We start from the raw sequence: 137,233 nt of genomic DNA, 5'->3' as shown, positions 1-137,233 counted from the left end.
GGCTACGCAGGGCAGTAATTGCCTGTTGACCAAAAAGTAGTTGGACCTAGTGTACACCTTATGGGCAGCAGAAAAAGGTGAAATCACGCTCAGTGGGGTGTTGGATCCGCCAGGCTTCATACAGATCATGTGATTGTGTAAGTTTAGCCATTGCCGATGGTTCCCTAGCTCCAGTTGAGGAGGTAGAGTCCATAGAAGGCCACATCACCATATTAAAGTCGCCCCAACACAATGAGACGTCCCTTCTGAATTTTGGACACTTTTCGCAGAAGAGAGGTACAAAAGGCAGAAGGGCGTTGATTAGGTGCATATAAGGAAACAATTGTATATTGAACATTGTTAATAAGGCCTATCACAATGACAAATCTCCCACTTTTATCCGCCTCAACCTTTTCTACTTGAAGTGCAATCGAATCTTTGAACGCAATGGATACCCCCCTTTTTTTCCTCCCAACTGCTGGTGCTGAGAATATATGGGGAAAATTTTTGTGCCTTAATCTAGGAACATCAACAGGTAATAAGTGTGTTTCCTGTACACAGAGTATGTCAGCTTGAAGGTGCTTAGTTTCTTTCCATAGTAAAGACCGTTTGAAGGGAGAGTTTAACCCTTTAGCATTAAGTGAGACAATCTTAAATACCATGGTGAGAAACTGTCGAGGATGTGTTTAGCCGTAGTATCTTATGCGAGAAAATCCCATATCGTATATGCACAAGAGTCATGATAGGAGAGGCGGAGTATACCTGAGAAGATTGAAATGTGGCGCTATAAACAGATAAATAAGATAAAACAATAACATAACTAAGAGAGTATACGGCGGTGGTGACCGCTCGGATACAAAGAAATAGGTATAATATACCAAATTTTTGTAAGAAGGGTATTTGCAACATAGGGGCAGTATACAAGAATACTGGTCATATTCACGAGCTAGGATCGGCCTTAGTCAACCGAAGTGGCACCCTGCAAGTGCAACACGCCAGTGAGGTCACGGTTATGGGCAATCGAGGGTTACTCACTGTATTGGAGAACCCTGGGCAGGAGTGTGGCAGTGAAGGAGAGGTAGACACGGTTCCTCTGGGGCACACTCTGTATGTAGGGACCAGGCCTGATGGTGGATGAGGTGCCCTGGATGTTACGGGTATTTTGAGTGCCTGGGGCAAGGTCCCTGTTGTATTCGTGACGCCAGTGCCTTTGGACGGTGGCACGCCAGTTGGTAGTTGAATGATGTAGGTACACAGGTAAAATGGTGAACCAAACGTTACTTTTACTGAACAGTTCAACTTTGTACAGCAGGTGGTCACACAGTCTTTCAATCACAGTTTCACAAGTAGGCTTATTCACAAAATGGCAGGCAATATTTATGCAAGATACGCAGAGGGTAAATTCGCAAGCACTCAGCAGCAGGTTGTACCTTTCCTCAGAATCAATGTACACTGTCCTTTCAAGAACTCCTGCTCTGGCTTTATCTCCCAAGGCCCGGATGCCTAAAGGGTGGCTTAAATCCTTGGTTACTATCTTCCTCAGGTATTAGATTCTTGCTTTCCTTTCTATTTGCATCTGCCCATCAGGGTTACTTAGCTTACTCTGGAGTTTCCTCACTTGGCTGTTGATTGACTGTGGGTTTCTCCCAGGAGGTTGGGTCCTGCAACTGGGGTGTCTTCAGAGCTAACTAAGGCTCTCTTGTTCTCAGGCAGGCTGGATCTTCTCACTAGCCTCCTGGACATCACTAGCAGCCAGGGCTATCAAGCTGCATGTCAGGAGCAGGCTTTCTAACCTCTGCCTTTTCAGACTCCTGACTCTGCACCAACTAACTCTCCCTGTCTAGGCCTGGACATTTATACTAGGGGCTCCCTATCTCCCTCTAGTGTCTGGGATGTCTAACTACACCCAACTAGGCCTGTTATTGCATCATACAGGGGTACACTGCATGGAAAAAACCTTAGAACATACATTAAATGCAGAATTAAATATGACATTTCTGTTCCTTGTGAGTAGGAGTAACGCGCACACCAATTGACCCTTGTGTAGTGCCCACCCCTACCTAGTGGGACACTGCACAAGGAAAATTAGCGGGAGGTAAAGGGAGGGGAAAACAGGCACAAAGTGAATGATAGATAAGGTTGAGGTTTCTCACCCAACCAATATTCACACAGTTTTTCACTTGCGGCGTTCCATGGTAATCCATTCTTCCTCGACGCGTGAGTTCGGCGAATGTGGATGACGGTCGCCATGGGATTCAGGGTCGGATAAGCCCCATTCTTGAAACAGAGTCAGTGCAGACGCAGGAGTGGACGCCACTTGCATTGAGACGCTGTAGGTAATAAGCAGCTTAACGGGGAACCCCCATCTGTAAGGGATTCCATGCTTTCGCAGTAAAGCAGTGCTGGAGGCAAATTCTCGGCGCCTCGCCAAGGTGGCCGCTGATAAATCGGCGAAAATAGAGATGTCCCGAAATTTCTCCGGTAGAACAGGGGAGATTCTTGCTGCTCTCAGGATCTGTTCTTTAGCATGGAAGAAGTGAATGCGCGCAATAGTGTCGCGCGGTGCAGAGGAAGGTAAGGATTTAGGCTTAGGTAGCCTGTGTGCTCTATCTATGAGCAAATCTGCGATTGGAGCCTGAGGTAACAGGCATATGAAGAAGTCTTTCAAGAAAGCTGCAAGATCATCGCCTTTCACAGTCTCCGGAACTCCGCGGAAACGTAGATTGTTCCTGTGAGAGCGGTCCTCCATGTCTGCGATTTTAAGTTTCAACGCTGCTATTTCTTCTTCGTGCGAATTAGTAGTGTCCACAATCTCATTGTGCGCAGAGGTCAATTCCGTCATTTTAGATTCCACATGTGCGGTTCTAGCCCCCAAAGCTGAAATATCATGCTGAATTTGGGTAATAGCGTCCCTGAGGTCCTGTTTCAAGGACTTTTGTAAATCAGCCATGAGCACTTTCATCCCCTTTAACACTGCCTTAGTGATTGGAGCAGGATCTGTTTCTCCTCTTGCAATTTCAAGCACAGCAGCAGAGGTGAGCTGTCTAGCTGTTTTATGTGAGGCACTGTGTGCCTGATGTGCTGGAGGGTCCTGCTGCACAGAGAGGTCATGCTGGGGAGAGTATGTGACCTGGGCAGGGGATATTGAGGCAGAGGAGGAGGACGGAGATCTCCCTGAGGTCTGAGGAGACACAGGCTACGCTGAGGAGGAGGAAGGTGCCGATCTAACTGCAGCTGCTGAAGCACGAGAATCGCCATCTTGGAGTGCATTCACAGCAGGGAAGAAGCTGGTGAGTTTTGCCGGACTGTGGCGTCTCTTACCCCTCGGCATGGCTGAAACTTCCACCACTCATTGCAGGGTGCTTGGGCAATCCTCCGGTGAACACAGCAGGCAGATGTATAAACTTGCAGGGCTGTTTTATGCTGGATTTCAGGAGCTCAGGACTTAGCCGTCCGTCTCCATGCGCCGCTAGCCACGCCCCCGTATATTTCCTTTTAATACGCCATGTAAATGGCTGTAGTACAATGTAAGTTTACTGCAGAACGACAATTAAAGCAATTAAGAAATATAACAATCACAATTCACAGCATCTACTAGGACGGAGGTATATTTCCTATTAATACGCCCCATAAATAACTGCAGCACAATGTAACTTCACAGCAGAACGGCAATTAAGATGTATTATTTTTACTATTAATACAGTAAACCCCCCCAAAAAAGTATAACAATCAAAACTCACAGCAGAACGGCTAATAGTACACACCAAATAATAAATATAGGCATTCATGTGTATATAAAGAAAAGGAGATAATTGTCTCAAGTATACCCCACCAAAAAGTGTAATTAAATCTCCAACTGTTATAGAAAAATTGTACTTTATTAAATATAATGCACATAGACATAAAAACACATATATAAAAAAGCAGCAGGTGCAGACCTCAAGGGAGAAGAAGGAGGGGGTGGCAGAGTCTATCAGCCACAGGGTATAGTCAGAAAAATCAATCACTGTTATACTGTGCCCAGTCAATATAAACAATGATGCTCCAGACACTAAGGCTACAACCGGAGCATATCAGTTATACAATATAGCATACAAGAGCACATAGGAAAAGAGTTATTATGTGTCAATACCGTCCGTGGGACGTGGACTCTGCAGCCGCCTCCACTCAATGCCGTTTTACAACTAAGGCCTCTTTCACACAGGCGAGATTTCCGCGCGGGTGCAATGCGTGAGGTGAACGCATTGCACCCGCACTGAATCCGGACCCATTCATTTCTATGGGGCTGTGCACATGAGCGGTGATTTTCACGTATCACTTGTGCGTTGTGTGAAAATCGCAGCATGCTCTATTTTGTGCGTTTTTCACGCAACGCAGACCCCATAGAAGTTAATGGGGCTGCGTGAAAATCGCAAGCATCCGCAAGCAAATGCAGATGCGGTACAATTTTCACGCATGGTTGCTAGGAGATGATCTGATCAGGATGGAGACCCGATCATTATCTTATTTTCCCTTATAACATGGTTATAAAGGAAAATAATAGCATTCTTAATACAGAATGCTTAGCAAAATAGGGCTGGAGGGGTTAAAAAAAATATATAATAATTTAACTCACCTTAATCCACTTGTTCGCGCAGCCCGGCTTCTCGTCTTTCTTCTTCTTTGCTGGAGGAAAAGGACCTGTGGTGACGTCACTGAGCTCATCACATGGTCCGTCACATGATCATCACCATGGTGATGGATCATGTGATGGACCATGAGATGAGCGCAGAGACATCACCACAGGTCCTTTGCCCAGGTCCTGAAGAAAGAAGAGAAGCCGGGCTGCGCGAACAAGTGTAAGTATTCTGTATTGAAATACATGTAGTATGGCTGTAGTATAATGTAACTTTACCGCTAAACTGCAATTATGACATATATTTTTTCCTTTTTTTCCCCCTGTTAATACACCCCCTAAAAACAATGTAAAATCAACGCAGAACGGCTAATAGGACGTACGTATGTTTCCTAATAATACACCCCGTAATAAACTTATACCCCAATAACAAGCAAGGTTTGCTGGAATTACTGATGTATCATATAGGGCAAACAACCTAAAAGCAGCAGTATAAGTGTAAAGGCCGATTCATTGGCCTGTATTTGTGGGAGGGGCTTGGCCACCTACTTCAACGGCCGGCGCCCTCCCACAAGCGTACGTAGTGCAGAATCCTTAGGAAGCATGCGCTCGTACCTGGCAGTCCCTTCGGCGGATTGGGTAAGTGCACAGGCGTGCGTGCGGTGGTCGGCCCTTTGGTGAGTAGGGGCCGCCATACGCTGGGTCTGCTTCACCAGCCGACAGCAGGGGACGGGGCTCCACAGCACGGGGACCCCTCCTGCCCATTCAACAGCGGCACCTCGTCAGCCACAGGGGGGGGGGTGGAGCCACGGATACGGCACTCCCCTCCTCCGCCGCCCAGGCTCGTGCTCGGCACCGCTCTCCGGCGGGGGGCGGGGCCAGTGGTCACGTGAGGACCCAACCCCCCGCCCGCCTCCCCGCCCGCTTCCGCCCCCTTCTTTTTCGGCCGATACACAGCCTGCACTGCCTCGCTCCCTCGCCTGGTGGGCAGCGCAGCCAGCTGTGGGTCAGCGACACAATCTTCCCCAAATTGCCAGGGGGCACATTTTCTCCCCACGCGGTGGAGATGCCCAGCCGGCGGTGGGGCGGCCCCTCGTGGAGTAGGGGGGCACCCCCGCACTGGGCACCCCATCAGGGAGTGGTGGGCCCCCCACGTGGCACGTCCCACACAAGAAGGGGGGAGGCATGTCTGATTAGGCCTCCCCCTATGCCAGGGGGCAGCGCAGTTTCCCCACGTGGTGGAGATGCCCAGCCGGCGGTGGGGCGGCCCCTCGTGGAGTAGGGGGGCACCCCCGCACTGAGCACTCCATCAGGGACCGGTGAGGCCCCCCACGCGGCATTTTTTAGTCTCGGCAAGATAGGGCCCTCGTCGCCGGGGGCCCCCCTGTGTCGACCTCATGCCAGAGGGCTGCGCTGCTCCCCACGCGGCAGAAGTGCTCAGCCGGCGGACGGCGCCACCCTGGGACAGAGAGGGCCCCGCACTGAGCACCCTGTCAGGCACACGCGTTAGCTCTCCACGTGGCACCCGTTTCATGTTTGCGAGGAGTGTCAGCCGTTGCCTAAAATCCATCCCCACTTGGTTCATGATGCCAGGGAACTCCGCGTTCCCCACGCGGTTACCGTGGAGCACGGCGGGGCACACAACGGCTCGCTCCTCGCCCACATTAAAGTCTGGCACGGGCCGCCGTGCCGCCTAGATAGGTAGGGGTTTCATCATCAACGTCAGGCACTGGTCAACGTCAGAAAAAAAAAAAAAAAAAAAACACCCACTCCCACCAGTCACCATACCTCCCCTCACGAACACGTCCTGGTAATTGAGCCTCACGCATTGACTGGTTCTTTTGTGTTGTTCCGTTGTTGTTTTCCAGGTTCTAACAGTGGTTAGTCAGAGAAAAGTTGGTGGGATCTCAATTGATTTTCCTTGTCTACCAAGGTAGTGGGGTACACGTCGGGGGACGGGAAGTGGCTGCCTTCAGGCTTGTGTCTCATGTTTTTTTTTTACGTACAGGTTGTTTCATTTTCATTATATACTTCCGTGGAAGTCAGTGCATAGGGATTCTCAGTTGCCGCAATGTCACGTGCATCAGACATTGTCGACGCGTCGGTGGACGAGGTCGTAGCACAGACATCCGAGAGGGGCAGTACACCGTCCCTACGTGCTTGGACAATTCCTAGGCTTATGGCGGAGTTGACAAAGCGGGACGTTCCTTTCCCAGCAACCGCCAGAAAAGCAGAGCTATATCGGCTGTGGAGAGACTCCCTGGTACCCAGTGCCAATGATCCCCCTGCAACTACGATGCAAACATCGCTGACTCAGATACACGTCATGCTAAACAGTCTGACGTCGGCCGTCACATCCATGCAGGCGAGATTGGAGTCTATCGAGGCTCGCAGCACAGTCGCACCAGTTTCCTCCCTCGAGGTTCCGGTCGCCTCCACCTCTGCCATAGCAGACATTCGTTCTGTCCAGTCCGTCCCCAACGTGACTCCCTCCCACTATGTCCCGCTCAACATCAGGAAAGACATCCTAGAGGGTAGGGATGTCAATCTTGCGTCTCTACTCATAGCCTCCAGGGACCTTTCTGACAACAAGGTCATAGCTTGTGGGGAAGTCTCAGTGGTACTAAGGAGCCGCGACCACCGGCTCAACCGCAAATTGTCCATCCCAGAATTCGTCATGGCGTTTAGTCTTTTTAGGGATGTCATTTGCACTGCCAGGCCGGACAGGAGGGAGGAACTAGACCTTTATCTCTTCAGGGTCACAGAGTTGGGTCATAGGTATGGAGGAACCGCGTTCTACGACTACCACTGTTCGTTTGCAGCTAAGGCGGCAGCGGCTCTCTCCCAGTTCCAACACGTTACTGACTGGTCCAACCTGGACACTGAGCTTTTCTGCAGACACTTTGCAGGTCTGAAGGCTCCCTCCTGTTCCGCCTGTCAGTCTATCTTCCACTCTGTCGAGTGGTGCGATAAGTCCGCCGTCAGCACGGCGTCCTACTCCTCCAGCTCTGCAGCTGGTCCTCTTGAGGTCTTCAGGCCCCCCAACTCAGTAGACAAGCTGGGCCGACCCATCATTCAGCTAGGGAGGGCACAGATATGCAACAACTTTAATTACGCCTCTTGTAATTTTGGGCAGTGCCGGTTGTTGCATATCTGTACCAATTGTTTTAGGGCCCACCCCCGAGTAGCATGCTCATTAAAATCGGTAAAAAATTACATGAGTGTGGTCAATATCAGCCGTCTACAAGAATACTTGCAAGGTCACCACAACCCTGGGTTTGTACAGTTCCTGGTGTCAGGATTTCACGAGGGCTTCCACACGGGACTGATCACGACTCCAGAGTCCACACATGAGTGCAAAAACCTTCAGTCAGCCGAAAGAAATCCCGCCTCGGTAGACGCACTAATAGAAGCCGAGTTAAGCAAGGGGTTCCTAATCGGTCCCTTTGGTGTGCCCCTTTTTCAACGCTGGAGAGTCAGTCCCGTGGGGGTAGTCACAGGCAAGTTCAGCGGAAAGGAGAGACTCATTATCGACTTGTCGGCCCCACACGGCTCCCAGGTCCCCAGCCTCAACTCCCTTATTCCTTCGGAGGAAGTGGGCATGAGATATGCTTCGATCGACCAGGCTATCGCTATCATCAGGAAAACGGGCCCAGGGTCCTGGTTGTCCAAAGCCGACATATCGGATGCCTTCAAGTTGCTTCCCATCATGCCAGCCCTCTGGCAGTGGCACGGCATCAAGTGGAAAGGCCTGTACTATTTCTCCACTAAGCTCACCTTCGGTTCCAAGAGTAGCCCCTGGCTCTTCGATCAGTTGGCTCAGGCACTCCACTGGATCTTGGCACATAAAGTCCTCTGTGAGTTTGTCATCCACTACTTGGATGACTTCCTGCTGATTGAGAGGCCAGGGGCACTCCCCCTAGGGCTGGGCAAGTTACTAAGGTGCTTTTCCCAGTTAGGTGTCCCGGTGTCCCCCAAGAAAGTAGAAGGCCCGGCCACAGTCATCACGTTTCTGGGCATCGAGTTAGACTCCCAGCATATGCTAGCTAGATTGCCGGCGGACAAGTTAACAAGGATCAGAGGAGTCATTCACAGGTTCACAGTCACGACCGTGGTCACTAAGGCTGACCTTCAGTCTCTACTGGGCATGTTGAACTTCGCCATGCGCATCATCCCGCAGGGCAGAGCGTTCATATCCCGCCTACTGGCGCTCTTAAGTTCCACCCCAGAACAGGACAGCCCAGTGTGCTTGGACAGTCAAGCCCTAGGGAACCTCCACATGTGGGACCATTTCCTGAGCCAGTGGAACGGGGTCTCCTTATTTGTACCCGAGCTGTCGTGTCAGTCGCCTACAGTCTTTTCAGATGCAGCTGCGGGCTCGGGGTTTGCCGCCATTTTCGGCACCCACTGGGAGGCAGACGCATGGCCTGCCGAGGTGGGACAAATCCCGGGGTTCCTCCAGACCTCGGCGCTGTTCGAGCTGTACCCCATCGTGGTGGCCGCCCACATCTGGGGCAATCTTTGGGCGCGTCAGTCTGTTCTGTTCTTAACTGACAACACAGCCGTAGTAGACATTCTCAACAGTGGGCTGTCAAAATCTAGCCCAGTCATGTGTTTCCTCAGACGGTTAGTGCAGCTCTCCCTACAACACCACTTTCATGTTTTTAGTGCGCATGTGCCAGGTGCGCAAAACGGGGCTGCTGACGCCTTGTCGAGGGCTAACTTCTCCCGTTTTTTTTCAGATTATGCCAGAGGCAGATGCGACAGGCGCCACCATCCCTCCTCTCGAGTCCTTAAGGCTAGTGTAACCGACCACCTTGAGACGGCCCACGCTCTAATACGCCATTCCCTCTCGCCTAACACGACCAGGGCGTACAACACCGGGTGGAAGACGTTCTGCAGGTTTCGAGGGGAATGTCCTCAGGAGGACTCCAGTTTTCCAGAGTACATCCTGGCGTTCATTGGTTACTGCCACTCAGTGCGCAAGCTCTCCCACGCTACAGTGAGGTCGTACCTGGCGGGAGTGCAACACTTCCTCTCTGTTAGCCATCCCGAACTAGCATCAGTGTTCACCATGCATGCTGTCAAAGCCGCCCTCAAAGGGTTTGAGCAAGTGCGGGCCTCAAAGCCAAGTACGCAGGCAACCGGTCACCGGCCCTCTTTTCCGCAAACTGTCCGACGCCTTGGACAGTAATCCTTTCGGGGTTTTGGCCAGCTTGGTACTTAAATCCGCCATCTATTTAGCCTTCTACGGCTTCCTGAGACCTGGGGAGTTTACCTGTTCGCCAGGCAGCAGCGGGTTCCTCACGGTCAGCCAACTGGTCCAGAACTCCGACGGGTTTATATTACTGCTCAAGACGTCTAAGACCTCCCAGTTGGGACCCCCTGTCCAGGTATCCTTCTTTCCCACAGCACATCAATGGTGTCCCGTCACGGTGCTTCGTCGGTTACGGTCTGCCTTGTCCGGGGCCGGACCGAACAGTCCATTGTTACCCTTCGGGGTGGTTCCGCTCACCACCCACCAGTTCATATCCCATGTAAGGTCACTAGTGGCCAGCGCGGGCGGTGACCCTGCCACCATTTCGGGTCATTCGTTCCGCATAGGTGCGGCATCCGCGGCCTCCAAGAACCGAGTGCCGGCGCATGTCATTCAGAAACTGGGGCGTTGGCACTCGTCTTGTTTCAACCGTTACATACCACACCCCGAAACCGAAATGTCGGCAGCCTTTCAAACTTTAGCTTTGTAACGACTTTGCAATAAATTACTTCTGCCTACCAGTATGTCTTTTGCCCTCTTTCAGGCGTCCCTCCACGACACGGTCACGGCACAACTCTGACCGCTTAGGGGTAGGGTAACCCAGGTAGGACAGACACATACTTGGTTGCCACGACCACAAGTGTAAAGGCCGATTCATTGGCCTGTATTTGTGGGAGGGGCTTGGCCACCTACTTCAACGGCCGGCGCCCTCCCACAAGCGTACGTAGTGCAGAGTCCTCCCTCCCACCCACCCTTTTCTCCTGTTACTCTCAAAGGGGATGCCCTCTTTCAGGCGTCCCTCCACGACACGGTCACGGCACAACTCTGACCGCTTAGGGGTAGGGTAGCCCAGGTAGGACAGACACGTACTTGGTTGCCACGACCACAACTGCAATTTGGATCCTCAATTAGTGCAGCAAGGTGTAATAGAATCGATCCTATTACCCAGGCAGGAAGGTGTCAACTCCCTGTTCCACCATTGTCATGGTCTTACCTTCTTGCTGTTCTCCTTCGTTTGACATGTGCTGGCGGCCATCTTGGTTTCTGGGTTTCTTGTAGCCTCCCACCCTGCGGCTTCTCCTTCCCACTGGGAGGAGCTGGATGCCTAGCTCATATATATAGGAGGTCTGTGGCTTCAGTTCCTTGCTTGGTCCTCCTGTGTTCACATGCTTCTAAGACTGCTGCTGCTTCTGGTTCCTGATCCTGGCTTCGTCTGACTACCCTGCTGGTTCCTGATCCAGGCTTCGTCTGACTACCCTGCTGGTTCCTGATCCAGGCTTCGTCTGACTACCCTTCTGGTTCCTGACCTCTGGCTTCGCAAGACCCTGCTTCGGTTTAGCCATCCGTTTGGACTTTGCCTTACAGCTTTATTTTCAATAAAGCCTTCTTATTTCCACTTATCTCTTGTTGTACGTCTGGTTCATGGTTCCATGACATTAGGACCAAGCCATGAATTCTGACGGTACAGGGCCATCCTCGCTACCTACGCTGGTTGCCAGACTTGATCAGCAGGATCACCTGTTGGGTCGGTTCGCTGTGGCGTTGCAAACCCTGCTTGAACGCACGGCTCATTTAGCTTCCGTTGCCGATGGATCGGTTGTCACTCCTGGGCCCGCTCCTACTGCCGCTCCGGTTGTTGCGCCAGAGTCTACCCCGACACCTGTTGCTGCGCCTGCGGTGTTTCGGGGTATGACCGGTTCTGCCCCCCTTCCACAGCGCTTTGGGGGAGAGCCAACTCAGTGCCGAGGTTTCCTTAACCAGGTGGGCATTTATTTCGAGTTGCTGCCACATGCCTTTCCTACTGAGAGATCAAAGGTGGGCTTCTTGATCTCGCTGCTCTCGGACAAGGCCTTGGCCTGGGCCAGCCCTTTATGGGAGAACAACAATCCGGTGGTTGCCGAGTTTTCCGGTTTTGTTGCTTCTCTTCGGAAGGTATTCGATGTGCCTGCTCGTGCTGCCTCTGCTGCAAAGCTCCTTATGTCCATCAGACAGGGTTCACGATCCGTAGCTGAATATGCCATTGAGTTTCGTACCCTGGCAGCAGAGGTGGGCTGGAATAATGAGGCTCTGGTCGCTGCTTTCTCTCATGGTCTCTCGGATGCCTTGAAGGATGAGGTTGCAGCTAAGGACCTACCAGTGGAGCTCGAGTCTCTTATTTCTTTCCTGATTTTGATTGACACCAGACTCAGGGAGAGACCTTCCTTTAAGGAGAGCCTGCGGAGGTCTTCTAACAGATTGGCGCCTACGTTTGCTGTCCCACCCGTGCCTCCCTCTCCTCCCACGCCTCCTGGGGATGACTTGTCTGGGGGTGAACCCATGCAGCTGGGGTTTGCTCGCCTGTCCGAGGGGGAGAGGGTACTCCGGAGACGCGAGGGCCGATGCATGTACTGTGGTCTCGGTGGGCATTTTCGGTTGGCATGCCCGAACCGTCCGGGAAACGCTCGCACCTGAGATCCTGTCGGGGGCAGATCTTGGGTGGAGTCTCCTCGTCCCCGGTTTCCCGTGTTGACAAACCACTGATTACTGTTGTCCTCTCCTGGGTCGGGGGCTCGGTGACGACCCAGGCGTTGGTGGACTCTGGTGCTGGTGGTTTGTTCATTGATAGTGTGTTCGCTGCCGCCAATTCCATTTCTCTGCAGCCTCGAGGTTCCCCACTGGCTCTTGAGGCGATAGACGGCAGACCCCTTCTGCCGCCACACGTGACTCAGGAGACCCTTCCAGTGGGGATGGCCATTGGTGCCGTTCACAGAGAGTCGGTCTGTCTCCAGGTTATTTTGTCTCCACACTACTCGGTGGTCTTGGGGTACCCCTGGCTCCAGAAGCATAATCCGACTTTCGATTGGAGATCGGCCGAGATCCTCTCGTGGTCACTGCAGTGTGGGGCTAGTTGCATCCATGGGCCTGTCAAGTTGCTGTGTACTTCCTCGGACTCTCTGTTGCCTCCTGAATACGAGGAGTACCGGGATGTATTCGATAAGGTGCGTGCGGTTTCCCTACCTCCGCACCGCCCATACGATTGTGCCATAGAGTTACAATCTGGTGCCGTTCCTCCTCGTGGCAAAGTCTATCCACTGTCGGTAGCGGAGAATAAGGCCATGGAGGAGTACGTGAGGGAGGCGCTTTCACGCGGACACATTCGCAAATCCTCGTCCCCGGCAGGGGCTGGATTTTTCTTTGTGAAAAAGAAGGGCGGTGAGTTGAGGCCTTGCATCGATTACAGGGGTCTCAATCGCATCACGATCAAGAACGCTTACCCGATACCCTTGATTTCCGTGCTGTTCGATCGCCTCAAAGGGGCCACGGTCTTTACCAAACTCGACCTGAGGGCGGCATATAACCTGGTAAGGATCAAGGCGGGCGATGAGTGGAAGACCGCGTTTAACACCAGGACCGGTCATTATGAATCCTTGGTTATGCCCTTTGGGTTGTGCAATGCGCCCGCAGTCTTCCAGGAATTCATCAACGATGTTTTCCGTGACCTGTTGCAGCAGTGTGTGGTGGTCTATTTGGATGACATCTTGGTATATTCTGAATCCATGGAGGCCCACATTCTGGATGTCAGACGAGTGTTGCAACGGTTACGAGAGAACAAGCTGTTCGGTAAGCTTGAGAAATGCGAATTTCACCGATCCCAGGTAACCTTCTTAGGTTACATCATTTCCGCTGAGGGGTTCTCCATGGATCCTGAGAAGGTTTCGGCTGTCTTACAGTGGCCCCAGCCCAGTGGTCTTCGTGCCCTGCAGCGCTTTTTGGGCTTCGCCAATTATTATCGGAAGTTCATCAGGGACTTTTCCATGCTAGCCAAGCCTCTCACGGATCTGACCAGGAAGGGCAGTAATCCCCAGGTCTGGCCGCTCGAGGCCATCCGAGCTTTTGAGGCTCTAAAGTCCGCCTTTGTGTCGGCTCCGATTCTGTCGCATCCCAACCCTGGGTTGTCTTTTGTCCTCGAGGTGGACGCGTCTGAGACGGGAGTAGGCGCCCTTCTGTCTCAGCGTAGAACACCAGAGGGTCCTCTGCTTCCTTGTGGGTTTTACTCCCGGAAACTGTCTTCCACGGAGTGCAACTATCAGATTGGTGACAGGGAGCTATTGGCCATCGTGCAGGCCCTTAAAGAATGGAGGCACTTGCTCGAGGGCTCGGTGGTTCCGGTTCTCATCCTGACGGACCACAAGAATCTGACCTACCTCTCTGAGGCCAAGAGATTGACACCACGTCAGGCCAGATGGGCTCTGTTCTTGTCACGTTTTAATTACGTGGTATCCTACCTACCCGGTTCCAAGAACATCAGAGCGGATGCCTTATCACGGCAGTACTCCGAGCTGTCCGGGGAGGAGTCGATTCCGACTACGGTCATACCCCCGAATCAGATCCTGGCCGCTATTCGCACCAGCCTGACCTCTCCTCTGGGTGAGCAGATTTTGGCGGCTCAATCTGGTGCTCCCTCTGGGAGACCCAACGGCAGATGTTTTGTGCCTGAGGAGTTGCGCACTCGGTTGTTGCGAACCTACCATAACTCCAAGGCCGCGGGGCACCCTGGAAAGAATCAGCTGTCCTGGGCGGTTTCACGTCTGTTCTGGTGGCCTTCTCTACGTTCCGACATCGCCGCATATGTAGCGGCATGCTCCGTTTGTGCCCAGAGTAAGTCCCCTCGGCACCTTCCCTTGGGCCTTTTGCAACCCATAGCCACCGGGGAGCGTCCATGGTCACACCTGGGGATGGATTTCATTGTGGACCTCCCTGCATCCCGAGGCCATACGGTCATTCTCATGATTGTGGATCGGTTTTCCAAAATGTGCCACTGTGTTCCTCTCAAGAAGTTACCCTCTGCACAAGAGTTGGCCTCGATTTTTGCCAGGGAGGTCTTCCGGTTGCACGGTTTGCCTAAGGAGATTGTGTCGGATCGGGGGAGTCAGTTTGTGTCCAGGTTCTGGCGCGCCTTTTGCTCCCAGTTGGGGATTCATCTCTCTTTCTCCTCGGCCTACCACCCTCAGTCCAATGGGGCCGCAGAACGATCCAATCAGGCCTTGGAGCAATTCCTTCGTTGCTATGTCTCCGATCACCAAGACAATTGGGTTGACCTCCTGCCTTGGGCTGAGTTTGCCAGGAACACGGCGGTGAACTATTCCTCTGGGACGTCTCCCTTCATGGCCAATTATGGGTTCCAACCTGCCGTGTTACCGGAGGTATTCTCTCCCCAGGATACTCCGGCTGTGGAGGATCACCTTTCCGTCCTACGTACTTCTTGGGTACAGATCCAGAGGTCCCTTGAGGTCTCTGCGCAATGCCAGAGACTCCAGGCTAATCGCAGACGAGCGCCCGCTCCTTCCTACCAGGTCGGAGACCGTGTATGGTTGTCCACCCGCAACCTCAACCTTCGAGTGCCCACTCCCAAGCTGGCGCCTCGCTTTGTTGGTCCCTTCCGAGTGCTTCACAGGGTAAACCCGGTAGCCTATGCCCTTGCGCTTCCTCCTGGCATGCGGATCTCCAACGTGTTTCATGTCTCCCTGTTGAAGCCACTGGTGTGTAATCGTTTCACTTCCTCGGTTCCTCGGCCTCGTCCGGTCCAAGTGGGCAATCGTGAGGAGTATGAGGTGAGCAATATCCTGGACTCACGCCTGGTCCGCGGTCGGGTGCAGTTTTTGGTCCATTGGCGTGGTTATGGTCCAGAGGAGCGTTCCTGGGTTCCCTCCGCAGATGTCCATGCTCCTGCCTTGCTCCGAGCCTTCCACGCATGCTTCCCTTAGAAACCGTTCTTTACTCCGCGGAGGAGGGGCCCTTATGGGGAGGTACTGTCATGGTCTTACCTTCTTGCTGTTCTCCTTCGTTTGACATGTGCTGGCGGCCATCTTGGTTTCTGGGTTTCTTGTAGCCTCCCACCCTGCGGCTTCTCCTTCCCACTGGGAGGAGCTGGATGCCTAGCTCATATATATAGGAGGTCTGTGGCTTCAGTTCCTTGCTTGGTCCTCCTGTGTTCACATGCTTCTAAGACTGCTGCTGCTTCTGGTTCCTGATCCTGGCTTCGTCTGACTACCCTGCTGGTTCCTGATCCAGGCTTCGTCTGACTACCCTGCTGGTTCCTGATCCAGGCTTCGTCTGACTACCCTTCTGGTTCCTGACCTCTGGCTTCGCAAGACCCTGCTTCGGTTTAGCCATCCGTTTGGACTTTGCCTTACAGCTTTATTTTCAATAAAGCCTTCTTATTTCCACTTATCTCTTGTTGTACGTCTGGTTCATGGTTCCATGACAACCATTCACCCTGCCTAGCTGCCTGACAGACCGGATCACTGAGAGATCTGCTTTGTTTGTTGTGGGAATATGGGCTAGGTAAGTTTTCATTTTGGAGACACTAAAGGGGCACCAAACTGTGTTAATAGCATATAAGGGGGTAACACAGTGTCGGACTGGAATACCTGGGCCCACCAGTAAAATGTATTTTGGGGGCCCACTGTACAGATACATTCAAATATAATAAATAATCTAACAAGTTTTTTATATGAACATAGGCTGGCTGAGGTGCTGTATATTAAATATATGTATGTAGTGCAGTAAATCTACAGTGTTATGTGCCACTTGTGCAGGGGAGGGGGGACTAGGGGCCCACCTTACTCTGGGGCCTACCGGGCGATTCCCCTGTACCCCTGTGGGCCAGTCCGAGCCTGGCGTAACATATTGTGCTAGTGGCACATAAGGGGGCATCGTATTGTGCTGGGAGCATATAAGGGGGGACCATATTGTGTTGGGTGCACATAAGAGGCCACCCTTTTGATTTAGTAGCACATATAGTGTTGGGGACACATAAGGGCATACCAAACTGTTTTTCGTGCATAAGAGTGTGGCATTCTGTTTTGAGGGCACATAAGGGAACAATATATTGTGTTGGAGGCACAAATGAAGAGGAAGAGGAAAAGAAAAAAGAAATGTCTACAACAATGGTCACACATGATCATAAAACTATTACCCATATTTGCCTATGCAACATTCTTCCTAGATGAGCACTCACAGTACAAGGCTTTTACAGTAAGGTCATTGAGTCATGCCAACTAAACAAATACATCATTCGTTGTTAGTTCATACATGACATCTCAGGTTTTTCTAAATCTTATTTCCTGGTTAACCATATAATTAAATGAAAATAATAATATCACAGCATTTAAACTTGTGAAGACAGTGATTTCATTAGTCCTTTTGGCCTACACCATTTTTCATCCATGAAGCCCATTATGTTTTTTCTTAACTGTTTTCTTAACTTAGATATATTTTATGTCATATTAAAAGATGAATGCCTATGGAATAGGAATGAGTGAATCGACTGCAAAGGAAAAGTGGCTTAGTTACCCATAGCAACTAGATACCACCTTTCATTTTTGAGAACTCCTATGGATAATGATAGGATCAATCTGATTGGTTGCTATGGACAACTCAGCCAGTTTTCCTTTGCACCATATGTCTTCAGCAACTCAATATTGGGAATATTTTTCTTATATAGAAGGGATGAGCGAAAAGATTCTGACTAGGGACGAGGGGACTGGTGGAGGTCCAGGTCCAAGGGGTTCAGACGAACGTTGTTTCAAAATTCAGGTTCAACTTTATGCTGAACAACAAACCCTATTGAAGTCAATGGGGACCTTAACTTTGGGGCACTAAAATGGCTGTAAAAAAGTCATAGAATGGGCTAGAGGGCTGCAAAAGGCTCCAAAGTGGGCATAAGAGCAGTATAATTGCCCTGACAACAAATGTGGACAGGGAAATGACTTAAAATTACATAAAATACATAAAAATAAAAATAAATCAATCTTGAACCAAGTGGAGTAGGAGGTTGAGATGGCTGTGGACATGGCGGTGTAGATGGAAGAGACGAAGGAGGTGGCGGAAGAAGCAAACACTCTTTCTGTTTTTTTTTGTTATTTTTAAATGCGTCTGTCAATTTTGTGTGTGACCTTTAGCAATTTTTGGGGGTTTGGCCTGTATATTTCTCTATTCTGCCAATCTAACACATAATAATCTTGAGCCAGGAGGTAGAGGTCCGAGTGGAGGAGGAGGCGGACATGAAAGTGTAGGTGGAAGAGGCAGCGAAGGGCGGGGGAGGAAGCCAACACTGTTTCTTTTTGTTATTTTTCCATGTGTCTGTCAATTCTGTGTCAGGTTGCTAAGGGCCACGGTGTGACAGTTTGGTGCTTGTATGTCCTGGGTTAAAACTGGGTAAAAAAATGTATCTCAGTTTAAGATCTCATACGATCCCTATCTGGGGAATATATATTAAAAGAATTTTGTCAATTTTGTGTTTGTCAACTGTCTACCACCAAACATTGAGAGATGGCAAAGAGAACGCATAAAGTGCGCTGCAGTATAACAATGGCTGAATGTGGCCAGTATACTTCTCTACTCTGCCAATATAGATATAATAATCTTGAGCCTAGAGACGGAGGTCCCAGTGGAGGAGGAGGCGGATGTGGTGGTGCAGGCGGATTAGATCACCACCTTTTTTTTTTTTCATTTTTTTTTTTTTGGAGGCCCCCCAAAAAAAGAGAATGCACAACAATGGAGTACTGGAGTACAACAATGGCTGGGTGCACCCAGTATACTTTTCTACTCTGCCAATATAAGACATAATAATTATAAAAAAAATTCAAGAGCTGTTTTGGTTATTCCACGTAATCTTTATATTGTTTGGTGCGCTGAATACGAAAATTACCTCCATTTTGCCATAGGACATCACGTTTCCTGACAATTTAGGTAACTATGTTAAATAAGGCAATACCTCAAAATAAATGGAAATAGACTTATAAAATGAAAGTTTTATTGCAATTTATTAATGAAAATCCTTTTTTGAACTGAAATGAGCTCACCTACACACACTAAACTCGATTCTTCTTACCTGTGAGCCTCCTCTTGGTGCATTTGCGCTTGTTAGTAGCATCTGAAATGTCTCTCTGAAGCATCCAACAGTAGTCTGCCATCATTGTAATGCTCCATTTTCCCTGGTATCTCCTTTCCATCTCTCGAGAACTTGCCCTGTAATGAACAGGGACTAATGATAAACAATGATAAACAATGATAGTGACGACCTGCCTGCCAGTGGGTAGGGGCTGCATGACTTAGCGCCTAAGTCATGCAGCCCCTACCCACTGGCAGACAGGTCGTCACTATCATTGTTTATCATTTAGTCCCTGTTCATTACAGGTAAACTTCTTTGGGGGTCTTGTTGCGTCCTTTGTGATTCCACTGAATCATGAGATGAGTCTAGTATAATTACCCCCTTAGTCCTGTTTTTTTATTTCTTTGTTTTCCCTACTTTTGGGCCCCCTTGTTTATGTTTGATGTACTCAGTATAACCTATGTACTCAGAAGATTTTTGTACTCAGCAGTATTTTGTACTCAGTATCTTGTTGTACCCAGTAATTTTGCCTACCCAACGTTCTTTTTCGTGTATTTAGCTTACCATATACTCAGCATACCCTTATATTGCCTGTTTTCCCTGATGAGTTATTCCAACAAAACGTGGCACGTCGGGAATTTCTTTCTAGGGTACATTAGGGATTCTGCCTGGGTCTAGGGACAGGGATCTGGACGGGGTCGCCCCTTTCGGGGCAGGTGCTCTGTATAGATAGGTAGGGCATTTCTAACCCCCTCCCCATCTCTACAGGGTAATATAGGGCCAGTTGTTCCTGCTACCGCTTTGTTGCAAGTCACCAGGAATCACCCGTCCATCTACCTGTGTTACAATGAAGAACCTCTAATTCGCCCAGGTGTATACAGATTACGTATCCAAGAAAGCACACCGGGGTACCAGATTCAGTTTGGGGTCAGTGAACGATCCACATCCTTCCAACTATCCATCACGTCTGGATTGTGAGATTGTTCCTTTTCTTTTTTCCCCTTACATTGTTTTCTTTGGCCCTATTCACTTTGGGTAGTGTGCTACACGTTGTCTCAGCCAGGCGTACATTGAATTATTTGTGTATTGTATGTCTTTTTGGTGTGCAGATAGTTTTATGCGATTAATACTAAAAGTTAAGTTTTAATTCCCTATACCCCATTCCTGGGGTCTCTTTAGTTTTGGATATACTTGGGAATACGTAGGGGAGATATCAATAATCTCTCCTCACTTTTCGTTGTTTTGTGCCGTGTTATGAACCCCCAAAAATGGCTATAGGTCACCCACAGAATTAACAGCCAGAATAAAGGGCTTCTGCACTTTCATTTAACTGATGATCTATCCTCTGGATAGATCATCAGCTTCTGATCGGCGGGGGTCCGACACCCGGGACCCCCGCCGATCAGCTGTTTGAGAAAGCAGCGGCGCTCCAGCAGTGCCGCGGCTTTCTCACTGTTTACCGCCGGCCCAGTGATGTCACAACTAGTATCAACTAGAGTGGGCGGGGCTAAGCTCTGTTCACGTGAATGGAGCTTAGCCCCGCCCACGCTAGTTGATACTAGTCGTGACGTCAGTGGGCCGGCGGTAAACAGTGAGAAGGCCGCGGCACTGCTGGAGCGCCGCTGCCTTCTCAAACAGCTGATCGGCGGGGGTCCCGGGTGTCGGACCCCCGCCGATCAGAAGCTGATGATCTATCCAGAGGATAGATCATCAGTTAAATGAATGTGCAGAACCCCTTTAAGTATTGTATTTATGTGTCACTGGTGCAAAGGAGGTATATTGCACCAATAAATAATGCCTATTGGTCCTCCACAGACTGAACATCCACATTAAAAACCTAACGCTGTCCCTCACTGCAGCAGCGTCCTGTCCGTGCACTAGTTAGAGCAGAATGGCGGTGCAACATGTGATCCGGCATTTATGTATGCAGGGTCACGTGTTGCGCCGGCCAATCACATCCATGCCAATACTAGGGTATGGTCCCTATTTTCCACTCGCTACCCAAAATTCATAAACCTGCGTTCCCCCCCCCTGATGCGACCAATTGTTGCAGGTATCGGATCTTTCTCCGAAAGATTGTCAGCATGGATGGATAGTATTCTGCAGCCATTGGTCCAGACAATCCCTGGTTTCCTGTTAGACACTACAACTGTTTTACAATCATTTCACAATTTTGTCTGGGAGCCACATTTTGTCTGGATCACTGCAGATGTCATCTCACTTTATACAATAATTCCACGTGAACTGGCCATTGATGCTTTGAAGTGGTTTCTTAATGTGTATTCAGACTATGGTCCTGCATTTCAGAATTTCATCTGTGATGTGGTTCATTTTCTTTTACTCCATAATGTGTTTATGTTCAATAACCGCTTCTACTTACAACGGTCGGGTGTTTCCTAGGGGGCAAAATTTTCGCCCTCATTAGCAAACATATACTGTATATGGCATGGTGAGAACATACATACCTGTTTTCAGCGAATAACCAATGGGCTACTTCTATACAGTGGTACGGACGTTTCATTGATGACCTGCTGCTGGTGTGGTCAGGCGACCATGACACCGTACCACTGTTTGGACAATTTCTAAGTGAGTATCCCCTTAAACTCAAATTTACCATCCATTTTGATAGGGCTTCCACCTCTATTTTGGATTTAAAGTTAGTTGGGGACAATCTTGCCCATAAGGTTATTACTCACAGTTTCCGTAAAGACACTGCGGGAAATACAACCTTGCTAGCCTCCTCCTGTCATTTAGGTCACGTTACAAGAAATATTCCTAGGGGCGAGTTCACACGTCTCAGGCGAAACTGCTCCAAGGATGAGGCGTTTTCCAGGGAGTTGGATTCAGCCTCTGATCGCCTCAGGGCACGTGGATATTCTCATGATTCTTTAGAGGTTGCTAGGTCTTACATTTTGTCCAAAAAACACACAGATTTGGTCTTCCTGGATAATAGAGGCAGAATATCTAAAGGTAAACATACATATCGCAAGGATCCTATTTTTGCCACTACCTACAGTTTGGAATATTCCAAAATCTGCCTTACCATCCGAAAACAGCTTTCTACCTTACGTCATGATCTGCAATGGTCAGATATAGTGCGCCCAGGTACCACCTTCATTGCCCGCACCTACCATAGCACAAAAAATGAGTCCTAGTCTTTTCTTGGGCTCTGTTCACAGTGCTGGCTGCAGTTTAAGGGCACTTTCAAATCTGGTCACTGCATTTGTATGTGTTGTGACTTTATATAACCAGGCCCAACCATTCAGTCTACAGCTAACAATAAAATACACACTTTAAAACTGTATGTTAAGTGCAATACCACATTTGTGGTTTATTACATTACTTGCACATTATGTCAACTACAATATATTGGCTGTACTACTAACAACCTCAAGGTGAGGCAGTGGCGGATCCAGAGCCTGGTCTCGGGAGGGGCACTTTCAGATTATTTTCTGTCCGCCGCCACAAAACAATGGTGCTTATAGAACAGACTACACAGTGTAGGCTATATGTGTATAACAAACATATTCCACATGAACACTTACAGTCACTTGGCCCTTGGGGGTCTCGGACGCCACTTCCACACTTTGGCCGGGGGCTCGGCGGAGCTGATGTGTTTTATCCTAATGAGAAAGATTTCATAATAAGTATTTGGAGAAGGGGCAGAGGGAGAGCAGAGCAGGGAGAGGCTGGTGCTGCTACTAGGGGGTCATACCTTGGGGGAGTAATAAAGCCCACCATAATGCCCCCCCCCCCCAGTAGTAATAATTCTCCTTATAATGTGACAGTGCAAAAAATACCCCCTTGTAATGCCCCCAGTTGAGCTAATGTCCCCATAGTGCCCCCATAATGTGTCAGTATAAAATACCCCTATATAGTGCCCCTAGTAAATGACCCCATAGTGCTCCACACCCTCCTTCCTCCTAGTGCCCCCCATAATGTACCAGTATAAAATGCCCCAGTAGATGCCCTCAGTGTCCCCCATAATTTGCAACTATAAAATACCCCTTCTTAGTGCCCCCCATAGATGACCCCATAGTACTCCTCTCCCCCTTCCCCATAGTACCCACCATAATGTGTCCCAGTATAAAATTGTACTGTACAGAGAGCCCATATAAAATACCCCTTCTTTGTGGCCTCAGTAGATGCCCCTATAGTGCCCCCAATCATGTGCCAGTAATAATAGCCCCCCTGTGCCAGTAATAGCAGCCCCCCCTGTGCCAGTAATAGCAGCCCCCCCTGTGCCAGTAATAATAGCCCCCCTGTGCCAGTAATAGCAGCCCCCCTGTGCCAGTAATAGCAGCCCCCAGTAATAACAGCCCCCCCTGTGCCAGTAATAACAGCCCCCCCGTGCCAGTAATAACAGCCCCCAGTAATAACAGCCCCTCTGTGCCAGTAATAACAGCCCCTCTGAGCCAGTAATAAGAGCCTCCAGTAATAACAGCCCCCAGTAATAAGAGCCCCCCTTTGCCAGTAATAACAGCCCCCCTTTGCCAGTAATAACAGCCCCCCCCTTTGCCAGTAATAAGAGACCCCCCTTTGCCAGAAATAAGAGCCCCCCCTTTGCCAATAATAAGAGCCCCCCTTTGCCAATAATAAGAGCCCCCCTTTGCCAGTAATAGCCCCCCTTTGCCAGTAATAGCCCCCCCTTGCCAGTAATAGACCCCCCTTGCCAGTAATAGACCCCCCTTGCCAGTAATAGCCCCCCTTTGCCAGTAATAGCCCCCCCTTGCCAGTAATAGCCCCCCCTTGCCAGTAATAGCCCCCCTTTGCCAGTAATAGCCCCCCTTTGCCAGTAATAGCCCCCCTTTGCCAGTAATAGCCCCCCCTTTGCCAGTAATAGCCTCCCTTTAGCCGTAATAACCGCCCCCAGGTGCCAGTAAAAGTATTGTATATAATGAAAAAAAAAAAACACACATACTTACCTCCATGTCAGCGATGCGATGCGATGCAGGCCTCTTCTGGCCTGTGTCCCACGCTGTATGGCTCAGGCAGCGCGATGACGTAATCGCGCCGCCTGCGCCGGCCTCTGATAGGCTGCAGGCACTAGGCCGGCAGCCTATCAGAGGAAGGGAAAGGGACACGCCTCTCCCTTCCCTGCCGCAGCACAGGCAGGCATCTGTATCGCTGTCCTGAGGACGGCGATACAGATGCCTGGAGATGAGCGCTTCCACAATGGAAGCGCTCATCTCCCTGTGCCCAGCCGCCGCCGCCCGCCGCCAGCTCGGGGGGGGCAATTGCCCCGTTGCCCCCCCCCCCCCCCCGGATCCGCCACTGAGGTGAGGATACGCAGACACATCTCTGATATACCCTTTGTATTATCTAGAAATGTGTCTGCGGTCAGTGCACACTACGTGGCATGTCCTGCGGGTGATGTTACTGGTTTAAAAGTACAAGCAGTGGAGAGAGTTAACTGTCCCAAGTGAGGCTGCGACCACAGGCGTGCCCTCCTAAATAGAGAATCCTATTGGATTTTCTTTATGGATACATGCATACCAAAGGCAGGCTCGGACTGGCCCACAGGGGTACAGGGGAATCCCCCGGTGGGCCTCTGAGCAAGGTCGGCCCCTAGTCTCCCACCCCCTGCACAAGTGGCCCATAACACATTAGATTTACTGCACTAAATACATATATTAAATGTATAGCGCCTCAAACAGCTTCTGTTTATATAAAAAAACTTGTTAGATTATTTATTATATTTGAATGTATACGTACGGTGGGCCCCCAAAATAAATTTTACTGGTGGGCCCTAGGTACCCCAGTCTGACACTGACCAAAGTGACTCAATCGCAGGCTATTCTGCACCCATGAAATAAAGAATATCATGTTTATTACTGCCATCTTGGAAGCTGGGTCACTTTCTTCTGTTAATTTCCATTTTTGGGTTCGGGTGACCGGACACAGTAATGTTTGGTACAAACCCAAACATTCCAGTTCAGGTTCGCTCATCTCTACCTGTTACACCTCTTATACCTGATTATCAACAACTGTCAAGTTCTGTACCTGATAAAAGTGGAGAGAACCATAACCGTAAGTCCTGTAAACGCTCGATTTAAAAAAAAAGCAGAATTTTTGCTAAACAGGATGTTACAGAAAAGCGATATCACAATGTGGAATGATAAAAGCGAGTTTATTTACAAGGGTAGCTTAATTTCTGGATCTAAAATGTTGGACTTGATACGAAACACAACACAAAGTCACAGTTCTATCAAAAGGAGTATGCTGACTGGCTGGGACACATTTTTGCATGCAATGGCCGAATTAAATATGCCCTCAACCGTTGTTGGAAATTCAACAAACAGAGAAATTCTGGACGATTTAAAAATAAATTAGAATTTTACTTCTGTTAATATCTCCCCACAACGCAGAATTCAGACTTTTACTTCAACACCCACAAGTCTGACATAAGCGAGCTTACTGCTCTTACAGACACCTGTGTCTTTTGAGGGCGCATGATTTATAATGAGCGTCTTGTCTGGGAATGTCTATAGCTTGATACATCAAGTGTGAGTAGCAGACACTTTATCCTTGGGGCGGGGGGGGGGGGTTGGGATTTTGCTGCAATCATGTCAAGGGATCTGGGATATTGATGCAATCATGACGATCCAAGTCAAAAGCAAATCCTGAAGGGGTTATCCGAGAATAACAAATGCTCCCCCATATGCTGGGCCCCTCACACTGAATTTACTTATCTGGCTCCCTGCACTGTCGTCGCTGCTGCTGCTTCCCCCTGTGCGCAGATCAAAATATCCGATGTTGGGAAGGGGGGTGGAGTATCCAATGGCAGGCGGTGATTGGGACGCTAGGGAGGCTAGTCCCTGTCGCTGCCTTCCATTGGCTGCTCACCCCCGACACCGGTGATTGGGACCCAGGTAGTTAGATTCAGTGTGAGGGGCCCGGCGTATGGAGAAGCATTTGTTAGCTTTGGATAACCTCTTTAACATAGCGGGCAAGTTACGACTTGTTTCAATCGATAAATTTACACATTATTGACACATTATGTCTGAGAACTCCACCTTGCGGCAGTATGCCTAACCCCATTGCTATGCAGATTCAGCTCATCCACTGTTTTGCTACTGACCTAAAAGCAGCTCTCTACATACAGTAACAGCTCTAGGCTTAAACATTGTTGAAATGCATTTCTAAAATAGAATATATATGTTATACAGTATAATCTTGTAGCTAGGCATGAGCGAATCGACTTCGGATGAAACTTCTAAAGTCAATTTGCATAAAACTTCGGTCCAATACTGTACGGAGCGAGCACTCCATACAGTATTAGAATGTATTGGCTCAGATGAGCCGAAGTTATTACTTTGCGAAGTCTCGTGTGACTTTACGTAATAACGTCATAGATTAATTTTTACTGTAAAAAAAGATTTCCCGAACTCGGGTTTGGTTCCAAGGTACCACTTAATTTATAAAGTTATTATGCAAAGTCACATGAGACTTCGCGAAGTAATAACTTCGGCTCATCTGAGCCAATACATTCTAATAGAGCACTCTGTACATTATTAAACCGAAGTTTTATGCGAATCATCTTCGGATGTTTCATCCGAAGTCGATTCGCTTATCCCTAATTGTAGCATTCATGAAACGGCTGTCATGTTAAGGCTTGTTTTTTTTTTATTGATAAAGGCTGTGTAGCAGACATACTAACCCTAGGTGGAAGGGGGGGGGGGTTTATTGCTGCAATAATGGTCTGAGGAGGAGGGGGCATGGTACCTGTCAAACTGTCAGTCACTTTGATATGGGTTAATAACTGTCACAGCTGTGTCATGGTCTGGTGTCTGTGGACTGTGACACTTTTGCCACGCATGCTTGTTGCTGGTGGCAACATGTGGTTTGTTATGCATGCACGTGCACTGCCCCTTTAAGGCTGTCTCCCTTCCCTTTCTGGTAAGCACAGGTTAAGAGGTTAGTAAGGTGGAGCTGGGTGTGGCCTCATGGATCTTATTGTTCTGGAGTTGTGAGCCTGGGTTCAGATTGTCTTCAGTGTCTTGGGGAGCTGGTGCTTTTCCATCTGCCCAGTCTTTGGGGGCCACCTTATGGGACATCGATGTCACCCCTTTGTGTCTGTTTCGGTTACCCTACCTCACTTGTTGTATGTTTGGTGTGGGTTTATGTTTGGGGTTATGTCAGGTAGGTGTCCAAGTTTGTCCTGTTGGCAGTGGTGTTTTCTGCCTCTGGAGACTTACCTGTCGTGTCGTCCACTGCTGGCTGCTTTCATCCCCTTTGTTGTTAGGCCTGTTGGAGACTCTGGTTCCTCAGTGTCTTGGAGAAATCGGTTGTCTCCAACTTCTGATGCCAAATTGCAGGGACCATTAGGGTCAGTAGGGCACAGGTTCAAGAGTATGAGACCCCCTACCATCGAGGGCGGCCCATACAGTCAGGATGGCAGGGATAGGATTTAGGGATGCTTAGTTGTTTACCAGCTCTCTTTTCCCTGTATCCAGGCCTAGTGGCATATCCCACTATTCCTAATTGTACGGTAGGGGGGTTTCCCCCACTACCCACCATGACAATAACACATTACTACTACTGGGAGATTTATCAAAACTGGTGTGACGGGAAAGTGGCTTTGTTGACACCATAGCGATTTCAGCCAATTCATGAATTCCCACTTTGCACAAGCGACAGTGAGTCATTTTTTTTTTAAAATGGTCTCCCTGACTGGGCAGTGTAGGCTCTCATCTTGCTTGTAGGATCAGCGGTCCCATTACTGATCATTATGTTATGCATTTGGTTGGCTTTAGTATAAGGGCTCATGTGCACAAACGCATTTTTTTTCTGTCTGTTCCGTTTTTTTGCTGGAGTGGAACCATCCATTTCAATGGGGCTGCAAAAAAACGGACATGACTCTATGTGCATTTCAAGTCTGTATGTCCGCATGCCCATCCCGCAAAAACCTAGAAAATTTCCTATTATTGTCCATATTTCGGACAAGGGTAGGACTGTTCTATTGGGGGCCGGCCATTCTGTTCTGCAAAATGCACAATGCATGTCGTCGGTATCCGTGTTTTTCAGATCTGCAATTTGCGGACCGCAAAATTTCAACAGTCGTGTGCATGAGCCCTAACACTGGTGGCATTTATCAAAAGGTGTAACAAGCTTTGTGTTTTAATAAGTAAGTATACCAGCCCTGATGGACATTTAATCTTAAATTTCAAGTGTAGAAATGTAAAAATCAAAGTGAAATGTTGTAGAAGGGACATCATTACAGCTGCAGAATCAACAACAGTAAAATAATCTATATTTGTACAGAAGATCAGCGCAGGAGTTCAAGGGACTTCATTTTTGCATCTTGAAGGTTTCCATGGGATTATTGTATCTGTAATGAAGACAAATACAGATAAATATAAAATACAGTTATAGAAACTGATTGTGATTAAAGATGAGTAAATCAATTCTATAGAATCAATCCAAATTTTTTAGAAGCTTAGGCGACTGGATTTGGGAGCATTTTTTGAGAGAGACGGAGAAAAACATTACAACTGAAGCACTTTTATTCTGGTCTCACTGACCGTGATGGCCAGTTTGCCGTGTTCACCGTGCGTTCTGATGTTCAGTTTTCTCCACGTGAGTGCAATGTGTTTTGCACGCGCATGAGAAAAAACTGAATGTGGTGCCCAGACCCGAACCCGGACTTCTTCACTGAAGTTCGGGTTTGGGTTAGGTGTTCTATTCATTTTATTGTTTTCCCTGCTGTCTAGTACAAACAGTTTTTTTTGTTTTTTTTGTATATAAGTACATCCATTCCTCCTTGATTTGGGGTGTATTTAGTTGATATGTTGTTCTTCACTACTATGCAGGCTCTCAGCAGCCAGAAAATAGCTGTTTTTTTTAACATGATTCATCACAAATAAATTTGAAGCGAATAAAATCTTTTTGGGAAATTCAGCGAACCGTCCGAATAGATTTTTTTTAAAATTTGCTCATCTCTATCCATAACATTATATCATTCTTAACATGTACTTTGTACTATTCTGACATGATTTGGACCCGCACCTATTGAATCAGCACAGTGTCTGTATCTATAATCTATACGTTGGATCATTAATAGAATCAATTAAGAGTCATCCTAAATAAATGGCCGTCTCCTGCTCATATAATTTATTTTATTATTATTTTTTTAGTTTTATTGTTGTATTAGCGTGTACTTACCATCAGTGATCTAAGCTTCCCAAGGACTCAGGTCTATTGCTGAGAATTTGGAACAGTCAATGAAATCTGCTGGGAACTCATTGGCCAAAAATACATTTTGAGGAACTTGTTTAATATAGGTATTAGCACATATGATATGTGCCAGTGTCACTTCTTCTATTGATTGTATTTGTTTTAGGCTGAATACCGAAGGATTTTCATAAAAAAACCTAGAAAGGTATAGAGAGATTCAGTGGCAGAGATATTTGACCAAGAGCTAAAGTCTCCATTATTGTTTGCATGGCTTAGTTTACAGGCACACAGGTAATACAGTCATTCATGTCAATGGGATGAAGTTGCAATACCCTTTACCGTGCTGAGTGGCAGACCCATGTAAACAATTAACCTCTTGTGGCCCAATCACTGCAGCCCCTTTATACAGCTGACCAGTGGGGGTGCAGAGAGTCAGAGAAATCACTGAATAGTAAAGTAATGTATCTAAAATATTATCAAACTTCACTGCCTGTATAGATACTAAAAATGAAAATAATAAATCTTTATTCTAAATCACTGATTAAAATCTTTAAAAGGGCAGCTGCCCTTGTATCACAGACTCTAACCTCAGCCTATAAAGTCCCTCGGTGTTTATAAAGGGGGCTGTAAGCTAGTACAGAAAACAATGTTTCTGCGTTTGTTGTAAATGTGGAGGTATAGAAAGAAAAGTGACCAGGGCTGAGTATAACTTCTGATGTAATAAGCTGTGTATGCACCAGAATGCATGGGATGATCAGTCCCTATTGATTGAAACCTATGCCCCCGGATCCATATGACCAGGCTCCGTATATAGATGTGTTCTATATATGTGTGATAACTGCCTGAGAGAACCCATGCTACCACAGTGTCAATCTGATGCAATTATTTATTTGGATGCATCACCTAAAGCGGTATGTATCGTGAAGGTCGCTTAAATATTAATATCTAACGCGCGTTTCAAGGTCTGATCCCTGTTTCAATGCAGTACAATATATCTGTATTGTACTGCATTGACTATCAGTGTATTACACAGTGTAATACAATGATAGCTTGCCTATGAGACCCAGCCTGGGGGCTGGGCCTCATAGGCCTCTGTAGCTGCCGGGCCCCAAGGCCTTTGAAAAGCTGGAGGCTGCCATGGCAACCATCAGGTCCCTGTCACCACAGCACGGGGACCTGATGGATCAGGAGCGCCATCCTCCCATATTCCACGGTCAGCACTGACCGAGGCATATTAGGGGTTAATCTACTGGCATTGGTGTTATCACTAGTGATGGCCAGTTCGCCTTGTTCGCCTGCGAACACATTCGGGCTGCCATCTTAAATCACAAGTCCGGCAATGCACAGGTAAGTCTTTACCTTTGCCTGCGCCGCGAGCCGGTCTGAAACAAATGCGGTCACCGGGAGCAGGCAGTTCCGAGAACAGCCCAATGAAAGCCCCCGGCGGCTGTTCCTGGAACTGCCTGCTCCCGGTGACCGCATTTGTTTCAGACTGACTCGTGGCGCAGCCACAGATAATGACTTACCTGTGCATCGCTGGACTTGTGATTTAAGATGGCAGCCCGCATGTGTTCGCAGGCAAACACGGCGAACTGGCCATCACTGGTTATCACCAATGCTGGTAGACGCAGCCTGGGTCCGGCAGTCAGTAACAGCTGGGCCCCTGTCGCTGATCACGGGGAAGGACCACAGGACAAGAATGCTCATCCTGGGGCACAAAGTACCAGCAATTTAGGACAAGCATTCTCATCCTGGGTCCTTAAGGTGTTAAAAGCTATCCAAACAACAGAAACGTATAACATATATTTTCACGTTGTATTTATAATTGGCACATACCTATCTCCATTTCTAGCCCTACGAAACTGGTTTCCAATCAAACAAGATAGCAACGGCCCAGTTCCTCCATTGGGAACTAATGGCTCAGAGACTCCACCAACCCAGATGTCAATATTGTCCGGAGTTCCATACAAATCAATGAGCTTTTTGGCAACTTCCCGATTATTTAGCACAGCAGCTAATTCATCGACATCACGTGGTGCAGAAAGATTACAGAACTTTCTCCAAGCATTGTATCCTAGGAGGTAAAGAATTGTGTAGAATTACTTCACTATCATCAGAGAAATATTATGGGATTGTGTGTCCAGTTTATTTACTGACTGATTTTAAAAAGTAATTGAAAAAGATCAATTTAATCAAAAAGACTGCATTTTTTCTCTAAGTGTGGACATATAGGGTGAGGGGATATCATGCTGTAAGTTGTATTTAAGCTGTTTGATATATATGGGGGGAAAAAGAAGAGAAAAAAAAAAACTATGGGGGTCACTTACTAATCTGAAATACACCTAAATTAGGCATATTTCCAGTGCAGATGGCAGCGCAACGGTTAGTTGCACCGCTATCTGCAATTTTTCCCCACTCATGCTAGGTCTAAAAGTGGCCTGGGCAGGGAAGGGGCGTGTTTTAGGCGTGGAAAATTGTCTAAATGTAAGACAGCTCGGAAGGTCGCTGCCTCTTTATAACTTTGGCCGATGCACCGGCAGCAATGGGCCCTTATTAAGACTGGCGTCTAAAGTGCCGGTCTTAATAAATGTGCCCTATATGCTTTTCATATTTTTTACTGCTTTGATACAAATTGTACATATTCAGCCTGTAAATATCATCGGTTGTTTGCCATAATCGCATTTGGATTCTGGTACTGGTTTTATATGCTTCCTGATTTGGGCTGGTTATCTCTCTGCTCATTCAACCGGCAGTTATCATTCCCGATCCTCTCATACACATGCATGGTAAGCTCAACCGAGCCACTCGCTAAAATTCCCTCACCGTGGCCCCTAAACTAAACCCTCCTCCACTTCTTCTATGGTCATCGAATCATCCCATGCATGTTCTGTGACCCACCAGAGAGAGCCAGGCATGAATGCATGGTGCACTGACTGCCCTCTTCCCCTCCCTCACACTCTGCCACTGTAAGGAACACGGTTTATATTAAACTATGTGCTGCTTTCTATACCACTATCATTTTCTGCATAGCTTAATGATCATATACATTAAAATAAAAAATTATTTAAAACATCCATTTATTACCAATATTGCAAATGTGTTCCCACCTACCTGGTAAGCCATGGTCTCTACCCCGTTGTATGTTAATAGACGCTAGATCACGGCCAATGCTATTAACCACTGGAAAAAGACGTTCCCTCAATTCATCAACCATTATCTGATCCTGGCGGTTCAGTTTCACTTTATTGACCATCGCACCCCTGAGTAAAGGATCAACTCCACCTGCGGGCGTAATATAGGGTTGTCAGAAAAGAAGAGTAAGGCCTCCTGCACACGGCCGTTTTTCCCCCCGTTTACTGCCCGTTTTTTGCGTTCCGTATACGGTCCATATACGGAAGCATTCATTTCAATGGTTCCTCAAAAAAAAAACGGAATGTCCTCTGTATGCATTCAGTTTCCGTATTTCCGTTCCGTTGAAAGATAGAACATGTCCTATTATTGCCCGCAAATCACGTTCCGTGGCTCCATTCAAGTCAATGGGTCCGCAAAAAAACGGAACACATACGGAAATGCATCTGTATGTCTGCCGTTTCCATTCCGTTTTATGCGGAACCATCTATTGAAAATGTTATGCCCAGCCCAATTTTATCTATGTAATTACTGTATACTGTATATGCCATACGGAAAAACGGAACAGAAATGGAAACACAACGGAAACAAAAAAAGGAACAACGGATCCGTGAAAAACGGACCGCAAAACACTGAAAAAGCCATACAGTCGTGTGCAGGAGGCCTAAGGCACACAAACGTTTGTTTTTTTCCATTTACGTTCCGTTTTTTGTGTTCCATATACGGACCATATACAGAACCATTCATTTCAATGGTTCCGCAAAAAAAAAACAGAAGGTACTCCGTGTGCATTCCGCTTCCGCATGTCCGTTTGTTCGTTCTGCAAAAAAAAAAATAGAACATTTTCTATTATTGTCCGCATTACGGATAAGGATAGTACTGTTCTATCAGGGGGCATCTGTTCCGTTCCGCAAAATACGGAATGCACACAGACATAATCCGTATTTTTTGCACACCGCAAAATATATACTGTCGTGTGCATGAGCCCTGAATGGAAAAGAAAAACGGAAATACGGAAATGGAAGGCATACGGAGTACCTTCTGTATTTTTTACGGATCCATTGAAATGAATGGTTCTGTATACGGAACGGAAACGGAAAAAAAAATGTTTGTGTGCAAGAGGCCTAAAAGGATTAGGCCTCATGCACACAAACAAATTTTCATTCAGTGTCCGTTCTGTTTTTTTTGCGCTGTATACGGAACTATACATTTCAATGGGTCCGCAAATAAAACGGGAGGTACTCCGTGTGCAATCTGTTTCCTTATTTCCGTTCCTATAATTATCCGCATTACGGACAAGGATAGGACTGTTCTGTTAGGGGCCAGCTGTTCCTTTCCACAAAATACAGAATGGACACGGATGTCATCCGTATTTTTTGCGGATCCGTTTTTTGCGTACCGCAAAATACATACGGTCGTGTGCACGAGGCCTTACTAAAAAGATCTATTGAACTATGCTGCACTATACTAATGCTATAAATTCTACACTACATAGTATGCAAAATGACAGAAATAGGTTATGATAGAAAAATAATTAATAGAGAAGTAGAAGTTACCTTGTCCCACTATTCTCCACGAAGCGAAAAATATTTCATGAAGTGGGACAACTGGCTCGGGGCTGTATGGAGAGAAATCATTTGCCAATCTGTAAATGAATGGCTGTACCATTGTGTAACCCATTCTGAAGGCAATAGTGAAGACATTTGATACTGTTGGGTCCTCATCTTCGTCATAGGATGTATAAGGAGGTAGAGCCTTCGACATCTCATTGCCCAATAGTAGAGGCAGCCAGTCTTTGTATGTTATTTTCTTTTGACAAAAAAAAACAAACATGCTTTAGTAAAAGCAAAATTCTCTGGCAATGTACTATTATGGTATAATACTCAAAAATGATACTGCACCTGCAGCATTGCAACTATTATCTTGCGGGTTTCTTGGTATAGCGTCTCTCCTGACCACTGTGGGTTTAACTTACTCAACTGTGTAGCAATGCGGTTGTGCTCTCTCAAGAAAAGTGTATGGAATATCGTCAGCATGGGTTGCTCGTTAGAACGGCTATCCCCTGAAAATAATAATCGAAACCATCGCAAAGATGAAGAATTTACACCAGATATATGGGGAGGACATTGATGACCTGTTCTCAGGATACTGGGAGTCGGACTCTTAGGACTATTGCTTCAGACACAGTGGAACATCTGTACATATGGTGTGGCTGTGGTACTGCAGCTTATCCTGAGCTCATCTCTATTCACTTTAATGTTCAGGGGCAAAGCCTGGCACAGTCACTAGTTCTAGAACTGCAGCGATGGGACCACAATGTTCCAACAGAGGCAAACCCTCTAGACAACAACCTAACACCTATAAATAGAAAATTAACAGAATAAAATGGAGACAGGGCGGAATGAAGAGGAGAATTGTGCTGCAGCATCTCTCTCTTTGTGGTGTGAGACTGCATAGCATGAAAGGAGAGGGGGCACTGAAGTGAGCGACATCTTACTGACTCAGACTTTGCATATTTACAAGTATCTCACAAAAGTGATTACACCCCGCCCATTTTTGTAAGTATTTTATTCTATCTTTTCATGGGACAACAGTGACAAAAAGGTCTAAACCGCTGGCAACAAAAGGGAGTATAACCCTAAGTGAAAACTGTCATATTGTACCCAAAGTGTCAATATTTTGTGTGGCCACAATTATTTTCCAGCACTGCCTTAACCCTTTTGGGCATGGAGTTCACCAGAGATTCGCAGGTTTCCATTGGAATCCTCTTCTACTCCTCCATGATGACATCATGGAGCTGGTGGATGTTGGAGACCTTGCGTTCCTCCACCTTCCATTTGAGGACAGATGCTCAATAGGGTTTAAGTCTGGAAACATGCTTGGCCAGTTCAGCACCTTAACCGTCAGTTTCTTTAGCAAGGCAGTGGTAGTCTTGGGGGGGTGTTTGGGGTCTTTATCATGTTGGAATACTGCCCTGCGGCCCAGTTTCTAAAAGGAGGGGATCATGCTCTGCTTCAGTATGTCACAGTACATGTTGGAATTCATGGTTCCCTCAATGAACTTGTCACGGATCAGCGGATATGAACCCACTGTGCTACTGACTGGCTGTACCCTGGAGGGGCGTGTCTAAGCAACTCCTTGGTCTTTGCTAGTGCCTCTGATGGTTAGGATAGGCTTGGGCCATTAGGGTAGTTGCCATGTACCACTCCAGGGCAGTCCCAGAGTCAGTAGCAACTGGTCCAGGCAGACCAGGAGGTATCTGCTAAGGTACCGACAGTACAGGCGTAGTTAGACAGGCCGGGTAGTTACCAGGAGCAACAAGACAGGAACCAGAGGATGAGGCAGAGCCGTAGTCAGTACGAGCAAAGGGTCAAGGCAGGCGGCACAGGAACAAGATCAGACAATCCGGATCGGCAACAGGAGAGGCGATGCAGCAGGCTGGGATTAGACGATAAACGAAGTCCAGGAACGAAGCACGAAGTCAGAAACACGAGTGGTAAGCAAGCTCTTTAGCACAAGACTAGGACCCTGACTCTGAGGCGTCTGGGTAGAGTCCTGAGCTACTTAATCTCTTACGGACACAGGGCGTACAGGTATGCCCTGATGTCAGAGTCCTTAAGGATATGTACGCCATGTGTATTTCCGATCACCGCTGCACGGCGGGCGGTGATCGGAACAGAGTGCCTGCTGAAATTATTTAGCAGGCACTCTGTGACAATGCCGAGGGGGTCCTGACCCCCCCACCCCGCCCGTATTGGCGATCGCACCAAACCGCAGGTCAATTCAGACCTGTGGTTTGCTGCGTTTCTGGGTAATTCGGGTCTCCGGTGACCTGATGACCCGGAATAGGATGCTGATCGGTGGTGTGATAATACAGGCTAGCATCCTATTGGCTGGATGGGTGGGCAGGGGTTAATTAACCCAGCTTTTCTCTTTTCCTCCACACTGCTTCCGCGGAGCCAGGAGAGAGAAGCCCGTCCATCCACCTCTGAGCACAGCACCCCCACATGAGCCATCATAGTGCCATCTGGTACTCAAAAGTTATTAGGGACAGGTTTAGGTTTAGGATTAAGCAGGGAGACTGAGGGATAGTTTATGGAAAAAAAGTAGCGCATCTTCAGGAATAGTGTCTGGTACTGCACAATTGGGTTTGGAGGACTCAGTCTGTAAAGGCAGCGTAGGGGTCAGCCACTACTCTACGTCTCTTGGATTCCCAGGCTTTGATTTTGTATTCTGAGCATCTCCAGAATTATCTGTCGTGGGGCGACTCTCTGAGAGCCAAGGTCTGAGCATGTTACGGTGTAATCTTCGGGTTGTCCTATCAGAGTTTTCCCTTTGGACATTGTAGACTGGGCCTTCCGGAAAGACCTGCAGTTCACAATATATGGCTGCGATCATCCATTTTATCTGCGGGCCGTTTAGCACGCACCAACACTCTGTCACCCGGCAACAAGGGTGTAACCTGCATCGGTTGGTGATCCCGAGGGATTTGCTGTTGCAACTTCTCATTGACCAGCCGATGAACAGTCCTCAGTTTGTCTTGGTGCTCCTGCACCCATGAGTCAACTGTCCTAGGGAACTCTTCTTAAAGAGGTCCAAGGTTCATTTCGGCAACTTCTTGCCCTGGACGACCAAACAGCAGTGTGTTTTGAGTATAGCCGGTAGTGTTATGAACACTATTATTATATGCCCAGAGTAGTTCAGGCAAATACTCGGGCAAGCACAGCTTACGTTCTTTCTCCAGAGTATGGAGCATCTGTAAAAGCATCCTGTTGAATCTTTCACAGGCCCCATTGCCCTGTGGGTGGTACGATGTTGTCCTTGACTTCTCAATCCCATACAATGGACACAGCTCTCCCATCAACTTTCCTTGGAAGCAAGTTCCTTGATTGGAATGAATCCGCTGGGCATCCTTACATCTGGATGAAGTGTTGGCACACTGCACAGGCAGCTGACTCCGCCATCTGGCCACGGGTAGGTACTGCCACAGAGAACTTTGTAAAGTGATCAGTCATCACAAGGCAATATTGGTGGCCACTCACTGACTGGCCGATCAAGATGTAATCCATCATTAGGATTTCCAGTGGGGCAGACATTTTAATCACTTGAATTGGAGCTCTCTGTTCAGGAGGCTTCGCCAGCTCACATGCTCGACACTTCTGGCACACTTCATGGACAATTTGCTCAAACTGCGGACAGTATACAAATCTCTCCATCCACTTGTATGTCTTCTCCTCTCCAAAGTGGGCACCCTTTTCATGTCCCTCGAGGGCCACTCTAATGGCCAGGCTACTAGGTATCACTATTTGCCACCTTTCTTCAAGATCAGTAGGTAGAAACACCCTCCATTGCATAATTATATTTCGTCCACCTCACCTGCTCGGACTTCCCAGGTGACTCTGTACAGTGCATCTGCATTTGCATTGTCCTTACCGGCACGGTATTTGATGGTATAATCAAACTTCACCAGCCTTGCCATCCATCTGTTTCAAGGTGCCCAGCTTTGCATTCTGCAAGTGAGCCAATGGGTTATTGTCTGTCCTTACTAGGACCTATGCACTGGTGAGATACCCTGAGAACTTTTCAGTCATTGCCCAGACCAACGGCAACAACTCGAGTTTGAAGGAGCTATAATTTTCTGGATTGCGCTGAGTCCCGTAGGGATCGACTAGCATACGCAATGACTCGTTCCTGCCTGTCTTGTTCTTGGGCTATCACTGCTCCAAATCCATGCAGACTTCCATTTGCGTAGAGTGTGAATGGTCTGTCATACTGAGCATATGCCAGGATGGGGGCACTAATCAGGGCTTTCTTCAACTCTTCAAACGCTTGCTGCTGAAGCAGTCCCCATGATATGGGTCGTATCTTTGGACCCTGTGCAGTCCCTCTCAAGAGTTCGTGCAGTGGTCCAGCGATCTTCGCAAAGCCTTTTATAAATCTTCGATAATACCCAGCCAATCCTAGGAATGCTTTCACTTCTCGAAGCGTCTTAGGTTGCGGCCACTTACTCACTGCCTCTATCTTACTCTCCGCAGGACGAACTCCCCCAGCTGACACGACGTGTCCCAGATGCTCTGGGCTTGTTTGAAAGAGATGACACTTCCTCGGTTTGATCTTAAGATCATGAGCACTTAACACTTGCCGTAATTTTCTCAAATGTTATTCAAACGTAGGGGCATGGACTATTATGTGATCCAGGTAGATCAGAATCGACTCAAAGTTCAGTTCACCCAGGCAGTGTTCCATTAGGCATTGGAATGTACCCGGAGCATTCGTCAACCCGAAGGGCATTCTGTTGAACTCGTACAGCCCCATGAGTAGGATAAAAGCCGTCTTCTATCTATCTTACTCTGCCACAGGTACTTGCCAGTAACCGCTCGCCAAGTCCAGAGTGGAGAAGTACTTGGCCCGCTGTAATGTCGTCAATGACTCTTCAATCCTGGGCAGGAGGAAAGTGTCCTTTACTGTGGCAGCGTTTAACTTCCGATAATCCACACAGAATCTCAAGGACCCATCCTTTGTCCGCACCACTGGGGTGGCCCACGGGCTTTGGCTTTCTTTTACTACTCCACTGTCTAACATCTGTGACAGCATCATTTTCACTTCTTGGTAGAGAGTAGGCGGAATCTGCCGGTACCTTTCTCGAATTGGGGGAGTATCCCCAGTCAGCATTTCATGTTCTATAGCAGTTGTGCACCCGAAGTACTCTTCACACCGGGAAAAGGTAGATTGTATCTCCCATAGTACTGCTTCAATCTTCTCCATCTGATCAGCGGTGAATTGGTTTGCATCAATCTCCATTTGTTCCAAGATCCGCTGGACATTCCTCCACCGTGTTCTGGACCACTGCCAAGGTTCAGGCGGCATTTTCAACAGCCCATAGGGCGAATTGGGTACCAGCGAGTGGTTCTCCTTGCAGCACATGCACCACTTTCTCCCCAGCATAGAAGGTAACTTCATGGTCGTGTATGTTGACACACCGGACTAACACATGGCCGTCCATTACTGTCACAATGGTCGGGGGCGACCACTGGGCTCCGTCCGGCTTCCAACATGCCTAGAGGCTCTATCAGCACCCCTATCCCATTCAGTTTCCACCAGCTTCCGACAGACATCTGTATCATCTTCTCCTGTCGCGGAGGTACAGTACAGGCTCATCCATATGGGGCACACACTGCTTTCACCGGCTTATCTTCAGGGGTGCTTTTGCAGATACTGCACGTCTGGATCAACCTCTGGAATGCCTTCTGCGTAGGCTTGTGAGCAGTCATTTTCTTTCAATAGCTTGGGCCCTCCTTTGTAAACATGAGCTGGTCCAGTTCACGCAGGACGCTCATCCCCAATACAACAGGAGCTCCACACAGAGACTGTTTCTCTACAAGCACTAAGGATTGACCGATATTGATTTTTTTAGAGCCGATACCAATAACCTGTGAACTTTCAGGCCGATAGCCGATAACTTATACTGATATTCTGTGCATTTTCATTTTTGAAAAACAAAACCTTTTTCTGTTACAGCGTTCACCACCATATAAGATATTTTTTTCTTATATTTTAATAGTTTGGACTTTTCGGACGTGGCAATATGTGATATAGTTATTTATTTATTGTTTATATTTTATATGTAAAATTGGGAAAGGGGGTGATTTATACTTAATATTTTGGTGTTTTTTTTTTTTACTTTTTTTATTTATTTTTTATTTGATAGCCATAATCCCTTGTCCTATTCACCCAAATAGAGATCTATTAGGGTGAATAGGATGTCACACTCTCCCTGCTGCCCTGTGCATAGTACACATAGCAGCAGGGAGCTGACCATGGCAGCCAGGGCTTCAGTAGCGTCCTGGCTGCCATGGTAACCAACCGGAGCCCCAGGATTACACTGCTGGGACTCCGATCAGAAGCTGCCACTGCCATCAATGAAGAGAAGGGGAGGTGGGATTGGGGGGGCGCACTATGCCACCAATGATTTTAATACTGGGGGGGAGGGTGCACTGCGCCACCAATTAGTTAAATAATGGGGGGGGGAGTGAGGGTGCACTTTGCCACCAATGTTTTTAATACTGGGGAGCGTGCACTGCGCCACCAATAATAATTAATGTTTAATACAAGAGGCGGGTGTGTCGGCGGCAGAATCACACAGCCGGCACCCTGCCTCTGACAGGAAGTCACGATCAGCGGCAACGTGTGGCACCTGAGAAGTTAACTGGCGCTGATCGCAGCTTCCTTTCATAGAGGCTGGGCTACAGCTATGTGATTCTGCACCCAGCCTCCTGTATTTGTATTAAACGTTAAAGCGGACCTTCATGGGTCCAAACATAATAAACTAAGTAGCAGAACATGTAGGGGTTAATGCAGGGATGTCCCTGCACTTACTATTATTTCTGTCCGGTGGCCGAAGTGTCTCTCAAAGAACTCCACTGGCATCGTGGTTACTTCTGACCCTGTGTCTATATGACATCCCACCATCTGTTCTTCAATCTGCACTTTTAGGTAAGAGCTTTCGGTCACCAGGTCCCGGGGGTCATTAGGGGTACCCTGGCGACTGGCCTTCCCCACGGTGTGCCCCACTACCGTGAGGGGTTCCTGTTTAACGGCGGCTGTTATGGATGCAGGACCCTTTGTGGGCATGGACGGGAGATATGTCCTCTTTCTCAGCAAATCCAACACTGCGGCCCCCTCGTTTTCCAGTCCTTTGGAGGGCCACACAACTGTGTCTCTGTGGGTGGTGCCAGGCCAGCCCAGTGCCTGGTAGAGTCTCTCACTCCAGCCCCTTGAGTTGATCGATATAGAGGGGGACCCATGGGGGCTGCACCGCTTTGCCAGTAATCAGGCTGAACTGGGGTAATTGATGGAGCCTGTAACTGTGCCAACTGTCTCTGAATTTCTCCCAGGGATGCACTAAGTGCCTTCACTGTCTCTCGCAGATCCCCCCCCCCCCCCCATCAGTCTGCATCCCCATGGTGCAAGCTCCATATGCCTCTTCTTTGTCTCGGGTCACAGCCTCAGCTTGTATCTTGGAAACTGCAACATAGCATCCACCAGGATACGTTCCCTAAAAGCCTGGCGAAGAGGAGGGCTGTGCAATCCAAGGACGAACTGATTTGATCTTCATTTCCAAGCACGTTAGCACCACTGACCTCTCTCTTCTGTATATGGGCCCAGATCTCTTGGAGGGCGTTAGCAAACTGGGGAATAGTCTCAACTTCACGCTGGAAGCGAGTGAAGAAGCGGGACCTCAGGGTGCCAGTACCGGCCGTTTCTCCGTAAATAGACTCGAGTATCGAGAATATAGCATCCAGTGTCTTCCTTTCGTCCTCCGGATGTTGTATTACAGTGCGTCTAGCATTCCCTTCCAGGGTGTTCAGTGCCACTTCCGATTGTAGATCCGCAGTCAAATTGTACAACCTGAGGGCGCTTTTAAGATGTGCAGCCCAGTCTTCCAACAACATATTTTGGCCGTCAAACTGCACTAGCTGGTTTAATATTGCTCCTGTGGGCAAACACATGGTCGGAGCTACTCCCACGACAGGAGGGGTGATGGGGGCCACAGCCGGAGCTGCCTCAGAACCAGTTGCGTTTTGCATGGCAATCAATGTACCCTGCTTGCAGCGCCAAATGAAAGAGGACTGAGGGCTGAGCCCACAGATTCAGAGGGTACACGATGCCACACAGACACAAACAGTGGTTCTTTTACAACACTTGCGTTCACTGAACAGTTATAGTGAAAAAGCAGCTGAGCATACATAAACAGATTGGTAACAGAGCATAAACACACAGTAAGGATAATGCTGCCTAACACTAACCCAGTACTTGTGTAATTTTCTCCAATGTCCATAAAGCAGCCTGGATGCTCCTGAATGTTCCTGAGCAAGCTTTAACGTTGGGATGCACCCTAAGTATTGCACAATACTATTTGTAATCCAAAGAAGGTGAAGTCTGTATCCTGCAGCTTTCATATATGTCCAAAAGTTTTACTGGAACAGTGCACTGTGATGTGACGCGGCAAAGCCGCACTTATAGTTCTTTGGATACTTAGGCGGACTCTAGGTGTTCTCTCCCTGATCCATTGGTCCACTCCCGAACTGGACCGTACAGTCACGTGATTCTCAGAGGCGTCGCTGCGAATATTCCTTAGGTGCTGTTGCCAGACTCTACTGTGGGCCGTAAATCCTCTTCCAGGCTCCACAAAAGTTCTCTCCTGATGTCCTCAGCATTCACCAGGCAGCCTCCGTCTGGTCACTTCCTGCTCTGCCAGGAAACTCCTCCCCTTCCCAGGGAGACAGCCTCAAACCTGCAATTACAGTTCACTATCACCCTGCTGATGGTCCTACTAAGCCACTAAATTAGCATTATTTGAATTTTGAAAGGTAAAACATATATAAACTTTTCTATACTGAACAACTACATTGTAACTTTATATGTACTTTGTCGCATCTAATGGCAGAAGAGAGACATTGCAGTCATAATACACTTTACATTCAATAGCATTGGTGAATCATGATTACACCCTTACACACGCTTGACACAAAATTAAATGAATACGTTTATCTTGGTCTCATCAGACCAGAGGACTTGGTTCCAGTAATCCATGAATTTAGTCTGCTTGTCTTCAGCAAACTGTTTATAGGCTTTTTTGTGCATCATCTTTAGAAGAGACTTCCTTCTGGGACAACAGCCAGGCAGATCAATTTGATTCAGTGTACGTCTGAGAACTGACAGGCTGACCCCCCCACCCATTTAACCTCTGCAGCAACCTCTGAATATGACGCTGAGCACATGCACTGAACTTCTTTGGTCGACCATGGCGAGGCCTGTTCTGAGTGGAACCTGTCTTGTTAAACCGCTGTATGGCCACCGTGCTGTAGCTCCGTTTCAGGGTGCTGGCAATCTTTTTATAGCCTAGGCCATCTTTATGTAGAGCAACAATTCTTTTTTTCAGATCCTCAGAGAGTTCTGTGCCATGAGGTGCCATGTTCAACTTCCAGTGACCAGCATGAGAGAGTGTGAGAGCGATAACAGGAAATTTAACACACCTGCCCCCAATTCACACCTGAGACCTTGTAACAATAACAAGTCACATGACACTGGGAAGGGGAAATGGCTCCTTGGGCATAATTGGGCCATTTTCACTTAGGGATGTACTCACTTTTGTTGCCAGAGGTTTAAACATTAATGGCTGTATGTTGAGTTATTTTGAGGGCACACCATATTCACACTGTACAAGCTGTACACTGACCACTTTATATTGTATCAAAGTGTCAAATCTTCAGTGTTGTCCCATGAAAACATATAATAAAATATTTACAAAAATGTGGGGGGTGTGCTCAGTTTTTGAGATACTGTAAAAGGCATAAAGGGTAGTTTTACACAACCCCAAACCTCTGGTTAGACACATTACAGTTCTGGATGCACTACATAGAATATACATCTACACCTGCCTAAGCAACAACTGCCATCTATTATGTAGGTACACTTAAAAATTCCACAAGCACCACAAAAAAACTTTTATAAACTCACCTGCTTGGAAACACGGTACTCCCAATGTTGGGTTGGTCCTAGAACATTGGTCAGGTCCATTCCCACTAAAAGGCAGGTAGGAAAATCCATTGTCAGTGGCGTTCTGATTAACAGCCAAAAGACCCAGTTGGTTTGTGTTATTTCGAAGCAAGGTGGCGAGATTCTGGTCACTTCCATACACCTGGCTTCCATCAATGAATGAAGTCAAGCCATTAATCTGCTCACGCACAGGACTTGTCAGACTGCACACTGATGCAGTACGAATCATAGATATACATTCACTGCCATTGACATATCGAGGGTCAGTTGGTGGAATCTGGAAATATAAGAAGTCAATGTAGAAATACTTTTATAACAAATTGATGGACATTTTTGAATATTGATTTTATTATATTGACTAGAAGAAGGAACCGGATTTACACGGGTATATATAATCTATTTCAGTTAGTGTTTGTGCGTGTTGTTAAAAGATATCGACAGTATCCCCCATAACAGTAACCTCTACAGTACTCTGCATCCTTAACAGTGAACTCCACAGCCACTCAACCCTTAACAGTGACCCCCCACAGTGCCCTGCCTCCTTAAAATGGGACATCCACAGCAGCCCATACCCTTAACTTTGACCTTCACAGCAGTTTGCCCCTTTAACAGTAAGTTTCACAGCACACCACTCCCTTGACATTGACCTCATCAGGGGCCCGCCCCCTTAACAGTGCCCTATACAGAGACTCGCCCCTTAACACTGATCTCCATAGGGGACGTCCCCTTATCTGTGACCTTCACTGTTTCCTGCCCACTTAACAGAGACCTCCACAGCACCCATGCCTTTAACAGTGACCTCCACAGTACCGCACTCCCTTAACAGTGACCTCACAGTACCCTGCTGACTTGACAGTGACCGCCACTTTAACAGTGAGCTGAGATCCACAGCATCCCCCCCTTTAACAATCACCTCCACAGTGCCCACCCCTTTAACAGTAACATCCACAGTAAACGCCCCTTTAACAGTGACCTCCACAGTAAACGCCCCTTTAACAGTGACCTCCACAGTGCCCACCCCTTTAACAGTGACCTCCACAGTGCCCGCCCCTTTAACAGTAACATCCACAGTAAACGCCCCTTTAACAGTGACCTCCACAGTGCCTGCCCCTTTAACAGTGACCTCCACAGTGCTCGCCCCTTTAACAGTGACCTCCACAGTGCTCGCCCCTTTAACAGTGACCTCCACAGTGCTCGCCCCTTTAACAGTGACCTCCACAGTGCCTGCCCCTTTAACAGTGACCTCCACAGTGCTCGCCCCTTTAACAGTGACCTCCACAGTGCACACCCCTTTAACAGTGAACTTCACAGCACCCTCCCCTTTAACAGTGACCTCCACAGCACCCGCCCCTTTAACAGTGAGCTCCACAATGCCTGTCCCTTTAACAGTGACATCCACAGCAGCTGCCTGTTTAATAGTGGACCCTGCCTTTTTAACGGTGACCTCCACAGCAGCTGCCCCTTTAATAGTGGCCCCTGCCCCCATATCAATTACCTTCATAGCTCCCTGTCCCTTTAAGGCTAGGTCTACACGACGACATGTGTCGCCCGACATTTTGTCGTACCAATGTCGCACAACAATTTTTATAATGATAGGCTATGACATGCTGCGAATGCGATACAACAGTTGCTAAAAATCCATCCAAGATGGATGCATTGAGCAGTGTAGTTGTGCCCTATGTGTTGTGCAACTTATTGTTGTCGTGTAGCCCTAGTTTAAAGCTGACTTACAGCAGTGAAGAAAAATGGCTGGGTTGTTATGGAAACCTGGAGTAAAACTGTGTATGTGGAGACTAAGAGCCTGCGAGCTTCTATTGGCTGATAAGGAACATGTGACCGTGTATGTGGCAGTTGGGATATGAAGAGAACGACCTGCAGGCTTGTATTGGCTAATGCAGGTCATTTTTTGGGAATATCTCAGGAACGGTACGTCCTAGAGAGCTGTGACCCCCACAAGATTTCTTTCCAGGTAGCAAGGGATGTGTATACAAAGTTTCGTTGAAATCGATGGTTGCGCTTTTGAGTGATCGCGGAACGTACACACATACATATATATGTCCTTCTTTATATATATATTGATTAAACATGCTGACAAATTACATCTTAGAAGCTAAGGCTTCATGCATAGGATTCCAATTCAAACTGCATGTGGCCTTTACTGTACCCGCAGAAACGTATGGAGGCAAACAGAGGATTCATTCTGTCAGATTCCATACAAATCTGATGACACATTATGGAGCTATTACCTGTAGATGCATTGCTGTCTATATGGCAGTACACAGACTCCATGTGGCTCAGTACTAGGAGCAGTATGGCTCCGTGCACATGGGATGATGAGAGTGTATGGGGTCCGTGTCAAACATGAAAAACTTGTCACTTTATGAAAACTGTCCAGCACAAAAAGAGATACATGTCAAATTCTGAAATATGATTATATTATAATCTTACGATTTCCTCAGTAAAATAACCAGAGCATTTATATGTGAATACGTCAATGAAAAAAGTCTTACCATTAAAGGGAAACAAGGGTATGTGTTGACGCAGGTGTTAGCACAATCCTCATTCTGAGAAAACGATGAGGTGAATAGTGTATCAACAGTGAGGCCAATGTCATGATCCAAAAACTGACCAAATTGCACGACCATACGAGATAGAGGGCCATCCAGATTCAGTGTAACCATTTCATTTGATACTTCACGTGCCTGTTGCAAAAAAAGTCATTATGTTATAAGCATGCCAAATAGTGATGAGCGAATCGAAGTATCCGAAGTGGGCTTCGATCCGAATTTCAGGGAACACGGTAACAATTAACTTTTCCCTGTAATGGTGGTTAAAAAAAAAAAAAAAACATACTCACTTCATCCATTTGAGCGCAAAGATCCCGTCTAAAATCTTGTGTGCAATGATGTAGATGTCACCCTGACGGCCAGCGTGATAAGGTCAGCGCACAGGATCTTCAATCAAGATGGCTGTGGCTGCCTTTTCACGCTCAAATGGATGAGGTGAGTATGATTTTTTCCCCCCCCTATTTTAACACTGAAAGCCCTAATTATTTATCTAAGAAATTAGCTTCATGACCAGTAATTAGTCATGAACCGAATATATTTGTGAAATTTGGCGACGCAGCTGAATCCAAGTTTTCTAAACTTCGCTCATCTCGTATGTTATGGAAAAATTCTTACCTCAATAACATCAACCCATATGTTGCCCAGTGTCATCAGGGTAGACCATCATTATCAGATATGTGGGGGACCTAACAGCTGTTCAGGAGTAGCTCTGTCACTGGACATTGGCATGGGAACTGCACAGCTCCATCCATTGTATAGTGTATGGAGCTGGTTACTGCCATTGAAGTGACTTGGAGCAGCGCTGCAGTAACCAGCAATATCTACTAGTTCCAGCGCCGGAGCCACTACAGAACAGCTGATATCTCAGGGATAGGCCATGAATGTAAAATGCTAGACAGCCCCTTTATTAGACAAATCTGATGTTTCTGCAAATCATGGGCTGCAGCTGGCGAGCGCGGGGGGGGGGCACAGCACGTCCTCCTACATAATGCCATTACATTCACTTCACTGTGACAAATCGGCTGTTTCCAGCAAACTACATAAGCTTTAAAGGCATATTATGGGTTCAAATAGAAATGATGGGCCTCTCAAACTGTGTATATAATGGCTAGCCAGAAATAATGTAGTTGTAGAAGTAGTAACCCCCAAATTACTATGCAAGTTACTGAAAACACCCCAAGCCCTAATTACATTCTTTCACCCCTGCATGGAAGATTGTTAGATAAGAACGGATTCATAAGGGATTGGATCTGTCAAGGTAATCTTATCTCCATGAGGAGGTACGTTCTGGACTGTACCAGGGTAATGCTGTGGAAGGATGGTACATAAAATAAGAATGCTGGGACTAGGTGAGACTATGTGTACATGGGTTAACTACTGTCTCAGAGGGTGGCTATTAATGGTCCATCTTCAGACTGGGTCACAGTCACCAGTGGGGTGCCACAGGGGTCAATATTGAACCCTGTTCTTCTTTATATGTTTATTAATGGCCTTGCTGGGGGGTTTTGCAGTAGAATTCCAGTATTTGCAGATAATACTATGTTAATGCAAAGTGATCCACAAAGAGGATGATAATATAGTATTGCTGAATATTTTGGGGAAGCTGGAGGCTTGGGAAGAGGGATGGCAATTTAAGTTCAATATGGTCATACATTTGGGCAGAGAAACAGAAAGTACATTTATGTTACAAATAGTAGAGCGCTGGCTAAAACTGCCACTGAGACAGACTTAGGCCCCTTTCACACGAGCGAGTTTTCCGCGCGGGTGCAGTGCGTGACGTGAACGCATAGCACCCGCACTGAATCCTGACCCATTCATTTCAATGGGTCTATGTACATGAGCGTTGTTTTTCACGCATCAGTTCTGCGTTGCGTGAAAATCGCAGCATGTTCTATATTCTGCGTTTTTCACGCAGCCCTGGCCCCATAGAAGTGAATGGGGCTGCGTGAAAAATGCATTGCATCCGCAAGCAAGTGCGGGTGCAATGCGTTTTTCACTGATGGTTGCTAAGAGATGTTATTTGTAAACCTTCAGTTTTTTATCACGCGCGTGAAAAACGCATCAAAACGCATTGCACCCGCGCGGAAAAAACTGAACAACTGAATGCAATCGCAGACAAAACTGACTGAACTTGCTTGCAAAATAGTGTGAGTTTCATTGAACGCACTCTGAACGCATCCGGCTCCAATCCGCAACGCCCGTGTGAAACCAGCCTTATTCTGATTGCTATATTTGGAGTCAGGAATGAGATGTTCCTCCAATACTGAGCTACTGGAAACCATCTCATAGGTGTTTTGCCTTTCACTGGATCAACACAGTAGGATTATAGGTTGCTCCAGATGGATGTTTGTTTTCAACCTTATGAACTATGCAACTACAGTGTCTAAGATATTCTTACCAATGGTAGAGTAAACCCATTGATGGGACGGCTTTGAGTCGAGCCTCGTGGCAGTGATATACCATCCTCGTATTCTTGCTCGAGAAGGCGTTTGTATGCAGTGTTGGATGCACCGAGAATTGCTGTCTTTCTGTAAAAACAAAACAAATATATGTATATATTTCTATGTATTAGTGAACAGTAAAGAATACATTCTTAAAGAGGTTGTTCACAATTAAAACTTTTTTTTTTATAGAAACAGCTTTTCATAGACTGTATCTGGGATTGCAGCATAGGTACAATATATTGAGGTCAAGAGGGCTATACAGTGCAATACACTAACTGTGGATAGGCTCTGTTTTTGCTGAAAAGCAGTTGATTTTTTTCTAATTCTGGGCAGCTCATTTAAAGTCTATGTACAACTTAGGGTCATTTGTCTTTATTATTGCATTGTACTCATTTTTTCAATTGGTCTTTATTAAAAATATAGAGCCCTTTTGTCTGTACAGAGTTGACATGCTCTAGAAGCAGCCTGTAGATTTTCTGTCTTTTCCATCAGACTAGGAGCAGATGAACTCATTATCTCTGCTCTCTGACTTTATAAACACTCATTATAGCTCAGTTCTTATCTTACTGATAATAATGCGGCTTAAATAAGTGTTTATGGCCTCTTAGGCTACTTTCACATTAGCGCAAGCCTTCTCCGGCAAGCTATTCCGGTGGGTGAACAGCCTGCTGTTTTTATTTTATTTTTTATAGTAATTACCATATTTTTCGCCCTATAGGACGCATCAGCCCAAAAGACGCATCTAGGTTTTAGAGGAGGACAATAAGAAAAAAATATTTTGAACCAACAGGTGTGCTTTTGGTGGGTTTTGAACTAATTGTGGTCTATGGACTGACACTATTATGGAGGATGTGTGGATGACACCGTTATGGGGGGGATCTGTGGATGACACCGGTTATCGGGGGGATCTGTGGATGACACCGTTATCGGGGGGGGGGTTCTGTGGATGACACCGTTATCGGGGGGGGGGGGGGAATCTGTGGATGACACCGTTATGGGGGGAATCTGTGGATGACACCGTTATGGGGGGAATCTGTGGATGACACATATATAGCATCTTATGCTATATATGTGTCATCCACAGATTCCCCCCCAAAACAGTGTCATCCACAGATCCCCCCCCATAACAGTGTCCCTGTGTAAAATATTGAATGACCCCCAATGCAGGGGATGGGGGCCGGCATCTGGTGTTGTAATGGCAGTGGGGCCCGATGCAGTCACTGTATTCTATTACACCGGGCCCCGCTCACTGTAGTATTAATAGGTAACGTGTAGGCATGGGAGCTGTTTTAAATTATAGTAACCCTTTACAGCAGCGTAACGTCATTCACTACGTCACATGCCTGTTCCTCCCACTTTATGAATGAAGCAGGTGGAGCAGGCGCGTGATGTAGTGAATGACGTTACGCTGCCGCCGCCCAGCCTGCCTACAGGAGTTTCAAGTGAGTACCGTACTACATGGATTTATTTATGCTGCAGAGAATTACTATAGTTTAAAACACGTTACCTATTAATACTACAGTGAGTGGGGCCCGATGTAATATAATACAGTGACTGCATAGGGCTGTACATACTGCTACGGCTGGCACTGACTGGTGGTGCTGAGACTGCTGGCACTGTGACTGGTGGCTGTGGCTGGTGGCACTGACTGATGGTGAGGAGGATGCTGGCAGTGACTGGTAGGTGAGACTGCTGGCCGGGGCTGCTCTCTGTGGCTGATAGTGCTGGGACTGTGCAGCTCTGTGATGCATGGACAGTAATGGCGGCGCTCCGACGTGGAGCACACCATAAACTGCGAGCGGCGGCGGTGATTGGCTGGTGCGCAGGTGTGGGCGGCAGTAGCGAGCCTAGGGTGTTTGGCACCCGGGGAGGGTCCTTTCTCTGGCACCTCTCCCCCCAATACTTTTAGAAAATTGTACCCCCTCACAGTTGTGTTGTACAGATGTGTGCCCCCTCACAGTAGTTATACCCACATTGTGCCCTCTCACAGTAGTTATGCCCTCTATGTGAACCTTTCACAGTTGCAATGCCCTCTTTGTGCCCCCTTTAGAATAATAATCCCCATTGTGCCCCCTTAATAGTAGTAATGCCCACTGTGCTAGTAATGCCCTCTGTGCCCCCTCTATAGTAGAAATCATCATTGTGCCCCGTTCACAGTAATAATACCCACTGTGCCTCCTTCACAGTAATAATGCCCACTGTGCCCCCTCAATGGATTAATGCCCTCTGGCTCTGTGCCTTCTCCATAGTAGAAATGCCCATTGTGCCCCCTTGACATTAGTAATGTCCTCTGTGACCCCTCCATAGTGATAAAGTCCTCTGTCCCCCCTCCATAGTGATAAAGTCCTCTCTGCCCCTTCCATAGTGATAAAGTCCTCTCTGCCCCCTTCATAGTGATAAAGTCCTCTCTGCCCCTTCTGCATAAAAAAACTAACAAAAAAAACTACACACACTAACTACTCACCTTCTCCCGTTCCTGAAGCTCACAGTCCTCTCTCCCCTGCAGGCACAGATCGCTCTGCAGCACTGTGTGGGCAGAGCTGATGCAGATTTCTGGTCTGGAGGCTCTGCCCACACAGGCTGGCAGCGTGATCTGTGTCTGCAGGCTAAATGGTGGAGCAGAAAGAAGTCTCCCTGCTTCACCATTCAGAGCACCACCGGCCTGAAGGAGGGGAAGAGCGCGGGAAGCTGAGCGGTGAGTGACAGGACCCAGCTCCCAGCAATGAGCGCTTCCATCTGTATTGATGGAAGCAGTCATTGCTTCTGGCCTCTGGCAGCCCCTGAGAGCCAGCACCCGAGGCGGACCACCCCCCACGCCCCCCCCCCTCTTAGTACGCCACTGGTGGGCAGTGCAGGCAGCCTGTGGAGCGCCGTGTCGCTGCTCATACCAAGTGTAAAAATCGGCACACACACACGGACACAGCGCACGCACACAGGGCTTTTATTATGTAGAATGTATATCAGAGATCAGCAAAGTGATCTTTGCTGATCTCTGATATATATTGAACTTTGCCGAAGTTAGCCAAGAAATTTAATTCACTACAAATTATTTTGTCAAGTATTGCTGTAAATCAGGTATACCCAGGCCACTCTGCCCTAGGGCACCCCCACACGGAAAAGCCATGCTGCTGGTGAGTTGCACCAATGCTGCGGTGAAGACCTGCGCGGCCAATAAGCCCACAGCTGCGTTTCATTCAATAATGAAGACCGCACTGTATAGTCCTTTTTCATTGTTAAGCTCATCAAGAGAATGCCAAGAGTGTGCAAAGCAGTAATCAAAGCAAAAGGTGGCTACTTTGAAGAACCTAGAATATGACATATTTTCAGTTGTTTCACACTTTTTTGTTATGTATATAATTCCACATGTGTTAATTCATAGTTTTGATGCCTTCAGTGTGAATCTACAATTTTCATAGTCATGAAAATGAAGAAAACTCTTTGAATGAGAAGGTGTGTCCAAACTTTTGGTCTGTACTGTATATTTTTATCTTTGTAACGTACCATTTTCACTTCCAACCTCTTTATACCAAAAATGTATCAAACATTTCTACATGTTCACATTCTGTATGTATTTCCTAACTTTTACACTGCATTGTTTGCTATCCTTCATCCATCTAGCATTTGCATTTGGAATGTTCAATACATTGGGCCAGATTTATCATTAGCTCAGGTCAGAATAATGGAGTGAAAAAGTCCCCAAAAAAGTCTCAAACGCTAAAACTGCGCACAAATTTGCAACTTTTTTCTGCTCTGCACTATGCTCGCCAGTTTTCTGAAAGTGGGCGTGTTTTCTTATGTAAATGAATCTCTAGACAGATTTACTATTGGGACTATTTAAAAAGTCGCAAAAAAGTCACAAAAAAGTCGCAATTTCACCCCAGTGAGGACCATGCTTATCTTATGAGACTTTTTAATAGAACATGCAACTTTTTCATAAAAACGTGCGACTTTTTCGCAAAGATGTGCGACTTTTGTAAAGCTGCTTACTGACGGATAAACTGCTACCGTCAAACCACATTTATTACAGTCTTAAAGGGCCAATCATAAATCTGACTTGGCTAAAACTGACTTTAGCCATATGTTAAAGTGGAGTGAGCTGTCAGAGTCATGATAAATCTGGCCCACTGAGTTTATATCCCCACTCAAAGATTGCTTCATTTTTTTGTATACATGTATTTTGATTCGCCTAAAAAAATATACTCACCTGTTATCCATTGATATGGTAATCATTACAGCCACCTTTTGGTATCATTTTGGCTACAGATGAGCAGATCAATTCTATATGAAATTTGTTATGAATTTCCCCAAAAATTCCAATCCCAAACTTTTGCAATTAGTTTAGAATTACTCAAAATCACCACCCAAAAGGGAACATTTTTGGATTGTTTTTCTTTAAAAAAAAAAGTGCAAAAGTCCTTTTTTTACATTTAAATTAAGTCCTCTTAGGGGACTTGAAGATGCGATCATTAGATTGCTTGTCCCATTGATTGCTGTTAATTACCTTTGCAGCCTATGCCTGTGGCTTCTTGGATCCTTCGGAGAGATTAGGGCTACCAGAGAGAATGAATGGCTTCCCAAATCTGCACGGAAGCCATTCGGGCATCAGTAGTGCCGCACTCCCAGGGAATGCCCTTTCAGACACAGTGGTCACAACTGACACAGTATCTGATAGATGTGACCACCTCTGTATTGGCAAGTTGCTGGTCTGGAGCATTCAGGCATGTGTTAATTTGGCGTGAAAATAAAGAAAACTCTTTGAATGGGAAGGTGTGTCCAAACTTTTGGTCTGTACTGTAGTTATAAAAGTAGTAGTTATGAAATATATATACAGTACAGACCAAAGGTTTGGACACACCTTCTCATTCAAAGAGTTTTCTTTATTTTCATGACTATGAAAATTGTAGATTCACACTGAAGGCATCAAAACTATGAATTAACACATGTGGAATTATATACATAACAAACAAGTGTGAAACAACTGAAAATATGTCATATTCTAGGTTCTTCAAAGTAGCCACCTTTTGCTTTGATTACTGCTTTGCACACTCTTGGCATTCTCTTGATGAGCTTCAAGAGGTAGTCACCTGAAATGGTTTTCACTTCACAGGTGTGCCCTGTCAGGTTTAATAAGTGGGATTTATTGCCTTATAAATGGGGTTGGGACCATCAGTTGCGTTGTGGAGAAGTCAGGTGGATACCCAGCTGATAGTCCTACTGAATAGACTGTTAGAATTTGCATTATGGCAAGAAAAAAGCAGCTAAGTAAAGAAAAACGAGTGGCCATCATTACTTTAAGAAATGAAGGTCAGTCAGTCCGAAAAATTGGGAAAACTTTGAAAGTGTCCCCAAGTGCAGTCACAAAAACCATCAAGCGCTACAAAGAAACTGTCTCACATGCGGACCGCCCCAGGAAAGGAAGACCAAGAGTCACCTCTGCTGCGGAGGATAAATTCATCCGAGTCACCAGCCTCAGAAATCGCAGGTTAACAGCAGCTCAGATTAGAGACCAGGTCAGTGCCACACAGAGTTCTAGCAGCAGACACATCTCTAGAACAACTGTTAAGAGGAGACTGTGTGAATCAGGCCTTCATGGTAGAATATCTGCTAGGAAACCACTGCTAAGGACAGGCAACAAGCAGAAGAGACTTGTTTAGGCTAAAGAACACAAGGAATGGACATTAGACCAATGGAAATCTGTGCTTTGGTCTGATGAGTCCAAATTTGAAATCTTTGGTTCCAACCACCGTGTATTTGTGCGACACATAAAAGGTGAACAGATGGACTCTACATACCTGGTTCCCACCGTGAAGCATGGAGGAGGAGGTGTGATGGTGTGGGGGTGCTTTGCTGGTGACACTGTTGGGGATTTATTCAAAATTGAAGGCATACTGAACCAGCATGGCTACCACAGCATCTTGCAGCGGCATGCTATTCCATCCGGTTTGCGTTTAGTTGGACCATCATTTATTTTTCAACAGGACAATGACCCCAAACACACCTCCAGGCTGTGTAAGGGCTATTTGACCATGAAGGAGAGTGATGGGGTGCTGCGCCAGATGACCTTGCCTCCACAGTCCCCGGACCTGAACCCAATCGAGATGGTTTGGGGTGAGCTGGACCGCAGAGTGAAGGCAAACGGGCCAACAAGTGCTAAGCATCTCTGGGAGCTCCTTCAAGACTGTTGGAAGACCATTTCAGGTGACTACCTCTAGAAGCTCAACAAGAGAATGCCAAGAGAGTGTGCAAAGCAGTAATCAAAGCAAAAGGTGGCTACTTTGAAGAACCTAGAATATGACATATTTTCAGTTGTTTCACGCTTTTTTGTTATGTATATAATTCCACATGTGTTAATTCATAGTTTTGATGCCTTCAGTGTGAATCTACAATTTTCATAGTCATGAAAATAAAGAAAACTCTTTGAATGAGAAGGTGTGTCCAAACTTTTGGTCTGTACTGTATATAGATATATATATACACACACACAGTACATACAGTATATTCTTAGATTATTTAATACTATGACTGATGTTTTCAGCTTGTTCATATAAGGCAGGTCATTACTCCTCTGCTGAGATTTTCCTTACCTATTATTACACTCTCCAGTGATGCTGCGGTACGGTGAAGGGTCACACACTTTTGGTAGGAACTGATTGGCGCATCCAGTTAGCTGAGAAATCATTTCATTTTGTTCCTCTGTTAAAACATCTACCATGAAACGTGCACATTAATAACAGCATGATATTGTATTGTATTACTAGCATCCAAATGTACATTGCAGGAACATAGTATTTTCTGTGCTTTCCAGTAAGGGTCACCTATACAGAGGAGGTGAATGAAGAATGCTGCACACTAGGGATAAGCAAACCCAGACCGTACCGCACATTGCGGTGTCCGGGTGCCCGAACACGGACATTGGCGTGGAAGTCCATTCTCTTGTTCGGTGTTCAGATTTTAAATAAAGCCTGTTGAAAGGCTGCAGAGCAGCCAATAAACAAGCTTTTAAGTTGTGAGCACTTCGAAGCCATCACAGTCATGCCTAGTATTGGCATGGCTGTGATTGGACGGCGCAGCACGTGACCCTACATGCATAATCCCAGATCACGTGTTGCGTTGCCATTCTGCTCTAACTAGTGTAGGGACAGGACGCTGCTGCAGTGAGGGACAGTGTTAGGCTGTCTGTTAAGTCTGTGGGTGACCTGTAGGCATTTTTGATCGGTGCAATACACCTCCTTTGCGCCAGTGAAAAATAAATACAATACTTACTCGGGCTGTTAATTCTGTGTGTGACCTATAGCCGTTTTTGGGGGTTCAAAACACCGGCTTTGCATATATCTTACTGTAATAGAATAGTTAATCAGTCTGTTAATTGTGTAAGTAACATAAAACAATTTTTGGGTTCCAAACACAGCCTTTGCGTCCGTCTTACTGTATTAGGAGAGTTAATCAGTCTGTTTATTGTGTCGGTCACATAAAGCCATTTTTGGGGGTTCCAAACTTAATAAATTTAATTTGCGTCTGTGACATAAAACCACTTTTTGGGGTTCAAAACACCACCTTTGCATACGCCTTACTGTAATAGGAGAGTTAATCATTCTGTTAATTGTGTCAGTGACATAAAGCGATAATATTACTATTTTGTGGTTGACTGAAAAAAAAATTGGTGGTGGTGGAGCTCCTGATGCAGGGAGAGGACGTTGTTGTTTTGTGCCAGCTATGCGCCCAAATGAAACACCTTCCTCTGGTGCATGCAGACGACAGGACGTTCTGCGTCATCTTGTAGCCTCGAATACCGCTCTACTAATGGTGAGGTCAGAACTCTTAGCAGAACATCTTAGCAGGAGGCAACATTTCCGCAACATGGTAGAAGAGTACTGTGCACACATCTGCACGTACGGACTGATGGGTCTGTCCCATTTAAAGGGGTATTCCGGTTACCATAAATATAACATGTTTTAGACTAATTAATCATCAATAATTACCTAATATAATGTAAATTTCACATATTTACCATTTAGTAGTCATAAAAGTAGTTTTCTTCCTCTGCTACCCACTGTGTTTCCTCATAAATTACCATGGCATCGACCTGTAGTTCTGAGCCTTTGTTAGGTCGAGCATGCTCAGTGTGTTGCTATTAGTTCTCTAGCTAAATGTCTTGTAAAACAAAGGGAGTGTTAGTGTGCTGGTGATTACTGAGTAGAGGGGGCATGACCGGACTGTATCAGGCAGCCAATAAATATACATCTACACTCACAGCAAGAAAGCTAGGGATTGTAGTTTTGTGAGGGAAGATCAGGCGCCATGATACTCTCAGTAAGTTGCAGGCTCACACAGGAGCTAGACAAATGGATTGCATCAGGTGAACGCTGTAAACAAAAACAGTGCCATTTTTTGGTCATCTTCCCTCACAAAAAGTGTAATATCAAGTGATCAAAAAGTTGTATGTACTGTACCCCAAAATGCTACCAATCAAATCGTCATCTCATTCCACAAAAAAAAGAGACTCTACCTGAGTCAATTGCTCAAAAAATTGAAAAAAATATTGCCCTCAGAAAAAGTATCTGATTGAGACTATTGGTGAAAACAGTCCCACTGATATTTCAAGATTACCAAAGCTCAAAGTGGCCCACAAGTGAGAAATGTGGGGAAATATCCTTATTTAAAAATTAACTTTTATACGATATACATTAAAATATACACCTAGGATGTATCACAAAAACAAAACATGTAGTAAAGGGGTACTGTGGTGTCAACCCCACTGCTGGCAGGAAGGGAAAAGATACTTCTTGACACTAAAGCGCCTGTATATGCGCTCAAAATGTAACCAACCAACATACACACAACATATATTGGGGTTCATCAATGAATAACCCACTTCTGGTGGAGCAAGGAAAAGATGTCACTGCCGCGCCTGTGTGGACGCAGGCAGTCTTACCTTACCGACCAGGTGACTGGGATCAGCACGGCAGGGGACCAGGCCTGATGAAAAGGAGTATAGACAGGAGTTGTAGTCATGAAAATAGCGGTACTGTGCCCTATATCGCCCTATATTCTTGATAGGAATGGGGCCTATTTTCATGCTACCTGTCTATACAGAGCACTCGCCCTAGAAAGGGCGACCCCGTCCGGATGCCTATCCCTAGTTAGGACCTGAACCCTAAGATAAAAAAGAACAAAAATAATAATTGCTGTAGTGACTACAAGCCTCCCGACGTGGCACGTTTCTGTCGTGTCGACTCCTCAGGGGGATTTAAAACTAGTAGAGACCAAAAAAGGGGCAGAAAACCGCTCTATAACCGCAGGTAGCAGTCTGGTATACACTGTGGTTAAGCGGCATCTTAGAACACTAGACTCAAACAATAATAAAGTTCAGAATCTAGGGGCAGGCATCCGTGGTGCTGGATCGCCATGCTGCAGAGGAATAAATGCTTCTCCGCTTTTCAGTGTGGGAGGATAAGATGGTCCTCAGTCTGGTGGTGTCCCTATCATTCAGGGGGTTCTTCAACCTATGCCAGCCACCCTGACACATACCTTGGTGAAGTTTAAATACATTCCCAGCGCGCCTCTTGTTGGGAGACCGCCCTGTCAGCACCTGCGCCGGCGTGTGACGTCACGCGCGTGCGCCTCGACGCGCAACACGTCGCCGCATGTACCACATGATTACGGCGGCCAATCAGGTCCGGAGGCGGAGGGGAATAGCGGTTACCCTGGAGACTGTCAACAGGAAGTAACCTCACAGTACATCTCTAGATAGAGGCGTCCGTGGCAACGCTGTGATAAGAAGTCACAGCAACATAGGGCCGATATTTCTTGCAAGATACCAGCAACATGATAATAATACAGGAAACTGGACATATTACCAGGTGTTTAACAAATGTTTGGGATAGATAGATATCGCATACATATACATATTGGCATGAGGAAGGGGATGCCTACATAATCAGGGGTATGGACTCCAATACCGGAAATGTGAATTATCATTGCCAGTGTAGGCATCATCACCACTATTGGAGATACTACCCCATTTTATATGAAGCACCCGAAATCCAGCCTTTCATTTAGGCCTAGGGGTGCAGATGTTTTAAGTTGAAAGATCCAGCGAGATTCCTGTTGCAGCAGGCACCTGTCCCAATTACCTCCTCTCACAGGTGGCTTGACCAAATCAAAACCCAGGAATTTCAGGGAAGGTTTTCCATTATGTACAGTGTGTACATGTTTCGAGATAGGGGTATCTCGTTTGTGAGAGATATCCCCTAGGTGCTCACCTATCCGCCTCCTGAATTCACGTATCGTTTTGCCCACATACTCAATCCCACATTCACACTGGATCCGATAGATGACCCCTCTGGATTTACAGTTAATGAAATGTGGGATTGAATATGTTTTCTGGGTGACATTGCTTACAAACGACTTGGTGACGTCTATGCGTTTGCATGCTATACAGTTCCCACATCTATAGCATCCCACACTCCTAGGTCGCAACCAGGTGGTTTTGGTGCGATCAGGTGCATAATGACTGTGCACGAGCTTGTCGCGTATGTTCGGTCCTCTGCGATAGGTAATTTGGGGTTGATCACCCAGGACATCTTTCAAGTCGGGATCCATTTTGAGAATCTGCCAGTGGCGTCCCAAAATCTGCCTCACTTGTTTGGACCCCCTATCAAAATTGGCGATCATTCTCGTGACCCTAGTTGGCGGGAGAGATGGTTGATTAGATGTGAGCAATGGTCCTCTTGGTCTAGTCAGGGCTGTCTGGTACGCCGATCTCAAAACATAGTCCGGGTATCCCCTGGACAAGAATCTACTCCTCATATCCGCTGCTTGATTGATAAAATCACGTTTATCAGAGCAATTACGTCTCAAACGTAAATATTGCCCCCTAGGAATTCCTGTCCTGAGTGGGAGAGGGTGATTGCTCTCCCACCTCAGGAGGGAATTCGTAGAGGTGGCCTTCCTATAAATCGATGTATCCAGCTCCCCCCTCCCATTCTTGGAGATTTTTATATCGAGAAAGGGCAAGGTGGTGGGATGGGACTCGCTAGTGAAGCGCATACCGATCTTGTTGTGATTCAGATACTGGACAAAGGCTTCAAAAGTCCCAAGGTCACCATTCCAGAGAATAAAAATGTCGTCGATGTATCGCGCCCACAGACCAATCTCATACGTCTCCAGGGCTTCATCCTCCTTAAATACGATGGTCTCCTCCCACCAGCCCAGGAACAGATTGGCATACGATGGGGCACAGGGGCTCCCCATCGCCGTACCCCTGAGCTGGTGGTAGGTCCTCCCATCAAAGGTGAAAAAGTTACGTGTAAGCGTAAACTCAAGCAGACGTAGGACAAATTGGCTGTGGGCGCGATACTGACAACCCCGGGATCGGAGAAAGTGTTCTACCGCGTTGAGACCCAGATTGTGTGGTATAGATGAATACAGAGCCTCAACGTCAATACTGGAAAGGAGACATGTATCTTCCAGTGTCAACCCCTCAAGACGCTTCAGGAGGTCTGTGGTGTCTCTAACATGGGAGGGGAGAGCCGTGACAAACGGTGCCAGTACCCGGTCGATATAAATACCCAAGTTCTGGTTAAGGTTGTCCACCCCCGATACAATAGGTCTCCCCTTTAGGGGGGTGACCCCCTTATGCACCTTGGGGAGGCTATAGAAGGTAGATTTCCGAGGGTACGGAGGGAACAGAAAGGCAAATTCGTCAGCGGAGATGATGTTCTTAGCTTTGGCTTCTTCCAAAATATTTTTAAGTTCACGCCTGTAGCCCTCAGTGGGGTCACTATGTAGTACTTCATACGTCCCTGAATCAGACAGTATATTCCTACACATATTCACATATTGCGCCGAGTCCATGACCACGACATTCCCCCCCTTGTCAGCGGGTTTAATAACGATTTGGTGGTCGTCAGCTAGTGATGAAATAGCGGTGGTCACAGACTCGGCGCAGTTGGAATAGTGTGTGGACACCTTGAGATCCTCAAGGTCTTTGGTAACCATGTTAAGGAATACATCTATACACGAAAGTTCATTCGCAGTTGGTGGCATCTTTGTACTCTTTACTTTTAAGTTGGTAAAAGGACCGTTGCCCAGAGGGTTATCCTCGTTGGAGTCTAGGGACTGCAGGACTTTTACATCCTTCAGTAGTCCCATAGGGATCCCTAACTCAAGGCATTGACGGCGGTCCATAAGTTTGAAATGTTTGTGCCACCTTAATTTGCGAATGAATAGATTAACGTCTTTCACAGATGAAAATCTATCAAATTTTGGGGTGGGCACAAAGCTAAGACCTAGTTCGAGAGCCTTAATTTCCTCAGTGTTTAACACACGTGAGGAAAGATTAAGGACTTGTGGTCCCAAGACTAGTTCGGAGGTTTCTGTATGCGGTTGCGTAGCGGGTATTCTATGTTCTGGTTGAACTGGCCTAAAAAACGATTGTCCTGGCCTCTGTATGGGCCTCGACCTCTACCTCTCCTATACCTACCCCTATTAGGGTGTTGACTCACTTTAGGGGCAGTTTCTCTCTCAGAGTCGGATAGGTCAGTTTCAGTAGAAGATCTTTCAGAATTACTTGGTACCGTGTCTCTTCTTGTATTATTAAGAGAAGAATATATACGGTTTTCTTTAAAATCTGAAAGATCTCTAATAAACTGTCGATGTTTCCTTTCTTTAAGATGGTATTGGTATTTTTCTAGGGTAAGTTGGAGCTGCTTTTCTTTATTCTGGAATTCCGCCTCTTGCGAAAAAGTCTGTACTACCTCTGTATATTCTGTCAGTTTCTGACTAAGGGTGGCTAGGTTGGCTCTCTCCTCCTCCAGCAGAAGCCTCATCAGCCTGAGGGAACTACTAGTAGCTTCCTGCTCCCACTTGGTCAGGAAGCCAGGATGTTGTCGTAGGCGAACCGCTGGGAGGAGAGAGATACGTAGCCCCCTAGGAACAATGTTATTTTTAATATAGTTATCTAAACTTTGCACCTCCCACCAGGACGTAATCTGTTCTTTATAGACCTGAGTAAGGTCTGAAAATGCGGTTTGAAAGGATGGTAGATACTTTTTTTGGGTGAACTGTTTGTCCGAAAATATATCCTTGGCCTCATGTAACCAGTTCTCTGCATCAAAACCTGTTGCCAGGAATCCTGCCATATCAGTAGGAAATGATAATATCTGATTGAGACTATTGGTGAAAACAGTCCCACTGATATTTCAAGATTACCAAAGCTCAAAGTGGCCCACAAGTGAGAAATGTGGGGAAATATCCTTATTTAAAAATTAACTTTTATACGATATACATTAAAATATACACCTAGGATGTATCACAAAAACAAAACATGTAGTAAAGGGGTACTGTGGTGTCAACCCCACTGCTGGCAGGAAGGGAAAAGATACTTCTTGACACTAAAGCGCCTGTATATGCGCTCAAAATGTAACCAACCAACATACACACAACATATATTGGGGTTCATCAATGAATAACCCACTTCTGGTGGAGCAAGGAAAAGATGTCACTGCCGCGCCTGTGTGGACGCAGGCAGTCTTACCTTACCGACCAGGTGACTGGGATCAGCACGGCAGGGGACCAGGCCTGATGAAAAGGAGTATAGACAGGAGTTGTAGTCATGAAAATAGCGGTACTGTGCCCTATATCGCCCTATATTCTTGATAGGAATGGGGCCTATTTTCATGCTACCTGTCTATACAGAGCACTCGCCCTAGAAAGGGCGACCCCGTCCGGATGCCTATCCCTAGTTAGGACCTGAACCCTAAGATAAAAAAGAACAAAAATAATAATTGCTGTAGTGACTACAAGCCTCCCGACGTGGCACGTTTCTGTCGTGTCGACTCCTCAGGGGGATTTAAAACTAGTAGAGACCAAAAAAGGGGCAGAAAACCGCTCTATAACCGCAGGTAGCAGTCTGGTATACACTGTGGTTAAGCGGCATCTTAGAACACTAGACTCAAACAATAATAAAGTTCAGAATCTAGGGGCAGGCATCCGTGGTGCTGGATCGCCATGCTGCAGAGGAATAAATGCTTCTCCGCTTTTCAGTGTGGGAGGATAAGATGGTCCTCAGTCTGGTGGTGTCCCTATCATTCAGGGGGTTCTTCAACCTATGCCAGCCACCCTGACACATACCTTGGTGAAGTTTAAATACATTCCCAGCGCGCCTCTTGTTGGGAGACCGCCCTGTCAGCACCTGCGCCGGCGTGTGACGTCACGCGCGTGCGCCTCGACGCGCAACACGTCGCCGCATGTACCACATGATTACGGCGGCCAATCAGGTCCGGAGGCGGAGGGGAATAGCGGTTACCCTGGAGACTGTCAACAGGAAGTAACCTCACAGTACATCTCTAGATAGAGGCGTCCGTGGCAACGCTGTGATAAGAAGTCACAGCAACATAGGGCCGATATTTCTTGCAAGATACCAGCAACATGATAATAATACAGGAAACTGGACATATTACCAGGTGTTTAACAAATGTTTGGGATAGATAGATATCGCATACATATACATATTGGCATGAGGAAGGGGATGCCTACATAATCAGGGGTATGGACTCCAATACCGGAAATGTGAATTATCATTGCCAGTGTAGGCATCATCACCACTATTGGAGATACTACCCCATTTTATATGAAGCACCCGAAATCCAGCCTTTCATTTAGGCCTAGGGGTGCAGATGTTTTAAGTTGAAAGATCCAGCGAGATTCCTGTTGCAGCAGGCACCTGTCCCAATTACCTCCTCTCACAGGTGGCTTGACCAAATCAAAACCCAGGAATTTCAGGGAAGGTTTTCCATTATGTACAGTGTGTACATGTTTCGAGATAGGGGTATCTCGTTTGTGAGAGATATCCCCTAGGTGCTCACCTATCCGCCTCCTGAATTCACGTATCGTTTTGCCCACATACTCAATCCCACATTCACACTGGATCCGATAGATGACCCCTCTGGATTTACAGTTAATGAAATGTGGGATTGAATATGTTTTCTGGGTGACATTGCTTACAAACGACTTGGTGACGTCTATGCGTTTGCATGCTATACAGTTCCCACATCTATAGCATCCCACACTCCTAGGTCGCAACCAGGTGGTTTTGGTGCGATCAGGTGCATAATGACTGTGCACGAGCTTGTCGCGTATGTTCGGTCCTCTGCGATAGGTAATTTGGGGTTGATCACCCAGGACATCTTTCAAGTCGGGATCCATTTTGAGAATCTGCCAGTGGCGTCCCAAAATCTGCCTCACTTGTTTGGACCCCCTATCAAAATTGGCGATCATTCTCGTGACCCTAGTTGGCGGGAGAGATGGTTGATTAGATGTGAGCAATGGTCCTCTTGGTCTAGACAGGGCTGTCTGGTACGCCGATCTCAAAACATAGTCCGGGTATCCCCTGGACAAGAATCTACTCCTCATATCCGCTGCTTGATTGATAAAATCACGTTTATCAGAGCAATTACGTCTCAAACGTAAATATTGCCCCCTAGGAATTCCTGTCCTGAGTGGGAGAGGGTGATTGCTCTCCCACCTCAGGAGGGAATTCGTAGAGGTGGCCTTCCTATAAATCGATGTATCCAGCTCCCCCCTCCCATTCTTGGAGATTTTTATATCGAGAAAGGGCAAGGTGGTGGGATGGGACTCGCTAGTGAAGCGCATACCGATCTTGTTGTGATTCAGATACTGGACAAAGGCTTCAAAAGTCCCAAGGTCACCATTCCAGAGAATAAAAATGTCGTCGATGTATCGCGCCCACAGACCAATCTCATACGTCTCCAGGGCTTCATCCTCCTTAAATACGATGGTCTCCTCCCACCAGCCCAGGAACAGATTGGCATACGATGGGGCACAGGGGCTCCCCATCGCCGTACCCCTGAGCTGGTGGTAGGTCCTCCCATCAAAGGTGAAAAAGTTACGTGTAAGCGTAAACTCAAGCAGACGTAGGACAAATTGGCTGTGGGCGCGATACTGACAACCCCGGGATCGGAGAAAGTGTTCTACCGCGTTGAGACCCAGATTGTGTGGTATAGATGAATACAGAGCCTCAACTTGTGGGCCACTTTGAGCTTTGGTAATCTTGAAATATCAGTGGGACTGTTTTCACCAATAGTCTCAATCAGATATTATCATTTCCTACTGATATGGCAGGATTCCTGGCAACAGGTTTTGATGCAGAGAACTGGTTACATGAGGCCAAGGATATATTTTCGGACAAACAGTTCACCCAAAAAAAGTATCTACCATCCTTTCAAACCGCATTTTCAGACCTTACTCAGGTCTATAAAGAACAGATTACGTCCTGGTGGGAGGTGCAAAGTTTAGATAACTATATTAAAAATAACATTGTTCCTAGGGGGCTACGTATCTCTCTCCTCCCAGCGGTTCGCCTACGACAACATCCTGGCTTCCTGACCAAGTGGGAGCAGGAAGCTACTAGTAGTTCCCTCAGGCTGATGAGGCTTCTGCTGGAGGAGGAGAGAGCCAACCTAGCCACCCTTAGTCAGAAACTGACAGAATATACAGAGGTAGTACAGACTTTTTCGCAAGAGGCGGAATTCCAGAATAAAGAAAAGCAGCTCCAACTTACCCTAGAAAAATACCAATACCATCTTAAAGAAAGGAAACATCGACAGTTTATTAGAGATCTTTCAGATTTTAAAGAAAACCGTATATATTCTTCTCTTAATAATACAAGAAGAGACACGGTACCAAGTAATTCTGAAAGATCTTCTACTGAAACTGACCTATCCGACTCTGAGAGAGAAACTGCCCCTAAAGTGAGTCAACACCCTAATAGGGGTAGGTATAGGAGAGGTAGAGGTCGAGGCCCATACAGAGGCCAGGACAATCGTTTTTTAGGCCAGTTCAACCAGAACATAGAATACCCGCTACGCAACCGCATACAGAAACCTCCGAACTAGTCTTGGGACCACAAGTCCTTAATCTTTCCTCACGTGTGTTAAACACTGAGGAAATTAAGGCTCTCGAACTAGGTCTTAGCTTTGTGCCCACCCCAAAATTTGATAGATTTTCATCTGTGAAAGACGTTAATCTATTCATTCGCAAATTAAGGTGGCACAAACATTTCAAACTTATGGACCGCCGTCAATGCCTTGAGTTAGGGATCCCTATGGGACTACTGAAGGATGTAAAAGTCCTGCAGTCCCTAGACTCCAACGAGGATAACCCTCTGGGCAACGGTCCTTTTACCAACTTAAAAGTAAAGAGTACAAAGATGCCACCAACGGCGAATGAACTTTCGTGTATAGATGTATTCCTTAACATGGTTACCAAAGACCTTGAGGATCTCAAGGTGTCCACACACTATTCCAACTGCGCCGAGTCTGTGACCACCGCTATTTCATCACTAGCTGACGACCACCAAATCGTTATTAAACCCGCTGACAAGGGGGGGAATGTCGTGGTCATGGACTCGGCGCAATATGTGAATATGTGTAGGAATATACTGTCTGATTCAGGGACGTATGAAGTACTACATAGTGACCCCACTGAGGGCTACAGGCGTGAACTTAAAAATATTTTGGAAGAAGCCAAAGCTAAGAACATCATCTCCGCTGACGAATTTGCCTTTCTGTTCCCTCCGTACCCTCGGAAATCTACCTTCTATAGCCTCCCCAAGGTGCATAAGGGGGTCACCCCCCTAAAGGGGAGACCTATTGTATCGGGGGTGGACAACCTTAACCAGAACTTGGGTATTTATATCGACCGGGTACTGGCACCGTTTGTCACGGCTCTCCCCTCCCATGTTAGAGACACCACAGACCTCCTGAAGCGTCTTGAGGGGTTGACACTGGAAGATACATGTCTCCTTTCCAGTATTGACGTTGAGGCTCTGTATTCATCTATACCACACAATCTGGGTCTCAACGCGGTAGAACACTTTCTCCGATCCCGGGGTTGTCAGTATCGCGCCCACAGCCAATTTGTCCTACGTCTGCTTGAGTTTACGCTTACACGTAACTTTTTCACCTTTGATGGGAGGACCTACCACCAGCTCAGGGGTACGGCGATGGGGAGCCCCTGTGCCCCATCGTATGCCAATCTGTTCCTGGGCTGGTGGGAGGAGACCATCGTATTTAAGGAGGATGAAGCCCTGGAGACGTATGAGATTGGTCTGTGGGCGCGATACATCGACGACATTTTTATTCTCTGGAATGGTGACCTTGGGACTTTTGAAGCCTTTGTCCAGTATCTGAATCACAACAAGATCGGTATGCGCTTCACTAGCGAGTCCCATCCCACCACCTTGCCCTTTCTCGATATAAAAATCTCCAAGAATGGGAGGGGGGAGCTGGATACATCGATTTATAGGAAGGCCACCTCTACGAATTCCCTCCTGAGGTGGGAGAGCAATCACCCTCTCCCACTCAGGACAGGAATTCCTAGGGGGCAATATTTACGTTTGAGACGTAATTGCTCTGATAAACGTGATTTTATCAATCAAGCAGCGGATATGAGGAGTAGATTCTTGTCCAGGGGATACCCGGACTATGTTTTGAGATCGGCGTACCAGACAGCCCTGACTAGACCAAGAGGACCATTGCTCACATCTAATCAACCATCTCTCCCGCCAACTAGGGTCACGAGAATGATCGCCAATTTTGATAGGGGGTCCAAACAAGTGAGGCAGATTTTGGGACGCCACTGGCAGATTCTCAAAATGGATCCCGACTTGAAAGATGTCCTGGGTGATCAACCCCAAATTACCTATCGCAGAGGACCGAACATACGCGACAAGCTCGTGCACAGTCATTATGCACCTGATCGCACCAAAACCACCTGGTTGCGACCTAGGAGTGTGGGATGCTATAGATGTGGGAACTGTATAGCATGCAAACGCATAGACGTCACCAAGTCGTTTGTAAGCAATGTCACCCAGAAAACATATTCAATCCCACATTTCATTAACTGTAAATCCAGAGGGGTCATCTATCGGATCCAGTGTGAATGTGGGATTGAGTATGTGGGCAAAACGATACGTGAATTCAGGAGGCGGATAGGTGAGCACCTAGGGGATATCTCTCACAAACGAGATACCCCTATCTCGAAACATGTACACACTGTACATAATGGAAAACCTTCCCTGAAATTCCTGGGTTTTGATTTGGTCAAGCCACCTGTGAGAGGAGGTAATTGGGACAGGTGCCTGCTGCAACAGGAATCTCGCTGGATCTTTCAACTTAAAACATCTGCACCCCTAGGCCTAAATGAAAGGCTGGATTTCGGGTGCTTCATATAAAATGGGGTAGTATCTCCAATAGTGGTGATGATGCCTACACTGGCAATGATAATTCACATTTCCGGTATTGGAGTCCATACCCCTGATTATGTAGGCATCCCCTTCCTCATGCCAATATGTATATGTATGCGATATCTATCTATCCCAAACATTTGTTAAACACCTGGTAATATGTCCAGTTTCCTGTATTATTATCATGTTGCTGGTATCTTGCAAGAAATATCGGCCCTATGTTGCTGTGACTTCTTATCACAGCGTTGCCACGGACGCCTCTATCTAGAGATGTACTGTGAGGTTACTTCCTGTTGACAGTCTCCAGGGTAACCGCTATTCCCCTCCGCCTCCGGACCTGATTGGCCGCCGTAATCATGTGGTACATGCGGCGACGTGTTGCGCGTCGAGGCGCACGCGCGTGACGTCACACGCCGGCGCAGGTGCTGACAGGGCGGTCTCCCAACAAGAGGCGCGCTGGGAATGTATTTAAACTTCACCAAGGTATGTGTCAGGGTGGCTGGCATAGGTTGAAGAACCCCCTGAATGATAGGGACACCACCAGACTGAGGACCATCTTATCCTCCCACACTGAAAAGCGGAGAAGCATTTATTCCTCTGCAGCATGGCGATCCAGCACCACGGATGCCTGCCCCTAGATTCTGAACTTTATTATTGTTTGAGTCTAGTGTTCTAAGATGCCGCTTAACCACAGTGTATACCAGACTGCTACCTGCGGTTATAGAGCGGTTTTCTGCCCCTTTTTTGGTCTCTACTAGTTTTAAATCCCCCTGAGGAGTCGACACGACAGAAACGTGCCACGTCGGGAGGCTTGTAGTCACTACAGCAATTATTATTTTTGTTCTTTTTTATCTTAGGGTTCAGGTCCTAACTAGGGATAGGCATCCGGACGGGGTCGCCCTTTCTAGGGCGAGTGCTCTGTATAGACAGGTAGCATGAAAATAGGCCCCATTCCTATCAAGAATATAGGGCGATATAGGGCACAGTACCGCTATTTTCATGACTACAACTCCTGTCTATACTCCTTTTCATCAGGCCTGGTCCCCTGCCGTGCTGATCCCAGTCACCTGGTCGGTAAGGTAAGACTGCCTGCGTCCACACAGGCGCGGCAGTGACATCTTTTCCTTGCTCCACCAGAAGTGGGTTATTCATTGATGAACCCCAATATATGTTGTGTGTATGTTGGTTGGTTACATTTTGAGCGCATATACAGGCGCTTTAGTGTCAAGAAGTATCTTTTCCCTTCCTGCCAGCAGTGGGGTTGACACCACAGTACCCCTTTACTACATGTTTTGTTTTTGTGATACATCCTAGGTGTATATTTTAATGTATATCGTATAAAAGTTAATTTTTAAATAAGGATATTTCCCCACATTTCTCACTTGTGGGCCACTTTGAACCCTCAGAAAAAGGCAACACAAAAACAAGATTTTATTCTTTTCAAAAATGCTTTTGCCATGTAAAACTTAACACAAAAAAAATAAAAAAATAGACAGATTAGGTATTGCTGCGTCCATAACAACTTGCTCTTTAAAAGTATCACATGATATGACCGTTCAGGTAAGTGCTGTTAAAAAATAAAAATAAAAACTGTGCCAAAACAGACTCTACCTAAGACAATCGCTCTAAAAATAAAATAAATCTGTCTCAGAAAATGGCAACACAAAAACAAGATATTTTTCTTGTCAAAAATGCCTTTACTGTGTAAAACTTAACGAAAATAAAAATAATAGGCATATTAGATATCGCTGAGTCCGTATGATTCACGTGTGAATGCTGTGAAAATAAAGAAATAAAAACTGTGCCAGTTTTTATCACTTCACCTTACAAAATGCGTAATATTGAGTGATTTAAAAAGTCATATGTAACCCAAAATGGTACCAATGAGATAACATCCTGCAAAAAATGAACCCCCACATGACAATCGCTCAAAAAATAAACCAATGGCGACCATAAACCAATCTATCAAAATCTACACTGCAAAAGCCAAATGTCTCTCCTTCCATTCTGAGTCCTGCCATGTGCCCCTACAGCAGTTTGCCACCACATATGGAGTGTTGCCATATTCAGGAGAAAATGGGTAACAAATTATAGGATGCTTTTTCTCCTGTTACCCCTTGTGAAAATGAAACATTTGGGGCTAATGCAACATTTTGTTGGAAGAAATTAAACTGTTCATTTTCACAACCAAGTGTTTCTAAATTTCGCAAAACACTTTTGAGGTCAAAGTGCTCAGTGCACCCCTTAATATATTCTTTGAGTGGTGTAGTTTACAAAATTGGGTCACTTTTTGAAGGTTTCCACTGTAGGGTCTCTTCAAATACAAAATGTTGCCAGAAAACCATTCAAGCAAAATCTGCCTCCAAAAACCACATGGCGCTCCTTCCCTTCTGACCACTGCCATGTGCCCCTACAGCAGTTCACCACCACATATGGGGTATTTCTGTAACCTGCAGAAGCAGAGTAATGCATATTGAGGTTTATTTTGCTGTTAACCCTTGCTGTGTGGCAAGAAAAAAATTTATCAACATGAAGAATCAGCAAAAAAAAAAAAAAAATGAAATTTGAAATTTCACTTCCATTCTCCTTTAGTTCTTGTGGAACACCTAAAGGGTTAACACAGTTTGTAACAACAGTTTTGAATAATTTGAGGGTTGTATTTTCTAAAATGACGTTATTTATGGGTGAGTTCCATTACGTAAGCGCTTCAAAATCTTTATAACTGAATTGGTGCTTAAAAAAAATGGTTTGGGAAATCTTCTTGAAAGTCTAAAAAATTTTTTTTCATAAATAAAGGTGAAATATATATTGACTCAAATCTACCACTGTCATGAAATATAATGTGTCACGAGAAAAAAATCTGTTTTGGATAAGTAAAAGCGTTCCAAAGTTATTACCACATAAAGTGACATGTGAGATTTGTAAAAAAAAATAGCCTGGGCAGGAAGGTGAAAACTGGCCTGGGGTAGAAGGGGTTAACAGACAAATAAAAATAAATAAATAAATAAATATCATAAAAACAGTGTTGGCTTCCTCTTCCGCCTTCTCTGCCTCTTCACACTACACCGCCATGTCCACCGCCTCTTTAACTTCCTACTCCTGGTTCAAGATTATAATTGTTTATTTTTATGTATTCTATGTTGTATATTCTATGTATCGCTGTATGTAATAGCAGTGGTGTCCTCTTCCAATTATCTACCCATTGCAAGGAGGGAGCGCTTCCCTTCCAGACAATCGCTAGTAGCATCTGGCATGGGCACATACGCAGGTTTCCTGGTGCAGCTGTGGAAACCAAAATCAGGAGTTGATCATAAAAGTAGAGAAAGTATAAAGGACAGACAAAACCTTTCTTTTTTAATTCACTCCTGATTTTAGCTTCCAAAACTGCATCAGCAAGCCTGAGTTTGTGGTCGCACTAAGCCTCACACATTCATACAGATTCTATGAGAAGAAAAAAAATTCATAGCGTGTTCCATCACTTTGCTGTATTACAAACATTTTCACCCCTACAAATCAATATGTAGATATAGGTTTGTAGTGCTGTCAAAGACATTGTGGACATAAGGCTTAGTAAAACACATATACCAAGCCCATCAATTATGATAGTATAAAAGTTAAAAGACAGCGCTATCGGAAGATGTAAGAATGTGGTGTTAAAATATTTATAGCAAAGCTGAAAATCCATGAGTCTGATAAGGGGAGAAAGAGGCATTTTTACTGCAATAAGAAATATTGCAACTAGGGATGAGCGAATTGACTTCAGATGAAACATCCGAAGTCGATTTGCATAAAATTTCGGTCCAACTGTACGGAGCGAGCGCTCCGTACAGTATTAGAATGTATTGACCTAAAAGTGGTACCTTGGAACCGAACCAGAGTTTGGGAAATGTTTTTTTTACAGTAAAAACAAATCTAAGAAGTTATTACGCGATCGGAAGACGTAAGAATGTGGTGTTAAAATATTTTAAGCGAAGCTGAAAATCCATCTCCTCTCATGAGAGTAACTGATCAGTGCAGGGGGAGGGAAGGCATCTGATAAGGGGAGAAAGAGGCTTTTTTTCTGCAATAAGAAATATTGCAACTAGGGATGAGCGAATCGACTTCAGATAAAACATCCAAAGTCGATTAACATAAAACTTCGGTCCAATACTGTACAGTATTAGAATGTATTGGCTCAGAAGTGGTACCTTGGAACCAAACCCGAGTTCGGGAAATGTTTTTTTTACAGTAAAAATAAATCTATAAAGTTATTACACAAAGTCACGCGAGACTTCGCGAAGTAATAACTTCGGCTCATCTGAGCCAATACCTTCTAATACTGTATGGAGCGCTCACTCGGTACAGTATTGGACCGAAGTTTTATGCGTTGTTTATAACTAGAGATACACTTTAATGTGATATTGGTTTCAGTAAATACATAGTATTCTTCCTGTGATTAGGTTTTGCAGTTTTCCAATATCCTATCCGTATCAAGATCCATGTTTGCAGTCGTTTAAAGGCAGGCTTCATTGACCACTTCCAGTGTATAAGCAGGTCCTTGTCATGTGATGGTCACACAGGTGCTTGGCCTTTTTGCAAGATGCAGATCTGATCATTGATGAGTACTATGTGTATCCATTGTGCACCAACCAGAGTTCCTACGGCATGTCAGCAAACAGAGATCTTTTAATCATTCCATGTTGGCTATAAAATGTGCAGCTTTACTTATAAAAGGTTATCCTACTGCTACTTACTAATTATTAAAAATGACTAATTGCTGCTTCCTTTAATGGCTTTAAATATTGTAATTAGAGATGAACGAATCGAAGCTGACGAAGTGGAATTCAATCCGAATTTCAGGAAAAATTTGATTTGCAATGAGTGCGAATTTCCTCACGATTCGTGGTAATGAATCGCAATTTTTCCTAAAATGGCGGCTACAAGTGTGAGGACATGGGGCAAGGAAATCTGGGAAGGCGGGATGACCCATATTGCCATGCATGCAGCAGCCACCCAGCCCTGTGATGTCACAGCCCTAAAAATACCCACAGCCATCTTGGATTCTGAAATTTTCCACCGTTATGAGTGCAGGGACAGACGTGTGCATGCACTCGGGAGAGTGATAGGAAAGACCTCATTGTTAAAAAAAAAGCGATTTACAAGTGCAGGGAAACATTATTGAAATTACAGGGAAAGGATAGGGAGGAATAATTTCACAGCATCATTTGCTTGTGTAGTGACGGCAGAATTGTCACCATTTGGCAGCAGGATGACTTCAGGCTCTCCACCTTGTTGGACCCTCGCTACCGGTCCAAAATGGGGGCCTTTTTTACACCCACTGAGAGGGAGGACAAACTTAATTACTACAGAGACATCCTACAGTCATGTGAAAAAATTAGGACACCCTTTGAAAGCATGTGGTTTTTTGTAACATTTTTAATAAAAGGTTATTTCATCTCTGTTTCAACAATACAGAGAGATTAAAGTAATCCGACTAAACAAAGAAAACTGAAGAAAAGTCTTTTCAAGATCTTCTGTAAATGTCATTCTACAAAAATGCCTATTCTAACTGAGGAAAAAGATAGGACACCCTTGCCCCTAATAGCGAGTGTTACCTCCTTTGGCTGAAATAACTGCAGTGAGACGGTTCTTGTAGCCATCTACCAGTCTTCGACATCGGTCTGAGGAAATTTTACCCCACTCCTCAATGCAGAACTTTTTCAGCTGTGAGATGTTTGAGGGGTTTCTTGCACGTACAGCCCTTTTCAAGTCACCCCACAGCATCTCAATGGGATTCAAATCTGGACTTTGACTTGGCCATTCCAGGACTCTCCATTTCTTCTTTTTCAGCCAATCTTTGGTTGATTTACTAGTATGTTTTGGGTCATTGTCATGTTGCATGGTCCAGTTCCGCTTCAGCTTTAATTTTCTAACTGATGGTCTCACATGTTCTTCAAGCACCTTCTGATACACAGTAGAATTCATCGTGGATTCTATGATGGTGAGCTGACCAGGTCCTGCTGCAGCAAAGCAGCCCCAAACCATGACACTTCCACCTCCATGCTTCACAGTTGGTATGAGGTTCTTTTCTTGGAATGCTGTGTTTGGTTTACGCCAAACATGTCCTCTGCTGTTGTGTCCAAATAATTCAATTTTGGACTCATCTGTCCAAAGAACATTATTCCAGAAGTCCTGGTCTTTGTCAACTTTATCTCTGGCAAATGTCAGTCTGGCCTCGATGTTTCTCTTGGAAAGCAAAGGTTTCCTCCTTGCACACCTCCCATGCAAGTTAAACTTGTACAGTCTCTTTCTGATTGTAGAGGCATGTACTTCTACATCAACAGTAGCCAGAGCCTGCTGTAGTTCTCGAGATGACACTTTAGGGTTTTTGGAGACCTCTTTTAGCATCTTGCGGTCTGCTCTTGGGGTGAACTTGCTGGGGCGACCAGTCCTGGGCATGTTGGCAGTTGTTTTGAAAGCCCTCCACTTGTAGACTATCTTCCGGACAGTGGAATGGCTGATTTCAAAATCTTTTGAGATCTTTTTACATCCCTTCCCAGACTCATAGGCTGCTACAATCTTTTTTCTGAAGTCCTCTGACAGCTCTTTTGCTCTCACCATGGTGCTCACTCTCACTTCAACAGTCAGGAGCACACCAAACTAAATGTCTGAGGTTTAAATAGGGCAAGCCTCATTCAACATGCAGAGTAACGATCTACTAATTATGTGCACCTGGTGTGATATACCTGTGTGAGATCTGAGCCAATTTAAGAGGGAATACATGTGAGGGTGTCCTATCTTTTTCCTCAGTTAGAATAGGCATTTTTGTAGAATGACATTTACAGAAGATCTTGAAAAGACTTTTCTTCAGTTTTCTTTGTTTAGTTGGATTACTTTAATCTCTCTGTATTGTTGAAACGGAGATGAAATAACCTTTTATTAAAAATGTTACAAAAAACCACATGCTTTCAAAGGGTGTCCTAATTTTTTCACATGACTGTATGTAGTCAGTTGGCCACTGCCTATCTGCGCCATCGTCTATCCTCTCGCAGGTCTGACCGGGAGGGCCCTCTGCGCTCACGTTCCACTGCCATGGCTGCTGGGGAGGGGTGGGGTTGCAAAAGCAGTACCACTTTCATCAGCAGCAGCAGCCTGAGTCTACAGTCACTGATGAGCAGCTTTCTTCACCCGCATAGTGAAGAGATTACTCACCAGCAGCAGCAGGTAGACCTGGAGCAGGACCTGAACCAGCAGGTGGTGGCATACTTGGACAGCATCCTGTCAGCCATCATTGAAGATCCGCTGGACTACTGGGCAGCCAAACTGGATTTGTGGCTGCAACTGGCAGAGTTTGCCCTGGAAAAGCTGTCCTGCCCGTCCAGTAATGTGGCATCAGAGCAGGTGTTTAGTGCGGCGGGGCCATACAGGTAGTTACCCCAAGAAGAACTCGCCTGTCCATGTAGAGAGACTGACCCTTGTCAAGATGAATCATGGATCAGCCACCAATGCCTGATGCATCTGATTAGATGATCCATGCCGCCTCACCCAAACCTTGACAAAAGAGACCGGTTTCTTCTGGCTACCTGCCTTAGCTACTACTCTGATGCTGCCACCTGCCTGATGCCACACATCTGATGCCAAGTGCTCCTTCTTTCAACCACCTTCGTCAGCGCGTACTGGTATTGCAACCCACCGCCCACTCAATCACCAGGTCAATTTGTCGTATCCTGATGATGCTGCTGCCATCTCCACAATATCTCACCTTGCCACTCTATGCTCCTGATGCCGCTGCTGCCATCTGCACACTATGTCACCTTGCCACTCTGTGGTATCCTCCTGATGCTCTGGACTCTGTCATTGTACCACTCTGTATCCTCTTAATGCTGTTGCCCCCTTTAGACTCTGTCATTGTGCCAATTGGTGGCCTCCTCATACTGCTGCCACCTCCAGAATCTGTCATTGTGCCACTCGGTGGCCTCTTCATACAGCTGCCACCTCCAGACTCTGTCATTGTGCTACTCTGTAACCTCCTGATGCTGTCGCCAACTCCAGACTGTCATTGTGCCACTCTGTGGCTTCCTCATGCTGCTGCCACCTCCACACTCGGTCATTGTGCCACTCTGTGGCTTCCTCATGCTGCTGCCACCTTTACACTTGGTTATTGTGCCACTCTGTGGCTTCCTCATGCTGCTGCCACCTTCACACTTGGTCATTGTGCCACTCGATGGCCTCCTCATACTGCTGCCACCTTCAGACTCTGTCATTGTGCTACTCTGTAGCCTCCTGATAGTGTTGCGAACTCCAGACTCTGTCGTTGTGCCACTCTGTGGGTTCCTCATGCTGCTGCCACATCCAGACTCGGCCATTGTGCCACTCTGTTGCCTACTCATGCTGCTGACAACTCCACACTGTCATTGTGCCACTCTGTGGCCTCCTCCTGATGCCACCTCCAGACTCTGTCATTAGGCCACTCTGTGGTCTCCTCATGCTGTTCCCTCCCTCCCGACGTTATGACTGGGCCACAATTTTGCCTTTTTGGCCTGGATGACATCACAATTTATTTGACCTTCCTTCTGATCTGTCAGAAGGAAGGGAAAATGAGACGCATCACAGATCCTGTCTGTGTAGCAGTAGTACGGCCTGTATGGAGTGGGTACAAAACACAGAAGACATGCATATATTCCATTCACGTGTCATCTCTGTTTTAGATCCACTCCTTTTTTTTGGCATTAGCAATACTGATGGATTATTGAGCAAATGCTGATCGAGTAAAGGTGTATGCTTTACAGACAGGATCCGTTTACTGTGGGTTATTGTTCTGACGGATCAGAGAAAGGTCAGAATAATCAGTCACATCAACACAAACTTACTGCTGACACCCTCTCCACCCTGTCGGGGGGCTCTACTTGTATATGCATTTAATAGAACAGGTTCTGTAGACATCTATGTGGAATCAGCTGGCAAGGTTGTTCTTGAGGCTAACATGGACCTGTAAGGCTGAGTTCCTACTTGAGTTATTTGGTCAGTTTTGGCCCCGTGACTGCCCAAATAAGTGAAGTGTGCAGTGATTCTAAGAGTGACGCCTGTCATCTGCATGTCATATGGACTCACAGTATTATTTCACTACCACAGCAGACTCCCTATGCGTGTTACTGCAAGGCACAGTGTTGGCACAGTGTTCTACACCACTATCAAGGCTCTAAGCAGCCCGTAAATAGCCATTTTTTTTATGCGATGCAAATACATTCGGATCAAACCAAATCTTTTAAAAAAACTTGGCGAACCGGTCGAATTTTAAAAAATTCGCTCATCTCGAATTGTAATGAAAAATGACTATGCCGTTTCATGAATAATATCAGCCAGTCGAATTCCAGCTGTCATGTTTTCTTTGCAGCTCAATTTAGCAATCAGACTGATCTGAATGGTTACTAAGACAACACCACTTTTTTGGTAGTATTTTCAAAAAATAGCCCTTTATTGCCTTCTCAACAGCATTTACAGTCACTAAACTCAAACACAGCAATACAGCCAAAGATATTCTAATGCATATAAGAGCTCTGTTCATTTTAATACCTGAAACACTTAAGGAGTTGGGGTAGATGATTTTCAGCTTTTCATTTATGACCTGATGAGTGATTTCTAAGTAATCTGCTGATCTGATGATATTTCTAGTTGCTCCTTCTGCTTGTCTGAAGAATGCCATAATATCTGAAAGTTTTGCATCTTCCCTTTCAGATCGTTCCTTTAAACTGAAAACATATCGAAATCAAAACAATATTAAACAAAAATAATCTAATTATCTAAGGCAATTTTGAAAAAAGGTATGAAAGGACAAATTAATATTCCTGGACCTTTACATGGGGGCATCACAAATACTTGCCAACACTCTGGACTGAATAAACCTGTCCAGGATGATCTACTGATCAACATTGTGATCTCTGTGGGGATATGACATTAGTGATTCGTGAGTCCAGAAGTTCAGGGAAAATGGATAGATGGATGGATGGATCGGGCTGTAATGTTTTAGGCCCACTGGAGAAATGTAATTGTGAACTCGCCACCACCCTCAACCTTAGGCTAAATGCACACTACAGTGCCCTGTTTTGCTGTCCACAAATTGCGAATCCGCAAAACACTGATGCTGCACGTGTGCGTTCCACAATTTGCAGAACAGAATGGGCTGCCCATTATAGAAATGCCTATTCTTGCCCACGATGGAAAGGAGCAATGGATGCGGACAACATATGGAGTGCTGTCTGCATCTTTTGCGGCCCCATTGAAGTGAATGGGTCGCATCTGAACCGCAAATAATACGGCCCGGATGTAGACCCAAACAATGTGCATGAGGCCTTATTATGATGTTTTCATTATTTCACATAATGTCCATGCCATCAATAGGATTATTAATGTGAAATAACCCAAAAATGTGAAAATCCATCAGAAAGTGATTCACTTCACTGTTTGCCCTATATTGAACCTCCTGGGATCTAATACTTTTTACAATCTCAGGTCATCTGGTGGGCCAATTCAAACCTGACAAGGTTGTATGAAAAAAAAACAAGGCAATATCTTCTCCAATGCACTTATGATGGCATACTACCATCATGAGTGGAACAACTACCAGCATCCAGCATACAAGGTCTTGACTCTGGCCATTGTCGTTGGATGACCTGTGCAGTGACACCTGAAAGTAAGGAATCCCTGAGTGTTTCAGTGTGGTATAAGGGACCAAATTAAATTTATGGATGTGGTCATGGGTTTGATTAATTTAAGGAATATTAAAGCATCACTACCTTTACAAAAAAAAAAAAAAAAAAAAATTCTAAAAAATACATAGAAAATCAGAAATATCAAAAGTTTTGATCAGTGGAGGTTTGAGTGCTTAGACCCTCACCAATCTCTAGAATGAAGGGAGAGAAGTGAGCACATATTGTAATTAATTAATTTTCGGCTCTGGTTTCCCATTAACAAATAATTAATTGGGAAGAAAATAGTTCAACAAAGTTTGTGAAATGTTACCAAGACAACATCTTTATCTGATTGCAAAAGGCCTTTTACTAAAACTAGTTTAGTATACTTGCTACATAAGAACCTGTATATCTTGGCCTAGATTACATTACACTAGGGGAATAACATAGTACCACATAGGGGTGCTCTTTAAGCGCTCATATACCAATAGTTGTCTTGTGGTACATTTTTCCATCCAGTCTGCAGTAATCTTACTTTTTCCTAGTCTGGGCATATGCCGAATCCACCCACTTCTTTGCTTCTTCAACAGATTCCAGAATAACACTGTCTTCAAGTTGGATTTTTTCCCCATCTTAAAATAAGATACATTTATTAATATTATACACAATGACAAAACCATATCCTTATGCCTTCTAATACTTGGAAATGCATTAATATAAATTTGAACAAATAAGTACAATGTACACGATGTACATATCCAACTATTACTTTTGTCTGGCATGACAAGTCCTTGGCAATATACAGCATATTGCTATTGGCACGTGCAATGACTGATCAGCTATTGGAAAGCTATTAAGCATTCATCTGCAATAACATAGTGACATAGTAGATAAGGCCGAAAAAAGACATCTGTCCATCCAGTTCGGCCTGTCATCCTGCAAGTTGATCCAGAGGAAGGCAAAAAAAAAACAGTGAGGTAGAAGCTAATTTTGCCCACCTTAGTGGAATAAAAAATTCCTTCCCGACTCCAATCAGGCAATCAGAATAACTCCCTGGATCAACAAAACATCTCTAGTAGCTATAGCCTGTAATATTATTACACTCCAGAAATACATCCAGGCCCCTCCTGAATTCCTTTATTGTACTCGCCATCACCACCTCCGCAGGCAGAGAGTTCCATTGTCTCACTGCTCTTACCGTAAAGAATCCTTTTCTATGTTTGTGTACAAACCTTCTTTCCTCCAGACGCAGAGGATGTCCCCCCGTCACAGTCACAGTCCTGGGGATAAATAGATGATGGGATAGATCCCTGTACTGACCCCTGATATAATTATACATATTAATTAGATCTCCCCTCAGTCGTCTTTTTTCTAAAGTGAATAACCCTAATTTTGATAATCTTTCAGGGTACTGTAGTTGCCCCATTCCAGTTATTACTTTAGTTGCCCTCCTCTGGACCCTCTCCAGCTCTGCTATGTCTGCCTTGTTTACAGGAGCCCAGAACTGTACACAGTACTCCATGTGTGGTCTGACTAGCGATTTGTAAAGTGGTAGGACTATGTTCTCATCACGGGCATCTATGCCCCTTTTGATGCAACCCATTATCTTATTGGCCTTGGCAGCAGCTGCCTGACACTGGTTTTTGCAGCTTAGTTTGCTGTTTATTAAAATTCCTAAATCCTTTTCCATGTCAGTGTTACCCAGTGTTTTACCATTTAGTATGTACGGGTGATTTGCATTATTCCTTCCCATGTGCATAACTTTACATTTGTCAGTGTTAAACCTCATCTGCCACTTATCTGCCCAAGCATCCAATCTATCCAGATCCCTCTGTAGTAGTATATTGTCCTCATCAGTGTAAATTACTTTACACAGTTTAGTGTCATCTGCAAAAATTTATACTTTACTATGCAAGCCTTCTACAAGATCATTAATAAATATATTGAGGAGAATAGGGCCCAATACTGACCCCTGAGGTACTCCACTAGTGACAGTGACCCAATCTTAGTGTGTACCATTAATAACCACCCTCTGTTTTCTATCATTGAACCAGTTACTTACCCACATACAGACGTTTTCTCCCAGTCCGAGCATTCTAATTTTATATACTATCCTTTTATGTGGTACAGTGTCAAATGCTTTGGAGAAGTCCAGATTTACGACATCCATTGATTCGCCGCTGTCAAGTCTAGAACTTACCTCCTCATAGAAACTGATGAAATTAGTTTGGCATGACAGATCCCTCACGAAGCCATGCTGATATAGCGTTATTTGCTTATTTCCGTTAGATGCTCTAGCATAGCATCTCTCAGAAAACCTTCAATACAGTTTGCCCACAACAGATGTTAAACTTACCGGCCTATAGTTTCCAGGACCCTTTTTGAATATTGGCACCACATTTGCCATGCGCAAATCCTGTGGGACATTCCCTCTCTGGGAAATAAGGGTCTGGCTATGACATTACTTAATTCCCTTAGGATACGGGGGTGTATGCCATCCGGTCCTGGCGATTTGTCTATTTTAATCTTTTTAAGTCGCTGATGTACTTCTACATGGGTCAGACAGGACACTTTTAATGGGGAATTTATTTTTACATTCTGCATGTCATCTGACAGTTTATTTTCCTCAGTGAATACATTGGAGAAAAAAAATATTTAACAGCTTTGCTCTCTGCGACTCCCCCCTCATTACTCTTTAAAGGGCCGACACCTTCAGATTTATACTTTTTAACATTTATATAATTGAAGAAAATTTTAGGGTTAGTTTTACTCTCTTTGGTAATTAATCTCTCGGTCTCTAGTTTGGCCGCTTTTATTAGTTTTTTACATGTTCTATTTTTTTCCTTATAGTTTTTCAGTGTTTCCATGCCACCCTCCTGTTTTAGTGATTTATATGCTTTTTTTTGTCATTTATTGCTTTCTTTACAGTTCTATTTATCAACATTGGTTTCTTTTTGTTCCTTAACCTTTTATTCCCATACGGTATGTACCTCTCACAATGGGATTTTAGGATGCTTTTAAAGATATCCCATTTTGTGTCAGTATATTTATTTTTGAGGACTTTTTCCCAGTTAGTTAGGCCTATGGCCTCTCTTAGTTGGCTAAATTGAGCTTTTTTGAAGTTTGGTATTTTTGTTCCTCCCTGTAGAAACGCTCTTTTGAATGATAATTGGAAGGTTATTACTTTATGGTCACTATTTCCCAGGTGTCCCCCAATCTGCACGTCTGTTGTTCTGTCAGGCCTATTGGTTAATACTAATTCCAGTATGGCCGTCCCTCTAGTCGGGTCCTGAACCAGTTGGGAAAGGTATTTGTCTTTGGTTTTATGCCAAGAACCTTATGAGATATACAAGTTTCAGTGTCCCAGTCTATATCTGGGTAGTTGAAGTCCCCCATAATAACCCCCTCATTATGATTTGCCGCTTCGTCTATCTCGTTTAGTAGTAGAATAAGAATAGATAAAGAAAGGATTTTTTTTACAGTGCTGTAAAATGCGCAGTGACTCAGTGGTTCATGGCTAAAATGTCCAAAACTACTGAGATTACTTATGTATGCTAACTATGCACTTTCAATAGTAGACACTGTTTTAGTAGCCTATTATGTACTTACATATTGAAACTCTACCCATGGGAAGGGAATAGTTAAATGACAGGCATTAGAGACCGTTTCCAGGTGGTGGGCTGGCCACAACTGTCTGGTTAGTGAGTTGTTGCCAAGAAGGCCAGAGAGAAGATGTGTATGGTTGTTGTTTTAGGCCCACATCCTGGGTATGTGTAACTTTAAAGGGAACCTGTCACCTCCAAAAACCATCCCAAGCCGACAGCAGCGTGTTTGTAACGATAATTTTCTTCCTGAAGGCAGATGAAGCAAAAGCTCTAAAAAGGTTATTTTATCCCCTGCCCGCATGATTTTCTAGTCATGCTTGAAGTCACGGAGGCAGCGGCCTCCTTGCTTCAAGTCAAGGTAACCGCGCCCTCTTCCCTGCCCCTTCGCTGTGACTGACAGCTGGCTGTTCGGCAAAGGCAGCCGAACTCTCGTGCATAAGCGCTGTCAGTCACGACGAAGGGGCAGGGAAGAGGGCGTGGTTACCGTGACTCGAAGCAAGGAGGCCGCTGCCTCCGTGACTTCAAGCATGACTAGAAAATCACGCGGGCAGAGCTTTTGCTTCATCTGCCTTCAGGAAGAAAATGATTGTCGGAAACATGCTGCTGGCTACTGTCAGGTACTGCTGGAGGCTTCAGATGGTTTTTGCAAGTGACTGGTTCCCTTTTAATAGAAGTCAAGGAGATTCCATATCTGCCCTTGTTCTCCTGCCTTTCACCCTGCTGCTTATCTAAGGGTGGGTTCACATCACCATTATGGATTCCGTTTTTGTTTTGCATTATAACATGGTTATAATAGAAAATAATGGAATCCATAAGACGGAAGTCAAAACGGAAGCCTTTGAGAGGCATTCTGTTTTCATCATTCATAATACAAGTCTTTGGGCTGCTTAACGGATCCATCCTGGTTTCCATTATGCAGGAGTCCAGTGCTGCATAACGGAAACCAGGACGGATCCGTTATGCTGCCCATAGGCTTGTATTATGACGGAATGCAAAAGGGAGGCCTTTAAAAGGCATTCCGTTTTGCTTTTTGTCATAATAGAAGTTTATGGGAATCATAATGGATCCGTCTGGTTCCCGTTATGCAGAATGGAAAAAAAAAGTCCCGTCGACAGGACTTTGTTTTCCGTCTTGCATAACAGGAACCAGACGGATCCATTATGATTTCCATAGACTTCTATTATGAAGGATCAAAACGGAATGCCCCTTAAAGGTTTCCGTTTTGACTACCATCTTATGGATTCCGTTATTTACCGTTATAACTGAAAACAAAAACGGAATCCATAAGGTTGATTTGAACCCATCCTAACACAAAGGTAATCCCAGCCACCAGACAGGAGCTCCCAAATCCAGGATGTGCCTTGAAGGGAAGATAGTGTGTGCCCCTTTAAACACTTAATTCTCAGCCTGGGGAATTGCTAAAGCAGGTTGTCGCGGACGTTCCCGCGACAGGTGGGGAGGAGATTAGTGAGACTGGCAACACATGGTTTGATCTGACAGGTTTTGACCTTGTGGATCAATTGGCCTCTGTGTTGTTTCTGGTAATAGTCACACTCCTTGCCTCAGGTGTTTTCAATGAGGTCATTTAACCTTCCTTATTTATTATTATTATTATTATTTATTATTTAAGCGCCATTCATTCCATAGCGCTGTACATATGATAAGGGGTGCACATACATAATACAGACAATTGCACTAATCATAAACAAAATGAGTTACAAACTGGTACAGAAGGAGAGAGGGCCCTGCCCGTGAGGGCTTACAATCTACATGGTATGGGAGAAGGACACAGTAGGTGCGGGTGAAGCAGGTCGTGGCGGTATAGAGGCAGCAGGGTCACTGGTTGTAGGCTTGTCTGAAGAGGTGGGTTTTCAGGTTTCTTTTGAAGGATTCCACTGTAGGTGAGAGTCTGATATGTTGGGGTAGCGAGTTCCAGAGTATGGGGGATGCACGGGAGAAATCCTGGAGTCGATTGTGGGAAGAGGCAATAAGAGGAGAGGAGAGAAGGAGGTCTTGTGAGGATCGGAGAGTGCGTGTGGGGGTGTATCGGGAAATTAGCTCAGAGATGTAGGGAGGGGACAGGTTATGGACGGCCTTGTATGTATTTGTAAGTACTTTGAAGTGAATTCGTTGGGCAATGGGGAGCCAGTGAAGGGATTGGCAAAGGGGAGAGGCAGAGGAATAATAGGGTGAGTGGTGGATTAGTCGGGCAGCAGAGTTGAGGATAGATTGGAGGGGTGCGAGAGTGCTAGATGGAAGGCCACCGAGGAGAATGTTGCAGTAGTCTAGGCGGGAGATAATGAGGGCATGTACAAGTATTTTCGCAGATTCAAAGTTAAGGAAAGCGCGGATGCGGGAGATGTTTTTGAGTTGGAGACGGCAGGTGGTGGAAAGGGCTTGGATGTGCGGTCGGAAGGAAAGGGCAGAATCCAAGATCACTCCAAGGCAGCGGGCTTTGTTGACTGGGGATAGTGTGCAGCCATTGATCGTGATAGATAGGTCTGTAGGGGGGGTTGAACAAGATGGGGGAAAGATTATGAATTCTGTCTTATCCATGTTAAGTTTAAGAAAGCGAGAGGCGAAGAAGGATGATATAGAAGATAGACATTGTGGGATTCTAGATAGTAAGGTGGTGATGTCTGGACCAGAGAGGTAGATTTGTGTGTCATCAGCGTAGGAGTGATACTGAAAGCCATAGGACTCTATGAGCTGTCCCAGGCCAAAAGTGTAGATAGAGAAGAGCAGGGGTCCTAGGACAGAGCCTTGCGGGACACCAACAGAGAGGGAATGAGACGAGGAGGTGGTGCGGGAGTGGGAGACGCTGAATGTCCGGTCTGTGAGGTATGATGTGATCCAGGAGAGGGCCAGGTCAGTGATGCCAAGAGATGAGAGCGTTTGCAACAGAAGGGAGTGGTCAACAGTGTCGAAGGCAGAGGACAGGTCAAGGAGAAGGAGGACAGAGTATTGTTTCTTGGTTTTGGCTGTGAGTAGGTCATTGGTGACTTTGGTAAGAGCAGTCTCGGTCGAGTGGTGGAGTCGGAAGCCAGATTGTAGGCGGTCAAAGAGGGAGCAGGAGGAGAGGTGGGAGGACAGTTCTGAATGGACATGTTGTTCAAGTAGCTTTGAGGCATACGGAAGAAGTGATATGGGGCGATAACTGGACAAGGAAGATGGGTCAAGTGAAGGTTTTTTGAGGATGGGTGTAATGGTAGCATGTTTAAAAGCAGAGGGGAAGACACCAGAGTTTAGTGATAGGTTGAAGAGATGAGTTAGGGCTGGGATAAACACTGCAGTGAGGTTAGGGATGAGGTGGGATGGGATTGGGTCAAGTGCACAGGTCGTCAGATGAGATTTGGAGAGTAGAGTGGAGAGTTTACCTTCTGTAATGGTAGAGAAGTGGGTTTTGGGAGAAGAGGACCGAGCAGTTGTGTAGAGGGTCTGTGGGGACTGTGTAGTAAAGCTTTCTCTGATGTGGACTATCTTTTGTTTGAAATATTTGGCAAAGTCCTCAGCTGAGAAGAGAGGAGAGGGTGGGGGCGCTGGGGGACGGAGAAGGGAATTAAAAGTGCTAAAAAGTTGTTTAGGGCTGTGGGACAGGGAAGATATGAGAGATGAGAAGTAAGCCTGTTTTGCATCAGCGAGTGAGTATTTGAATATGAGGAGGGATTGCTTGTATGCGGTGAAATGATCTTTAGAATGGGATTTCTTCCATTGCCGCTCAGCAGCCCTGGAAGCTTGTCTGAGTTTTTTGGTCAGGTTGGTGTGCCAGGGTTGTCTGTTGATTTTCCGGATTTTGTTGTGTGTGAGGGGGGCAACAGTGTCCAGAGCTGTACTTAATGTGGTGTTATATAGGGTGGTAGCAGCTTCTGGGTCTTGGAGGCAACAGATGGTAGAGAGTGGGAGAAGAGAGTCAGAAAGCAAGCAAAAGTCAAGCTGTTTGAGGTTCCTGCGGGGGTGTGCTAGTGTGTGGACTGGGGGAGCTGCAGAAGAGACCAATGAAGAGAAGGTGAGTAGATTGTGGTCGGATAGGGGGAGAGGCAGATTAGAAAGGTTAGATAGGGAGCAGAGGCGGGAAAAGATCAGATCCAGAGTGTGACCATCTCTGTGGGTGGGAGCTGAAGACCACTGTGATAAGCCGAAGGAGGAAGAGAGCGACAGGAGTTTAGAGGCGGCCGAGTGGCAGGTGTCAATAGGGATGTTGAAGTCACCCATGATGATAGTGGGGATGTCGGCAGAAAGAAAGTGTAGTAGCCAGGTGTTAAAGTGGTCAAGAAATATGGTGGCTGGGCCTGGGGGGCGGTAAATGACTGCTACTTGAAGGTTGGAGGGAGAGTAGATGCGAACAGAGTGTACTTCAAATGAGGTGAGCGTAATGGAGGGTGGCAGTGGAGTTGGGCTGTAGGAGCAGGTGTCTGATAGGAGAAGACCAACTCCTCCACCATGTTTGCAGCCAGGGCGGGGGGTGTGAGTGAATTGAAATCCACTATAAGAGAGTGCAGCAGGGGAGGTGGTGTCTGAGGGTGTCAGCCATGTCTCTGTGAGACCCAGAAAGGAAAGGTTTTGAGAGATGAACAGTTCATGGATGTATGACAGTTTGTTACAGACGGAGCGCGCGTTCCATAATGCTCCTGCAAGAGGAACTAAAGGCACAGGGGTCAGAGGAATGGTTATTAGGTTTAAGGGGTTGTAGAAATTTGTAGACAGAGATTTGTAGTGGGACATGGAGGTGATAATGGAGATTTGCTGAGGGGGTCCTGGATTTGGAGAGATATCACCAGCAGTAAGGAGAAGCATTTATAGTTGCTTCTCCCACAATGCTGTGCGGTTTATAGCTTCTGGGCTGAGTTATAGGCTGAGTTCCTGGTGCTTCCATAGCCCCTTTGAAGTTAAGTCTTTCTTTTACCTTTTGTATTTTGTTTGAGTTCTGTGTGTTGCGTTTCCCTATTGTGTGTATTAGGCCTGAGACAGACTCCTGTTCATCCTTCCTTTTAGAGGAACAGGTAGTCTCATCCCTGCTATTTGTACCAGGGTCCTATAGAGCTAGATAGAACTCTAAGTATTCCTGCGTATTAACACACACCAATCTCTGTTCATACTGGTAGTCAGTCAGGATTCTGGTTAGGGTTTTGACTAGGAGGTGTCCATCTTCCTTCCCTAGTTCTCAGGCCTGATTCCCTGTCTTCCCTTTCGCTCTTATGCTCGGTGTGCTGTTTCCCTCCCACACTGAAGCGTGACACAGGGTTAGCCACATTGAGGACTACAGCCACCCTTATTACCACCACTACCACTCCCATCCTCTTGAGCCCAAGCCTCCCCTGTGGGCCGGCGTGCTGCACATAAAAAACTTCTCCCACACAGCATATGGTTTTACTGTGAGTTACAATTCAGTTTTGGACCATGTGGCTTGTATAGTGAAGCTCGTGATTTCAATGTGCTTCACCCGTACACGGAGTGATCAGAAACCTGCATCACAAAATTGTGACAATTCACTGTAAAATTAAGTGTGATTTTATCATGGTTTATATGTGGTTTTTATTGTACAATCAAAAAACTTCAGGTGTACATGTGACCTAATGGAGGATTCATCATAGCATTGAGAGGTTGACTAGCACCATATATAATAAGTACAGAGTGGTCAAGTTAGGTAAAGGCTTGTCCAAAATACTCCCAAAAGTCAAAAGCAACAAACTAATCCCCTGAGGAGGGGACAGAGGGAATAAAACTTAACATTTAATTAAATCTAGTTAGAAAAAATTGGCGCACAAAGGAACTAAACAAAATAACATATAAGACATATTATGAGCGTGAGTTTAAATGGACACGCTCCCTCCTCCCCATGACGTCATCCACGTGCGACGCCTACCTGGAGCGCCGCCCTCCGTCTGGTCCGGTCACGTGACACCAGAGGATCTGGGCCGAGTCATCGCAAGCACGGCAGGGGGCGGGTGACGTCACACGCCGGCGACACCACGTGGGATGGGCGGGATCGCGGCAAGGGGTGGGCGGGAGTCAAGATCACATGGCCAATGTTTAGTTGGTCTTGTGGTCACATGGGACGCAAAGTATATGCGTCTCCTAGGTAACATACTATGATGATAATGAAGCCTAGACGGCTAGTAGCATTTGATGCAGGATTAACTGGTGCAGAACGGGGTGCAGATAGATGTTACGGAATTATGTTAAATGAGCCACATGGAGTCAAATACATATATGTGGAGGTGCGTCTATACACTGGAAAGGGGTGCCATAGCATAAAGGCACAGTATGTAATCCCTGTGAATGTACTCGGAATGGCGCAGCCCCAACATGGTGTGCACTCCATGTATGACCACAACGACCCCAGGAGACAGGATGCCTCCAGGGACATATGTATATAGGTAGAGGTACATTCAATCAATTCTATGGGGCCTGCGTTACGTGAAAAACGCACAAAGAGGAACATGCAGCGATTTTCACGCAATGCACAAGTGATGCGTGAAAATCACCGCTCATGTGCACAGCCCCATAGAAATGAATGGGTCAGGATTCAGAGTGGGTGCAATGCGTTCAACTCACGCATCGCATCCGCGCGGAATACTCGCCCGTGTGAAAGGGGCCTTAAAGACATTAAGACAAATATTTTACATTCACCTGAATTCCCACAGAACCACATTATATAGATGTAAATGATGAGAGGGTGCTTTAGCTAATATCAGAAATATTAGTAATGCTCAGGCACACGAACGTATTTTCTTTCCGTGTCTGTTATATTTTTTGGGCGAACCATATGAGGAACCATTCATTTCAATGGGTCGACAAAAAAGCGGAAGTTACTCTGTGTGCATTATGTTTCCATATATCTGTATGTCCGTTCCGCAAAAAAACAGAACATGTCCTATTATTGTCCGCATTACGGACAAGGATAGTACTGTTCTATAAGGGGCCAGCTGTTCCGTTCCGCAAAATACGGAATGCATACAGACATCATCCGTATTTTTGGCGGATCAGTTTTTTACAGACCGCAAACTACATACGGTCATGTGCATGAGGCCTAAAAAAGGGAACCTGTCAGGTTGAACATGGTGTCTGAGCTGCGGGCAGCATGTTATAGAGCAGGAGGAGCTGAGCAGATTGATATATAGTTTCATAGGGAGAGATTCTGTATAAGGGCTCATTTGCGGTCCGCAAAATAAGGATCCCCAAAAAAATACAGATGTTGACCGCTATTCTTGTCCGTAATGCGGACAATAAATTGAACATGTTCTATTCTTTTGCTGGACATACAGACATATACGGAAACGGAATGCACACGGAGTAACTTCTGTTTTTTTTTTTTTTGCGGATTGAATTGAATGGTTCTGCATCCCCCAAAAAAACCCGAATGGGCACGGAAAGAAAATACGTTCGTGTACATGAGCTCCTACTTGTATTTCATTCATTTCAATTCCTGCTCGTTCTGGATTTTGATCTCAAGAAGGCTGTTTTATCATCCCCCATGGTACTTTTGAGCATATTTTATTTGCTGTGATTGTCTCCTAGGTTTTATTTACTACGCAGCTTTATGAGTGACTGACATCCTTCCATGTGACAGGTCTGCTTTAATATAATTAAGGGGAACAGCCTGCCCGATCCGTACTAACGCTAGCCCACTAGGGCCACAGGTGGTCCACTCTGGCCGCATTTACTTTAATGGGGACGGGTCAGAGATGCTGCCTCAGTACGGCAAACATGCCGACAGGCGGCGGAACAAAAATGCAATGTGTGTGGGGCCAGAGCGGGCTTCTGGCGGCACTCGTGGGCTAGTGTTAGTACGGATCCAGCAGGGGAACAGCCAACACTAGTATGAAAGTAGCCTAACATTTATTGTCTGCGAAGACTGAGGCAAGCCTTGATCTAAGCCTTGATGTGTATATAATACTAGTTTCCTTATATTTCTTCCATATGGCAGAGATTTGTCGACATAGGCAAAGGGAAATAGGAACAATGGTTTATAAACAATCACATTGCTTCTTTAAGGGCGCTTTCACACTTGCAGCAATCTGCATGCAAACGGACAGCATTTGTAGGCGGATCCGTATCACAAATGCATTTTTTAAGAACGGATCCGTCTGTCCGTTTGTCACACAGACAAACCGATCCGTTTCTATTTATTTCAAATTTTTAAAGGTCTGCGCATGCTGCGGTATTATCTCCGTCCTGAACAGTTTAAAAAGACTGAACTGAAGACATCCTGATGCATCCTGAACGGATTGCTCTCCATTCAGAATGCATGGGGATAAACCTGATCAGTTCTTTTCCGATATAGAGCCCCTAGGACGGAACTCTATGCTGGAAAAGAAAAACGCTAGTGTGAAAGTACCCTTAAAGAGTCTTAAAAAGGTAACTTAAAGGGGTTGTGTCATCTCGTACATGGGGGAAGGGGGGGGGGCATATCACTATGATGTGCCCCCTATGTCTGATTCTATCTTTAGAATGGAGTCTGCAAAGTGAAGGAGGACGCACCGCTATTTCCGTCAGCTTGGCTATTTTCAGCACTGTCATAGTAATGAATAGAGGGTGGCTGCGCACGCGCGGTGCGTCCTCCTTCACTTTTCAGGCTCAGTTCTAAAGATATGAGACATTTGGGGCATATCCTAGCACAATGCCTCCAAATATGAGATGGCACAACCCCTTTAGATATGATGGGTTGCTATGGAAAACTGCTCCACATTTTCTATGCACAAATTTTGCTACATTTCCACCACCAAAAGTTGTTATGTTGTTATGATCCAAGTCTATTCCCATAAATAGTGCTCCCTCTCTCTATTGCAGTCATGGTCACTAAGATAAGTAGATAACTGTAATTGAGACCCTATTATAAGAGCACTATTGAGCAGAGTTATCATTAGGGGTAATTTTGAAGTCCGTTTTGCTTCAGGCTATCAGTCCAGTATTGCATTTTTAAATGTGTACAGATTACTCCAGTGTTTATACTACTCCACCTACAGGAGTGAAACTGCTAAATCCTTTGCGGCGCTTTAAAAAGTCGCAGTTGATAAATCTGGCATGCACGTAATTAGCATAGCTAACATGCCCATTTTCCACATACTTTTAAAAATAGGGCAAAATAAAAAAAATACTGTACAAAAAATGATTGTATTTGGAGGCTCACCCGCTAGTGGAGGTGGATCTGGGTGCTCTTGATGTGTCTGTTTCACCCAATCAGAAGAAGAGAGTATATAGTGTAAAATATTAGTCAGGCACTCGCATCATTCGTGCACCAGAGAGCAAAAGAGCACGGGTAACTGATATAATTAATTGTATTTTATTAACACTATATTTAATTTAAAAAACACATGCAAAAATTCTGAATAAATAAACCTCTAGTTAAGAAGTTTTAAAAATTAAAAAAATATGTTAAAGAAATATATAAAATAAATTATGCAGTCTCCTTGTTGACCACTAGATGGCAGTCTTTAGCAGCTTTCAAACTCCAATACTTTCTATGTGACACATGTAATTGCACCTGTTCTCCACCAGATGGTGCTGTTCCCCATTGTACATGTGCTGCTGATAAGTGTTTGTTGGTCAGTGTCTGTTAGTTGTTACACAGTATTTGCAATTATAAGTAGGAGTCGGTATGTCATATTGCAGGAAACAGGCTCTCAGTCCACATATTATTAGCTCATTTATATAAAAATGAGTGTGGTAAAGTGCAATGGCTCAATCCAGTATGTTTAAATCCTGTGTATCAGTTTGGTATTTACCAGTCGGCTAGCGTGGCGTCCCACGTGCCTAACAGATAATGTAAGGTACCTTATTTTCCCCATAGATGTTAGGTCCCAATGCCGCCTTCTCTTCCGTCTTGTTCACCGCTTCCCACCGTAGTAGCGTTGTACAGCGTGTCGCGAGGTCACTGATTGTTTAGACCCTTCGTTAGCCGATGGTTTTCTCACGCCTTTGTGTATTGCTGATGTGGGGGGAGGGTGTGGAGATTCCTGGATTTATCCAGTTGTTGGCAGGGGGTAATCTTGGGTATATGTTCAGATTGGGGAGCAGGTCTTATCTCCAGACGAGTTTCGAAGTGTCACACTTCTTCCTCAGTGGTTGCCTGCTTTCATTTCCTCTCACCTTTTTATATCTGGTAATGGGCCAAAAAATGTAAAGGATCAAAAGTCCATTCAAGGTTTTCCCACCTGGTTAACAATCATTTAAAGAGGACCTTTCACTTGTATAAACTATGTGAACTGAGTATGCTGCCATATAGAGCGGCACCCGGGGATCTCACTGCACTTCCTATTATCCCCGGGCGCCGCTCCGTTCTCCCGTTATAGGCTCCGGTACCTTTGCTAATTAAGTTATAGTAGGCGGGTCTTCCCTTGTCCTGTGGGCGTCTCCTCCTCCTCGGCTGTAGCGCTGGCCAATCGCAGCGCACAGCTCACAGCCTGGGAGAAAAAAAACTCCCAGGCTGTGAGCTGTGCACTGCGATTGGCCAGCGCTGCAACCTAGGAGAAGGAGACGCCCACAGGACAAGGGAAGACCCGTCTACTATAACTTAATTAGCAAAGGTACCGGAGCCTATAACGGGAGAACGGAGCGGCGCCCGGGGATAATAGTAAGTGCAGTGAGATCCCCGGGCGCCGCTCTATATGGCAGCATACTCAGTTCACATAGTTTATACAAGTGAAAGGTCCTCTTTAAAGCCACCTGTGGTTTCTTGTAAATTAAATTTAAAAAGCATCTGCTAAAACATGAAAGGTAATGATATAAAGAATAAAAAAATAGAAGCAAAAAATATGACCGAGTAGACAATTATCTCAAAAACGTCCTTGTAGTTTGTTCCCAAAGATACATTGCGTTTCTGATGCGTCTTTGGTTATATTGTCAACAATAAGGTCTGTAAATTATCACATGCTGACCCAAAATATAGTCTATAATAGTTATCTTTTCTTAAGACTAATTTACTGTGGATCTTGCTATATCAGTTGTCAGATGTCTGAAAACGCAAAAAACGCACTTGTGGTACCATGCGTTTTTGGTGCGTTTTTTCTTAGATGAGTTTGTTGTAGGTTCTGACTAACTTTTGTCTGATTTATCTATGTGAACTTTCTTTCAGATGTAACACACTGTCCCTTATAATAGTTTTCTTTCCTAGGATTAGTTTTCTACAGATCTTGCTGTATCATTTATCTAGTGTCTAAAAGTGCAAAAACGCACTTGCGGTACCACGCGTTTTTGGTGCGTTTTTTATGTTAGATGCGTTTTTTATGAATTCCAACTGCCTTTAGTCTAATTTGTCCATATAGATTGTCTTTCAGATAAAGCACATTATCCCCAAGTTTAGTTTTCTTTCCTGGGGACTTATTTTCTAAGGGCTCTCACACTTGCGTTGTCCAGATCCGGCGTGTACTCCATTTGCCGGAATTACACGCCGGATCCGGAAAAATGCAAGTGAACTGAGAGCATTTGAAGACGGATCTGTCTTCAAAATGCGTTCAGTGTTACTATGGCAGCCAGGACGCTATTAAAGTGCCATGCTATCACGTCATCCATGCGCGTGGGGCGCCCTGACATCACTCTGGAGCGCCCGGGGAGCCGCACGGACGGTAAGTATACTGCTCCCCCACTCCCCACTACACTTTACCATGGCTGCCAGGCCTTTAGCGTCCCGGCAGCCATGGTAACCATTCAGAAAAAGCTAAACGTCGGATCCGGCAATCCGCCGAAACGACGTTTAGCTTAAGGCCGGATCCGGATCAATGCCTTTCAATGGGCATTAATTCCGGATCCGGCCTTGCGGCAAGTCTTCAGGATTTTTGGCCGGAGCAAAAAGCGCAGCATGCTGCGGTATTTTCTCCGGCCAAAAAACGTTCTGGTCCGGAACTGAAGACATCCTGATGCATCCTGAACGGATTTCTCTCCATTCAGAATGCATTAGGATAAAACTGATCAGGATTCTTCCGGCATAGAGCCCCCACGACGGAACTCTATGCCGGAAGACAAGAACGCAGGTGTGAAAGAGCCCTAAGAAATCATGTTGTATCACTTGTCTAGTGTCTAAAGATACAAAAAACGCACATGCGGTACCATGCTTTTGATGCGTTTTTTATGCTATATGCGTTTTTTGTAGATTCCAACTCTTTTTAATATGATTTACCATAAGTGGCTTGAACTTTTCGATTTACATCTTAAACATACACAATATCACATATAATGCGTGTAGTATTTTAACAATTCTGTTTTTAAAGGGTCTGATTCTTAGATGGATCATGATGAGGAGTGGATGATAGAGCAAGATCCACAGTAAATTAGTCTTAAGAAAAGATAACTATTATAGACTATATTTTGGGTCAGCATGTGATAATTTACAGACCTTATTGTTGACAATATAACCAAAGACGCATCAAAAACGCAAAGTATCTTTGGGAACAAACTACAAGGACGTTTTTGAGATTATTGTCTACTCAATATTTTTTGTGAATATTTTTTTTCTTCTATTTTTTTATACTTTATATCATTACCTTTTATGTTTTAGCAGATGCTTTATTAAAAAATTAAGAAACCACAGGTGGTTTTAAATGATTGTTAACCAGGTGGGAAAACCTGGAATGGACTCTTGATCCATTACATTTTTTGGCCCATTACCAGATATAAAAAGGTGAGAGGAAATGGAAGCAGGCAACCACTGAGGAAGAAGTGTGACACTTCGAAACGCGTCTGGAGATAAGACCTGCTCCCCAATCTGAACATATACCCAAGATTACCCCCTGCCAACAACTGGATAAATCCAGGAATCTCCACACCCTCCCCCACATCAGCAATACACAACGGCTTGAGAAAACCATCGGCTAACGAAGGGTCTAAAGAATCAGTGACCTCGTGACATGCTGTACAATGCTACTACGGTGGGAAGCGGTGAACAAGACGGAAGAGAAGGCGGCATTGTGACCTAACATCTATGGGGAAAATAAGGTACCTTATGAGTTACATCTGTTAGGCACGTGGGACGCCACGCTAGCCGACTGGTAAATACCAAACTGATACACAGGATTTAAACATACTGGATTGAGCCATTGCACTTTACCACACTCATTTTTGAATAAATAAGCTAATAATATGTGGACTGAGAGCCTGTTTCCTGCCATATGACATACCGACTCCTACTTATAACTGCAAATACTGTGTAACAACTAACAGACACTGACCAACAAACACTTATCAGCAGCACGTGTACAATGAGGAACAGCACCATCTGGTGGTGAATAGATGCAATAACTTTCGTACTTATCAGTAACACATGCTTATTGAAGAACAGGTGCAATTACATGTGCCAAATAGAAAATATTGGAGTTTGAAAGCTGCTAAAGACTGCCATCTAGTGGTCAACAAAGAGACTGCATCATTTCTTTTATATATTTATTTGATATATTTTTAATTTTTTAAATTCTAACCTAGAGGTTTACTTATTCTGAATTTTCACATGCGTTTTTATTAAATATAGTGTTAATAAAATGCAATTAATTATATCAGTTACCCGTGCTCTTTTGCTCTCTGGTGCACGAATGATGCGAGTGCCTGACTAATATTTTACAAAATTTTAAAAAAAGTCACAAATAATTGCGCAAAAATGACGTGTGTCAAAATTTGAAGCTTTTTAATGCCACTCATTTAACCCCTTCAACCCCGGGCCTGTTTTCACCTTCCTGCCCAGGCCATTTTGTGCAAATCTGACATGGGTCACTTTATGTGGTGATAACTTTAAAACGTTTTTACTTATATAGGCCATTCTGAGATTGTTTTCTCGTCACATATTGTACTTCATGACAGTGGTACAAATAAGTTTAAAAAAAAAGCATTTTTATTCATTAAAAAATACCAAAAATGCAGAAAATTTTTCAAATTTACAAATTTCAATTTCTCTACTTTTATAATAGATAGTAATACCTTCAAAAACAGTAATTACTTTACATTCCCCATGTCTGCTTCATGTTTTGATCATTTAAAAAAAGGCATTTTATTTTTTGGGGACGTTAGAAGGCTTAGAAGTTTGGAAGCAAATCTTGACATTTTTTGGAAAATTTCCAAAACCCACTTTTTAAGAACCAGTTCAGGTCTGAAGTCACTTTGTGAGGCTTACATAATAGAAACCACCCAAAAATGACCCAATTTTAGAAATTGATGGAAAATGGAGATGAAAATGGAGATGAAATTTCTGAATTTTACTTTTTGGGCAGATTTTACATTTTAATCAATTTTTTTACAGTAGCAAAGCAAGGGTTAACAGCCAAATAAAACTCAATATTTATTACCCTGATTCTGTGGTTTACAGAAACACCCCACATGTAATCGTAAACTGCTGTATGGGCAAACGGCAGGGCGCAGAAGGAAAGGTACGCCATATGGTTTTTGGAAGGCAAATTTAGCTGAACTGGTTTTTAGATGCCATGTCCCATTTGAAGCCCCCCTGATGCACCCCTACAATAGAAACTAAAAAAAGTTACCACATTTTGGAAACTACAGGATAAGGTGCCAGTTTTATTGGTACTATTTTGGGGGTACATATGATTTTTTTATTGCTCTATATTACGTTTTTTGTGAGGCAAGGTAACAAAAAAATGGATGTTTTGGCACCGTTTTTATTTTTACAGAGTTTACCTGAGGGATTAGGTCATGTGACTTTTTATAGAGCAGATCGTTACGCACGTGGCAATAACTAATATGTCTACTCTTCTTATTTATTTAAGTTTTTCACAATAATAGCATTTTTTAAACCGAAATAATGATATTTTAGTGTCTCATAGTCTGAGAGCCATAGCTTTTTTATATTTTGACCGATTCTCTCAGGTAGGGTCTCATTTTTTGCGGGATGAGGTGACGGTCTGATTAGTCTATTTTGGGGGGCAGATGCCTTTTTTATCACTTGCTGTTGCAATTTGTGTTATGTAATGTGACAAAAATTCCTTTTCTTTTTTACACGGTTTTTATTTTAGATTTTTTTTACGGTGTTCACCTGAGTGGTTAGGTCATGTGATATTTTTATAGAGCTGTTTGTTACGGACGTGGCAATACCTATTATGTATACTTTTTTATTTTTTTCCCTTTAGCACAATAATAGCAGTTTTGAAGCAAAAAATAATCATATCTCCATAGTCTGAGAGCCATAGCTTTTTTTTAACCGATTCTATTAGGTAGAGTCATATTTTTTGTGGGATGAGGTGACGGTCTAATTGGTACTATTTTGGGGGGCATACGCCTTTTTGATCACTTGCTGTTGCAATTTTTGCGATGTAATGTGACATAATTATTTTTTTTACGGTGTTCATCTGAGTGGTTAGGTCATGTAATATTTTTATAGAGCTGTTTGTTACGGACGTGGCGATACCTAATATGCATATATTTTTTAATGTATTTGACTTTAGCACAAAAATAGCAGTTTTGATATGTTTTAGTGTCTCCATGCAGTTATTATGTTTTAGTGTCTCCATGTTCTGAGAGCTATATTTTTTTTTTTTTTTGGGCGACTGTCTTAGGTAGGGGCTCATTTTTTGCAGGATGAGGTGATGGTTTTATTTATACAATTTTGGGGGGCATACGCCTTTTTGATCGCTTGGTGTTGCACTTTTTGTGATGTAAGGTGACAAAAATGGCTTTTTTTACACTGTTTTTATTTTTTATGGTGTTTATCGGACGGAATTTTATTAAAACCCTTTTTTTTTTTACTTTTTTTACTTTACTTTATTTATGACATTCAGTTTTGGGGGTCTGAGCCCCTCTGCAATGCATTACAATACATCTGTATTGTAATGCATTGCCTGTTAGTGCATGACACTGAGTCTTACACTAACAGGTTGCCTAGGAGACCCAGCGTGAGGCTGGATCTCCTCGGCTCCCGTAGAAGGCAGTTCCCGATGCCGTGCAAGGCATTGGGCAGCCTCTGCACGGCATCGGGCTGCCTTGTGTCGCATTGGGTCCCCGTCACAGCAGTGCGGGTACTCGATGCAATCGTTCACCTGACACAAACTTCTTCTATGTCGCGGTCAGCGCGGACCGCAGCATAGAAGGGGCTAATCCGTCGTCATCGGCTTTTACAGTGATGCCGGCGGATACAGCAGGGGCCCGGCTACCACGGACTGCCGGGCCCCTGCAGTGATCGCGCGCGCACTGCTCCGGTGCCCGTGCGATTACTATGACATACTAGTACGTCAAACTGTGGGAACTCAGTGGTTCCCATGACGTAACAGTACGTCAAAGGTCTGGAAGGGATTAATACATTTTCCCCTCGGTAAGCTATTTATTAGCATTATTTTGATAGACTACAGTACAAATAAGTCACGGAGCAATACGAATGCTTGTAAAATTTACATTGTTCAGAAAAGTAATAACATTTCTTTAAAAAAACTGGTCTTATTATTCGATTAGATTGCATTATAATGTAACACAATGACATGGAAAAAAATTACCTTGAATGGAAGTTGGATTTGACTGTGCCAGGAAACATGCTAGCAGAAATACAGCACAAATATGTCGATGATTCATTTTAAGACTCCTGGAAAAAAAAATACTATAAATTAAAACATTCATTTATGAGTGATATATGTAGAAGATAGTGTGTGAGATATATATAGATATATACATAATTATGGAAGATATTGTAAGTATGTATAAGATTCTCTCTTACCTCCCTCCTAAAAGGTAAAAGCTGTTACTGAACAGCTGCAATTTATAGTAATGGCTGAGTACTGTCCCTGGACACAGGTACTCCCCATGGGCAGGCCTAGTAATGTTGCAGCAACTATTGATGAGATCCTGTCAAACACAAAATTATTGTTAAAAAAAAGAAGAAATACCTAAGAAACCTTACAATGCTTTTTGTATCTAGATAACAATCCAGAGGGTCGTGTGCCAGTGAACTCTAAAAATGTAAAAAAAAAATGTTTTATGTTGCAATATTTGATTTACAGAAGGAAGTATTTGCATAAATAGAAAAATATACATCTCAGCCCAGACACACACACACACTAGGGCTGGGATAGCTGTTATACGTACCTTTAATGAACCCTGGGAAAATTTGCACCATGCTTTCCAAGACATTGATGGGGCAGTAGATAAATTCCCTAGGACTTCTAAAAGTGCTGCCATCAGAAAATGTGGCTGTCCCTGGAAGGAATAACGCAATGACAATTATACTGTCATTGAGTAATAAGCTCGTCCATTTGATGACAGAACATAAAGATATGCACTGGTTTTCTGCCATGAAAAAGTAAAACATTTTGGTGCACGTTGTTTGCGCCCAAAACTTTGCAACTTTTTGTGAGTTTGCACCACTCTTGCCACTTTTGAAGAGTGGATAGGAAAGTGACCATGGTTATCTAAGTTAATTAGCTGTATGCCAGATTTATCAACTGTGAATTTGTAAAAAAACAGGAAGGCCCTTTTACAATGGTTCAATGGAGCAGGCAATTGTCAGGAAGGAAGTGTTCCTTCCCGACAGCTGTCTACTCGTCAGTGGAGGCAAAAGCTGTATTTATATGCAGCAATCCCCTTTACTGTATGGAGACGAGTGATCGCTAGGGTTATCAGTCATCCCCATACAGATTCATTGTTTCTGGGCAGCAGAGTGCTGTTTAGACAGCTTGATCTGCTACTCAAAAACAATGATTTAGCCACATGAAAGATTGTTTCGCTCTTTCATCAGGTGATTGGCGGCAGATTGTCGGGAACGAGCCTTAGACATACAGTCAGGTGGTGTAAACATTTATTTTTACGCCAGCACAGTGTAGAGGGGTGGCATGAAGAACCTTTAAACAAAATTGGTCTTTGTAAAGATGAGCCAAATTTATCAAACTGCACAATGTTCGATACATTTGGCACATATTATATCAGTGCAGACTCAAGGGGACTTAAAGATGTGATCGTTAGATTGCTTGTCCCGTCGATTGCTGTGACTTACCATTGCAGCCTATGCCTGTGGCTTCTCGGATCCTTTAGAGAGATCAGGGCTACCAGAGAGAATGAATGGCTTCCCAGATCTCAGTGCACAGAAGCCATTCAGGCATCAGTAGTGTCGCACTCCCAGGGAATGCCCTTTCAGACACAGTGGTCACAACTGACACAGTATCTGTGTAACGGTCACGTACACACACACATAGGGGGGAGGGAAGTGACCACTGCGCTCCACCCTCACCCCTGGCCCTGCCTACTTGCCTCGCAAGTCCTAATGACAGGGGACAACTGGATGGCAATCCCTAGCTTGGAATAAGTGCATGGACAACAAACAGACAGACAAACAACAGAATGTGAACGGACCGAGTCAATACCAGGAAAGCTATGAAGTACAAATGGAGCAAGCAGAGAATAGTCAGGAGAAGCCGGGGTCATAAATACCAGGAGAGCCGTGAAGTACCAAAGGAGTCAGCAGAGGATCGTCAGGAGGAAGCCAGGGTCAGAATACCAGGAGAGCAGCAAAGTACACAAGGAGCAGGCAGAGGATCGTCAGGAATTCAGCAGGAGGTAAGTACACAAGGAAAGACAAAATCGCAGATGGAACCTAAATAACAGGCAATCTGTGGCCAGCAGACTGCCTGTTTAAATAGGGAGTCAGAGGGGTCATGGAACGTGGCCAGCGTCACATGACACCACACAGACTACACAGCCGAGCGCCGAGTGATCAGCTTGGTGCTAAGCCCTAAAACCATTCGCATGAATGCACATAGATGCACGAGGGGCGCGCATAGTATTATCAGGAGCGCGGGCGACGCTGGACGCGCTAATGATGCGTGTGCGCTCCGGACGTGCCCGCCTCCTAGATGGCGCCGTGACAATCTGATAGATGTGACCACATCTGTATTGGCAAGTTGCTGGTCTGGAGCATTCAGGCATGTGTTAACACAATGCCAAGGAGGAAAGACTTCATCAATGAACTTAGAGAAGTAATTGTTGCTGCCCATCAATTTGGGAAGGGTTATAAGTAGTTAATGACGTGGACTTCTATCCGAATTTCAGGAAAATTTTGATTTGTCACGAAGCCGAATTTCCTCCTGCTTTGTGGTAACGAATAGAGATGAGCGAACTTCTGTTTTAAGTTCGGCGTCTAAAGTTCGGCTTCCGGTTAGCGGAGAATCCCGATCTGGAACCGGATATGGATTCCGACTTCCGTTGTGGTCCGTGGTAGCGGAATCAATAATCGGCCATTATTGATTCCGCTACCACGGACCACAACGGAAGTCGGAATCCATATCCGGTTCCAGATCGGGATTCTCCGCTAACCCGCCCCCGAACTTTAGACGCCGAACTTAAAACAGAAGTTCGCTCATCTCTAGTAACGAATCAATTTTTCCTGAAATGACAAGGTGAGTATGTATTTTTATTTGTTTTAACCCCTGAAAGACGTGAATGTCAGATACCGCGATCAGTGTTGAACACAGCAACTGATAGTTTCAATGATGGGGAGGCGGCGCGATCGCCGTTCCTCGTCATTGTATCCGCTACATACAATGGAATGCGATTTGTGACAAAGTAATAAAAAATGAATCAGATTTCTTTGTGAACTTCGGCGAAGAAGCCAAATCAAATTTTTTGATAACTTCACTTATCTCTAATTATAAGGCAATTTCCAAACTTTTTGAAGTCTATAATCATTCTATAGTGAGAAACATTATTCACAAGTGGAAAACATTCAAGACAGCTGCCAATTTTCCCAGAAGTCAACGTCCTAGCAAATTCACCCAGTGGCGTATCTCCAATGGAGGCAGACCAAACAGCTGCTATGGGAACCGTGGGAATTGAGACCCACACCAAACCAAAGGCCCTGCCCCCTAATTACATTCAATACAGATTTTCGTTCAGCTCTTGTCCAGAGTCCCTGTCATCAGTGCAGAAAGCTAAAAGACCTGTGATGACGTCATCATAGGTCCTGTACTATCTAACTACACAGATAATGGTGTAGTTCCCAGGTTAGAAAGGCACATCTGCCACAACCTATGATGACATCATCACAGATCCTTCAACCCCTAACAGCATGGAGAAGATCTGCAAGATAAGCTCTTCATTGAGACTAGAATAGAGTGATAAAATGAGGTTCTTTCCTTTTCTCTTTATTTGTTCTCCCACATTCCTTTTTTTCCCCTCAGAAGTAGTACCTAATGCATCATTGGTTCTCATACCTCAAAAGTGCCACATTATACATTATAACGGAGTACCTCATATATTGTACTGCAGATAGCTACACTGCATTTATTATAACTCTTATTATCTGGCCATCAGCAACATGTGACCTGTGATGTCTCACCTACTTTTATCCACTCTTATACTTTTACCCATAATTTTACTCCATTCTACCAGAAGTCTTTCTCCCTCCATCTCAAGCACTACTGCTCCTGTCCTGCTAATCCCAAATCGTGTTGAGCGCGAATATTCTAATCGTGAATTTTTATTGCGAAAATCGGCACTTTAGAATATAGTGCTATATCTTTGTAATCGCAAATATTCTAGATTTTTTTTATCACTAGATAAACCTATAATCTTTTTTCACTTATTGTATATAGCTTCTCTTTATCCTTATTATGCTATCTATCATCCATACCTTCTTTTTTATAGTTATTATTTTACCTATCATTAATAAGTGTAAGGCCGATTCATTGGCCTGTATTTGTGGGAGGGGCTTGGCCACCTACTTCAACGGCCGGCGCCCTCCCACAAACGTACGTAGTGCAGAGTCCTTGGAAGCGTGCGCTCGTACCTGGCAGTCGTCTGGTGGATTTGGTAAGTGCAGGCAGTGCGATGGTCGGCCCTTTGGTATGTAGGGGCCGCCATACGCTGCGTCTCGTTCACCCCTCCTGCAGCGTTCCACATGCGGCACTTTGTCAGCCGCCGGGAGGAGGGGGGGGAATGCAGCCGCACTTACGGCACCCCCCTCCTTCGCCGCCCAGGCTCACGCTCGGCACCGCTCTCCGGCGGGGGGCGGAGCCTGTGGTCACATGAGGGCCAATTCCCCGCCCGCTCCCGCCCCCTCTTCACGGCCGGTACACAGCCTGCGCTGCCTCGCTCCCTCACCTAGTGGGCAGCGCAGCCAGCTGTGGAGCGCCGACAAACACATTTGCCAGGGGGCGCATTTTTCTCCCCACGCGGTGGGGATGCCCAGCCGGCGGGGGGCGGCCCCTCATGGAGCAGGGGGGCTCCCCTGCACTGGGCACCCCATCAGGGAGTGGTGCGCCCCCCACGTGGCACGTCTCACACAGAAGGGGGGAGGCACGTCTGATTAGGCCTCCCCCCTATGCCAGGGGGCAACTCCGTTTCCCCACGCGGTGGAGGTGCCCAGCCGGCGGGAGGCGGCCCCCCATGGAGTAAGGGGGGCACCCCCGCACTGGGCGCCCCATCAGGGACGTGGTGCGCCCCCCACGTGGCACGTCTCACACAGAAGGGGGGAGGCACGTCTGATTAGGCCTCCCCCCTATGCCAGGGGGCAACTCCGTTTCCCCACGCGGTGGAGGTGCCCAGCCGGCGGGAGGCGGCCCCCCATGGAGTAAGGGGGGCACCCCCGCACTGGGCGCCCCATCAGGGACCGGTGAGGCCCCCCACGTGGCACGCTTAGCCTCGGCAAGATGGGGCCCCCGTCGCCAGGGGCCCCCCTGGGCCGACCTCATGCCTGAGGGCTGCGCTGCTCCCCACGCGGCAGGAGTGCTCAGCCGGCGGACGGCGCCACCCAGGGACAGAGAGGGCCCCGCACTGAGCACCCTGTCAGGGACATGCGTCAGCTCTCCACGTGGCACTCGTTTCATGTTTGCGGGGGTTACCAGCCGTTGCCAATATCCATCCCCACGTGGTTCATGGTACCAGGGAACTCCGCGTTCCCCACGCGGTTACCATGGAACACAGCGGTGCAGGCAACGGCTCGCTCCTCGCTCACGTAAAGTCTGGCACGGGCCGCCGTGCCGCTTAGATAGGTAGGGGGTTTCTTTCCATCAAAAAAAAAAAAAAAAAAAAAAAACACACACCTTCTCCCATCAGTCACCATACCTCCCCTCACGTACACGTCCTGGCATCGAGCCTCACGCATTGACTGGTTTCTTTTGCATTTGTTCCGTTGTTGTTTTCCAGGTTCTGTACAGTGGTTAGTCTGAGAGAAGTTGGTGGGATCTCAATTGATTTTCCTTGGCTACCAAGGTAGTGAGGTACACGTCGGGGGATGGGAAGTGCTTGGCCGCAGGCCGGGGTCTCATGTGTTTTTTTTTTGTCAACGTACAGGTCTATTTTTTTCTTTCTTCATTTCATTTCACTTCCGTCAAGTCAGTACATAGGGATTCTCAGTTGGTAAGTACGTCGGGTCTCCTTGCATGGACTCCCGGGTGGCGGTTCCTGGCCATTCCTTCACGGCTCTTCTGGTTCAGTGTGCATACCTCACGGCAATTGTTCACTTTTCGGTACATGGTTAGACAGCTGCACGGGTGCCGGCGACCATCAGGCTAGTCGGTCATGTTACATTACTCTTTTCACAGCCGTTATGTCACGTGCTTCGGACATTGTAGACGCGTCGGTGGACGAGGTCGTGGCACAGGCATCCGAGAGGGGCAGCTACACCGTCCCTACGCGATTGGACAATTCCTAGGCTGATGGCGGAGTTGACAAAGCGGGGCGTTCCTTTCCCGGCAACCGCTAGGAAAGCTGAACTGTATCGGCTGTGGAGAGACTCCCTGGCATCCAGCGCCAATGATCCCCCTGCAACTACGATGCAGACATCGCTAACTCAATTACACGTCATGCTAAACAACTTGACGTCGGCCGTCACATCCATGCAGGCGAGGTTGGAGTCCATCGAGGCTCGCAGCACAGTTGCACCAGTTTCCTCCCTCGAGGTTCCGGTCGCCTCCACCTCCGCCACAGCAGACATTCGTTCTGCCCAGTCCGTCCCCAACGTGACTCCCTCCCACTATGTCCCGCTCAACATCAGGAAGGACATCCTGGAGGGTAGGGATGTCAATCTTGCGTCTCTACTGATCGCATCTAGGGACCTCTCTGATAATAGGGTCATAGCTTGTGGAGAAGTGTCAGTGGTATTGAGGAGCCGCGACCACCGGCTCAACCGCAAATTGTCCATCCCGGAATTCGTTATGGCATTTAGTCTCTTCAGGGATGTCATTTGCACTGCCAGGCCGGACAGGAGGGAGGAACTAGACCATTATCTCTTCAGGGTCACAGAGTTGGGTCATAGGTACGGAGGAACCGCGTTCTACGACTACCACTGCTCATTTGCAGCTAAGGCGGCAGCGGCTCTCTCCCAGTTTCAGCACGTCACTGACTGGTCCAACCTGGACACTGAGCTTTTCTGCAGACACTTTGCAGGTCTGAAGGCTCCCTCCTGTTCCGCCTGTCAATCTATCTTCCACTCGGTTGAGTGGTGCGACAAGTCCGCCGTCAGCACGGCGTCCTACCCCTCCAGCTCGGCAGCTGGTCCTCTTGAGGTCTTCAGGCCCCCCAGCTCAGTAGACAAGCTGGGCCGGCCCATCATTCAGCTTGGTAGGGCACAGATATGCAACAACTTTAACTACGCCTCTTGTAATTTTGGGCAGTGCCGGTTGTTGCATATCTGTACCAATTGTTTCAGGGCTCACCCCCGAGTAGCTTGCTCATTAAAATCCGTAAAAAGCTACATGAGTGTGGTCAATATCAGCCGTCTACAAGAATTCTTGCGAGGCCACCACAACCCTGGGTTTGTTCAGTTCCTGGTGACAGGATTTCACGAGGGTTTCCACACGGGACTGATCACGACTCCAGAGTCCACACACGAGTGCAAAAATCTTCAGTCAGCCGAAAGAAATCCCGCCTCGGTAGACGCACTCATAGAAGCTGAGTTGAGCAAGGGGTTCTTAATCGGTCCCTTTGGTGTGCCCCCTTTTCAACGCTGGAGAGTCAGTCCCGTGGGGGTAGTCACAGGCAAGTTCAGCGGGAAGGAGAGACTCATTATCGACTTATCGGCCCCACACGGCTCCCAGGTCCCCAGTCTCAACTCCCTTATTCCTTCGGAGGAAGTGGGCATGAGATATGCCTCAATAGACCAGGCTATCGCTATCATCATGAAAACGGGCCCAGGGTCCTGGCTGTCCAAAGCCGACATATCAGATGCCTTCAAGTTGCTTCCCATCATGCCAGCCCTCTGGCAGTGGCACGGCATCAAGTGGAAAGGCCTGTACTACTTCTCCACTAAGCTCACCTTCGGGTCCAAGAGTAGCCCCTGGCTCTTCGATCAGTTGGCTCAGGCACTCCACTGGATCCTGGAACACGTAGTCCTCTGTGAATTTGTCATCCACTACCTGGATGACTTCCTGCTGATTGAGAGGCCAGGGGCACTCCCCCTAGGGCTGGGCAAGTTACTCAGGTGCTTTTCCCAATTAGATGTCCCGGTGTCCCCCAAGAAAGTAGAAGGCCCGGCCACAGTCATCACCTTTCTTGGCATCGAGTTAGATTCCCAGCGCATGCTAGCTAGATTGCCCGAGGACAAGTTAACGAGGATTAGAGGAGTCATTCACAGGTTCGCAGTCACGACCGTGGTCACTAAAGCGGACCTTCAGTCTCTTCTGGGCATGTTGAACTTCGCCATGCGCATCATCCCACAGGGCAGAGCTTTCATATCCCGCCTACTCGCGCTCTTGAGTTCCGCCCCAGAACAGGACAGCCCGGTGTGCTTGGACAGTCTAGCCCTAGCGGACCTCCACATGTGGGATCATTTCCTGAGCCACTGGAACGGGGTCTCCTTGTTTGTACCCGAGCTGTCGTGTCAGTCACCTACAGTCTTTTCAGATGCAGCTGCGGGCTCAGGGTTTGCCGCCATCTTCGGCACCCACTGGGTGGCAGACGCATGGCCTGCCGAGGTGGGACAAATCCCAGGCTTCCTCCAGACCTCGGCGCTGTTCGAGCTGTACCCCATTGTGGTAGCCGCCCACATTTGGGGCAAGGTTTGGGTACGTCAGTCTGTTCTGTTCGTGACTGACAACACAGCCGTAGTGGACATTCTCAATAGTGGACTGTCAAAATCCAGCCAAGTCATGTGTTTTCTCAGACGGCTGGTGCAGCTCTCCCTGCAGCACCACTTTCATATATTTAGTGCGCACGTGCCAGGGGCGCAGAACGGGGCTGCTGACGCCTTGTCGAGGGCTAACTTCTCCCGTTTCTTCCAGATAATGCCAGAGGCAGATGCGACAGGCGCCACCATCCCTCCTCTCGAGTCCTTAAGGCTAGTGTAGCCGATCACCTTGGGACGGCCCACGCTCTAATACGCCATTCCCTCTCGCCTAACACGACCAGGGCGTACAACACCGGGTGGAAGACGTTCTGCAAGTTTCGAGGAGAATGTCCTCAGGAGGACTCCAGTTTTCCAGAGTACATCTTGGCGTTCATCGGGTATTGCCACTCTGTACGCAAGCTCTCCCACGCTACAGTAAGGTCATACCTGGCGGGAGTGCAACACTTTCTCTCTCTTGGCAACCCCGAGCTAGCATCAGTGTTCACCTTACACACTGTCAAAGCCGCCCTCAAGGGTTTGAGCAAGTGCGGGCCTCAAAGCCAAACACGCAGGCAGCCGGTCACCGGCCCTCTTTTCCGCAAACTGTCTGATGCCTTGGACGGTAATCCTTTCGGGGTTTTGGCCAGCCTGGTACTTAAATCCGCCATCTACTTGGCCTTCTACGGCTTCCTGAGACCTGGGGAGTTCACCTGTTCACCAGGCAGCGACAATTTCCTCACGGTCAGCCAACTGGTCCAGAACTCCGACGGGTTCACTTTGCTCCTCAAGACGTCCAAGACCTCCCAGTGCGGACCCCCTGTCCAGATATCCTACTTTCCCACAGCACATCAATGGTGTCCCGTCACGGTGCTTCGTCGGTTGCGGTCCGCCTTGTCCGGGGCCGGGCCGAACAGTCCTCTGTTACCCTTCGGGGTGGTGCCGCTCACCACCCAGCAGTTCATATCCCACGTCAGGTCACTAGTGGCCAGCACGGGTGGCGACCCTGCCACCATTTCGGGTCATTCGTTCCGCATAGGCGCGGCATCCGCGGCCTCCAAGAACCGAGTGCCTGCACATGTCATACAGAGGCTGGGGCGTTGGCACTCGTCTTGTTTCAACCGCTACATACCACACCCTGAAACCGAAATGTCGGCAGCCTTTCAAACTTTAGCTTTGTAACATCTTTTGCAATAAAACTCTTCTGCCTACCAGTATGTCTTTTGCCCTCTTTCAGGCGTCCCTCCACGACACGGTCACGGCACAACTCTGACCGCTTAGGGGTAGGGTAACTCAGGTAGGACAGACACGTACTTGGTTGCCACGACCACAAGTGTAAGGCCGATTCATTGGCCTGTATTTGTGGGAGGGGCTTGGCCACCTACTTCAACGGCCGGCGCCCTCCCACAAACGTACGTAGTGCAGAGTCCTCCCTCCCACCCACCCTTTTCTCCTGTTACTCTCAAAGGGGATGCCCTCTTTCAGGCGTCCCTCCACGACACGGTCACGGCACAACTCTGACCGCTTAGGGGTAGGGTAACTCAGGTAGGACAGACACGTACTTGGTTGCCACGACCACAATTTTTATTATAAATATTTTCCTACCTATCAATAATTTCTTTTTATAGATACTATATTATTTTATGTTTAAAATAAATCATTACCTATAACATACAATAGACAACATATAACAGATAATCACACAAAGACTGTATTCTAAAAGCCGGGTGTGTGCAAGCTAACAACCTATCCATGAAACAGGTACAGTCAGCATACCTTACAATGGTATGCTGACTGTGCAATGAGACATTCAAGACCAGCTCTCATCTGACTGAGAGCTAGTAAGCCTGATTGTTTTTTTTTTTTTTTTTTTTTTTTTTTTATGAATGTCTTGAGGAACCTGCGCACCTAGATCATTATCATTAGGGTGAACAAAATTGTAAATTTTTATTTTGGATGCCAGCTAACTCTTCTCTCGCTGCTTATGAGGGCTGCATAAAATGTTCCGTTTTCTAATTGTCCTAACATTTATATTCAATAACCTTTCTATACTGTTTTGTCATGTAAACTCATTTGCATAAACATTGGCATATGGGAAAAACATGTAAATAGTGTTTCAGCTGAAAAACAAGGCAGATTCTGCTAATTTTCATGTCTTTTGATATGCCCATGTTTATGCAAATGAGTCTTCATGACAAAACAGTATAGAAAGGTTATTGAAAATAAATGGGGGCGTGGCCGGATGCCGGGAGGAGAGGACGCTTAGAGCTTGAGCTCCGTCCGTGGATCCCCATACAGCGGCCTAAAGCGAAAAAAAAAAACAAGCAATTACTTTGACCTACCTGCCTCTGGACGGTCCTTGTCCCCCGCAGCTCCTCTGATGATGACGAGGGGGAAAAAGAAGGGATCGCAGCCACAGAAAATGACCGCGTTTTTTCACCCGGCTCCTGGCTCGACCCAAAATGGCGCCGACTCCCGCCACACGGAGGGAGCGCTCCGTGCATCTCCGGCAGCGACTCCGGACCACCGCTCTTCAGGGTCTCCTTCCTCAGCAGGCTCCAGCCCTCCAGCTTCACAGGAGCCTAAAAAACAAAAAAGGGTGAGTGAGCAACATACATTTATACCTCCCCTTGATACTTACCCTGCTTCACCAGGCATAGACCCTGGACTCACTGTCAATGCAATGCAGGACATGCTGACAGACTTAAAAAGATCCATTCATGGAGATTTCAAAGAGACAATCTCAGTTATTCATGCTGATATAGTAGCCATAGGAGAGAGAACGGCGCATTTAGAAGAAAAAATGGAGGAATTTGTTACAGCTCACAACTCATTAGTGGACAATCACAACGTGGTCGAGGATGATATAGCGGCCATTAAGCTTAAAATTGCTGATCTGGAAGACCGCTCCAGAAGAAACAACATCAGATTTAGAAATATCCCTGAAAACGTTTCAGATTCTCAGTTGCACGATTTTATTTCAGATCTTATTATATAATATCTTCCAGATACCCCAGAGTCAGAGCTAATTATTGACCGGGTACACCGGGTTCCTAAGCCCAAAGCTCTCCCTGCCTCTGTTCCTAGAGACGTCCTTGCTAGGATCCACTTTTACCACTTGAAAGATTCCCTGATGAGGGAAGCTCAAAGAAAGAAGAAAGATATTCCTGATAGATTCAATGATGTCCTCCTTTTCACAGATTTATCCCCAGCGACACTAAGCAGGAGACGGGAGTTTCAAATATATACTAAAGCGTTAAGGGATAACAATATCCCCTACAAGTGGGGCTTTCCTGTCAAACTTATTGTGAGACATCAAAACTCATCACATGTCCTAGCTTCTCCTCAGGAGGCGTCAGAAGCTTTCTCCAAATGGAACATTATTCTACCACAAGAGGGCACCAAAGACAAAGTTAAAGCTACGATTGCTTCCCCTACTAAACCGCCTGCTGACAAGAGTCATCTCAACCTAACTCCAGAATGGACAAGAGTAGGAAGAACCCCACCATGACTTCACTCCGGGACAGTAAATATAGCTACTTTTCCCTTTGTCTAAATTACTTGTTTTACAAGCCTTGCGGGGATCCACGCCCTGCTACCTTATTTTTTCAGGACACTTTTTCCATCTAAGTGTTCACAATCCCTAATCCTTTGTTCACTTTACGCCTCTTACACTAAGTGATAGACATCACTATTTTTACGGTCACTGTTAGACCCTTACTATGTTATTGTTATGTATTATCTATGTTATGTTTTACATTTTGATTTATTATTTTTTAAGGTTACACATAGGGGGTCTATTCTCACCTCGTCATGAATATGAAAACAAAGAAATATTCCACGGTCCCCTCAATCACACAATGGTAATATTGGGGTACTCTGCTATGCATTACCTGTTCTCTTTTTTCTTCTTCAATTTCCTCAGGATATTGTTTTCAACAGGATCACTTCATCTGAAAATTCAAGATGGCTAATAATGGCATAAAGTTCCTATCGACAAATGTTAAAGGTTTGAACAGCCCCTATAAACGCTCCACATACTGGAATGAAGTGAGAAGACAGAGAGCTGACATTATCTGCATTCAGGAATCTCACCTTAATGAGGAGGATTCCCACAGGTTCTGTCACCCCTCTTTCCCACACGTATTTATGTCTCCAGCTTCAAAAAAAAAGAGAGGTGTGATTATAGGTTTTAAAAACACTATTGCATTCCAGTGCCACAATATCTTATTAGACAAGGAGGGTAGATACATTATAATCATTTGTGACATAAATAATACCAAATACACGTTAGTAAATCTTTATGCTCCCAACTCTGATCAGATAAATTTTATCAAACGCACTATTAGATTGGCTCAAGAATCCAAACAAGGTTCTCTGCTTGTCTGTGGGGACTTTAATATGTGCCCTGACTCTTAAATTGATAGGCTCCCTGTTCATCCCCCCTCCAATAAGTCCTCCCGTCTACAAGATTTTTTTTTTCAAGAAGGTCTACATGACATTTGGAGAGTACACCATGCAAATGAAAAAGACTTTTCTTTTTTTTCACATCCACACAATGCATACTCTAGAATTGATCTGTTTGTCTCAGATAAATGGCTTCTCCAAAAAGTATTGGATGTATCCATATCTAATATAACATGGTCGGATCATGCATTTCTAACCCTTATTCTGGACGATATGTACAACAATAGAGTTTACTCCCCTTGGAGACTTAATAATTCACTACTCCAGAATTCAAGTATCCGTGTGGATGTGGAAAATTCGCTCAAAGAATATTTTAGGACTAATGATAATAACCTGATATCAGATACTACACTCTGGAGTGCACACAAGGCGTACATAAGAGGGATACTGTTAAAACACGCGGCCATCCAAAAAAGAAATAGAAAGATAACCTTAGATAATCTATTGTCTGATATTAAGTCCCTTGAGGATACATTTAAATCCTCTCTTGACCCGAAAATTCTCAGCAAGTTAAAAACGGCTAGACACTAGAGATGAGCGAACTTCTGTTTTAAGTTCGGCGTCTAAAGTTCGGCTTCCGGTTAGCGGAGAATCCCGATCTGGAACCGGATATGGATTCCGACTTCCGTTGTGGTCCGTGGTAGCGGAATCAATAATCGGCCATTATTGATTCCGCTACCACGGACCACAACGGAAGTCGGAATCCATATCCGGTTCCAGATCGGGATTCTCCGCTAACCGGAAGCCGAACTTTAGACGCCGAACTTAAAACAGAAGTTCGCTCATCTCTACTAGACACCACTTATATCTTTACTTACACGAGAAACATGAATTCCACTTACGGAAAATCAAAGCAGACCATTACTCACAAGGCAACAAAGCTTCAAAAATCCTAGCAAAGAGAATAAAAAAGAGAGAAGTTAGATCTAGAATCCCCTTTTTGTACGACTCCCAAGGCAAAAAACTATTCAACCCTAAACAAATAGCAGATGAATTTGCAAACTATTATGCAAATTTATACAACTTAGGAAATTCAACGGACGTTCTGCAGCCCACATCTAACTATATTAACGAGTTCCTTGATGGCGTTTCCCTCCCTTCACTATCATCAAGTCAAAAACAAGCTCTAAATGCTGAAATTACGCATTCAGAAATCTCAGAAGCAATCCATTCCCTCAAAAATAACAAATCCCCTGGTCCAGACGGTCTCACAAATGAGTATTATAAAACTCTTTCACATATTTTAAATCCCTTCCTAAACAGAACCTTCAACTCAATAGCAGCTCAAAAGTCAATCCCAAAAGATATGTTAAGTGCACTGATCATAACTTTGCCAAAGCCTGGTAAACCAGCAGACACTCCAGCTAATTTCAGACCCATTTCACTTTTAAATTCCGATATTAAGATTTTTGCAAAAATACTGGCAAAAAGGTTGTCCAACACCCTACCCACATTAATATCAAATGACCAGATAGGGTTTGTTTCTAATAGACAATCGTCAGATGGTACTAGAAGATTTATAGACTTACTGGATGTGGCACATTATACTCGAACGCCTTCTCTGCTTCTATCCTTGGATGCAGAGAAGGCGTTTGACAGAATACACTGGGACTATATTTCAGCAACACTGAAAAAGTTTGGGTTTGGAGACTTTTACTTGTCTGCAGTCAGGGCCGGCTGCAGGTTCATGTGGGCCCTTGGGCGATAAATCCCAGTGGGCCCCCGTGAGGCATTTTTTTACATTGACATGTCCCCCTGTGGCTCCCACACGGTATAATGACCCCCAGTGACCCCTATACAGTATAATGACTACTAGTGGCCCTTCACACAGTATAATGACTACTAGTGGCCCTTCACACAGTATAATGAACCCCCAATCCCCCCCCCCCCTGTATTATGACCACCTGTGGCCCTGCATTCAGAATAATAACCCCCAGTCGCCCCCATTCAGAATAATGACCCCCAGTAGCCCCCACACTGGGGGAATACTGTATGGAGGGGGCTCTGGGGGTCATTATACTAAATGGGGGACACTGAGGGTCATTATACTATGTAAAGGGCCCTCACAGTATAATGACCCCACAGCGACACTCCATGCAGAATAATGACCCCCAGTCGCCACCACACTGGGGGTTATACTGTATGGAGGGGGCACGAGGGGTTATTATATTTAATGGGGGCTCTGATGGTCATTATGCTAAATGGAGTATGAGTATGATGAATGACCCCCCAGTGGCCCCCTCACATACCTATCATTGCAGGGGAGCTGGTCGTCCTGTCCATCACTAACCGCAGCTCCCTGCGCTCTTTCTCTCCTCCGGCCCGCTGCAGCAGTGAGCCAGGCCTGGAGCAGAGAAGGAGATGTGCAGTGATGTAGCTGGAACTGACTGGGCCCCACAGCAAATTTTAGTACGCCCCTCTCCTCCCCAATGTGTGTTCACATCCCGTTTTTCCTATCGGTTTGATGTATACAAATGTGCAGCGCTCCACGTTTTTGTATCCTGCAGAGTCAAGTAAAAAATGCATACGTTAACGTATATGGTTTTTTACAATGGAACTGTATGGTGACCGGACGCCACTGTACGGCATCAGTCTGAGGCATCTGGTAACGCATACATTTTTGGTATACATTAAATGGATGGCACAAATGGGATGTGACCCAGCCCTAGTGTCAGAATAAGCCCCAGTACACAGCAGAGCAGCGTGGCGGAGAGGGGAGGCCGCCATGTACAGAGCGCTACCTGGTCCTGGTAGTCAGGGATGAGGACTGTGCTTCCCAAGGATCATTTTCTACTGGGAAATACAGTGCACAATATAATACACTAGAATCCATATAATATAAAGATATTAGCCCTACCCCCAAATAATAATACAATTAGGGGGTCATTTATTACATAGAAATACGTCTGTTAGGCTACTTTCACACTTGCGTTCGGGGCTCCGCTTGCGAGTTCCGTTTGAAGGCTCTCACAAGCGGCCCCGAACGGATTCGTCCAGCCCTAATGCATTCTGAGTGGATGCGGATCCGCTCAGAATGCATCAGTCTAGCACAGTCTGTCCTCCGCTCTGCTCAGCAGGCGGACACCTGAACGCTGCTTGCAGCGTTCGGGTGTCCGCCTGGCCGTGCGGAGGCGCGCGGATCCATCCAGACTTACAATGTAAGTCAATGGGGACGGATCCGTTTGAAGTTGACACAATATGGCTCAATTTTCAAACGGATCCGTCCCCCATTGACTTTCAATGTAAAGTCTAAACGGATCCGTTTGCATTATCATGCAAACGTATACGTTCTGAACGGATGTAAGTGTTTGCATTATAGGTGCGGATCCGTCTGTGCAGATACCAGACGAATCCGCACCTAAACGCAGGTGTGAAAGTAGCCTTAGGCTACTTTCACACTAGCGTTTGATCGGATCCGTTCTGAACGGATCCGATCATATTAATGCAGACGGAGGCTCTGTTCAGAACGGATCCGTCTGCATTAAATTGGCAAAAAAAAAGCTAAGTGTGAAATTAGCCTGAGCGGATCCGTCCAGACTTTTACATTGAAAGTCAATGGGGGACGGATCCGCTTGAAGATTGAGCCATATTGTGGCATCTTCAAACGGATCCGTCCCTATTGACTTACATTGTAAGTCTGGACGGATCCGCATGCCTCCGCACTGCCAGGCGGACACCCGAACGCTGCAAGCAGCATTCAGGTGTCCGCCTGCTGAGCGGAGCGGAGGCTGAACGCCGCCAGACTGATGCAGTCTGAGCGGATCCGCATCCATTCAGACTGCATCAGGGCTAGACGGATCCGTTCGGGTCCGCTCGTGAGCCCCTTCAAACGGAGCTCACGAGCGGACAGCCGAACGCTAGTGTGAAACTAGACTTAGGCGTATTTCTGACACAGATTGTGGCACAAAGGTCCTTAGCACCGCAATCTGTATCTTTTCCCGCTCATGCCAGGTCTAAAAAAGGATGGCGTGGGCAGGGAAGGGGATACAGTTATGGCCATGCAGTTATTGGATACCACCGCCATATAGTGATAACACCGCCATACAATGATAAAACCACCATACAGTGACCGGATAAAAGGGTATAAGAGGGCACAGTACAGGGAATGACTATGGGCACTGCACAGGGTGTGGTAAGAGGGCACAATGCAGGGTATAAGTGGGCACAGTACGGGGTGGGGGGCACAGTCACATGACCCTGTGACGTTAGAAGGTCCTTATGGTGAATGCTGTTCAGATGCCACCATAATGAGAGGCAGAGGAGTGAGACAGGGGCCCTGGGTGGACAGGAGGGGTGGACACAGCAAGTAGGTGGAAGGGGCTCTGAGGGGGATTCATACAAGTAGTGGCAGGAGGTCTGTGCAGGGCAGCAACAGGAGATAGGAGGGTGAAACAGGAGCTCTGGATACATGAGGGAGGAAAGGAGACAGCAGGGGCCCCATGAGGATGAGATAGGACAGGATATGGGGGGGGGGGGGGCAAACTGCTTAATGAAACAGTAACACAACTAAATAGAATGAAGCAGCAGCCGATCGAAGAGACCCCCCCTTCTGTCCCACAGACAAGAGACATTCACAGTGCAGACTGCAGACTCACTCACAGACTGTCTTCAGCTCCAGCTCCAGCCCTCGGTCTCTCTCCTCAGGCAGCGTGTGTCCTGTGTAGAGGGGGCGTGTCTGAGTCCCTGCAGCTCAGGGGGCGTGTCTGAGTCTCTGCAGCTCAGAGGGCCCCACCAAAGGGGTACTGCGTAAGTGAAGTGACAGCAGTGAGAGCTCCCATCTGTATTGATGGAAGTGCTCATAGCAGCTCAGTGGGCCCCCCCAGGAGCATTGGGCCCCGGCACTTGCCCGGGGATGCCGGGTTATGACGCCGGCCCTGTCTGCAGTGATGTCTCTATACTCTAATTCAAGTGCCTCTATATACTCTTCTAGCTTTCTTTCCGCCCCTTTTAATATCAACAACGGAACTAGACAGGGCTGTCCTATGTCACCCTTGATATTTGCGCTTGCAATGGAACCCTTTGCAGAGCATATTAGATCCTCCGCGCTTATTAAAGGTATAAAAGTAGGAGAAGTAGACCATCGCATAGGTCTTTTTGCGGACGATGTCCTAATTATTACTTCAAACCCAACCATAGCTTTGCCTGCCATTAATGACATCATCTTAAAATTTGGTAAAGCTTCCTTCTATAAAGTAAACATTAATAAATCTCAAATTCTGGACTTGGGTTTACCCCCTTCTACTAAACGTTTAATTTCCAGATTATATAAATTTCCTTGGGCGCATAAGTCCCTGACTTATCTAGGTATTCAGCTTGCCTTTCCTACTAGCAAACTATTTAAGGTCAATTTTTGGCCATTATACGATAAAATTAATAGCTCCTTGAACAGCTTAAAGATGGATTCTATTTCTTGGCTAGGGAGAATAGCCGCTGTGAAAATGGTTATTCTACCCAAAATTATTTACTTGTTTCGCAATATCCCTATTTCTATTCCCTCTGGATACATAACTAAGCTCCAATCACTAATTAATCGCCACATTTGGGGTAAACTAAGACCCAGAGTGAAAACCCTCATACTTAATAAACCACTCAAAACGGGTGGCCTTAATGTACCCTCTGTTAAGCATTATTATGCCTCTTCTATCCTTGACCAACTGAGATATTTGCTCAAAGATGACTCCACAAAAAAATGGGTAGCACTAGAAAAAACTATTTTGGGTTCCTATAATATAGAAATGAGCCTTTCTGCCGTAGCGGCTTTTGGTACCAGACATAACTCTCCTTTATTAACCTTGACAACAATGCTAAACACTTGGTATTCTGTTCCTAGAGTAGATAAATTAGTTAGTACCTCTATCTTCACATTGCCCCTGAAGGCTTGTGAGCTAGCCATTCCAGACATTAGTCTAGACAACTGGGTGGGGCTGGGCATTACTGAAGTCAAACAACTATGGAGAGATAAGGTGTTTGTTGAATTTGCCCACCTTAATAAAAACTTTAACATTCCCAATACAGTTTTCTACAAATATCTAAGGTTAAGACACTTACTGAAATCCCCAAAGTGTTTTTCATACAATACAAACAATCAAGCTTTCTTGCAGTGGATACACTTGACCCAAAGGCTGGACAAAGGCATCACTAAAGGGTACACCTTACTGAAAGAGTCATGCGCTAACCCCTTACAGAACACTCTAGACCTATGGAATCACGAATTGGGTTTTTCTCTTTCGGAATTAGAGTGGTCAGAAGCCTTTATCTCTGTATCCAAATTGTCTAAATGCTCTGATCATTTGGAAGGGTCGAGAAAAATACTCTATAGATGGTATAGAACGCCTGTGCATCTTAACAAAACTTTCCCCGATTCTTCCCCAGAGTGCTGGAGATGCGGCCATAACCCAGGTAGTTTCTTGCATATGTGGTGGGACTGCCCAACTGTTAAATTCTTATGGATCTCAATTTTTAAATTTATATCAGCATTAGCCTCCTACCCCGTTGAACCTTCATCTAAGATGGCCTTGCTGTCTGTGGGGTTGATAGACCTCCCGTATCACTTTAGATTCGTAGCTGGTCACTTAATTTTTATCACTCGTTTGAAAATAGCTGCTTGTTGGAAATCTGGGAGCCTTCCCAATCTTAGTAGGATTTGCAGATCCTTGGACAATAGCTGCTTATATGAAGGTCTATGGGCATCTTCTAATAATATGAAAACTACATTTCTGAAGAGATGGGAAGTTTGGTTGAACCACAAAAGCTGTAACTTACCTCAAAGTGCCTCCATTAGAATGTAAGGTTCTTGATTTAGGACCATTTTAGCTATAGTCTCTCCGAGGAATTACTCCTTTTTCTGTATCTTCCTCCTGCGCAGCCTTTAATTGTACCCGTACAACCCTCTACCTTTTCCAAGCTTAACATTTGCAACTGTATGCTGGGAAAATTTATGTACCTGTATATTAGCTACATTTCTGCCATAATGTTACCTATTACTCGATGCACTTGTAGTGCTTTTCATTTGCTATGTAACCTATTACTTTAAAACTTCTTAATAAAAAATATTGTTCAAAAAAAAAATAAAAAAAAAAAAATGTTAGGACAATTAGAAAACTGATTTTTTTTTATGCAGCCCTCCTATACAGTGAGAGAAGAGTTAGCTGGCATCCAAAAAAAAAAAAAAAAAAAGTCAAGCAACTTTGAGGCTCACTGGCTCTTAAGTCCTTAGAGAGCTAGTCTGGCTTGCAGCTGCGACATCTGCTCTGCCTGGACGCAGTCAAAAAGCTGGTTAAGCTTACAGCAAAGACATGGAGAGCGATTCCAGAAGTACGGGATGGCGATCTACATGCAAAATGTCTGATTTTCTGACCAGGTCAAATTGAGGATCCGGAATTCTGTTTCCATTGAAGTAGCGTTGGAAGAAAGAAAAAAGGTCAAATTGCTTTATCTTGTGGACGAAATCCTTACCAAAACATCTTGGTGTTAAATGACTAAAAAAAAAAAGGTACCTACATCCTTACATTTGATAATATTTCTGACTACCATAATTTTTATGAACAATTGAAAATTCATCATGCTGACCCAATTCTAAAATGATTTAAATTAAATTTACTTTATTCAACAGGGGAAATACCATTAGTAGTACACATGTATAACCCTTTTGTTTCCTTGGGAGACATTGAATTTTTCTTATCAACGTATTGTCTGACCTTGAAATCCTGTCACAAGCTAATGAATGAGGCAGATTTGTCGACAGGGAAATATCAAATTTCATGTGAGCTTTAGAGAGGATTCAGGAGGGATTGGGGGATTGAGTCTGCCCCCATCTAACTTTGTCATTGGGAGAGATAGGGGATATCTGTATTATCCAGGGATGCCACAGTATTGTCAAACGTGCAAAAGCTTCGGGCATATATAAACAGAATGCAGAGCAGAAGGTCATGCCTACAAAGAGTGCCCTACGTGGTCAAATAGAGCGTATGCGGAGGCTGCCGCGGGTCCTGCAAGGAAACTGGAGGGACCAAAGAAACCAGATGAAAAGGGGACTTCAGCGGATTCTGCTTCGGGAGTGTCTGCTGCGGGTGAATCTAGTTTGGGGAAGCCTGGAGGCAATGAACCTGTGACCGTAAGCCTACCTGCAATCGTACCTGAAGCTGGTACATCCAGAAGAGCGAAAGAGGTGGACCCTGGGAAGATTCCTCCTAGAAAAGGGAAACCTATCACCGGAGCAGGGGTGAAGGAGAAGTCTGCGGGGGAAGAAGCCATGGACCTGGAAGCAAAAGATACAAAAGGGAAAGTGGACAAACAGAAACAAAAGACCCTCAGAGTTAAAATACCTTCTCGCATAAGTACGGATGAGAGCGATAGTGGGCTGAGACCTAGCGTCTCTTTGTCGAATCTAGCCCAGATTCAACAGTTCGATAGTCCTACTATTCCGGTAGGATTTATGTCATCACGTGGATCCAGTGATAAAATGACCTGAATCAGAATTTCACCTCTAAAGAGAAAATATGCAAAGAGCTCTTGGAGAGAGCTGCTTTTTCAGTTTTTTCTTAAATAAATAAATTATGTCAGGAGCATTAAGGGAGAAACTAGAGGAGCAGCCCTGTTTTCATATTTATAGACATTTGACAGTGACATTATTTTCTTACAAGAATGTGGCATAGAATACTCTTTGAATTATGCAGAATTAAGAAGAGATTGGACGCAAGGATCCTCACTGTGGTCCGGCAACAACAGCAATAATGCCTCTGGAGTTGGGATATTATTTAAAGGAAACAATTGCCAAATTTTGTCTTGCATGCAACTAATTCTGGGAAGGGCCTTGCTGGCTCATATAAAATATTACAACAAAGAAATAAAGTTACTGAATGCATTGCATACACCTCACCTGAAATCCATAAGAGAGCATAATTGCTGGAGGATGAGCAACCCTTCTTAACAGGTCAGACACCTATCATCATAGGCGGAGACTTCAATTGTGCACTAAGATGATTCAAGCTCAAATAGAAGTGTCCAGTGGCGAAAAAGGCAAAAAACATGGAGATTAAATGTGGACTTGCTGGAAGACAAAAAAAAGAAAAGGATGATTTTGTTTACAATTATAAAAAGTGGGTCAGCTACAAATTTTTGCAACAATGTTAAAATGGTGGGAGTAGGTGAAAACAAAAATCTAAGATTTCTTCTTTAAAGATGGAATAAAAAAAGGCTTAGGGAAGGAAGCAATGGTTTTAAGGACTTAAACACAAAATTGCAGACTTACCTGAAGTTGGATGAAGCTGGCGTGGATGTATCGGTATTAATAAAACAAAAAAGAAAACATCAAAAAGGCAATTTATAATAAAGGGAAAGAGATCATTTTTAACAGCAAATTCAAACATTTAGAGGAGAATGAAAAGTGCTAGCGTGTCTTCTTTAAAAAAGTCATGAAACAGAAAAGTGTGATCTCAAAAATAGCTGACAAAACTGGAAAAGAAGATATGCTTAAGGAGGCTAAAATGTTCTACCAAAGACTGTTCGATAATAATTTTTTTATAAAATTCCAATGTAATGGATGGAAGGCAAATTCGGACAAAAAGACCAAGAGCACCTCAATATACAGCTATCAATAGAGGAGCTACAAGAAACAATTTAGAGTTTTGGCAAGGCACCAGGTTCGGATGGCCTACCTTTTGAGTTCTACAGTATTTTCTGGAATATCATGACAGAAGATCTATTGCAAGTTTCTAAGGAAGCTCTACTCTGTGATACCTTACCTGAATCTTGGAGGAGAGGCATAGTCACTTTGCTGTATAAAAAAGGAGACAGAGAAAATCTAGAAAATTGGAGACCTATAACTTTGCTAAATGTTGACTATTAAATCTTAGCCAAAATCATAGTTAACAGAATCAAGAAAGTTATCTGGAAAGTAATTCACAAAAGATCAAACATGTGGAATTCCAGAAAGGAGTTTAAGTGAATATCTCAATATTATTAAAGGTATCAGAATGAAATAAAACAGGAGCTGGCGATCTTATCACTGGATTTCCTTAAAGCATATGACCGTATATCTCATAAGTTCTTGTGGAAAGTCTTAGAACATGTGAACTTCCCGACAAATATGATCACGCAGATTTCAGCACTGTACAATGAGGCATACAGTCAAGTATCTAACGGGTTTCTGTCAGAAAAAGTGTGCCTTAAATCCGGAGTGAAACAGGGTTGCCCCCTGTCGCCAATACTGTTTATCTACGTACTAGAGCCACTATTAGCATCACTGAGAAGAAACAGTCATCAGTGGGGTACCAATCCCTGGAGGTAGTGGTCTATCTGTTAAAACCAACGCATATATGGATGATGTAAGAATATTCTATACTAATGCACCATCACTCAGAAGAGCCCTCCAAGTTACAGATTTTTTTTTGTCAAGCTTCGGGTTTCAAATTAAATAGACAAAAGTGTGACTATTTTGTGATTGGAGACTGGTCAGAGTACACTTACACGATATTAAGGGTCAGTCAGAAGAGAAAAAAATTCTCGGAGTTATCCTTGAATACGGGGAGGAAAAGCTGGGATGCTGTAAAAAGGAAAATACAGGAAAAATTTGAGTTTTGTAGACTAAGGCTACATGCACATGACAGTGAAAAATGACCGTGCCACGGCTGACTAAGTAACGGCCGTCACATGGCCATTTTTAGCACCAGTAAAAGTCTATGGGGCTATTCACATGGCCGTTCTTTTAACGGCCAGTGAATAGCGTCCGTCCAAAAATAGGACATATCCTATTTTGAGCCGTTTTCTCTGCCGGATGGACCCCATTGAAATCAATGGGACTGTTTTTAATGGCCGATTGACAGGAGTGCACCCATCTAACGGCCGTTAAAAACGGGTACACAGGCCATTTAGGGGTTAAAAAAACTCACCTCATCCACTTGCTTGCGGTGCGTCAGTCTCTTCTCTCTCCATTGAGCAGGACCTGCCGAAGGACCTGCAATCTGCCTGGTGATGTAACCACGTGGGAGCGTGCAGTGACGTCATTGTGCACCTTCGGCAGGTCCCGTTCTGTAAAGCGAGAAGACACTTCTGCAGCGCGGTGGTGACGTTTTTTTTTGCTTAGTTTTTTGGGCTGTGGGACTCTATGGGGGCATTATAAAGCTGGGGGCCCTAAAAAAAAAAAAAACACACACTATGGGGGACATTATTTAAGATGGGGCTCTACATTAGGGGCATTATTAAAGCTGGGGGCAGCAACAACAAAAAATCCTACACTGTGGGGGGCATTATTTTAGCTGGGGGCCTACTTGGGGGCATTATTAAAGCTGGGGGCAATAAAAAAAAAATCTTACACTATAGGAGAAATTATTTTAGCTGGGGGCCTACATAGGGGCATTATTAAAGCTGGGGGCAGCAAAAAAAAAAAATCCTAAACTGTGGGGGACATTATTTTAGCTGGGGGCCTACCATCCTGTGGGTGTTCTCAGAAAGGTGGGTCTATAAATAACTGTCAAATTCATCCATTTTTCATGTCCGTTTTTAACGGACATGAAAAACAGATGCAAAACGGACATTAAAAACGGACACACGGCCAGAAAATGGATGCACACACTGATGCAAAATGGCCATGAAAAACTGACAGTGTGTCTGTTTTTAACTGACTTTTTTTTCATTGTCGTGTATATTAGGCCTTAGACAACTGACAATTAAAGGGAAACATCTAATAATTAAAGCACTACTAATACCAATTATGCTGTACCTGTCACAAGTATTCCCACCAGATGAGAACTGTACAAAACAAATACAGAGAAGCTGTTTTCATTTCATCTGGAGTTCAATGAATGAAAAATTAGAGAGGGAAGTTATGTACAAGTAAAAAAAAAAAACATTGAGGTAAAAAAATACCAAACCTCAAACGGTTCCTGCATTTATAGTTTTTTCTCTATGTTCAAAAGTGATACATACGGAGTCTACGTGGTCTTTTTTATTTGAGATACGCAGCTGGTCACCTGTTTTGGAAAAGGAAATGGATTCAGTTACCATTGACAACCCCAGTGTTATTAGTGCCACCAAAACAATATGCAATAATAGAGAAAATAATAAGACTATACTCACTTAAAAAATATGAAAGCAATATTCATAATAATCCAAAGAAAGTAAGAGCTATTCTTGACTATGAACAGCAACGGTGGCAAATTGTAATATGCTGGAAAATGTGTAATATGTTGTATATGTCCAACAATTTGAAAGACCTTGCATGGATGATAATGCAAGAGTGTGTTCCAACTAGGGACTTTCAATATCGGAGGAGATTAAGTGAAACACCCAAGCGTCCCAGAAGGAACTATTTAACCTCTTCAGGACACATGACTTACCGGTACGGCATTTTGTCCCGGTACTTAAGGACACATGACGTACCGGTACATCATGTGTATTTCCAACCACCACTCAGCGGGCGGTGATCGGAACAAGGTGCCTGCTCAAATCGTTGAGCAGGCACCTTAGCTAAATGTGCGGGGGGGGGGGGGGGGTCCTGTGACTGTCTGTCCTGTCAATTCAGACCGGCTTTTTATGTCCCCGTGGGGCTGTAGGGGGGACCCGATGGCATGAAAGGCAGCGTGATGCCTACAGAAAGCATTGCGCTGCCTTCCGGTGACGAGCCTGTGAGATCCAGCCCCCTAGATCTTACAGGCCGGAAGCTGTATGAGTAATACATGCAGTATTACTCATACAGCCAATGCATTCCAATACAGAAGTATTGGAATGCATTGTAAAGGATTAGACCCCCAAAAGTTGAAGTCCCAAAGTGGGACAGAAAATAAAGTGAAAAAAAAAAAGTTTAAAAAATAACGTTTTCCCCCCACAAAAATCGAAAATTTCAAGTAAAAATAAAAAAAACACGTCATTTTCCCCAAATAAAGTAAAACTTTTTTTTAATAAAAAATAGAGTGGAAAAAAAGTCGACATATCCGTATCGACTGGCTCCATAAACATATGACATGACCTAACCCCTCAGATGAACACTATAAAAAATACAAAATAAAAACTGTGTTAAATAAAAAAAAAATTTTTAAAAAAAAAACAGCAGGCGATCAAAAAGGTGTATGCCCACCAAAATAGTACCAATCTAACCATCACCTCATCCCGCAAAAAATGAGCCCCTACCTGAGACAATCGCCCCAAAAATTTAAAAACTATGGCTCAGAATATAGACACTAAAACATAATTTTTTTTGTTTAAAAAAAAGCTGTTATTGTGTAAAACTTACATTAATAAAACAAAAGTATACATATTGGGTATCGCTGCGTCCGTATCGACCGGCTCTATAAAAATATCATATGACCTAACCCCTCAGATGTACACCGTAACAAAAAAAAATAAAAAAACTGTGCCAAATAAACCATTTTTTGTCACCTTACATCACAACAAGTGTAATAGCAAGCGATCAAAAAGTCACACGCACCCCAAAATAGTGCCAATCAAACCATCATCTCATCCCACAAAAATTATACCCTACCTAAAAACTGATAAAACTATGGCTCTCAGACTATGAAAACACTAAAACATGATTTTGTTTGTTTCAAAAATCATTGTGTAAAACTTACATAAATAAAAAAATATATACATATTAGGTATCAAGCGACCGTAACAACCTGGTCTATAAAAATACCACATGATCTAACCTATCAGATGAATGTTGTAAATAACAAAAAATAAAAACGGTGCCAAAACAGCTATTTCTTGTTACCTTGCCTCACAAAAAGTGTAATATAGAGCAACCAAAAATCATATGTACCCTAAAATAGTACCATGATGCATGTTTTTTGGAACTGTACTTTCGCTCAAAATGTATGGAGAAGAGTTGGGGTAATCCTGAAACATACATTTGACCTTCAGAGACTAGATCATGCACTGTATGGCTTAGAAAATACAGTAAGGCCAGAAAAAAAAGAGAATATTGTGGATTATGCTTAATTGTATTAAAAATGCAATCTGGAAGGTGCTCTTCAGAACAGATCTTATTGAGGAAAAGGACTGTGTGAATCTAACCTTGAGCAAAATGTACATATATTATTTGCAAGACCAGAAGAAGATGGGAAGAACAGCCGCCACACTATGGAACATATATATGTGGAACAGTTAGTTATAGTATAGAAAGTTTTGATAAGATAGAGTGTATTGTTTGTGATTGAATAGATAGGATATATATTTTGTGCAAAATATGCTTATCAATTTCTCTAAATTGCTGATTGTAATGTAAGTTGTCTAGTTTTACAATAAAAAATTAAGAGAGCTGGTCTTGAATGTCTCATAGTGCAAAAGGCTGCAATTGTAAGGTATGCTGACTGTACCTGTCTCGTGGATAGGTTGTTGGCTTGTACATACCCGGCTTTTGGCATATACTGTAGCCTTTGTGTGATTGTTTGTTATATGTTATAAATAATGAAATTGCGGGCGCAATCCGTGCATATTACATTGACGATTTTTGCAATCACAAATTTTCAAAATGGCAAATATTCAGCAAAAAATTTGCAAAGTATTGCGAATTCGAATATTGCCTATGCCGCTCATGACTAATCCCAAACAGAGGTGAGACATTTAAATGGGAACAATGCTGCTGCCAGTGGGGGAGGGGTTGTCAGGGGGCAATAATGCTCTGTATTTTATACTTTATGGTGGTATTTATTTGGCGGTGTTGGGGAGATATTTTGTGCAGAAATGTTGTCTTTATATGGTTAAGTTGGAGAGATAATTTGGCAATTCATGCTGGTATTAGATGCTGCTGTGGGGGAATTTTGAGCTTCTTCATGGTGCATGTTGCTGTTGACCACGTGATTAGGCATTTTTGTCTTTTACTTTTATTTCCTTTTTTGTATTGGTGGTTTACGTAGGGACTAGAGTTGAGCGAACACCTGGATGTTCGGGTTCGAGAAGTTCGGCCGAACATCCCGGAAATGTTCGGGTTCGGGATCCGAACCCGATCCGAACTTCGTCCCGAACCCGAACCCCATTGAAGTCAATGGGGACCCGAACTTTTCGGCACTAAAACGGCTGTAAAACAGCCCAGGAAAGGGCTAGAGGGCTGCAAAAGGCAGCAACATGTAGGTAAATCCCCTGCAAACAAATGTGGATAGGGAAATGAATTAAAATAAAAATTAAATAAATAAAAATTAACCAAAATCAATTGGAGAGAGGTTCCATAGCAGAGAATCTGGCTTCCCGTCACCCACCACTGGAACAGTCCATTCTCAGATATTTAGGCCCCGGCACCCAGGCAGAGGAGAGAGGTCCCGTAACAGACAATCTGGCTTCATGTCAGCAGAGAATCAGTCTTCATGTCATAGCAGAGAATCAGGCTTCACGTCACCCACCACTGCAACAGTCCATTTTCATAAATTTAGGCCCAGCACCCAGGCAGAGGAGAGAGGTCCCGTAACAGAGGATCTGGCTTCATGTCACCAGAGAATCAGTCTGCATGTCATAGCAGAGAATCAGGCTTCACGTCACCCACCACTGCAACAGTCCATTTTCATAAATTTAGGCCCAGCACCCAGGCAGAGGAGAGAGGTCCCGTAACAGAGGATCTGGCTTCATGTCAGCAGAGAATCAGTCTTCATGTCATAGCAGAGAATCAGGCTTCACGTCACCCACCACTGTAAGAGTCCATTTTCATAAATTTAGGCCCAGCACCCAGGCAGAGGAGAGAGGTCCCGTAACAGAGGATCTGGCTTCATGTCAGCAGAGAATCAGTCTGCATGTCATAGCAGAGAATCAGGCTTCACGTCAGCCACCACTGCAACAGTCCATTGTCATAAATTTAGGCCCAGCACCCAGGCAGAGGAGAGAGGTCCCGTAACAGACAATCTGGCTTCATGTCAGCAGAGAATCAGTCTGCATGTCATAGCAGAGAATGAGGCTTCACGTCACCCACCACTGCAACAGTCCATTTTCATAAATTTAGGCCCAGCACCCAGGCAGAGGAGAGAGGTCCCGTAACAGAGGATCTGGCTTCATGTCAGCAGAGAATCAGTCTGCATGTCATAGCAGAGAATCAGGCTTCACGTCAGCCACCACTGCAACAGTCCATTGTCATATATTTAGGCCCAGCACCCAGGCAGAGGAGAGAGGTCCCGTAACAGACAATCTGGCTTCATGTCAGCAGAGAATTAGTCTGCATGTCATAGCAGAGAATCAGGCTTCACGTCAGCCACCACTGCAACAGTCCATTGTCATAAATTCAGGCCCAGCACCCAGGCAGAGGAGAGAGGTCCCGTAACAGACAATCTGGCTTCATGTCAGCAGAGAATCAGTCTTCATATCATAGCAGAGAATCAGGCTTCACGTCAGCCACCACTGCAACAGTCCATTGTCAGATATTTAGGCCCAGCACCCAGGCAGAGGAGAGAGGTCCCGTAACAGAGGATCTGGCTTCATGTCAGCAGAGAATCAGTCTTCATGTCATAGCAGAGAATCAGGCTTCACGTCACCCACCACTGTAAGAGTCCATTTTCATAAATTTAGGCCCAGCACCCAGGCAGAGGAGAGAGGTCCCGTAACAGACAATCTGGCTTCATGTCAGCAGAGAATCAGTCTGCATGTCATAGCAGAGAATGAGGCTTCACGTCACCCACCACTGCAACAGTCCATTTTCATAAATTTAGGCCCAGCACCCAGGCAGAGGAGAGAGGTCCCGTAACAGAGGATCTGGCTTCATGTCACCAGAGAATCAGTCTGCATGTCATAGCAGAGAATCAGGCTTCACGTCAGCCACCACTGCAACAGTCCATTGGCATATATTTAGGCCTAGCACACAGGCAGAGGAGAGAGGTCCCGTAACAGACAATCTGGCTTCATGTCAGCAGAGAATCAGTCTGCATGTCATAGCAGAGAATGAGGCTTCACGTCAGCCACCACTGCAACAATCCATTGGCATATATTTAGGCCTAGCACACAGGCAGAGGAGAGAGGTCCCGTAACAGACAATCTGGCTTCATGTCAGCAGAGAATCAGTCTTCATATCATAGCAGAGAATCAGGCTTCACGTCAGCCACCAATGCAACAGTCCATTGTCAGATATTTAGGCCCAGCACCCAGGCAGAGGAGAGAGGTCCCGTAACAGAGGATCTGGCTTCATGTCAGCAGAGAATCAGTCTTCATGTCATAGCAGAGAATCAGGCTTCACGTCACCCACCACTGTAAGAGTCCATTTTCATAAATTTAGGCCCAGCACCCAGGCAGAGGAGAGAGGTCCCGTAACAGAGGATCTGGCTTCATGTCAGCAGAGAATCAGTCTGCATGTCATAGCAGAGAATCAGGCTTCACGTCAGCCACCACTGCAACAGTCCATTGTCAGATATTTAGGCCCAGCACCCAGGCAGAGGAGAGAGGTCCCGTAACAGACAATCTGGCTTCATGTCAGCAGAGAATTAGTCTGCATGTCATAGCAGAGAATCAGGCTTCACGTCAGCCACCACTGCAACAGTCCATTGTCATAAATTCAGGCCCAGCACCCAGGCAGAGGAGAGAGGTCCCGTAACAGACAATCTGGCTTCATGTCAGCAGAGAATTAGTCTGCATGTCATAGCAGAGAATCAGGCTTCACGTCAGCCACCACTGCAACAGTCCATTGGCATATATTTAGGCCCTGGCACCCAGACAGAGGAGAGGTTCATTCAACTTTGGGTAGCCTTGCAATATAATGGTAAAATGAAAATAAAAATAGGATTGAATGAGGAAGTGCCCTGGAGTCCAATAATATATGGTTATGGGGAGGTAGTTAATGTCTAATCTGGACAAGGGACGGACAGGTCCTGTGGGATCCATGCCTGGTTCATTTTTATGAACGTCAGCTTGTCCACATTGGCTGTAGACAGGCGGCTGCGTTTGTCTGTAATGACGCCCCCTGCCGTGCTGAATACACGTTCAGACAAAACGCTGGCTGCCGGGCAGGCCAGCACCTCCAAGGCATAAAAGGCTAGCTCTGGCCACGTGGACAATTTAGAGACCCAGAAGTTGAATGGGGCCGAACCATCAGTCAGTACGTGGAGGGGTGTGCACACGTACTGTTCCACCATGTTAGTGAAATGTTGCCTCCTGCTAACACGTTGCGTATCAGGTGGTGGTGCAGTTAGCTGTGGCGTGTTGACAAAAGTTTTCCACATCTCTGCCATGCTAACCCTGCCCTCAGAGGAGCTGGCCGTGACACAGCTGCCTTGGCGACCTCTTGCTCCTCCTCTGCCTTGGCCTTGGGCTTCCACTTGTTCCCCTGTGACATTTGGGAATGCTCTCAGTAGCGCGTCTACCAACGTGCGCTTGTACTCGCGCATCTTCCTATCACGCTCCAGTGCAGGAAGTAAGGTGGGCACATTGTCTTTGTAGCGTGGATCCAGCAGGGTGGCAACCCAGTAGTCCGCACAGGTTAAAATGTGGGCAACTCTGCTGTCGTTGCGCAGGCACTGCAGCATGTAGTCGCTCATGTGTGCCAGGCTGCCCAGGGGTAAGGACAAGCTGTCCTCTGTGGGAGGCGTATCGTCATCGTCCTGCCTTTCCCCCCAGCCACGCACCAGTGATGGACCCGAGCTGCGTTGGGTGCCACCCCGCTGTGACCATGCTTCATCCTCATCCTCCTCCACCTCCTCCTCATCCTCGTCCTCCTCGTCCTCCAGTAGTGGGCCCTGGCTGGCCACATTTGTACCTGGCCTCTGCTGTTGCCAAAAACCTCCCTCTGAGTCACTTCGAAGAGACTGGCCTGAAAGTGCTAAAAATGACCCCTCTTCCTCCTCCTCCTCCTCCTCCTGGGCCACCTCCTCTTCCATCATCGCCCTAAGTGTTTTCTCAAGGAGACATAGAAGTGGTATTGTAACGCTGATAACGGTGTCATCGCCACTGGCCATGTTGGTGGAGTACTCGAAACAGCGCAACAGGGCACACAGGTCTCGCATGGAGGCCCAGTCATTGGTGGTGAAGTGGTGCTGTTCTGTAGTGCGACTGACCCGTGCGTGCTGCAGCTGAAACTCCACTATGGCCTGCTGCTGCTCGCACAGTCTGTCCAGCATGTGCAAGGTGGAGTTCCACCTGGTGGGCACGTCGCATATGAGGCGGTGAGCGGGAAGGCCGAAGTTACGCTGTAGCGCAGACAGGCGAGCAGCAGCAGGATGTGAACGCCGGAAGCGCGAACAGACGGCCCGCACTTTATGCAGCAGCTCTGACATGTCGGGGTAGTTGTGAATGAACTTCTGCACCACCAAATTCAGCACATGCGCCAAGCAAGGGATGTGCGTCAAATTGGCTAGTCCCAGAGCTGCAACGAGATTTCGCCCATTATCACACACCACCAGGCCGGGCTTGAGGCTCACCGGCAGCAACCACTCGTCGGTCTGTTGTTCAATACCCCGCCACAACTCCTGTGCGGTGTGGGGCCTGTCCCCCAAACATATGAGTTTCAGAATGGCCTGCTGACGTTTACCCCGGGCTGTGCTGAAGTTGGTGGTGAAGGTGTGTGGCTGACTGGATGAGCAGGTGGAAGAAGAGGAGGAGGAAGCCGAGAAGGAGGAGGTGGCAACAGGAGGCAAAGAATGTTGCCCTGCGATCCTTGGCGGCGGAAGGACGTGCGCCAAACAGCTCTCCGCCTGGGGCCCAGCTGCCACTACATTTACCCAGTGTGCAGTTAGGGAGATATAGCGTCCCTGGCCGTGCTTACTGGTCCACGTATCTGTGGTTAGGTGGACCTTGCTACAGATGGCGTTGCGCAGTGCACACTTGATTTTATCGGATACTTGGTTGTGCAGGGAAGGCACGGCTCTCTTGGAGAAGTAGTGCCGGCTGGGAACAACATACTGTGGGACAGCAAGCGACATGAGCTGTTTGAAGCTGTCTGTGTCCACCAGCCTAAATGACAGCATTTCATAGGCCAGTAGTTTAGAAATGCTGGCATTCAGGGCCAGGGATCGAGGGTGGCTAGGTGGGAATTTACGCTTTCTATCAAATGTTTGTGAGATGGAGAGCTGAACGCTGGCGTGTGACATGGTTGAGACGCTTGGTGACGGAGGTGGTGGTGGTGGTGTTGGTGGTACATCCCCTGTTTGCTGGGCGGCAGGTGCCAACGTTCCTCCAGAGGCGGAGGAAGAGGCCGAGGCGGCAGCAGCAGAATAGGCCGAGGCGGCAGCAGCAGAAGAGGTAGCAGGGGGAGCCTGAGTGACTTCCTTGGTTTTAAGGTGTTTACTCCACTGCAGTTCATGCTTTGCATGCAGGTGCCTGGTCATGCAGGTTGTGCTCAGGTTCAGAACGTTAATGCCTCGCTTCAGGCTCTGATGGCACAGCGTGCAAACCACTCGGGTCTTGTCGTCAGCACATTGTTTGAAGAAGTGCCATGCCAGGGAACTCCTTGAAGCTGCCTTTGGGGTGCTCGGTCCCAGATGGCGGCGGTCAGTAGCAGGCGGAGTCTCTTGGCGGCGGGTGTTCTGCTTTTGCCCACTGCTCCCTCTTTTGCTACGCTGTTGGCTCGGTCTCACCACTGCCTCTTCCTCCGAACTGTGAAAGTCAGTGGCACGACCTTCATTCCATGTGGGGTCTAGGACCTCATCGTCCCCTGCATCGTCTTCCACCCAGTCTTGATCCCTGACCTCCTGTTCAGTCTGCACACTGCAGAAAGACGCAGCAGTTGGCACCTGTGTTTCGTCATCATCAGAGACATGCTGAGGTGGTATTCCCATGTCCTCATCATCAGGAAACATAAGTGGTTGTGCGTCAGTGCATTCTATGTCTTTCACCGCTGGGGAAGGGCTAGGTGGATGCCCTTGGGAAACCCTGCCAGCGGAGTCTTCAAACAGCATAAGAGACTGCTGCATAACTTGAGGCTGAGACAGTTTCCCTGGTATGCATGGGGGTGATGTGACAGACTGATGGGGTTGGTTTTCAGGCGCCATCTGTGCGCTTTCTGCAGAAGACTGGGTGGGAGATAATGTGAACGTGCTGGATCCACTGTCGGCCACCCAATTGACTAATGCCTGTACCTGCTCAGGCCTTACCATCCTTAGAACGGCATTGGGCCCCACCATATATCGCTGTAAATTCTGGCGGCTACTGGGACCTGAGGTAGTTGGTACACTAGGACGTGTGGATGTGGCAGAACGGCCACGTCCTCTCCCAGCACCAGAGGGTCCACTAACACCACCACGACCATGTCCACGTCCGCGTCCCTTACTAGATGTTTTTCTCATTGTTATGGTTCACCACAACAACAAATATATTATTTGGCCCAATGTATTGTATTCAAATTCAGCGGGATATAAATTTGAGGCCTAGTATTTAGGCGCTGGGTGACCGGTATGGATTTACTAACAGAATTAGACTTGGAAATGCACAGTAGTGTGTGTGTGAAGTTATTCTGAATGACCCTATGTGCACCTTGAATATTATATACCCTTTTTGGGATAGATTTCAAATAGCTCTGATATAGCAGGAACCACTAAATTATGAAATTGCTAAATTGGGAATTGTATTTCAACCCAGAACAAAAAATGTGCTTTGACGGACACTAAATATCTTGCCCAGCAACAACAGTACAGCGGTAACGAGAGATTTAGCGGGATATAAATTTGAGGCCTAGTATTTAGGCGCTGGGTGACAGGTATGGATTTAGTGACAGAATTAGACTGGGAATATGCACAGTAGCGTGTGTGTGAAGTTATTCTGAATGACCCTATGTGCACCTTGAATATTATATACCCTTTTAGGGATAGATTTCAAATAGCTCTGATATAGCAGAAACCACTAAATTATGAAATTGCTAAATTGGGAATTGTATTTCAACCCAGAACAAAAAATGTGCTTTGACGGACACTAAATAACTTTCCCAGCTACAACAGGACAGCGGTAACGAGAGATTTAGCGGGATATAAATTTGAGGCCTAGTATTTAGGCGCTGGGTGACCGGTATGGATTTAGTGACAGAATTAGACTTGGAAATGCACAGTAGCGTGTGTGTGAAGTTATTCTGAATGACCCTATGTGCACCTTGAATATTATATACCCTTTTAGGGATAGATTTCAAATAGCTCTGATATAGCAGGAACCACTAAATTATGAAATTGCTAAATTGGGAATTGTATTTCAACCCAGAACAAAAAATGTGCTTTGACGGACACTAAATATCTTGCCCAGCAACAACAGTACAGCGGTAACGAGAGATTTAGCGGGATATAAATTTGAGGCCTAGTATTTAGGCGCTGGGTGACAGGTATGGGTTTAGTGACAGAATTAGACTTGGAAATGCACAGTAGCGGGTGTGTGTGAAGTTATTCTGAATGACCCTATGTGCACCTTCAATATGATCTACCCTTTTAGGGATAGATTTCAAATAGCTCTGATATAGCAGAAACCACTAAATTATGAAATTGCTAAATTGGGAATTGTATTTCAACCCAGAACAAAAAATGTGCTTTGACGGACACTAAATATCTTGCCCAGCAACAACAGTACAGCGGTAACGAGAGATTTAGCGGGATATAAATTTGAGGCCTAGTATTTAGGCGCTGGGTGACAGGTATGGATTTAGTGACAGAATTAGACTGGGAATATGCACAGTAGCGTGTGTGTGTGAAGTTATTCTGAATGACCCTATGTGCACCTTGAATATTATATACCCTTTTAGGGATCGATTTCAAATAGCTCTGATATAGCAGGAACCACTAAATTATGAAATTGCTAAATTGGGAATTGTACTTCAACCCAGAACAAAAAATGTGCTTTGACGGACACTAAATAACTTTCCCAGCCACAACAGGACAGCGGTAACGAGAGATTTAGCGGGATATGAATTTGAGGCCTAGTATTTAGGCGCTGGGTGACCGGTATGGATTTAGTGACAGAATTAGACTGGGATATGGCCAAAAAATAACCACACTATTGCTGGTTAAATGCACTTGGTGACGGGCGCAGCTTGCCCCAGATGTAGTATATGGCCAAAAAATGAACAGACTATTGCTGGTTAAATGCACTTGGTGTCACAGCTTGACCAACCACACTACTGAGGGTTAAATGCACTTGGTGACGGGCGCAGCTTGCCCCTGATGTAGTATATGGCCAAAAAATAAACAGACTATTGCTGGTTAAATGCACTTGGTGTGACAGCTTCACCCTGATGTAGGCTTTAGCCAAAAAACAACCACACCATTGAGGGTTAAATGCACTTGGTGACAGGCGCAGCTTGCCCCTGATGTAGTATATGGCCAAAAAATGAACAGACTATTGCTGGTTAAATGCACTTGGTGTGACAGCTTCACCCTGATGTAGGCTTTAGCCAAAAAACAACCACACCATTGAGGGTTAAATGCACTTGGTGACAGGCGCAGCTTGCCCCTGATGTAGTATATGGCCAAAAAATGAACAGACTATTGCTGGTTAAATGCACTTGGTGTGACAGCTTCACCCTGATGTAGGCTTTAGCCAAAAAACAACCACACCATTGAGGGTTAAATGCACTTGGTGACAGGCGCAGCTTGCCCCTGATTTAGTATATGGCCAAAAAATGAACAGACTATTGCTGGTTAAATGCACTTGGTGTGACAGCTTCACCCTGATGTAGGCTTTAGCCAAAAAACAACCACACCATTGAGGGTTAAATGCACTTGGTCGCAGCTTGGATGCACTTGGTCGCAGCACCGCACAAGACACAAAATGGCCGCCGATCACCCCAGAAAAATGTGACTGACAAACGGTCTGGGCAGCCTAAAAACAGTGAGCAATTGAGGATCAGCAGCTCAATGATCCACAGCTGCAGATCGATCAGTTAATCAAGTCCTTTGGAGGAGTTAATCTGCCTAATCTCGCCCTACTGTCGCAGCCGCAACCTCTCCCTACGCTAATCAGAGCAGAGTGACGGGCGGCGCTATGTGACTCCAGCTTAAATAGAGGCTGGGTCACATGGTGCTCTGGCCAATCACAGCCATGCCAATAGTAGGCATGGCTGTGACGGCCTCTTGGGGCAAGTAGTATGACGCTTGTTGATTGGCTGCTTTGCAGCCTTTCAAAAAGCGCCAAGAAAGCGTCACAAAAGCGCCAAGAAAGCGACGAACACCGAACCCGAACCCGGACTTTTACGAAAATGTCCGGGTTCGGGTCCGTGTCACGGACACCCCAAAATTCGGTACGAACCCGAACTATACAGTTCGAGTTCGCTCATCCCTAGTAGAACCCTGACCAAGTAAAACAAAATCCACCTCCACGGTATGCATTGCGCACCATTATTTTAATGCAATATTGTGATGATAAAGGTATTCAGATATCAAAATTATTGTTAGGAGTATACAGTCAGGTCCATAAATATTGGGACATCGACACAATTCTAACATTTTTGGCTCTATACACCACCACAATGGATTTGAAATGAAATGAACAAGATGTGCTTTAACTGCAGACTGTCAGCTTTAATTTGAGGGTATTTACATCCAAATCAGGTGAACGGTGCAGGAATTACAACAGTTTGCATATGCGCCTCCCACTTGTTAGGGGACCAAAAGTAATGGAACAATTGGCTTCTCAGCTGTTCCATGGCCAGGTGTGTACTATTCCGTCATTATTCCAATTCCAATGAGCTGATAAAAGGTCCAGAGTTTATTTCAAGTGTGCTGTTTGCATTTGGAATCTGTTGCTGTCAACTCTCAAGATGAAATCCAAAGAGCTGTCACTATGAAGCAAGCCATCATTAGGCTTCAAAAAGAAAACAAACCCATCAGAGAGATAGCAAAAACATTAGGCATGGCCAAAACAACTGTTTGGAACATTCTTAAAAAGAAGGAACGCACCGGTGAGCTCAGCAACACCAAAAGACCCGGAAGACTACGGAAAACAACTGTGGTGGATTAACAAAGAATTCTTTCCCTGGTATTTATGGACCTGACTGTACAACCCCTCCCTTTCCATTTCAGTATTGGGTCATAACCTTGTCCATGTCCCTTGCCCAAAGCCAGGTCAGGAGATTGTAGCCATAAAATCACTAAGATGGAACTACTTCACAGAAACCAGAGACCCCTATCATAAAACGTGAACATAGCGTGAGGGTCATACACAAGCCTTACACAGACCAGAACCAGTAGAGGGGTCAGGAAAAGGCGTTCCAGCCGAGGTCACACATGAAACCCCTATCTTGCGATATACATTTTTGGTCCACCTGCTTCCTCCTGAGAACTCAGGCCATGTATATGCATCTACGGCATTAGGGCTCTTTCACACAAGCCGATGCGGTGCATGGAATTCGCTGCGTGAAGGAGTGCCAAGATCTGTTGCGGACAGCAGAGACACGGAGCATTAACATGATTAATAATGCTCCGTGCCTCTCTGTGACCTTTTTGCTACAAAATCACAGTGAGATAACTTTATCTCAGGCCTCATGCACACGACTTTCAATGGGTCCGTAGAAAAATCGGAAAATGCACCGTTTTGCAGCCGAGGCCGTGATCCGTGTATCCTGTCCGTCAAAAAAATATGACCTGTCCTATTTTTTTGACGGACAACGGTTCACGGACCCATTCAAGTCAATGGGTCCGTGAAAGAACACGGATGCACACAAGATTGGCATCCGTGTCCGTGATCCGTGGCCGTAGGTTGCTTTCATACAGACGGATCCGAAGATCTGTCTGCATAAAAGCTTTTTCTGATCTAAGTTTTCACTTCGTGAAAACTCATTTCCGACAGTATATTCTAACACAGAAGCGTTCC

General features: G+C 45.7%; 1 protein-coding gene across 1 annotated transcript; it reads right to left on the bottom strand.

The window, feature by feature from the left end:
- Window positions 1-28,900: 28,900 nt before the first annotated feature.
- Window positions 28,901-104,152, bottom strand: LOC122931839 (myeloperoxidase-like). The gene is made up of 12 exons (XM_044285894.1): window positions 104,113-104,152; window positions 79,071-79,167; window positions 77,421-77,596; window positions 55,186-55,306; window positions 48,556-48,685; window positions 46,101-46,292; window positions 43,552-43,867; window positions 33,933-34,093; window positions 33,588-33,840; window positions 32,014-32,184; window positions 30,739-30,976; window positions 28,901-29,099 (listed from the first exon to the last, which is right to left on the bottom strand). The coding sequence occupies exons 1-12, from the start codon at window positions 104,150-104,152 to the stop codon at window positions 28,901-28,903; spliced, it is 2,094 nt and encodes a 697-aa protein (XP_044141829.1).
- Between the last annotated feature and the right edge of the window lie 33,081 nt (window positions 104,153-137,233).

Source organism: Bufo gargarizans, chromosome 3 (genome assembly GCF_014858855.1).
Source record: "Bufo gargarizans isolate SCDJY-AF-19 chromosome 3, ASM1485885v1, whole genome shotgun sequence".
Classification (NCBI taxonomy): domain Eukaryota; kingdom Metazoa; phylum Chordata; class Amphibia; order Anura; family Bufonidae; genus Bufo; species Bufo gargarizans.
This window is presented reverse-complemented; position numbering and strand designations above follow the sequence as displayed.

What these genes read in the sequence shown, in the direction of transcription:
- LOC122931839 (XM_044285894.1), bottom strand. Translation starts at nt 104,152, where the DNA reads ATGCGTGAGGCTCGATGCCAGGACGTGTACGTGAGGGGAG. An exon ending in CAACTCCTTAAGTGTTTCAG is followed by an intron (nt 55,307 to 77,420) that starts GTATTAAAATGA and finishes GTTTCATGGTAG; the next exon opens with ATGTTTTAACAGAGGAACAA. An exon ending in ACCCTTGTTTCCCTTTAATG is followed by an intron (nt 43,868 to 46,100) that starts GTAAGACTTTTT and finishes TTATATTTCCAG; the next exon opens with ATTCCACCAACTGACCCTCG.